A 134,520-nucleotide genomic window follows, 5' to 3' on the forward strand; every position below is an offset into this window, starting at 1 on the left:
ACCGCGCCCGGCCGCAAATTCTTCTTCATGGCTCTCAGAAGGAACCAGCCCTGCCTACACCCTGATTTCAGATTTCCGGCCTCCAGAAGCATGAGGCAATAAATGTCTGCTGCTGCAGCCACAGGTGGGGGTGCTTTGCTACAGTAGCCTTAGCACCTGACAGATGGTGTCTTTACATGCCAAGCACATTGCAGCACACATTTGACTCACAGGGAGATGGAAGCTCCTGGAGGATAAGTAATTAATCTGTGATTTTGACGGTTGCAAGTGGAGGAACTGGGATTCGAAACCCTGTCTGTGTCATGCCTGTGCCTCCTCTGGATTAACATTTATTTTTACTTATTTTTATTTTTAGTTTTTGTAGAGATGGGGGTCTCGCCAAATTGCCCAGGCTGATCTTGAACTCCTGGGCCCAAACGATCCTCCTGCCTTGGTCTCCTGGTGTTGGGGTTACAAGCATGAGCCACTGCACCAGGCCTGCACGTCCTCTTTACAGCACTTTGCCTCTTTCATTTCCTAGCCTGGAGAAGATGTACTTCTGTGGTCACTAAGAAAACACCTTCACAATCAGGCAAAAATGTCCCTAGAAAATGCTGGTGCGGACTGCTGAGGAAGTGCACCGTCAAATCGGGCCATGCACTGTCATTTCAGAGACCCTGAGGCAAGGACTCCATGTCCCAGTCATTTTTGTCACACACCAGTAGGCAGCCCCTGCCCAGGCTGGAAGATTCTAGACCCAGCTATAGGCTCTGGCAACCAGGGCAGACAGCTCCTTCCAGGAACCCCAGGTTTCTGTGGTTTTCTTGGGTCACTTCCATTAAGCCTTAAACACCTCCTGGAAGAAAGTGAAGATGTGACGTTGAGGAACGTGAGGTGAGATGGCGGGTGAGTAATTTTCTAGAACCACCATAACAAAGCACCACACACCAGGGTCTTAAACGACGGACACTTATTTCTTCACCGTTCTCAAGGATGGACGTTCACGGTCAAGGTATGGCCAAGGTTGGTTTCCCCTGAGGCCTCTCTCCTTGGCTCGCAGATGACCATCTTCCCCCTGTCTTCGTATGGTCTTCCCTCTCGGTGTCTGTGTCATAATCTCTCTCACACTCTTTTTTTCTTTTTTGAAAGAATGTCAGCCATGGGCCCAGCGTGGTGGCCCACACCTGTAATCCCAGTACCTTGGGAGGCCGAGGCGGGTGGATCACCTGAGGTCAGGAGTTCCAGACCAGCCTGGCCACCATGGCGAAACACCATCTCTACTAAACAAATATAAAAATTAGCCAGGCAAGGTGGCAAACACCTGTAGTCCCAGCTACTCAGGAGGCTGAGGCGGCTGAATAGCTTGAACCCGGGAGGTGGAGGTTGCAGTGAGTCAAGATCGTGCCACTGCACTCCAGCCTGGGCAACAGAGTGAGACTCCATCTCAAAACAAACAAACAAACAACAACAAAAAGAATGTCAGTCGTATTGGACTTGGGACCCACCCTAATGACCTCATTTTATCTTAATTCCCTTTCTCCATCTCCAAGTACAGTCGCATTCCAAGGGATGGGGGTTTAAGATGTCAACACACAAATTTGGTGTTTGGTAACGTATACATTTGGTGGGGGCACGATTTGGGTCATCACAACAGGTAAATTGCATTTATGAGGCATTAAGCTCACATCCTGTGGGTTGAAATACTCTGAATTTTATGCTGCGTTATCATTATAACTGGCTTATCTCCGGCTTAGCATCACAATCGTGATCTTGCTTCTGAATGTTTGGTGTCCACCTGGCCTCCACTGAAAGATCCTGTTATTTCCACCAAGCTCATGGAATCCAATTTCCTCGTGGCGTTTTCTCCGTCCTACAATGGACAGCAGCCTCAGGGCTCTTCGCCGATCCAGGAGCCTCTTCACCTTACAGTGTTGGTGACGCAAGTCTCCCACGGGCCCTCCAGGGGTGTGTTTAAGGGTAGCTGGGCAGTTTGCCTGCATAGACCAGTGTCTACATTCACATTGCCTTAAGCTTCCAGACTCCCCCCTCTACGGTGTGCTAGGTAATGGCTGGGATTTTGACCTCAAGGGGGTTGCCAGTCCATTCCGGCTGCTATTACAAAACAGCATAAATGGAGCAGCTTATAACAAGCAGAACAGGTGCTTTATTTATTTATTTAAACAGAGATGAGGTCTCCCTATGTTACCCATTCCTGTCGCAAACTCCTCGGCTCAAGCAGTCCTCCTTTCTTGGCATCCCAAAGCGCTGGGATTACAGGCATGAGCCACTGTAAAAGAATCATTCTGGCCTTGAAAAGAATCATTCTGAAGGCTAGAAAGCCTAAGATGAAAGTGCCAGGAGATTCGGTGTCTGATGAGAGCCTGATTCCTTGTTCATAGATGGCACCTTCTTGCTGGCTGTGTCCTCACAGGGTGGAAGGGAGAAAAGAGCTTTCTTGGGCCTCTTAGAATGACGCTAATCCCATTCGTGAGGGCTCCGCCGAATCACCTCCTCAAAATCTCACCTCCCAACACCGTCACCTTGGTGATTAAGTTTCTACATAAAAGTTTTTTGGGGGGTGACACAAATATTCAGACCTGGCAGAGGTGGAGTGGCCTGCAGACCACTGTTGATTCAGACTTCACAGTGCCAACATTGGAGATTCTTTTTTTTTTTTTTTTTTTTTTTTGAGACAGAGTCTCGCTGTGTCTGCCAGTCTGGAGTGCAATGGCACAATCTCAGCTCACTGCAACCTCCACCTCCTGGGCTCAAGCAATTCTTCTGCCTCAGCCTCCCGAGTAGCTGGGGTTACAGGCACCCGCCACCAACTCCGGCTAATTTTTGCATTTTTAGTAGAGACGGGGTTTCACCATGATGGCCAGGTTGCTCTCGAACTCCTGACCTCAGGGGATCCACCCTGCTCAGCCTCCCAAAGTACTGGGAGGACAGGCCTGAACCACCGCGCCCAGTCCTGGCCCCTTGATCTAGGATTTCAGCCTCCAGAACTGGGAGAGAATAAGTTTCTGTTGTTTGAGTGACACAGTCTGTGGTACTTTGTTATGGCAGCCAAGCTCACTGATAAAGAGGCTAAACAACCGCCATGCTTCATTTACTTAATCAGCTGTGGGTCGGCACTGTGGGTTGGGTTTAGCCAAGTAGTTCTTCTGTCTTGGCTGGACCCACTCATGCATCTGTGCCGAGCTGGGTTGAGTGGCGGCTGGCCCATCTGTAGCCTCTCATCCTCCATCAGGACAGCCTAGGGTCATCTCCATGGCAGCCGGGCAGGGTTCCAAGAGAGTTAGTAGGAACCGTCAAACCCCTTGAGCACAAGGCTTTGTACTGACAGCTTTGCACTTCCACTGCAAGCTATTGGCCAAAGCAAACCACAAGTGCAGCTTCCACTACAAGCTATTGGCCAAAGCAAACCACAAGTGCAGCTTCCACTGCAAGCTATTGGCCAAAGCAAACCACAAGTGCAGCCCAGATTTGAGGGGTGGGAAAATGGCCACAGGGCAAAGGGCATAGGTTCAAGGAGGGGTGGAATACTGCAATCTGTTTTGCAGTCTGTCACGTGCACATACACACATGTGGTGAATTGGATACAACCTGGTGTGTGTAATTACAAACACCCTCTAATAAAAATGTGCAAAGATCTTTCAATTACTCAAATGATGTTATTTCCAAACCTTTCCTATCAGAGTCAACCCCCTTTAGACAGAATTATTCTCATGCGGTCGGGCACTGTGGCTCACGCCTGTAATCCCAGCACTTTGGGAGGCTGAGGTGGGCGGATCACCTGAAGTTGGGAGTCTGAGACCAGCCTGACCAACATGGAGAAACCCCGTCTGTACTAAAAATACAAAATTAACCGGGTGTGGTGGCGCATGCCTGTAACCCCAGCTACTCAGGAGGCTGAGGCAGGAGAATTGCTTGAACCGGGGAGGTGGAGGTTGCAGTGAGCCTAGATGGTGCCACTGCACTCCAGCCTGGGCAACAAGAGCAAAACTCCGTCTCAAAAAAAAAAAAAAAAAAAAAAAAAAAAAATTATTCTCATGCTAAAATGTATTCTCAACTATGACTTGAATTTCTCTATTCTTTATTGGTAAAATAAAAATTTGGCCAGGAGTGGTGTCTCAACGCCTGTAATCCCAGCATTTTGGGAGGCCAAGGCGGGCGGATCACGAGGTCAGGAGATCAAGACCATCCTGGCTAACACGGTGAACCCCGTCTCTACTAAAAATACAAAAAAATTAGCCGGGCGTGGTGGCGGGTGCCTGTAGTCTCAGCGATTTGGGAGGCTGAGGCAGAAGAATGGCGTGAACCTGGGAGGCGGAGCTTGCAGTGAGCAGAGATTGCGCCACTGCACTCCAGCCTGGGCGACAGAGTGAGACTCTGTCTCAAAAAAAAAAAAAAGAAAAGAAAAGAAAAGGAAAAAAGAAAAAATCAGAGTTGGCATTTGCAAAACTTGCTCTGTGCATTTATATAACTGACCTACAATTGAAGAACATGTTATGTGATTTTCAGATTCCTACTGTGATAAATGATGTTTCCGTGAACACGGTTTTTACCAGTTTTTAAAAATGGGTGATAAAATAAATAGAATGTGAAGCTGTATCAGTCAGGGTTCAGAAACAGAATCAATAGGAGATAGCTATGTACCTATCTACCTATATATTAGAAATGTACATGTAAATAGATATAAATAGATCATGTGAGCCAATTCCTTAAAATCTTTCTCTTCTCTCCCTCTGTGTTGTCTATGTGTATACATACATAATACAGATTCTGGTGGAAGGCTCTGGGATCAAGGGGGAAGAAAGGGGGACCATGAAAAGGTCACTCTAAGCCAGGTTGGGGTCCTCAGCTCTGCAGACCCAGGAAATTCAGATATATATGTGTGTGTATATATCTCTATCTCTCTATCTATCTATCTATCATCTAATGTATGCAGAGATGGAGATTTATTTTAAGGATTGTCTCACACAGTTGTGTGAGTTGGTGTGTAGGGCCAGCCAGCAGGTGGGAAACTCAGGCATTGATGCTGAAATCTTGAGGCAGGATTTCCTCTTCTCTGGGAAACCCTGAGTTTTACTCTGAAGGCCTTCAACTGATTGGATGACGCCCACCCACATCACCGAGGGCAACCTTTTCTTAAAAAAAAAAAAAAACTGGTTGTAGATGATAACCACATCTGCAAAATACCTTCACAGCGACACCTGGATTCGCATGTGATTGGATTACCAGGCTCTGGACCCCAACCAGGTTGGCCGACAGAAGTCACCATAGCAGGGCTGGGCACGGTGGCCTACACCTGTAATCCCAGCACTTTGGGAGGCCAAGGCAGGTGGATCACCTGAGGTCAGACCAGCCTGGCCAACATGGTGAAACCCCATCTCTCCTAAAAATACAAAAATTAGCTGGGCATGGTGGCACGTGCCTGTAATTCCAGCTACTTCGGAGGTTGAAGCAGGGGAATCACTTGAACCAGGAGGCGGAGGTTGCAGTGAGCTGAGATCGCACCACTGCACTCCAGCCTGGGTGACAGAGAGAGACTCTGTCTCAACAACAACAACAACAACGACAACACCAACAACACCAACAACACTTTTCCGTAGCAGGAGTCTTATGGGAAGTGGGCAGGAAGGGGTGTGGAGAGAGAACTGACTGAGGAAGACTGTTGAGATAAATGTTGGTTCTAAGTACAATTAGAACAAATTGCCAAGTCCTACTTTACCCAAAAAATCAAAAGAAAAAAGGAAGCAGGCAAAATGTAAACCGTGTTACTTTGTCCTTCAGTCACTTGCAAAGATACATTTCAAGCTTCACTGAATCACTTGAGGGCACTATTGCATCACAGAAGGAAGGACCAATCCTGCTCAAAAGTAACCTATCCCTTTAAAAATAGGAGGAAAAAAGACAAGATTCCAGTGGAAGGCTCTGGGATCAAGGGGGAAGGGAGAGGGGCCACGAAGAAGTCACTCTAAGCCAGGCTGGGGTCCTCAGCTCTGCAGACCCAGGAAATCCAGTTTTACTCCCACCCTCCCCGCAGGAATAGTCCTTGCCAAATGGGCTCCTTGAAGTACCAGGAACACACACTTGAAGTGCAAGCTTCTTGGTGTCCCCTGAAAACTCCTTCAAGTGCTTTAACCTCCCTGTGCGTTGTCTGTGAAATGGTTTTTTTGTTATTTATTTATTTATTTATTTTTGAGACAGTCTTGCTCTTTTCACCCAGGCTGGAGTGCAATGGCAGGATCTCAGCTCACTGCAAACTCCGCCTCATGGGTTCAAGCGATTCTCCTGCCTCAGGCTCCAAAGTAGCTGGGACTACAGGCACCCACCACCATACCCGGTTAATTTTTGCATTTTTAGTAGAAACGGGTTTTCACCGTGTTGGTCAGGCTGGTCTCGAACTCCTGACCTCAGGTGATCCTCCCGCCTCGGCCTCCCAAAGTGCTGGGATTACAGGCGTGAGCCACGGCGCCCGGCCCATCATCACCATTTATTTTTATTTTATTTCATTAAGATATGCAGTGAGCTGAGATTGCACCGTTGCACTCCCACCTGGGCTACAGGATAAGACTCCGTCTCAAAAAACAAACAAACCGTATATAAACATACCCATTGTAAGATATCTTTTGTCTTCTCTTTTTATTCTAATTTGAGGCAATGTGTATGATATCAGTGCCTTTGCCATCAATAGGTGGCATTCTAGCATGATGCAAAAGTAAGTAGACATTTCTTTAAACTTTTCTTTTCCTTTTTCTTTTTTTTCAGACAGAGTTTCACTATTGTTGCCCAGGCTGGAGTGCAGTGGTGCCATCTCGAGTCACTGAAACCTCCACCTCCCGGGTTCAAGCGATTCTCTTGCCTCAACCTCCCCAGTAGCTGGGATTACAGGCGTGCACCACCATTCCTGGCTGAGTTTTGTATTTTTAGTAGAGACAGGGTTTCACCATGTTGACCAGGCTGGTCTTGAACTCCTGACCTCAGGCAATCCACCCGCCTTGGCCTCCCAAAATGCTGGGATTATAGGCGTGAGCCCCCATGACCAGCAATTTTTAAGTGTGGCGAAATACACATACCATAAAATTTACCATTTTGAGCAATTGTCTTACTAACATTAACCTTGAACATAAAAACATGGCAAAATATAAGATTACCATTCGAACTGTTTTTACAGTGCCCAGTTCAGCGGTATTTAGCCCATTCTCACTGTTTGCATGGTTTCCACCATCACGGTCCAGGATTCTTTCAGTCCTGCAACACTGAAATGGGACCTGCTATGGTTTGAATGTCCTCCCAGATTCATGAGTTGAAACCTAATTCCCGTTGTGGTGTTGCCTTTTGGGAAGTGATTACATTAAGAGGGTCCTGCTCTCATGTATGGATTAGCACCTTCAAACTCTCACTCTGTCACCCAGGCTGGAGTGCAGTGGCATGATCTTAGCTCCCTGCAACCTCCCCCTCCCGGATCCAAGGGATTCTCCTGCCTCAGCCTCCCTAGTAGGTGGGACTACAGGCGTGTGCCACCACGCCCAGCTAATTTTTGTATTTTCACTAGAGACGGGGTTTCACCATGTTGGTCAGGCTGGTCTTGAACTCCTGACCTCAGGTGATCCACCCACTTCAGCCTCCCAAAGTGCTGGGATGACAGGCATGAGCCGCTGCACCCAGGCTTGGTTTAACACCTGCTAAGAGGGCATTAATTGCCTTGCTGTCCCTTCTACCATTTGAGGAGCCCTAGATGAAGCAATCTATTTGAAATGGGACTGCCGCAGACACCAAATCTGCTGCCACCATAATCCTGGATTTCCCAGTCTCTACAATTGGGAGAAATAAATATTTATTGTTTACAAATCACCCAGACCACAGAATTCTGAGCTATCAACACAAAGGGATTGAAATGGTACCCATTAAACAGCACTCCCTATGTCCACCTTCCCAGGCCCTTGAAACCATCATTCTGCTTTCTGTTTGTATTAATGTGGGCACTCTATGTGTATTAGAGAAGTTGGATTACATGATATTTGTCATTTTCTGACTGATTGTTTCACTTGGTATAGTGTTTCTTTAGTCCATACTGTAGCATGAGTCAGAATTCTCTTGAGTAGGCTGAGTAGGCTGGGCGCGGTGGCTCATGCCTGTAATCCCAGCACTTTGGGAGGCTGAGGCGGGTGATCACCTGAGGTCAGGAGTCCGAAACCAGCCTGGACAACATGGTGAAACCCTGTCTCTACTAAAAAGACAAAAATTAGCTGGGCATGGTGATGGGAGTCTGTAATTCCAGCTACTTGGGAGGCTGAGGCAGGAGAATCACTTGAATCCGGGAGGCGGAGGTTGCAGCGAGCTGAGATTGAGCCATTGCGGTCCAGCCTGGGTGACAGAGTGAGACTCAAAAAAAAAAAAAAAAAAAAAAAAAGCTGAGTAAAATTCCATTGTATATAAACACGATATTTTGTTTACCCATTTAGTTTTAACGGCGACTTGGGCTGCTTCCACCTTTGACTGTTATGAATAATGCTGCCATGAACATGTTTGTGCAAATATCTCTTCATTCTCACTTTCAAATCTTTCCGGTATATACCCAGAAGTGGCATTGCTGGGTCCAATGGTTATTTTATTATTAATTTATCGGGAACCATCTTCCTGTTTTCCACAGCCCCTGCATCATGTCGTATTTCCAACACCAGTGCAGAAAGGCTCCAATTTCTCCAAACCCTGCCAACACCTTGCTACATTCTGCTTAATGGATAGTAGCCATGTTAATGGGTGTTGGTGGTTCCTTTTTTATTTTTGAAAGGAAAAATACAATTCCTTTCCTTCTGCCATGATGACAGTTACTTAATAATAGGATGTGTGTGTCTTTTGGGCACTCCATGATTTCTAAAACTTTGGACTCGGACTAGGCCATGTCGCCCCCATTTCCTCATCCTTGCTAGTTTTCATGTGACAATTGCTTTTCTTCACAGCAAGCACTGACGCCCCAGCATCACCCACATGCGATGTCAGCAAAGGAAAGGTGGACACAGCGAATGTTCACACTGTGAACACCTGTAGCTTGGAGAATTTCATGTGGTGTCAGATGTCAACGATGCTGTGTTTCCCGCAAATTTAACATTACCTGAGTGCAGAGTTGCAGCTGCGAGGATAGAACAGCAGAAACAAAGTAGGAATTAGTGGGGGTAGGGGAGAGAATGGAGGAGCTGGTCTGGTTGCCTAGCAACATGCAGTGTCCTTGGAGATGAGTCACCATGGAAACAGAATGGGAACAGGTAGCGGGGGAAAGGCTATTCTGCCCCAACCAAATGCAGCTGCAGAGAACAGGAAAGTGATGCGAATGTCCCACAGTTCATTTGTTTTTCTTTTGAATAACCTCCTGATTTTATATTCAGATGGCTTCTGTTTATACTTTCACGTATTATTTGTATATCTCTCAGGTTAGCTCTTTCTAAAATGTAGTTCAAGGGTTCCTGGGGGCATCAAGATTCTTTAAGGTGGTTCACAATTCCAAAGTATTTTCCTAACATTAGCACTCTGGCCGGGCATGGTGGCTCACGCCTGTAATCCCACCACTTTGGGAGGCCGAGGCAGGCAGATCACTTGAGGCCAGCCTGGCCAACACGGAGAAAACCCATCCCTACTAAAAATACAAAAATTAGCCGAGTGTGGTGGTGGGCGCCTGTAATCCCAGCTACTCAGGAGGCTGAGGCAGGAGAATCCCTTGAACCCAGGAGGTGGAGGTGAGCTGAGATCACACCACTGCGCTCCAGCCTGAGCAACAGAACAGGACTGCATCTAAAAAAAAAAAAAAAAAAATTTGCCTTTTCTTTCTCTTTGTCTCTGGATGATGTAATGTTGTAAGTGTTTGAATTAAGTAGTCAATTAGAGAATCTAGCCATCTTGTAGTAACGGGGACATGAACAACATACGCAAAAATGTAAGCCGATGCCACGTCGATTGGAGGGAGAAAGAATGGAGGAGCTGGCCTTGTTTCCAGGCTGTGCTCAGCATCCCTGGAGAGGATCCACCGCGAAGTTGGAGTGGAAACAGGCTGTGGAGGAGGGGCTGTTCCTCCCCAGCCCCCTGCAGCTGCAGGAGTGAGGGATGGAGCAGGCAGAGTCAGGCCCAGCAGGGACGAGGCTTTCCAAGAGAATCGCATAAAAGAGAACATGAAACAGAGATTTGAGTTTGTGTAGAAGGAATTAATTGGAATGATTGACCACAGAAGGTGACCTGGGAGTGGGAGTGAAGGTCAGTGGAAAATAGTTTAATCAATGGAGTGCTGATCTTCAAGGGCCGAATGGATGGTAGCATCAAATAGTTTTTTGTTTTGTTTTGTTTTTGTTTTTGAGACAGAGTCTCGCTCTGTCGCCCAGGCTGGAGTGCTGTGGTGCAATCTCCACTCACTGCAACCTCCACCTCCCGGGTTCAAGTGGTTCTCCTGCCTCAGCCTCCCGAGTAGCTGGAACTACAGCATAACTATATTTTTAAGTGTAAAGTTCAGCAAGTGTAAAGTACATTTACTTGTTGTATCCTAATCTGTCCCATACGTCTTCAGAACTCCTTTAGTCTGGGAAAACCATGACTCTGTACCCATTAAGGAATAACTCTCCACTTCCCTTTTCCAGCCCCTGGCAGCTACCATTTTATTTTCTATTTCTATGAATTGGACTCTTCTACGTACCTCATATACCTAGAATCATATATTATCTGTCCTTTTGGTATGGATTTATTTCAATTGACATCATTCTTCAGGGTTCATCCAAGTTATAGCACCTGTCAGGATGTCCTTTACTTTTTATCAATTTTTCTTTTGGAATCATGGGATACATGTGCAGGTTTGTTGCAAAGGCCTATTGCCTGATGCTGAGGTTTAGGATATGACTGAAGCCATCACGCAGGTAGTGGGCATGGTACCTGATAGGTAGTTTTTCAACCCGTGTCTTTCTTCCTCTCTCCCTTCTTTGGTTGCCCACAGTGCCTGTCGTTTTCATCTTTATGTCTGTGTACACTCAATGTTTAGCTCCTGCTTATAAGTGAGAACACGTGGTATTTGGCTTTCTGTTACTGAGGTAATTTGCTTAAGGAAATGGCCTCCAGCTGCATCCATGTCACTGCAAAGGACATGGTTTCATTCCTTTTTTTTTTTTTTGAGATGGACTTTCACTCTTTGTTGCCCAGGCTGGAGTACAATGGCATGATCTCGGCTCACTGCAACCTGCACCTCCCGGGTTCAAACGATTCTCCTGCCTCAGCCTCCCAAGTAGCTGGGATTACAGGCATGTGCCACCCACGCCTGGCTAATTTTGTATTTTTAGTAGAGACGGGGCTTCTCCATGTTGGTCAGGCTGGTCTCGAACTCCTGACCCCCCATGTGATCTGCCCGCCTTGGCCTCCCAAAGTGCTGGAATTACAGGCATGAGCCAACGTGCCTGGCCGGTTTTATTTCTTTTTATGGCTGCATAGTATTCCATAGTGTAGGTGTGCAACACTTTCTTTATCCAATCCACTGTTGATGGGTACCTAGGTTGATTCCAAGTCTTTGCTGTTGTGAATAGAATGGTAACGAGCATACAGGTGCATGTGTCTGTTTAGCAGAATGATTCATTTTCCTCTGGGCATAAACTCGGTAATGGGATTTCTGGGGTGAATGGCAGTTCAACTCTTAGTTCTTTGAGAAATCTCTAAACTGCTTTCCACAGTGGCTGCACTAATTTTCATTTCCACCAAGAGTATGTAAGCGTCCCCCTTTCTCTACAGCCTTGCTGATATGTTATTTTTTTGACTTTTTAACCAAAACTTGGTTAACGAGCAACTTGGTTTGCTTCTACCTTTTTTTTTTTTTTTTGAGACGGAGTCTTGCTCTGTCGCCCAGGCTAGAGTGCAGTGCTGCGATCTCGGCTCACTGCAAGCTCCGCCTCTTGGGTTCAAGCGATTCTCCTGCCTCAGCCTCCCGAGCAACTGGGACCGCAGGCGCCCGCCACCTCGCCCGGCTAGTTTTTTGTATTTTTGGTAGAGATGGGGTTTCACCGTGTTAGCCAGGCTGGTCTCGATCTCCTGACCTCGTGATCTGCCCTCCTCGGCCTCCCAAAGTGCTGGGATGCTTCCACTTTTGACTCTCATGAATAATGCTGCTATGCCCATGGGTGTACATATATCTTTTTAATTTTCCGCTTCCAATACTTCTGGGTAATATCCAGAGATAGAAAGAGAATTTTATTTTTATTCTTTTTTTTTTTTTTTTTTTTTTTTTGTGACGGAGTCTCGCTCTGTCACCCAGGCTGGAGTGCAGTGGCCGGATCTCAGCTCACTGCAAGCTCCGCCTCCCGGGTTTACGCCATTCTCCTGCCTCAGCCTCCCGCGTGGCTGGGACTACAGGTGCCGGCCACCTCGCCCGGCTAGTTTTTTGTATTTTTTAGTAGAGACGGGGTTTCACCGTATTAGCCAGGATGGTCTCGATCTCCTGACCTCGTGATCCGCCCGTCTCGGCCTCCCAAAGTGCTGGGATTACAGGCTTGAGCCACCGCGCCCGGCCTATTTTTATTCTTTTCAGAACTATTGTCATTTTTTTTTTTCACAGAATCTGCATCACATCACAATTGCACCAGGAGTGCAGATGTGCCAACTTCTCCAAGCCCTGTGGGTGGTTGTTATCTTCTGTTTTGTGGATAGTGTCCATGGAAATGGGAATGAAGTGGTTCATTATCTCTTTGCCAAAGAAAAAAATATTTCTTTCACTTTTCAATAATAATTACTTAATAATGGGATGTGTTTGTCTGTTGGTTCCTGCACAACTTCTCAAATGTAGGAATCAGACTAGACCGTGTCACCCTGATGTCCTCATCCTCATTGATTTTCTTGGAGTTATTGTTTTTATCACAGATACCACCGATAACCCAGCATCACAAAGATATGATGACTGCAAAAAAGATAAAGAAAATGAGAGAACCAATGTAGAAACTGTGAATCCCTGTAGCTTCTACTTAATGTGGTGTCAGAAGATAGGAAATACTGCCATACTTCCTTTAAAACTAAACTGTAGGGTTACCTCTTCAGACAGATGTGGCTAAAAGGATATAATAGCAGGAATACATACGTGTTTGTCAGATCAGGGAGAGAATGGAGAAGGTGACCTGGTTGCCGAGCAACCTTCAGTATCCTTGGAGATGAGTCACCATGGAAACAGCAATAACTCTTCATTTCCCTTTTTCCAGCCCCTGAAAACCAACGTTTTATTTTCCATTTCTATGAATTTGACTCTTCTAAGTACCTCATATACGTAGAGTCGGGTACCTAAGTACCTCATATACCTGGACAGTGGTGGGGGATGTCGGGGAAGAAGTTCCTCCTCAGCCAGGGGAGTTCTGGAGACTAAGGAAAGTGATTGGATGTTCCACAGTTTCCTTCATGGACAACCTCTTGTTTATTCAAATGACCTCCATTTATAATCTCCTGTATATCATTTGTGTATCTGTTAGACCACTTTTTCCCAAAAGTGGAGTTCCAGGACTCCAGGGATGTGGGGGAATCAAGATTTGGAATCCACAATTCCAAGTAATTGTCCTAAACACACGAAGACTTTATTTGCATTTTCCCTCATTTTCTCTGGATGGCATAATATTGCACGTGTCTGATTTAAGCAGACAGTTTGATCATAGCCATCTAGTGGTAAGGAAAACGTTAACGATATTTGCAGAAATGAAAAGCCACACCATCTTTATTGCAAATTTTGTTTGGAAAAATGCAAGCGTCCATTTTTCTGTTGTGCTTCGTTTCCCTGCGCTTCACAGATATGGAAGTTTTTCGAAGGGAAGGTTTGTGCACGTCCGCATTGGCAAGTCTGAGAGTGCCGTTTTCCCAAAGTACCTGCTCACCTCACACCTCGGTATCACGTTTCAGTAACTCTCATAACAGTTCAAGCATTTTTATTATTATCATGGATGTGATGGTAATCTGTGGTCAGTAGTCTTTCATGTTACTGCTGTAATTATTTTGGGACATCACAATCCACATGCATATGAGACGGGGAATCTAAATAATACATGTGGCCGGGCGCAGTGGCTCACGCTTGTCATCCCAGCACTTTGGGAGGCCGAGGCAGACGGATCACCTGATGTCAGGAGTTCCAGACCAACCTGGTCAACATGGTGAAACCCTGTCTCTAATAAAAAAGCAAGAATTATCCAGGTGTGGTGGTGCGGGCCTGTAATCCCAGCTACTCAAGAGGCTGAGGCATGAGAATCGCTTGAACCCAGGAGGCGGAGGCTGCAGTGAGCCAAGATGGCACCACTGCATGACAGCCTGGGCAACAGAGTGAGATTCCTTCTAAAACAACAACGACAACAACAACAACAAAAACCATGTGTTTGTTCTGAGTGCCCCATTAATTGCACTAATTGTTCATTCCCCTATTTCCCCATGTCCAAGCTTCCCTATTCTGTGAGACACAACTGTATTTGAATTCTTCCGAAACATAACCCTACAATGATGCTAAAGTGTTCAAGCGAAAGGAAGAGTTGCTGGTCTCTCACTTTAAATCACAAGCTAGAAATAAGTACGCTTAGTAAGGAAGGCAGGTAGGAAGCCGAGACGGGGTGAAAGCTAGTTTTCTTGCACCAGTGAGACAACTTGTGAGTGCAAAGGAAGAGTTCTGGACTGAAAATAAAGACTACTCCAGGGAACACGCAAACGATAAGAAAGGGAAATACCCTTATCGCCGAGTCAGGAAAGTTGGAGCCATCTGTGAGGACAGAAAATCAAACCAGCCAGAAAATTGCCCTAAGCCATAGCCTAATACACAGTGAGGCCCTAACTCTCCTTAATTCTATGAAGGCTGAGAGAGGTGAGGAAGCTGCAGAAGAAATGCTGGAAGCTAGCAGAGGTTGGTTCATGAGCTTTAGGGAAAGAAACCGCCTTCATAACATGGAAATGAAAGGTGGACCAGGCGCAGTGGCTCATGCCTATAACCCCAGCACTTTGGGAGGCCAGGGTGGGCAGATTGCCTGAGCCCAGGAATTTGAGACCAGCCTGGGCAACATAGTGAAACCCTGTCTCTACTAAAAATACAAAAAAAATTAGTTGGGCGTGGTGGCACATGCCTGTAATCCCAGCTACGCGGGAGGCCGAGGGGGGAGAATTGCTTGAACCCAGGAAGCAGAGGTTGCAGTGGGTCAAGACCACACCATTGCACTTCAGCCTGGGCAAAAGAGCAAGACTCTTGTCTTAAAAAAAAAAAAAAGAAAAAAAAAAAAGTGAAAGGTGAAGTTGCAAGTGCTGGTGTGGAAGCTGAAGCAAGTCATCCAGCAGATCTAGTGAAGGTCCTTAGTGAGTACATCAAACAACAGATTTTCAGTGTAGACAACGCAGCCTTTTATTGGAAAAATATGTCATCTAGGACTTTTATAGCTAGAGAGAAGTCAGTGCCTGGCTTCAAAGCTTCAAAGCACAGGCTGACTCTCTTCTTAGGAACTAATGCAGCTGGTGATGGTCAGTGGAATCCAATGCTTTTTTTACTATTCCAAAAGTCCTAGGACTATTTATTAGTCCTAAAAATTTATTATTATTATTATTATTATTTTGTGAGGCAGAGTCTCGCTCTGTTGCCCAGGCTGGAGCTTAGTGGCACAATCTTGCCTCACTGCAACCTCCACCTCCTGAGTTCAAGTGATTCTCCTGCCTCAGCCTCCCGAGTAGCTGGGATTACAGGTTGCACCACCATGCCCGGATAAGTTTTGTATTTTTAGTAGAGACAGGGTTTTGCCACGTTGGCCAGACTGGTCTCGAACTCCTGACCGCAAGTGATCTGCTGGTCTTGGCCTCCCAAAGTGCCGGGATTATAGGCTTGAGCCACCATGCATGGCCTAAAAATTCTAGGACTCTTCAGCACTGCAAAACCTACTCTACCTGTGCTCTATAAATGGAACAAGGAGGTCAAAATGTCAACATCAATAGGAGTTTGAAAGAAGTTGATTTCAACTCCTATTGATGACTTTGTGGGGTTCAAGAGTTCAATGGAGGAAGTCACTGCAGATGTGGTAGAAAGAGCAAGAAAACTAGAATTAGAAGTAGAGCCTAAAGATATGACTGAATTCTGTAATCTCATAAGAAAGTTTTAGCAGGTGAGGAGTTCTTTCTTCCTTCCTTTTCCTTCCTTCCTTCCTTCCTTCTTTCCTTCTTTCCTTCTTTCCTTCTTTCCTTCTTCCTTCTTTCTCTCTCTCTCTTTCTTTCTTTCTTTCTTTCTTTCTTTCTTTCTTTCTTTCTTTCTTTCTTTCTTTCTTTCTTTCTTTCTTTCTTTCTTTCTTTCTTCTTTCTTTCTTTCTTTCGACAGGGTCTCACTCTGTCACCCAGGCTGGAGTGCAATGGCACTATTTTGGCTCACTGCAACCTCCACCTCCTGGGTTCAAGCGATTCTCCTGCCTCAGCCTCCCAAGTAGCTGGGACTACAGGCATGTGCCACCACGCCTGGCTAATTTTTTTCTGCACTTTTAGTAGAGATGGGGTTTCACCATATTGCCAGGATGGTCTCAATCTCTTGACCTCGTGATCTGCCCACCTCGGCCTCCCAAAGTGCTGGGATTACAGGAGTTGCTTCTTTTGAACAAGCAAAGTAAGTGGTTTCTTGACATGGAATCTACTCCTCGTGAAGATGTTGTGAACATTGTAAAATGACCACAAAGAATTTAGAATTTAGAATATATCCTCCAGTTCACAATATCCCCATCTTAATGTAAAATATGTTATTGCTAAAAAATTATAAGAATCACCTGACCTTTCAATGAGTCATAACCATTTTGCTGGTGGAGGGTCTTGCCTCAGTGTTGATGGCTGCAGACTGATCACGGTGGTGGTTGTTCAGGGTTGAGGTGTCCATGGCAATTTCTTAAAATAAGATAACGATAAAGACCGTCACATCAGCTGAGTCACAAAATATTTCTCTGTAGCATGTGATGCTGTTTGATAGCACTTTAGCCACAGAACTTCTTTTAAAATTGAAATCCATCCTGTCAAAGCCTGCTGATGCTTTATCAATTAATTTTATATTTTATATTTTCATCCTTCAGTTTACAAATCTCAGCCCCAGCTGATTTTTTCTATTTTTAGAGATGGGGTTTTGCTATGTTGCCCAGGCTGGTCTCAAACTCCTGACCTCAAGCAATCCTCCTGTCTCAGCCTCTCAAAGCATGGGGATTACAGGCATGAGCCACTGCACGTAAATTAATGCTTCTTTTCCTTGCTTACTGTTTGTTCTCTTCCTCTCCTGGAATGTAAGCTTGGAGTGTGGTAGAAAAATATACCTAAAGTTGCGAGTATCTCAGGTTTTAGGTTTGTTGCTGGAGATAGAAGAGGTTCAAAGGGCAAAAGTAAGAATTGTATCTCACTTCCTTTTGGACATGATTAAAAATATTATTTTAATCTTGTTACTTTTGTTTGGGAAATAGGAATAAGGTGACAATGTGAATGAAAGAGTTGAAGTCTTAAGATCAGAAAAGCCTGCCGGGGCAGTGGCTCACGCCTGCAATCCCAGCACTCTGGGAGGCTGAGGCAGGCAGATTGCTTGAGGTCAGAAGCTCGAGAATAGCCTGGCCAACACGGTGAAACCCCAGCTCTACTAAAAATACAAAACAAAAAAATTAGCCAGGTGTGGTGGTGGGCACCTGTAATCCCAGCTACTCTGGAGGCTGAGGCAGGAGAATCCCTTGAACCTGGAAGGTGGAGGTTGCAGTGAGCCGAGATGGTGCCATTGTTCTCCAGCCTGGGTGACAAGAGTGAAAAACTCTGTAAAAAAAGAGCCATTATGCAGTGGTCATGCACTGAAGTAGTAGTGTGTATAGAGAAGCTGGTCCTGCTTCCAGGCTGTGCTCAGAATCCTTGGAGGTGAGTCACCATGAAGGGAGGGTGAGAACAGCAATGGGGTAGGGGCTGTTTCTTTCCAGCCACCAGGAGTGAGGAGTAAGGGGGAGGGCAAGGGGAGTCAGAGCCAAACACGGATGGGGTTTTCCAAGAGAATCACACGAAACTGTGAGAGTGGAGTGTGTGCAGGAAGAATCCATTTCACAGATTGACCCTAGAAGGTGACCTGGGTGTGGCAGTGAAGGTTTGATAAAAATGGTGGAGTGTTGGTCCTTAAAGGATAAAAGAATGTTGGTATCAGGTGAGGAGGATAAGTTATCTGTTTGGTAGGATGTGATGTTGGAGATGGGAATGGGATGCTCGAAATGAGGGGACTGAGTGGTCTTGGTTATTGGTAAGTCATCTGTTACATAGGATGTGATGTTGGAGATGGGAATGGGATGCTCGAAATGAGGGGATTGAGTGGTCTTGGTTATTGGTAATGACAAGGCAGGTAGGAGTGGATGGCTTAGGGAGATTGAACGAAAGCCTTGGAGGGGAGGCGGTCAATACGGCGATGGTCAAACATGTTGGGAGAGTCATCTGTATCATGTATTCTCTTCCAGGGTAACACTGAAAATTTGGTAGAATATTCTTCATTGTGGCAGGGAGGGTTGTGCTAGGCCATGTGGGTTGTTGAGGGGCATTCCTGGATTCTCAGCAGCTCTCCACTCCTGTGACGACTAAAAACCCCTTCAGACACTGGCGCTATCCCAAGCCTGACGGTGGAACAAGACCGCAGCCCTGGAAACTCTTTTCTAGGAGGTGCCAGACCCCTCTCCTTGGATGTCCAGAGACAGGCTGGGGGAGCAGGTGATGGGGGTGTGGACTCAGGGACAGGCAGCCTGGAGACCTCCCATCTCTGGGCCCAGTGCTTTCTGTAAAATGTGGACGCTCCTAGGACCTTGCTCACGGCCAAGGCTGCTGGGGATGGTTGTGTGTGTTTTCCTCTGCATTTAGATTCATGTCCGTAGAGCTGAGCAGAATTTGAAATCCAGCCTGCACTCTCTCTACAGTTATGCCTGTACCGGAACTGGAGAATCTCTCCAGAGCCATGCCACCGAAACCGTCTTTGCAAAAATTACGACGACAGTGAAAGACGTCTGATCTAACCGGCCCCCATCTTGCCTTTAACTTCCAAAGTGTCTAGATCATTGCTGAGTATCGGCCAGGTTAATTGGGGGAGATGTTTTAATTCATAATTTAAATGATAATGGCCCTTACCCCCCCAAAAAAAACCCCGAAATTTTGTAAAGCTAATGAAAAGTCACCAGGTTAGGAGGATGAGGAGCCTGAATTCTGCTAAGGTATAGACTTAAATGATAACCAGGAGTCTAGAGGTCACAAGATTTGCCACTTCCACAATTGCCTCTGCAGATAACATCGCTCTTGTAGAACCTAAGACTGGCCCTTTGAAATATCTTTTTAGGTTTTTGCATTTCTGATGGCCAATGGCTCCACTCGAATCTCTCAACCCACCAACTGGTCCTTTAGCCCCACCTAGAAGTGGACCCCCTGGGCCACCAAACTAGCCTGGAAAAACCCTAACCTCTGAATTTTCAAGAAGATTGATTTGAGTAATAACTCTGTCTCCAATGCTGCGTGGCCAGCCTTATATCAATAAACTCTTTGTGGCAGTGTCATGGCCTCAGTGAATTGTTTTTTGTTTGTTTTGTTGTTTTTGTTTTTGTTTTTGAGATGGAGTCTCGCTCTGTCGCCAGGCTAGAGTGCAATGGTGGGATTTCGGCTCACTGCAACCTCCGCCTCCTGGATTCAAGTGACTCTCCTGCCTCAGCCTCTTGAGTAGATGGGATTACAGGCGCCCATCACCATGCCCGGCTGAGTTTGTTTTTTAGTAGAGATGGGGTTTCACCACATTGGTCACCTGCTCTCGAACTCCTGACCTCAGGTGATCCGCCTGCCTCAGCCTCCCAAAGTGCTGGGATTATAGGCATGAGCCACCGTGGCTGGTGTCTCGGTGAATGTTTTTTTTCTGTGCAGGAAGAACCAGCCCATCAGGAGGTTACACCATTGCAGATCAACCCAAGGTCCTACAGCCTTCCGTGGCCATGTGCTCATTAATAAAACTTGCGGCACAAATTCTTTTCAAAGAACAAGAAACTAAAGTGACACAGCAATTTTCAGGGTCTTATTTTTTTCTCTTTCTTCTCATTTGAGGCAATGCGTATGATTTTATCAAATACTGTCAAGCGCCTTTGCCACAGCTAGATGGCACTGTTGAAGCACTGGAAAGGAAACAGGCATTCCTTGTTAAAAATCTGGCAGGCTGCACAGGATATAAAATTTACCATATAGTCCATATTTTGCTAATATTAATTCGTAAGCAAAGACTTTCAAGTTTGTTTTAAATTTTTAAATAAACATGGGGTAAATTATTACAGGAGTCAATATTTATATTTTAATCATTTAAGTGTGCAATTCAGTGTCATTAATTGCATTCACATTATTTGCAAACATCACCACCTTCCAAACCCAGAGTAGTTTTCATATTGCCAAACTGGAATTCTGTACTCATGAAACACTAACTCTCCGTTCCTTCTCTCTTCGCCCCTGGCAACCACCATTGTACTTTCTGTCTTTATGAATTAGGTTAGTTTGGGACCTTATGGAAGTGGAATCAGAGAGAGTTGTCACTTTGGCACTGGCTTATTCCCCTTGGCATTGTGTCCTAAAGTTGATCTGTGTTGTAGCATGTGTCAGGGTTTTATTTCTTTGTAAGGCTCAGTAATATTCCATCACATGCAAAATCCACAGGTGTTTTTTGTTTGTTTGTTTGTTTTACAGAGTCTTGCTTTTGTCGCCCAGGCACAATCTCGGCATGGCATGATCATTCGGTGGCACATTCTCAGCTCACTGCAACCTCGAGATCGCTCAGTGGCATGAACTCGGCTCACTGCAACCTCCGCCTCCTGGGTTCAAACGATTCTCCTGCCTCAGCCTCCGGAGTAGCTGGGATGACAGGCGCCCGCCACCATGCCTGGCTAATTTTTGTGTTTTTAGTAGAGACGGGGTTTCACCATGTTGGTCAGGCTGGTCTGGAACTCCCGACCTCAGGTGATCCACCTGCCTCGGCCTCCCAAAGTGAAAAACCACAGTTTGTTAACCCATTATCCACTCATCCCTTGATGCACACTTCAGTTTCTCTACGTTTGACTATTATGAATAAAGCTGCCATAAACATGAGAGTACAAATACCTCTTTTTTATTTTTTGAGACGGAGTCTCGCTCTATCTCCCATGCTGGAGTGCAGTGGTGCGATCTCAGCTCAATGCAAGCTCCGCCGCCTGGGTTTACACCATTCTCCTGCCTCAGCCTCCCGAGTAGCTGGGACTACAGGCGCCACCACCACGCCCGGCTAATTTTTTGTACTTTTAGTAGAGATGGGGTTTCACCGTGTTAGCCAGGATGGTCTCGATCTCCTGACCTCGTGATCCGCCCGCCTCGGCCTCCCAAAGTGCTGGGATTACAGGCGTGAGCCACCGCGCCCGGCCCAAATATCTCTTTAAAATATCGTTTTCAATTCTTGGGGTATATACCCAGATGAGGACACAGCTGGATCATCTGGTAACTTTATTATGACTTTATTATGAATTTCACAGGAACCATCTCGCTTCCAAAGCCCCTGCACCACATCACATTCCCAACAAGAGGGCGGAAGCTTTCTTATTTTTCCACAGCCTGCCGACCCTTGTTATATTCTGTTTTATGGATAATAGCCATGTTAATAATGTGTGGTGGTTCCTTCTTTCTCTCAAAATCTATTTTTTTCCATTTTTCAATAATGACAGTTATTGAAGAATGGGGTATGTGTGTCTGCTGGGCACCGTGCAACTTCTCGAACTTTCGAATCAGACGGGGCCATGCCACCCTCACTCCTCATTCTCGCTGATTGATTGCTTTTCTTCCCAGCAAGCACTGACACCTCAGCTTCACACAGACATCGTGTCAGCCCGGGAAATGTAGAGAGATCAAACGCAGGATCTGTGCACCGTTGGAGCTGGTAGTTTCCGTGGAGTCAGATGTGGAATGATGCTGTTCTTCCCTCAGTTTTAATGTAACCGGGGTTCCTCTGCAGAAAATTGCAGGTATGAAGATAGAACAGCAAGAATGCAGTGGGTCTTCATTGCAGGTGGAGAGAATGGAGGAGCTGGTCTGGTTGCCAAGCAACGCTCAGTGTCTTTGGAGATGAGTCACCATGGAAACAGAGTGAGAACTGGCCTTGGGGGAGGGGCTGTTCTGCCCCAGCCAAATGCAGCTGCACAGAATTGCAAAGGTGATGTGGATGTTTCACAGTTTCTTGAATTAATAACTTCTCATTTGTACACTCTGATGGTCTCCGCTTGTAATTTCTTGTTCATTATTTGTGTATCTCTTAGACCAGTAATTTCCAAATGTAGTAAATCAAGACCTTTGTAAGGGGTCCACCACTTCAAACTGTTTTTCTAAGAACATTAATCTTTATTTTGTTTTATTTTATTTTATTTTTTGAGACAGGGTCTTGCTCTGTTGCCCAGGCAAGAATGCAATGGTGCCATCACAGCTTACTGCAACCTCGATCTCCTAGGCTCAGGTGATCCTCCCACCTCAGCTTCCTGAGTAGCTGGGACTGTAGGCACACACCACCATGCCCACCTAGTTTTTAATTTTTTTATTTTTAGTAGAGATGAGATCTTGCTACATTACTCAGGCTGGTCTCGAACTCCTGAGCTCAAGTGATCTGCCCTCCTTGGCCTTCCAGTGTGCTGGGATTGCAGGTGTGAGCCACTATGCCCAACCAGAACATTAATATTTTATTTGGATTTTTTCCTTCTCATTTTCTCTGCATGATATAATATTGTGAGTAGATGGGGGAAATCTATCTCTCTTCTCTTTAGGAGGAAATTAAAGAGATTTACAAAAATGTAAAACAATACCACCTTTACCTTTACGAAGATTTTGTTTGGAAAATATTAACATTGTTCATAAAATGTGGGTTCTTTTAACATATAATAGATTTGTTGCTGTTTTTAAGTTTAAAATTTAACAATTTCTCTGCTTTTATTTATAACATGACTAACATAGGAGATATAAACTGTAGAAAGAAACATTCTTCGGGGATTTCTCAATAATTTTTAAGTGGGTTGTATGCAAAGCATTTAGATCAGGGTCCAGCTCACAGGAAGAGGTTTTTAAAAGCTAGTTGTCATTCTGCTCAGGTCGCACAAAGGACTTAAAACTGAAGTCAGGGAGGCCTGGGTTCAGTCAGATGCTCCCACTTCCTCTCTAAATCTCAGCTTCCTCGTCTGTGACATGGGAACCCTAAAAATGCCTGCCTTCCCAGTTTGAGAATCCATTGAAGTCACATCTGGAAAATGCCCTTCCAGAAACAGAATGTTATCATTAGTTTTTGTGAACAGAGAGTATAAGCACTTGGCACACAGTAAAAACTCAAACGCACTCCTCCATCCCCCAGGTTCTCCCCTGGGGTGAATATACTTAAGCATTTTCTGGGCGCGTGTCGGCACCTCCCCCAGCCCATTGGAGCATCACAGGCACCACATTGGGCATGCTTTGCTTCTTTTTTTTTTTTTTGAGACGGAGTCTCGCTCTGTCTCCCAGGCTGGGATGCAATGGTGCAATCTCTGCTCACTGCAACCTCTGTCTCCCAAGTTCAAGTGATTCTCCTGCCTCAGCCTCCAGAGTTGCTGCAATTACAGGCATGCACCACCACTCCCGGCTTCTCATCTGATGGTCTTTGCTTAAAGGCCATCTCCTCAGAGAGCCTTTTTTGGACTAACCTGTCTTAAATGAGCCCTCTTGCATGGTAACTCCCTACCCTTTTTCCTGGTTTTATTTTTCTTCATAGCATTTACCACCTTATTTTGCTTATTGCCTGTCTCCCCCATATTACACATTAAAGTTTGAGAAATGCTGGTTTCAAGAAAGGGTTGAAAACTCAGGATCCTACAGGGGCCAGCAGAGATGATCTTGGGAGACTAATAAAGCAGCCAAATGTAGTTAGTCTGGTTCTAAAATTTCAGAATTCCTTGGCAATGCTGAAGTGACCCTATTCTTGAGATGCTGGCTTTTTACGAGAAATATAAGGAAAACTCTATAGAAGAAAACTCACAACTGCAAGAACAGGCAGAAATAACTAAGGAAAACTTGTGACATTCTGATAAGAAAACTATATATAAAGCTTTACTGATTGATACAAAAGCCTGAATGAATGAAAAGACAGTATCATATTCCTGGATGTTAAGATTAAATGCAACAATGTTAATTCTCCCTAATTTATAAGTTCATTGCAATAATAATCAAAAGGTTGGTTTTTTATTACTAAAGATAAATTTTAATCTGGAATAACAGAAATGTACATATATAACTTCACATAAGTTTATGCATACATACACATATACTTTTTAAAGGAACAATGATGGAAAACATTAAATATAGCTACAAAAATTACAAAGAATATAGATCTAGGATAAAACAGGGCAATAAGCCAATAAAAGCAAATAGATGGTCCAAATATAGATCCTACATTATAAAATATAACTATTTATAATTTACTAATAATGTTGGGGCAATTAACAATGAGAAATAGTATTAATTATCTTTTCATACCATATGCCCAAGTAAATTCAAGAATGACTAAAGTATATTTTTAAAACTCCAGAATACAACACTAATGTTTACAGAGGGTTAGATTTTGTAGGGTTGGAAGAAAAGAGAAGGATTGAAATATATAAAAATTGAAACATTTTCAAAAAATAAAGAAAATGCCCAACAGGGAAAATCATTTGCAGCCAAGATGACAACAAAGAATTAAATCTTTATTACACAAAGAGATGGATCAAATTGATAGGAAGCTATTAAAGACACATAGACAAATGCAAAGAGAGGAAACACGATGGCTTAAGAAGCTTACAGGAAAAAGTTCAACATCCTTAAAAACCAAATAAGGACAATTAAAATGAGATATCCTTTCCCCTATTAGCAAAGTTGCTACTAAACACCCTACAATGAAAAGTGCTCTTAATACATAATGCCAGCTGGGGGGAAGGTGTGGAGGGTAGTGGGTGTGTGTGAGGAACACATATCCCTAAGCGTTACTAGCAGTAGCAGCAGTGCAAACTGATGTAATGTTCCCAAAAGGAACTTGGATATATCAAAAATCTTAAAAGCAATTATATACCTTCTGACCCAGCAATTCCTCTTTGGCAAATACATATCTTAAAGAAATTTTACATTTGGAAAAATGTTTAAGCACCGAAATGTTCACTATAGTATATTTATAACTATGAAAAATTGAAGCTAAATTTTACCTCCCAAAAACAGAGGAGGAGCCATACATAGAAAGCACTGGGTATGCTGTGCAACTGCTAAGGAGGTGATAACCATAGATGAGTGATGAAAGCAGTTTTTTAGGTATAAGATTGGGTAGAAAAACAAGGTGTACTATTGCACACATGGAATGGTCACAGCTATATGACAACTATCTATGAATACCTTAAAAATAGGTTAATACAGGGCTGGGTGCAGTGGCTCACGCCTGTAATCATAGCACTTTGGGAGGCCAAAAGGCAGGCAGCTCACCTGAAGTTAGGAGTTCCAGACCAGCCTTGCCAACATGGCAAAACTCCATCTCTACCAAAAATAGAAAAAAAAAAAAAAGGCCGGGCAGGGTGGTGCACGCCTGCAGTCCCAGCTACTTGGGAGGCTGAGGCAGAAGTGCTTGAACCTGGAAGATGGAGGCTGCAGTGAGCTGAGATCGTGCCACTGCACTCCAGCCTGGGCAACAGAGGGTAATACAGTCACAAGGGTAACAAAGTGGACAGGTATAGGCCGGGCGCGGTGGCTCAAGCCTGTAATCCCAGCACTTTGGGAGGCCGAGACGGGCGGATCACGAGGTCAGGAGATCGAGACCATCCTGGCGAACACGGTGAAACCCCGTCTCTACTAAAAATTACAAAAAAAAAAACTAGCCGGGCGAGGTGGCGGGCGCCTGTGGTCCCAGCTACTTGGGAGGCTGAGGCAGGAGAATGGCGTAAGCCCGGGAGGCGGAGCTTGCAGTGAGCCGAGATCGCGCCACTGCACTCCAGCCTGGGCGGCAGAGCGAGACTCCGTCTCAAAAAAAAAAAAAAAAAAAAAACAAACAAAAAAAAAACACAAAGTGGACAGGTATAGACCATGAAAATGAGATCTTTTCTTCAGCCACTCCCCAGAGGCAGCTACCTTCATAAATCTGGTCATTAATTTTAAGTTACAAGAAAACAGACTAAAATGTTAATGGTGTTTATAGTGTATTTTTCTGTTTCAGGGGCAGAGGGAGGGAGGGAGATCTACGTTTCTGTAAAGTAGTTGCCTTTGATGAGTCAAATATTACTTTAAAAAGAAAAAAACATTAGTCCATCAGAAATGTGTACTTTAGAAAAAGGAAAGTGAGTTCACACAAATTAGTAAGAAAAAGCATGAAGACAAAAAAGCTAAAGGGCCTAGGTTATACATAAAGAAGTTTTTAAAACTTATTTGGAGAAAAATGCATAATAATGCAAACATAGATTAATTATTGTTAATAATAATCACTTTTTGGGTTTATCAAATAGGTAAAGATTTTTTGGTGGTTGTTTAAGTGAATACATACCCAGTGCTGGCAAAGTTATTTAAAGGAGTATTTACTTGGCTCCAGGGCAACAAAGGCAGTTCTTTACACATACAAAAACTGCTTAGTGTGTCTTGTTTGCCTTGGGTGCTGTGCTGAGCAAGATCCCAACCCTGTCCTCAGGTTCACTGGAACCAGAGAGTGGATAACTGGTTAACGACGCCTGCCAGGGACTCGAGAGGGAGGATGGTTTACCACCTATTTCATACCTCTGGCCTTCCCTATGCTGAGGGCTACAAATGGCAGAGCCCCTCCAGAAACAAATCCAGCAGGATCTTTCAAGGGCCTTAGAAATGTTCATCACATGCCATCTAGTAAAACAACTTTTTGGAAATAGATTCTAAAAAAAACTGTAAATACAGTACTTTATGCTTTGTTAATCAGAGTTTTATACAAAGTTATTAAAAACTGTCACAAAATCAGAAAAGAACTTTAAACTTGTAATGTTATTTTTAAAAACCTACACATAGAAAAAATTATTTGTAGAAAAAATACTAAAATATGATTAAAATGTCGTTGCATTTTGATGTGTTAACTGTGGTTTACAACTCTAGTTTATCGCTGCTATTAAAACGTTTTTAAAAATAAATTTTAGGCCAGGTGCAGTGGCTCACGCCTATAATCCCAGCACTTTGGGAGGCTGAGGCAGGCACATCATGAGGTCAGGAGTTTGAGACCAGCCTCACCAACATGGTGAAACCCCGTCTCTACTGCAAATACAAAAATTAGCTGGGCGTGCTGGCACACACCTATAATCCCAGCTACTCAGGAGGCTGAGGCAGGAGAATCACTTGAACCCAGGAGGTGGAGGCTGCAGTGAGCTGAGATCATACCACTGCACTCCAGCCTGGATAACAGAGCAAGACTCCATCTCAAAAATAAAATAAATTAAAATTAAAATTACATTACATTTAATTTAATTTAAAATATTCCCTAATTGCAGCTACTCGTTACTGAGTGCCTTCTAAATACCAGGCACTATTAGGCTCTTTTCTATAGATGAACTCTAGGCCTTTCAATGGTTCTCCCAGGGGAGGATCCCCATTTCCTAAGAAAACGAGATATAATCAGCCTCTAAGAAGGACCCTGAGGTTTGACCTCAGCTCTCCCTGGCTCCAAAACCCACCCTCTCTCTTCTCTGCCAAGGGTCTCTTCTACCTGTGAATATAACTACCTCCCTGGACTTGTACTAGTTGCGTACCCAGAACGACTAGGAAGTTTATTAGCCTTCTCTGTTTTGCAAAATTTTCTTTAATATGCTTAATATTATTTGTATAGTGAGGAAACAATACCTAATAAAACTATGTTAAAAATCAGAGTTCAAACAAAAGACTTCAATTAATCTGTGGCTCTTTCCAGACCTGACTTAAATCCTGTTATATCCTAATATGGGATCATCATGCAAATTCTTCAAGGAGAAGAGGGTTGTGGAGGAGAGGTAAGTGGTTTACAGTCCTTCCCTAGAGAAAAAAATCAATACAACTTTTAAACCCTGCTAGGATGAGGCTAGGAGTGTTTCTAAAACCTTCAAGATACACACATTTTGGCTCAGAAATTCCACTGCTGAGAATTTCCTCTTAGGAAACAAGACCAGATGCAAAGACATTAGAGCAAATCAATAAGGAAAAATGCCAAAACCCCAAAACTCAAGGGCTACAGGGGTGGAGGCATAACTATAGCAGCAACGTGTATATAAGATAAACTGACCAGGCACAGTGGCTCACGTCGGTAATTCCAGCACTTTGGGAGGCCGAGGCGGACGGATCATGAAGTCAGGAGATCGAGACCATCCTGGCTAACACGGTGAAACCCCATCTCTACTAAAAAATACATAAAAATTAGCCGGGCGTGGTGGCGGGCGCCTGTAGTCCCAGCTACTCGGGAGGCTGAGGCAGGAGAATAGTGTGAACCCAGGAGGTGGAGCTTGCAGTGAGCCAAGATTGCACCATTGCACTCCAGCCTGGGCGACAGAGCGAGACTCCATCTCAAAAAGAAAAAAAAAGAGAGAAATTATAAGCAACCCTGGTTTCCAACCCTGAGAGGCCAGATGAAATAAATGAGGACACATCCATGCAACCAAGTACTGAAAGGAAACTTAGGAATGTATATCTGCATATGGACAGATGTTCACAATATATGAGAATGAAAATGATAGCCCTCAAAACAGTGTTTATGGTAGTGTATTTCATTTCATAAAAATAAAACTTTTTTTGTTTTGAGACAGAGTCTCGCTCTGTTGTCCAGGCTGGAGTGTAATGGTGCGATCTCAGCTCAATGTAACCTCTGCCTCTCAGGTTCAAGCAATTCTCGTGGTTCAGCCTCCCAAGTAGCTGGGACTATAGGCGAGTGCCACCACGCCCCACTATTTTTTCGTATTTTTAGTAGAGATGGGGTTTCATCATTTTGGCCAGGCTGGTCTCAAACTCCTGACCTCAGGTGATCTGCCCGCCTTGGGCTCCCAAAGTTCCAGGATTACAGCCATCAGCCACCATGCCCAGCCTAAAAATATAACTTTTAAAAGCTATACAGAGATGTATGTGTAAGAAAAAATGGGCACAAACTTTTAGCAGCAAGTATATCTGGGAGGGGGAAATAGAAATACTCAAAGAGGCCGGGCGCGGTGGCTCAAGCCTGTAATCCCAGCACTTTGGGAGGCCGAGACGGGCGGATCACGAGGTCAGAAGATCGAGACCATCCTGGCGAATACGGTGAAACCCTGTCTCTACTAAAAAATACAAAAAACTAGCCGGGCGCGGTGGCGGGCGCCTGTAGTCCCAACTACTCGGGAGGCTGAGGCAGGAGAATGGCGTGAACCCGGGAGTCGGAGCTTGTAGTGAGCTGAGATCCGGCCACTGCACTCCAGCCTGGGCGGCAGAGCGAGACTCCGTCTCAAAAAAAAAAAAAAAAAAGAAATACTCAAAGAAAAAACAAACATAATTTCTAGTGTTCTTCTGGGAATGTATATTACTTGCATCACCACTAAAAACCTTAAAACGTGAGGGCTTCTAAATTTATAGGCGTGAGCCACCATGCCCGGCCTACAGTATGAATATACTGAACATTACTGAACTGTATGCTTAAAAACGGTTAAGACACTAAGCTTTGTGTGGTTTTTACCACAATGAAATATAAGAATTTTTAAATGAGTTCTTCTAAATTTAAAAATGTAAACATGAAGAGGAGTGTCTAAACTGTTTGACGTATCAGGAACTGGGTAGGAACAGGAGGGAAATTCTGTATTAACCTCAGGGTCACACAGGCCTTAACAACGTGAGAGGGGATTGCTTTAGATTAACAGACTTAAGAGCTCAGACGACCAAATGCGATCTGGGGGGCACGTTTAGATCCAGATTGAAACAAGCTGACTGTCCAAGGACATCTTGGGAGATAATCAGGGAAGTCTGGTTATGGTGTGAGTAAAACCCTTTGTCTGAGGTGATTTAAAAATTTCCTTTTTAAGTAGAGGTACTGAAGTTTAAAAAACATAAATGAGTCCATTAAAAATATGTTAAGTAAGTAACAGTTCAAGCAGAATGTAGATTTAGCAAAAACGGCAACAGGAGAAGTGAAATAAAAGACCGATCAGGCTATGAGCCTTCTGACCGTGGGGAGAGAAGTGGATTTCATGAGAGAGTGAATGAGGTAGAAACTACCTTAAAGACATGACAGGGTTTTCCTGGAGGTGAAGGGAGAAAAATTATGGAAGATGTAGAAAGAAAGTGGTTCCTGAAAAGGGTGGGAGCTAATTGAAAAGGCACAGGAGCCAACTTGAAAGAGCTCCCAATGGCCAAAGCTACAGCCGTTTGAACAACAAAATAAATGACAGTACTGAATTACAGCCCATAGAATACATATCCATGAATCCATTCTGATATAAAGAAACGAGGGCGGCCAGGTGCGGGGGCTCACGCCTGTAATCCCAGCACTTTGGGAGGCCGAGGTGGGCAGATCACGAGGTCAGGAGATCGAGACCATCCTGGCTAACACAGTGAAACTCCGTCTCTACTAAAAACACAAAAAATTAGCTGGGCGTGGTGGTGGGCGCCTGTAGTCCCAGCTACTCGGGAGGCTGAGGCAGGAGAATGGTGTGAACCCGGGAGGCGGAGCTTGCAGTGAGCTGAGATCGCGCCACTGCACTCCAGCCTGGGTGACAGAGCGAGACTCAGTCTCAAAAAAAAAAAAAAAAAAAAAAAAGGAAATGAGGGCAATCCTCCCTCACGATGAATAACACTGAAAAAGGTAAAATCTATTAGCTATTTTCCTATGCAACAAAAATATTCTTTGTAAGCTTTTCACCTGTATGACATCTGAGGAATCCCCTCTTGGAAAAAGGTTTTCCTACATCCTTGCAATATTTTTTTTTAACCACACTTTGATGAATTTTCAAGTTGTTAAAAAGGTGTGGGGGCTAGTGAAAGGCCTTCTCACATTCAGAACACTCTTTCTAGGATGAAGCCAAAAATGTTGAGAAACGTGTGTGCTGTGACTGAAGGTTTCTCAACAGTGATTGGATGCAACAGTTTTCTCTTGAGAATGGAACTGATAATGTTGAGTGAGGTATGAAGGTCGGCCGAAACACTTCCCACACAGCCGACACTGGTAAGGCCTCTCTTGAGTGTGAGTCCTATAATGCTGAATGAGATGTGAATTCCGACTGAAGACTTTGCCACAGTCACAACACTGGCAGGCTCTCTCTCCAACGTAGTCATGTTTCCGCTGATAACGAATTAAGTATGTCTTGCTGGGGGACAGCGCAGGAGAAAGGACTCTTGCTGCCTCATGGGCTTTGAGATGTTGAAGAAGATGCACATTCTGGAGAAAAGCTTTGCCGCACTGAAAACATTCATAGTAGTCCTCCTGACTATGAATTCTTACACGTTCACAGAGATTCGCACACTGGATGGAAGGCTTTCTACCTTCATTGCAGCCAGAAGGCTTCCTACCAGAATGGGTCTTCTGATGTCTGTTGAGGTGTGGCATGAGATAGAAGGCTTTACCACACTGTTTACATTCATAGGGTTTCTTCCCAGTATGGATCTGTTTGTGTCTCCCAAGGGCTACTTGAGTACTAAAGGTTCGTTTGCAAAATTCACATCTGTTGTGTCTGTTATCTTGGGAAGCTGACTGGGGACTTGTACATATGCCAGGAGCAGTGTCCTCCTGGGGATCCTTTCCTAGAGGATCCTCGGATTGTTCACTAAGAGTAGAGCTTCTCTCAAATTCATCACTGCCACAGCTTCTTTCCTGAGTGAGGGTCTTGGGGTCATTCATTTTTATAGGACTCAAAAGTTTCTCTTGGTTGCCCTGGTGTGGTTCCAGTGGATTGTCATGAGCCTCTCCTGCAGAGACATGCCAGAAGTTACCTACTGCTAAATTATCCTTTCCTGCCCCCCAGTAATGACATTTCTATAGGCAGGCTTTGCCCTGGAGTTAGTGCTTTGGTTTCAGGTCTCTTTTCCTAATCTAAAAAAAAAAAAAGTAAAAATTCCTCTATTCTTTTTACTCAGAGAGACATACGAATATAATAGAAATAAAGAGACCAAGGGTAACAAACAGATCTCATGGAGGTTGAGAGAGTTTTCTGAAAACCTAAAGAGAAAATGGGAAAAGGACAGAAAGGACAGTAAGTGGCCAGGCACAGTGGCTGACACCTGTAATCCCAGCACCGTGGGAGGCCGAGGCGGGCGGATCACAAGGTCAAGAGGTTGAGATCATCCTGGCCAACGTGGTGAAACCCCGTCTCTACTAAAAATGCAAAAAATTAGCTGGGCGTGGTGGCGCGCGCCTGTAGTCCCAGCTGCTCAGGAGGCTGAGGCAGGAGAATCGCTTGAACCCGGGATTCACCCGGGTTCACCCGAGATCGTACCACAGCACTGCAGCCTGGACGACAGAGTGAGACTCTGTCTCAAAAAAGAAAAAAAGAAAGAAAGAAAAAGAAAAGACAGTAAGCAAGGAAGAGTGAGAGTGGGGAAGAAGCAGAAAAAATATCATCCAGGAGGATAGCGTGTCAAAAAGATGCCACAAATGTACAGAGTTAGAATGAGCAGAAGTCAGAGAAAGAGCTGGGGTTGGGGCTCGCCAGCATTTTCCAAACCATGTTTGGCAGATCGCTAATATTCTGAAAAACAAATAGCTGTTACCATGAAGGGGGTTCCATTGTCAAGTTAATTTGGGAAATGCTGTATGACACAAATCAAGAAATCAAGCAGATTTCATTCCTGTAGGATTCAGAACTTTTAATATGCACCTCGAACCCCAAAAAGGGAAGGTACAGAATGTGGCGTTCCTTAAACTGATCTTGCCATGAAACATTTTTTTTTTTAGAATATCTATTACCGTGGTTCTTCAGGACTACTGAGGAGACACTGGAGTAAACAGGTCAACAACCTCTTGTTCAGAATTGAATAAAGATTCTCCTTTCTTAGCTCCAAATCTCTTGTTTTACCCCAATCTACACTGCCAACCAATTCCCTTTAATTCAATATTTATTAAATGCCTGTTTGGTGCAAGGCATTATCTAACCAGATGGGTCAGAGGTCTGTAAAAGGACTCTAATCGGACTATAAATGACGACAGGAGCAGAGATGGGGGAACTGACTCCACTTAGGAACAGGACATGATTAGTGGAGGGGACAGCATTTGGCCTCAGCAAATGGGGAAGGGGGGCGAGTTTACATAAAACAGCCTGAGCTAAGCTATAGAACTGTGAAAGTATACAGTCCTGGGGAGCTAGAAACAGGATTTTAGTTGCAAGATCTGTAGGAGATGAGGCTGGGATGCAAATTTCAGGCCAGACTGGGAGGAACTTCAGTGTTTTGCTGAAAGTTTGAATTTTATCTTGACGGAGGTTAAGAAGCTGATAAAAAAGTCCATGCTTTATAAAGGCAACTCTCTGGTAGGAAAAATACTGAAGCCAAGGAAGTCAAGTATAAGACTGTGGTTTGGAAAAGAGGTGATGAACACAGTGGTTGCATCCTGGCAGACACTCAAAGTATGTGAACAGAGTACAGGTAAAACAGCAGAGCCAGAACACGGCTTAGGAAGTCATCAGGAAAAGAGGGATAGCTGGGCCCATCACAATGGATCGACTCTTTTAGGAAGTGGTCTTTGAAGAGAACACTCAAGAACGGAAGAGTAAGAGAACACCTAGTCCTTGCTGGCTCTTCTGTTTTCCTTACCCTGCTGTACATCCAATATTTCAGTATGTTCTGCCACTTCTCCTTTCAGGGAATACCTCAAACCTGACCACTCTACAACCATAGCCTCAGCCTCCATCATCTTTAGCCTGGTGGACTTCAATGGCCTCTTGAATTGGTTTCTCTGGCTTTTCCTCTTAAAGCCCGTTCTCCGTAGGACAACCAGATGGATCTTTCTAGAATAGCACTACCCAGTAGAACTCCCAGTGCTGATGGAAATGGTCTACACTTTTGCTGTCCAGCACAATAGCCGTTAGTCACATGTGGCTATCAAATGTTTGCCATGTGGCTTGTGTGACTGAGGAACTAAATTTTAAATTTTATGTAATTCTTACTAGTGTAAATGTAAGCAGCCACATGTGCCTATTGTCTACCACACTGGACAGCAAAGTTCTAAAATGTCAATAAGACTACCTCATTTCCCTGCTCAAAACTTCCCACCATCTTTGCATCTCACTTATAACAAAATTCTTTAACATATTCCTAAGTGGGCTGGCCCCTGACTATCTCTGTGATCTCATCTTCTATCTTCCACTTAACTCAGACCATATTGCCCTTCTTCCTGTTTTTGGAACACCCACGCTCATTCCAATCTCAGGGTCCTTGCATTTGCTGTTCACTCTGCCTGTAACAGTCTTCCTCAAGATTTCTACATGGTTCAGCTCCTCATCTCATTCAAGTCTTCCACACTGAGGTCTTCTCTGACTATTCCATCTTAAGCAACCTCCCATATCTCATTCTCTATCTGCTTGACATTCAGTTATTATTTGTCTATTTTTTAAAAACTACTGCCTCCGTTAGAATGCAAGCTCTATGAAGGAAAAGATTTGCCTGTCTTGTTCATTATTGTATCCACAGATGCTAGGACAGTACCTGGTCCACCACAGAAGCCTGATAAATATCTATGGGATGACTGAATGAATGAAGAAACCAGAGTAGGGAAAGAAGAGAAGACAATGAAAGAAACAGAGAGGAGTCTTCCTGGTAACTTCTTGCATTTTGTTTGGACATCCCTTTTCCACTCACACAGAAAAAGGTGGAGGAGGGCTGTGTCAATCAGCACTGTACTGGACACAGCTACTAGTTCAGGAAAGGGATACAACCCGATATGGAACAATGAAAAATCAGGAGAGCTGGAAAAGATGTTTCCTCTCTCTTGAGAATGCGTCTTGGACACACCAGCTCTTTCTTGCTCCTTCTTTGCACATGAACAACAACAACAACAACAAAAATGCATCTAGGATTTATTGTCAGAGTTGAAGGCAGAGTAGAAGGAGAAAATGAAACTAGGTCTTCGATGACTTCACTGGGTCCCTGAATACAGGTCAGCTGATCAGCAGTATAGGCTAATAATCCCTCTATGACTTTAGCCAGTTTGGGTGTGGGTTTTCTGTTAACTGCAACTGAAGGACAACAGTGATCCCAGCTGATGCACATAGTGACCCAATTCAAAGAAGGGGATTTCATGAAGATGGTAAGTGTTATTAGACTGTAGCCATAGAGTTTGGAGGACGTGAAGTCTATGGTTCCAGAACCATAAGGATGCTAGTGGGAACCTTTTGTGGAATTTTCAGAGAAGAGCGTATCCGTGTGTCTATGTTGGCAGAAGTAGGGGGATGGAAACCAGAGGGCCAGGGTTAAGAAGAAAAGGGAAGGGAGCCTCTGGGTGTCAACAAGTCTGAGGAGCTGATGTGAGGGAAAGTGGAGGGCAGTGAGAAAGACAAGTGGTATCAGGCCAGGGTTTTTTGTTTGTCTCAGTTAAAGAGGAAAGATCTATGATTTCTAGCTGCAAGGAGAAAGGCATGAGTGAATGGAAGGGCTGGAACACAAGAGTAAAAGGACACTGGCCACCCTGGAACTGAGCAGGACAGGAACTGACGTTGCAGGAAGAGATGAGCTCCAGAAAGGAGATGAAGGGGAGTAGTGAGGAGAAAGAGGCCCTGAGGTGAGAGCACCTACCAGCCTTCTCCCTGGCCCAGGGGGCTTTGAGGAAAGCTCCCTGACTAGCATTTCCTGGTCCCTCCTCCTACAGCCCGGGCTTCCCCCTCACTACTCACCTTGACAAATCACTGTATGTCTGCTGTCTGTCTCCATTGCACGTGATTCCTCCGCTTCCAGGCGTGAGATAATGTCAGGTTTAGAGAACTGGTACCCTGTTGGAGAGGAAGATTCAGAACTCAGGGTTTCAGTAACTCCCAACCCAGGGTCCCAAAGACTCTGGGGTAATAAGGAAGGAATAAACTCTCGCAGGAGTGAAATGTAGCCTGTTTCCAGCCTATAGAGATTTTACCCCCAAGGGACATCTAGAATGTATGGAGATATCTTTGGTTGTCACAACTGTGGGAGCAGCGGGAGGGGTTCCTGGTGTCTAGTACGGCTGGAGGCAGGGACACGGCTCAACATTCTGCAAGACAGCTCCACAACCCAGAACGATCTGGCCCCACGTCCAGAGCGCCGAGGTTGAACAACTCTGCTATGAAGACTAAAAAGGGGGCATGAGGGCAGCGTGCTGAGCTCTACACCTCAGCACCAAGAATCTGACGTAGCGGCTCAAAAAGTCAACAGTTTGGTTCTTTTCCTTCCTGGGATAACGTCCACTGCCTCTTTGTCTTGAAGTGCTGCTCCTCCCCCTCCCTTAAGTTCCTTGTTTCCCAAACTTCTATCATTTGCACACCAAATTATTATCTATTTGTCTACTGTCTGACTCTCTCTACTCAAACATAACATCCATGAGAATGGGAAATGTCATCTATTTGGTAACCCCAATGCCTATACTAGGCCTTGTACATCTGAATTCACTGGCAAGTTAATGAATGACCCTTGCATTTTGGCATTTCTATGTGCCATTTATAGTCATATTCAGTATTTATTTAATGTTTTTCTTTAGATCACCTTTCTTGTTAACTTAAATACACTTATTTTTTATTTTTTATTTTTTTTGAGACAGTCTCGTTCTGTTACCCAGGCTAGAGTGCAGTGGCGCAATCTCGGCTCACTGCAGCTTCTGCCTCCCAGGTTCAAGTGATTCTTCTGCCTCAGCCTCTCCAGTAGCTGGGACTACCCAGCTAATTTTTCATATTTTTAGTAGAGATGAGGTTTCACCATGTTGGCCAGGCTGGTCTTGAACTCCTGACCTCAAATGAACTGCCCGCCTCTGCCTCCCAAAGTGCTGGGATTACAGGCATGAGCCACTGCACCTGGCCAATATGCTTATTTTCAATGGAAGCTTTATATCAACCCTATAAATGGAAACCAATGTCACTCACCCACACGCACAAAAAATGGAAGGTAACATCATGGTAAATATAACAGAAACTAAGGTTATTGAGTGCTAGCTAGCTTCTGTTGCCTATCTGACACTCAGGGTTTGATGTCTGCTCTCTCTTTGCTAAAATGGAAGAATAATAAGATAGAGAGACATGCTAACAAACTGATATTCTCTACTTGATAGAGTCAGAAGGCTTAAAAGAAAATTAGAAGAACTTTTTTCTCACCAACAGATTGAAGGATTATGTCATGCTGTCCATGTACTGCCTAAAATAATCTTCTATTTAGCTCACTGTACTCATTCCATACTTAGGAAGACAATGTCCCAGGTGACATATAAGATTGCTATTAACACGAAACCTTTAGTGTTAAAGAAGCCAAGGGCTCATAAGATAGAAATGCCTCCAGGTCACTGCATAAGAGCTGGAAAGATAAAATTAATTTATTTCTTCTATTTTGATACTATTCCCTCTATTTTAAGTCATAAAATGTGGTAAGCTAGAGAAGAGTATAAAATATGCTGGAAAATGTACTTCCTGGTAACCGATAAGAACCAGAGTTAAACGTATGCATCCCTGTGCTGGGTTTGAGGTAGGATGTGTGTGTTTTCCCACTAGGTCTCTGACTTCACCAGGTTACTGCCAGTGGAACAGCATTTGTTTCGGATTCTGTTTTTCAGGAGACCTCAAGCCCCCAAAAAAGCCACTGAAAAAGGATCTTGGCACCGGCAACATAAACTTTTCACGTTTCACTTTCAACTTTACCTGTGAGAACAGGTAAGACAATTTTGCCTCTGCATGTAAAGAGAGATTGGCAACCTCTGATTGTTAAAACTCAAGCCAGTAGAAGTCTTTGGAGCTCCTGGAAGTTTTAGCAATTCCTTCGCTCATTCAATAAACATCATTTCGAGCCTTCCATTGTGCTGAGAACTGGTGGAGCAAACCCCTGTCAGGTAGCACATCAGAGTTTAAGAGAGCAGATTCTGGAGTCTGCTTGGAGTTAAATCCCAGCTTTCGACAAGTAATTTAACCTTCCAATGACTCAGTTTCCTCAACGTTAAAAATGTCGATAATAACAACAACGATAGGCATACCTCCCCCTCATAGGACTAGTGTGGGGATTCAAGGAGTCGGAATATGTAAAACACTTATACAAGTGCCTGACACATATGTAGTGCTCAAGAAATGTTAGCTATTTTATAATTAACAGTGAATTTGATATTCAAATATTAAAATATTGCCTCTGACCTGGGTTGAGACTCACTGACATACTGAACCGCAATTACTGATGAGAGGACACAAAGGAGTTGAGAGCCACTGCCCTAGTGGGAAGAAACCAAGTCCTGTGGAGAAGGCATACTTACCCAAGGAGACCAGGTTCCGGTAATTCTCCAGCATCACCTCCCTGTACAGGTTTCTCTGAGCGGCACTAAGGGAGCTTAATTCCTCCGGGCTGAAGTCCACAAACACATCCTCAAAGGTCACCAACTCCTCAAACACCAGAAATGCTCCTAAGTGTTTGAAGTCCAGGAACTATCCCAGAGAGAGGAGAAGGAATGTGATGAGAGGACTGAACATGAGGCAGGCATTCAGACCAGCAGAGAGCTTCCGCGTGCTCTAATGCAGAGCCACAGGCACCTGGCATTGCATCTTGCTTTGTCTTAGAGTCTGAGAGAAGTGGGAACATTACTAAAACAGTTCCTGTTGCTAATTACTACAGATTTGGGTTGAGGGGGAAATAGCCTTTTAAGCCACTTTATAAAGATAGAATGCAAGCATGCAAATACTTAAAAGCTCAGCAGTATACCTCAGCCTCAGGAATCAGAGTCCTGGCTCTGGTTCTTTGTGAGTTTGGGTAGGTTAAGCCTCAGGGTACCACCTGTAAAACAAAGTGCTCATAACATGAAGAAATATTCAATCTTGTTAATAAACAAGGAGATGAAAATCAAAATGACAAAATACCATTTTGTACCCATTCGATTAAGTATTGGGTAAAAATTAAGTAACTGAGTAAAAATTAAGAAGTGGGACAATACCAAGTATTACATAAAACATGGATCCACTGGAGATGCTAAGAGAAATGTAAATTGGAAAACCATTTTTGATCCAGAAATGCTTTTTTAAATTTTTTAAAATTTTTGTGGGTACATAGTACTTGTATATACTTCTAGGGTGCATGAGGTGCTTTGATACAGGCAGGCAATGTGGAATAAGCACATCCTGGGGAATGGGGTATCCATCCCCTTAGGCATTTGTCCTTTGAGTTACAAACAATCCAATTACACTCTTTAAGTTATTTTACAGTAACTTTATTGTAATAATAAAGTTATTATTGACTATAGACTCCCTACTGTGTTATCAATAGTAGGTCTTATTCATTCTTTCTACTTTTTTTTTGTACTCGTTAGCCATCTCCACCTCCCTCCAGCCCCCCAACGACCCTTCCCAGCCTCTGATAACCACCCTTCTCATCTCTATTTGACCCCAAAATTCTATTCCTAGGTATATTTGCTCATGTGTACTTAAAGACATGGATGGGTAGGTATGTTTATAATAGCATGTTTGGAACATCCAAAATCTGGAAATGACCCAAACATTCATTAACAGTAGACGAGACAAATATGGTATAGCCATACAATGAAATAGTATTCTAGCAATAGAAATCAATTAACTGGCCGGGTGCGGTGGCTCACACCTGTAATCCCAGCACTTTGGGAGGCCGAGGTGGGCGGATCACAAGGTCAGGAGATTGAGACCCTCCTGGCCAACATGGTGATACCCCGTCTCTACTAAAAATACAAAAAATTAGCTGGGCGTGGTGCCTGTAGTCCCAGCTACTCGGGAGGCTGAGGCAGGAGAATGGCGTGAACCCGGGAGGCGGAGCTTGCAGTGAGCCGAGATCATGCCACTGCACTCCAGCCTGGGTGGCAGAGCGAGACTCCGTCTCAAAAAAAAAAAAAAAAAAAAAAAAGAAATCAATTAACTACAGTTATATATAAGAATCTTGGTAGCCTAAGGTTGAATTTAAAAGGCAGATACCATATATCCAAAGGAAAATAAGCCATCCTACCAAAAAGACACATGCACTCATATGTTCATCACAGCACTGTTCACAGAAGCAAAGACATGGAATCAACCCAAGTGCCCATCTACAGTGGACTGGATAAAGAAAATGAGGTGTGTACACACCATTGAATGCTATGCAGCCAAAAAAAGAACAAAATCATGTCATCTGCAGCAACACAGACGAAACTGGAAACCATTATCCTAAGCGAACTATTGCAGAAACAGAAAACCAAATACCACGTGTTCTCATTTATTAGTGGGAGCTAAACACTGGGTTCGCATGGTCATTAAAATGGGACAACAGGCAGAAGACAGGTGATTTCTGCATTTCCAACTGAGGTACCGGGTTCATCTCACTGGGGCTTGTCGGACAGTGGGTGCAGGACAGTGGGTGCAGCCCACCGAGCGTGAGCCGAAGCAGGGCGAGGCATTGCCTCACCCAGGAAGTGCAAGGGGTCAGGGAATTCCCTTTCCTAGACAAGCAAAGCTGTGACAGATGGCACCTGGAAAATTGGGTCACTCCCACCCTAATACTGCGCTTTTCCAATTGTCTTAGCAAATGGCACACCGGGAGATTATATCCTGCGCCTGGCTCGGAGGGTCCCATGCCCATGGAGCCTCGCTCATTCCTAGCACAGCAGTCTGAGATCAAACTGCAAGGCGGCAGCGAGGCTGGGGTAGGGGCGCCTGCCATTGCTGAGGCTTGAGTAGGTAAACAAAGCGGCCAGGAAGCTCAAACTGGGTGGAGCCCACCACAGTTCAAGGAGACCTGCCTGCCTCTGTAGACTCCACCTATGGGGGCAGGGCATAGTTGAACAAAACGCAGCAGAAACCTCTGCAGACTTAAATGTCCCTGTCTGACAGGTTTGAAGAGAGTAGTGGTTCTCCCAGCATGGACCTTGAAATCTGAGAATGGACAGACTGCCTCCTCAAGTGGGTCCCAGACCCCCAAGTAGCCTAACTGGGAGACACCCCCCAGCAGGGGCCAACTGATACCTCATACAGCTGGGTGCCCCTCTGAGCCAAAGCTTCCAGAGGAAGGATCAGGCAGCAACATTTGCTGTTCAGCAATGTTTGCTGTTCTGCAGCCTCCGCTGGTGATACCCAGGCAAACAGGGTCTGGAGTGGACCTCCAGCAAACTCCAACAGACCTGCAGCTGAGGGTCCTCACTGTTAGAAGGAATACTAACAAACAGAAAGGACATCCACACCAAAACCCCATCCGTATGTCACCATCATCAAAGACCAAAGGTAGATAAAACCACAAAGATGGGGGAAAAACAGAGCAGAAAAGCTGAAAATTCTAAAAATCAGAGCACCTCTTCCCCTGCAAAGGAATGCAGCTCCTTGCCAGCAATGGGACAAAGCTGGACAGAGAATGACTTTGACGAGTTGAGAGAAGAAGGCTTCAGACGATCAAACTTCTCCGAGCTAAAGGAGGAAGTTCAAACCCATCGCAAAGAAGCTAAAAATCTTGAAAAAAGATTAGACGAATGGCTAACTAGAATAACCAGTGTAGAGAAGTCCTTAAATGGCCTGATGGAGTTGAAAACCATGGCATGAGAACTATGTGACGAATGCACAAGCTTCAGTAGCCGATTCAATCAACTGGAAGAAAGGGTATCAGTGATTGAAGATTAAATGAATGAAATGAAGTGAGAAGAGAAGTTTAGAGAAAAAAGAGTAAAAAGAAATGAACAAAGCCTCCAAGAAATATGGGACTACATGAAAAGACCAAATCTACATCTGATTGGTGTACCTGAAAGTGATGGGGAGAATGGAACCAAGTTGGAAAACACTCTGTAGGATATTATCCAGGAGAACCTCCCCAACCTAGCAAGACAGGCCAACATTCAAATTCAGGAAATACAGAGAACGCCACAAAGATACTCCTCGAGAAGAGCAACTCCAAGACACAAAATTGTCAGATTCACCAAAGTTGAAATGAAGGAAAAAATGTTAAGGGCAGCCAGAGAGAAAGGTCAGGTTACCCACAAATGAAGCCCATCAGACTAACAGCGGACCTCTCAGCAGAAACTCTACAAGCCAGAAGAAAGTGGGGACCAACATTCAACATTCTTAAAGAAAAGAATTTTCAACTCAGAATTTCATATCCAGCCAAACTAAGTTTCATAAGGGAAGGAGAAATAAAATCCTTTACAGACAAGCAAAAGCTGAGAGATTTTGTCACCACCAGGCCTGCCCTACAAGAGCTCCCAAAGGAAGCACTAAACATGGAAAGGAACAACCGGTACCAGCCACTGCAAAAACATGCCAAATTGTAAAGACCATCAATGCTAGGAAGAAACTGCATCAACTAACGAGCAAAAAACCAGCTAACATCATAATGACAGGATCATAAATTCACACATAATGACATTAACCTTAAGTGTAAATGGGCTAAATGCTCCAATTAAAAGACACAGACTGGCAAATTGGATAAAGAGTCAAGACCCATCAGTGTGCTGTATTCAGGAGACCCAACTCACATGCAGAGACACACACAGGCTCAAAATAAAGGGATGGAGGAAGATCGACCATGCAAATGGAAAAAAAAAAAAAAAAAAAAGGCAGGGGTTACAATCCTAGTCTCTGATAAAACAGACTTTAAACCAACAAAGATCAAAAGAGACAAAGAAGGCCATTACATAATGGTAAAGGGATCAATTCAACAAGAGGAGTTCACTGTCCTAAATATATATGCACCCAATACAGGAGCACCCAGATTCATAAAGCAAGTCCTTAGAGACATACAAAGAGACTTAGACTCCCACACAATAATAATGGAGACTTTAACACCCCACTGTCAACGTTAGACAGATCAATGAGACAGAATTTTAATAAGGATATCCAGGAATTGAACTCATCTCTGCACCAAGCAGACCTAATAGACATCTACAGAACTCTCCACCCCAAATCAACAGAATACACATTCTTCTCAGCACCACATTGCACTTATTCCAAAATGGACCACATAGTTGGAAGTAAAGCACTCCTCAGCAAATGTAAAATATCAGAAATTATAACAAACTGTCTCTCAGACCACAGTGCAATCAAACTAGAACTCAGGATTAAGAAACTCACTCAAAACCACTCAACTACATGGAAACTGAACAACCTGCTCCTAAATAACTACTGGGTACATAACGAAATGACAGCAGAAATAAAGATGTTCTTTGAAACCAATGAGAACAAAGATACAACATACTAGAAGCTCTGGGAAACATTTAAAGCAGTGTGTAGAGGGAAATTTATAGCACTAAATGCCCATAAGAGAAAGCAGGAAAGATCTAAAATTGACACACTAACATCACAATTAAAAGAAACAGAGAAGCAAGAGCAAACAAATTCAAAAGCTAATAGAAGACAAGAAATAACTAAGATCAGAGCAGAACTGAAGGAGATAGAGACACCAAAAACCCTTCAAAAAATCAATGAATCCAGGAGCTCGTTTTTTGAAAAGATCAACAAAATGGATAGACCGCTAGCAAGACTAACAAAGAAGAAAAGAGAGAAGAATCAAACAGACACAATAAAAAATGATAACGGGATATCACCACTGATCCCACAGAAATACAAACTACCATCAGAGAATACTATAAACACCTCTATGGAAATAAACTAGAAAATCTAGAAGAAATGGATAAATTCCTGGACACGTACACCCTCCCAAGACTAAACCAGGAAGAAGTTGAATCTCTGAATAGACCAATAACAGGCTCTGAAATTGAGGCAATAATTAATAGCTTATCAACCAAAAGAAGTCTGGGACCAGATGGATTCACAGCCGAATTCTACCAGAGGTACAAAGAGGAGCTGGTACCATTCCTTCTGAAACTATTCCAAACAATAGAAAAAGAGGGAATCCTCCCTAACTCATTTTATGAGGCCAGCATCACCCTGATACCAAAGCCTGGCAGAGATACAACAAAAAAAGAGAATTTTAGACCAATATCCCTGATGAACATCGATGCAAAAACCCTTAATAAAATACTGGCAAACCGAATCCAGCAGCACATCAAAAAGCTTATCCACCATGATCAAGTGGGCTTCATCCCTGGGATGCAAGGCTGCTTCAGCATATGCAAATCAATAAACATAATCCAGCATATAAACAGAACCAAAGACAAAAACCACATGATTATCTCAACAGATGGAGAAAAGGCCTTTGACAAAATTCAACAGCCCTTCATACTAAAAACTCTCAATAAATTAGTATTGATGGGATGTATCTCAAAATAATAAGAGCTATTTATGACAAACCCACAGTCAATATAATACTGAATGGGAAAAAACTGGAAGCATTCCCTTTGAAAACTGGCATAAGACAGGGATGCCCTCTCTCACCACTCCTATTCAACATAGTGTTGGAAGTTCTGGCCAGGGCAATCAGGCAGGAGAAAGAAATAAAGGGTATTCAAGTAGGAAAAGAGGAAGTCAAATTGTCCCTGTTTGCAGATGACATGATTGTATATCTAGAAAACCCCATCGTCTCAGCCCAAAATCTCCTTAAGCTGATAAGCAACTTCAGCAAAGTCTCAGGATACAAAATCAATATGCAAAAATCACAAGCATTCTTATACACCAATAACAGACAGAGAGCCAAATCATGAGTGAACTCCCATTCACAACTGCTTCAAAGAGAATCAAATACCTAGGAATCCAACTTACAAGGGATGTGAAGGACCTCTTCAAGGAGAACTACAAACCACTGCTCAACGAAATAAAAGAGGACACAAACAAATAGAAGAACATTCCATGCTCATGGATAGGAAGAATCAATATCGTGAAAATGGCCATACTGCCCAAGGTAATTTACAGATTCAATGCCATCCCCATCAAGCTACCAATGACTTTCTTCACAGAATTGGAAAAAACTACTTTAAAGTTCATATGGAACCAAAAAAGAGCCCGCATTGCCAAGTCAATCCTAAGCCAAAAGAACAAAGGTGAAGGCATCATGCTACCTGACTTCAAACTATACTACAAGGCTATAGTAATCAAAACAGCATGGTACTGGTACCAAAACAGACATATAGACCAATGGAACAGAACAGAGCCCTCAGAAATAAGACCACACATCTACAACCATCTGATCTTTGACAGACCTCACAAAAACAAGAAATGGGGAAAGGATTCTCTCCTTAATAAATGGTGCTGGGAAAACTGGCTAGCCATATGTAGAAAGCTGAAACTGGATCCCTTCCTTACACCTTATACAAAAATTAATTCAAGATGGATTAAAGACTTAAATGTTAGATCTAAAACCATAAAAACCCTAGAGGAAAACCTAGGCAATACCATTCAGGACATAGGCATGGGCAAGGACTTCATGTCTAAAACACCAAAAGCAATGGCAACAAAAGCCAAAACTGACAAATGGGATCTAATTAAACTAAAGAGCTTCTGCACAGCAAAAGAAGCTACCATCAGAGTGAACAGGTAACCTACAGAATGGGAAAAAATTTTGGCAATCTACTCATCTGACAAAGGGCTAATACCCAGAATCTACAAAGAACATAAACAAATTTACAAGAAAAAAACAAACAACTCCATCAAAAAGTGGGCAAAGGATATGAACAGACACCTCTCAAAAGAAGACATTTATGCAGCCAACAGACACATGAAAAAATGCTCACCATCACTGCCATCACAGAAATGCCAATCAAAACCACAATGAGATACCATCTCACACCAGTTAGAATGGCAATCATTAAAAAGTCAGGAAACAACAGGTGCTGGAGAGGATGTGGAGAAACAGGAACACTTTTACACTGTTGGTGAGACTGTAAACTAGTTCAACCATTGTGGAAGACAGTGTGGTGAATCCTCAAGGATCTAAAACTAGAAATACCATTTGACCCAGCCATCCCATTACTGGGTATATACCCAAAGGATTATAAATCACGCTGCTATAAAGACACATGCACACGTATGTTTATTGTGGCACTATTCACAATAGCAAAGACTTGGAACCAACTCAAATGTCCATCAATGATAGACTGGATTAAGAAAGTGTGGCACATATACACCATGGAATACTATGCAGCCATAAGAAAGGATGAGTTCATGTCCTTTGTAGGGACATGGATGAAGCTGGAAACCATCATTCTCAGCAAACTATCGCAGGGACAAAAAACAAACACTGCATGTTCTCACTCATAGGTGGGAACTGAACAATGAGAACACTTGGACACAGAAAGGGGAACATGACACACTGGGGCCTGTTGTGGGGTAGGGGTAGAGGGGAGGGATAGCATTAGGAGATATACCTAATGTAAATGATGAGTTAATGGGTGCAGCACACCAACATGGCACATGTATACATATGGAACAAATCTGCACGTTGTGCACATGTACCCTAGAACTTAAAGTATAGTAAAAAAAAAAAAAAAAAAGAAAGAATTGCCAACAAATTTGAATGTGAAATATTTGAAAGGTCAAAGCTGTAAAAAACTCTACTTAATTTTTAAGAATATTTTAGGTAATATTAAAATACTAAAAATAATAAAAGTAGTTAATTGTCCTAAAAAAAATGGGACAACAGACACTAGGGAATACAAGAGGAGGCAGGGAGGGAGGGGAGTAAGGGTTGGAAAAAGCTATTTATTGGGTACCATGCTTAGTACCTGAGTGACATATTCATTCATGCTCCAAATCTTAGCATTGTTACACCTTTGTAACAAACCTGCACATGTGTGCCCTAATTCTAAAATAAAAGTGAAAAAAAAAGATAGACTGACCTCTTCAAATCTAACATTATCCTGAGGCAATAGGATACTTACCTTCCTTCGCAAATCTGAATATCTACTAACTAGAAAATTGTAACACGTATGAGAAAATGCATAGGATCTCCCCACTCAAATATGCTAATCCAATAACAGTCTTCATAAACAGTTAACGACAAAAATTGAAAATTAAAACTTACTAGCCATTTTGCTCAAAATGTTATAGCAGTTAATGAGTTTTCTGTTTGTTTCCAGTTATACTTTGGCAATGAAAAAAATGATTCAAAACCAAAGGTACAATGTTAGGCTGAGGTCTTAACCTGGCAATCAAGGATTCTTAAGGTTGAGCTTTGCAGTACATGTGCACCTTTCTGGAAGATAAAAATTCCAAGTTTCTCAAAGGAGTCTGTGACTCAAAATATTTAGAATAGACAGCAGTCTCAGTTTTTCATAATCATTTTTCTTGTGCTTTATTTTAGTTAACTAATACAGTTAATATGCTATAATACCTTGAATATAACGGATAATCGATATTATTATAAAAATTGTTAAAAGAGAAATGTTACCTGATTAACTGTAAGACAACGGAATTTAGTTGTAGAAAAGGTATCTATTTCAAGTAAGAATCACTGTATGGTAGGCCATGAGTTCTCAGTCACAGCGTCCTTTTTAAACGATGGTGGTCATGTGGTAGTCAGAGCATTTTTAAGACTGCTCTCTTACTGTTCCCAACTGTTTTCCTACTATAAACTGTCAATCGACCCTCCTTTCTTTTTTCCATCTCATTCTCTGTAACTATTAGAGAAAATCATGGGAACAAACCTATACTGGAATAAGGAGTTTTCAGTTCTGCTATTAGCTGGTTGTGAGGTATGGGTTAATTAATCTTTGATTCTCATTGTCTCATCTTTAAAATAAAAAGACCCATTACATTATCTCTAAAGTCACTTACACTCTAAAATTTTACAATAAAACACCTAAAATTGCTTGATACTATAAAAATAAAAAGTCAGATATCATAAAATTACATAAGACTATGATAGCCATTTTATTAATATACATCTTTTGTGTTTTAATTGAAACTTTTTAAAACTTTATGCAAATCAACAAACATTGGATTAAATTAGGGATCACATACTGACTGCTCAGCTCCTTCAGATGGGTTTATTTGGCTTGCGTGGTCCTTCTACTCTTTTTAAAAAATTTGTATTAGCTGCCAACACCAAAAAATTAGGAAATGTCATTATTAACTGGTTTTGTGACTTCTGATTAAAAACATTAGAAAATCTGGGGACCTGGGTACACATTCTCACATGGCACCATCAGCAAAAGCTGAGTCACAGCTGCCCTTATATATGGGACAGGCACTCCCCTGTTTGTCATAATCCACCCAGCCCAGTTCCTTATTTATATTCCCTTGGTAGTCCCTCAGGGGCATCTTTGCTTGGAATCCCTGGCACAGAAGGTAGGGACAGAGGGCTACTCTCAGGAGCAGACATTCTAGAACATTGTTTCTCAACCTTTTTTCCTTATCTCGCTCCTTCCACCCCAGTAATCTTTATAGACCATTTTTTCTAATCACAACCCCCATGAATTTTTTCTGGTTCTAAAGAAAGCAGAGTATATTAATTTCATTATTGTCTTTTAGGTTTCTAAAACATGACTTAACAAGAACACTGGAGAACATTTTTGAAACAAAAAATCAGAAAACCTCATAACAGTATCATGTCTCTATAAGAGCTGCCATTTGTTAAAGGCCTACAGTAAGCCACACCCTTTGTGTGGGTAGAAGGGGTTGTCTTCATTTACACTATTTTCATTTTTGCAAAGTACATTCCAGTCCTTGATATGGATATACTTTTTCAAACAATTATAAATTAGCATTGATTCACATACACAGTTATTGGATGCTTCCAATTTTAATGTGCACACAAATCGCCTGGGGATCTTGTTAAACACAGATTCTAATTCAATTGGTGGAACTGGGGCCACAGGTGCCGTATGTCTATTTTTTTAATAACAGCTTTATTGAGATTTAATTTATGTATTATAAAAGTCACCTATTTGACGTAAGCATATTCACAGCGTTGTGCAACCATCACCCCAATAAGTTTCAGAACATTTCATCACCCCAAAAGAAACCCTACACCTTCTAGCAGTCACTCTCCATTTCCCTCCAACATCTTCCCACTCCCTACCCCAAGCCCTAGGCAACCACTAACATACCTTATGTCTCCATAGATTTGCTGGTTCTGGATATTTCATAAAAATGGAATCGCACGGTACCCTATACATTTTAATATTGCAAATATACTGTGTATCTGTGTATGTACTGTATGTATGCCTGTGCTGTATGCATAAGAAGAATAGTATGTGTTCATCTCCAAGAACCAATTTTCTTCCCCTTGAAGGCAATATCATCCTCCTTAAGAATGCATGTTCTATGACATGACTTTCAAGGAAAAGGCCCTTTTCAATTGCTCTGTGACTTTCTGGCACCTCCTATATGGTTCTAAGAACATTCTTTTTTCCCTCAAATGGAGCCTGACACCGGTAGACATTGGTGAATAAACAAACAGATAATGACACTACCAGAATCATTTCTATAATCTTGTACAACGAGAAAACAGTTTTATGTTTGACGATTTCATTAAAATACTATTCATTATTTTGGAGGAAATATATGGTAGGACATAATTATCTTTCCTTTTCTTTAAATTCTGGGGTATTCTAGCCTATCCATGCTTCCCAGTGGACTCCATTGTCTCAAATCTCCAAATCCAAAAATTTAGTTGAAATAGGATGGCCAGATAAAATTCAGCATGCCCAGTTAAATTTGAATTTCAGTAAGTTTTAAGGGGCTCAGTTTTTTGAAATCTTTGACAATTTCATGGATAGTGTGTTGGGTGGGAAGAGCACTGGGCTGGCAGTTCAGAGACCTGGGTTCAAGTACTGTACTGTTTTTTTCTTTTTTTCTTGTTTGTTTTCTGAGATAGAGTCTCCCTCTGTCGCCCAGGCTGGAGTGAAGTGGTGCAATCTCAGCTCCCTGCAACCTCCACCTCCTGGGTTCAAGCAATTCTCATGCTACTCCCAAGTAGCTGGGATTACAGGTGCGTGTCACCACGCCCAGCTAATATTTGTATTTTTAGTAGAGACGGGGTTTCACCATGTTGGCCAGGCTGGTCTTGAACTCCTGACCTAAGGTGGTCTGCCTGCCTTGGCCTCCCAAAGTGCTGGGGTTACAGGTATGAGCCACTGCACCCAGTCTGTACTGTTATTTAGTTGCATTGGACAAGACAGGTAACATCTCTGATCTGGACCTTGACCTATAAATGGGTCATCATACTTTTTGTATCATAGGGTTTTACGAAGATCAGATTTTATTAAGTGCCTATTAAAAATCTTTTTTTTCTTTTTTTCTTTTTTTTTTTTTTTTGACATGAAGTCTCACTCTCCTCCAGGCTGGAGTGCAGCAATGTGATCTTGGCTCACTGCAACCTCCGCCTCCCCAGTTCAAGTGATCCTGCTGCCTCAGCCTCCCGAGTAGCTGGGATTACAGGCACGTGCCACCACACCCAGCTAATTTTTGTATTTTTAGTAGAGATGGGGTTTCACCATGTTGGCCAGGCTGGTCTTGAACTCCTGACCTCAGGTGATCCTCCCACCTCAGGAAGGCTATTGGCCTGAAATTTTCTTTTTTTGTTGTATCTGCCAGGTTTTGCTATCGGATGATGCTGGCCTCATAAAATGAACCTCTTTTTCTATTGTTTGGAATAGTTTCAGAAGGAATGGTACAAGCTCCTCTTTGTACCTCTGGTAGAATTTGGCTGTGAATCTGCCTGGTCCTGGGCTTTTTTTGGTTGGTAGGCTATTAATTACTGCCTCAATTTCAGAACTTGTTATTGGTCTATTCAGGGATTCAACTTCTTCCTGGTTTAGTCTTGGGAGGGTGTACATGTCCAGGAATTTATCCATTTCTTCTAGATTTTCTAATTTATTTGTGTAGAGATGTTTAAAGTATTCTCTGATGGTAGTTTGTATTTCTGTGGGATCACTGGTGATATCCCTTTATCGTTTTTTATTGTGTCTATTTGATTCTTCTCTCTTTTCTTCTTTATTAGTCTGGCGAGCAGTCTATCTATTTTGTCGATCTTTTCAAAAAACCAGCTCCTGGATTCATTGATTTTTTGAAGGGTTTTTGGTGTCTCTATCTCCTTCAGTTCTGCTCCAATCTTAGTTGTTTCTCGTCTTCTGTTAGTTCTTGAATTTGTTTGCTCTTGCTTCTCTAGTTCTTTTAATTGTGATGTTAGGGTGTCAATTTTAGATCTTTCCTGCTTTCTCCTGTAGGCATTTAGTGCTATAAATTTCCCTCTAAACACTGCTTTAGCTGTGTCCCAGAGATTCTGGTACGTTGTGTCTTTGTTCTCATCGGTTTCAAAGAACTTATTTATTTCTGCCTTAATTTCAAAGAACTTATTTATTTCTGCCTTAATTTTGTTATTTACTGAGTCATTCGGGAGCAGGTTATTCAGTTTCCATATCGTGCGGTTTTGAGTGAGTTTCTCAGTCCTGAGTTCTAAATTATTTTCCTTAAGAATGTTGAATATTGACCCCCCACTCTCTTCTGGCTTGTAGGGTTTCTGCAGAGACATCTGCTGTTAGTCTGATGGGTTTCCCTTTGTGGGTTACCCGACCTTTCTCTCTGGCTGCCCTTAACATTTTTTCCTTCATTTCAACTTCGGTGAATCTGACAATTATGCGTCTTGGAGTTGCTCTTCTCAAGGAGTATCTTTGTGCTGTTCTCTGTATTTCCTGAATTTGAATGTTGATCTGTCTTGCTAGGTTGGGGAAGTTCTCCTGGATAATATTCTGAAGAGTGTTTTCCAACTTGGTTTATTCTCCCCGTCACTTTCAGGTACACCAATCAAATGTAGGTTTGGTCTTTTCACATAGTCCCATATTTCTTGGAGGCTTTGTTCATTTCTTTTCATTCTTTTTTCTCTAATCTTGTGTTCATGCTTTATTTCATTAAGTTGATCTTCAGTCTCTGATATCCTTTCTTCTGCTTGATCGATTTGCTACTGATACTTATGTATGTTTCATGAAGTTCTCATGCTGTGTTTTTCAGCTCTATCAGGTAATTTATGTTTGTCTCTAAACTGGTTATTATAGTTAGCAATTCCTCTAACCTTTTTTCAAGGTTCCTAGCTTCGTTGCACTGGGTTACAACATGCTCCTTTAGCTTGGAAGAGTTTGGATAATAAACAACAGTTTTTTACATAAGTATGTCTTAAACATTGCATACTTACGCAAAAAATTGTTTATCTGAAATTCAAACTTCATACTTATGCTAAAAATTTATTTATACTTATGCTAAAAATTTATTCATAGTTTATCTAAAACTCAAATTTAATTTGGGCATTGTGTATATTTACTTGCTAATCTGGCCAGCCTAAGTTGGAGTAACAGCACTACATTAGGCAGCAATAACTAAGGGGTTATGAATGTGGACTGTAAAGCCAGACTGCCTGGGTTCATGTCTCAATTGTATTATTTAACAGCTGTGTGACCTTTAGCATATTACCTAGCCTTTCTGCTTCCACTCCCTCATATATAAAAAGGGGTACAACAATAATGCAAACCACATAAGGGTTTTTTTTAAATAAAATAGAATACTAAAAAAAGTAAACAATTCAAAAGACAGGGAAAGAGGAAAAATATTAAATAAATAGTATGTGGGCTGGTGATAAGTACAACAGAGAAAAGTAAAGCAAGGAAGGAGGATAAAAGAGTCAGAAGGATTTTTCTTGGAGAAATAAGAAAAAAAAGAATCATAAGCAAATGTTAGATTAGTCAGAAAAAAGGCTCAGTAAAGTGGTATTTAAATAAAAACTGAATGGAAATGAGGATGTGGTTCAATTAAATAAGGAAGTCCACAAATTAGGAAGATAAGATCCCCATATTTGATAACCATGTCAGAGGAAAGCCTGACTCACCTGGGACCCAGCAGATGGCAGATTGTCTAACATCTCTGTGTTCCTCTTTTCTGCAGGGACAGAGTCCTGAGCAAGGAAACCTAGAAGGGAGAGAGGAATAACCATGGAATTGAGTCCTGTCTGGCAGCACTGACAGACACAGTGGCCAGCCACCCTCATGCCACCCTGTCCTGCCATGGGAAGGAACAGTAGCTCTAGAGTTCCTACGGTGAGAAAGACAGAAATCATTTCTCAATTCAATATAACAAGTTCCAAAAGAGAGCTCTGGTTATTTCCAAGCTCTAAATACTTCAATGGCTCCCATGCCTTCCAAATAAAGTGAAAGTTCCCTCCATATCAGTCATTTCGGGCCTCACTGTCCAATCAAGATCACCACAGAACCTCTGTTTCTCAACTGTAAAGCAGAAATAATGACAATACCTATACGGTAGTCCCCACTTATCTGAGGTTTTGCTTTCTGCAGTTTCAGTTACCCATGGTCAATTGGGGGTCAAAAATATTGAATGGAAAATTCCAGAAATAAATAATTCATATGTTATAAATTGTGTGCCATTCTGGTGATGCAATCTCACACTTTCCTGCTCTGTTCCACTTGGGACATGAATCCTCAGTATGTCCACTCTGTATACACTACCTACCTGTTAGTCACTTATTAGCTGTCTTGGTTATCAGATCAACTGTCATGGTATCGCAGTGCTTGTGTTCATGTAGCCCTTATTTTACTTAATAATGCCCCCAACGCACATGAGTAGTGATGCTAACCTACTGTTATAATTGTTCCATTTTATAACTAGTTGTTGTTAATATCTTACTGTGCCTAATTAGTAAACTTCATCATAAGTATGTATGCAGAGGAAAAGACATAGTATGTATAGGGTTTGATACTATCCATACTTTCAAGTGTGTTAGAATGTATGCCCCTCAGATAAGGGGAGTATACTATACCTCTAAGGGCTCTTGTGAGAATTAAACATTATATATGTAAGGCACACAGCAGGTATTTTGTTTGGTAAATGGCAGCTCTTATGATTAAGCCTTTCCTACATATTTTTCACTCATTGATCTAAAAGACAACCACCACGTTCCCTCAGGAGCCTTAACCTTGATGGCCTTCCTTGCCTATATATTCTCTTTTCTGGGTAAATCCTTCATTAATCTGTTGTTTATTTCTGGTACCCTAGGGAACTCTCTTTCCTTCTCACTGAACTCTAGCTTCATCAATAACTCAGTGCCTCTGGCCAAGTTTTTAGCCTCTGGGACAACATCCACTATATCTATATGAGGCACTCACTGTAACACCGTGATTAAGAGTACAGATGCTGGAGCCAGCAGCCTAAGTCTGAATCCTGACTGCCAATTATTATTATAAGTTGTGGAACCACGGTCAAATTACTCAACCTCTTTATGCTTCTGGCTCCTGGTCTATGAAACGAAGGTAATACCTATTTCACAGAACTATTAATAGAAGAAAATGAATTAACATGAAAGAACACCTGTGATAATACATTAAAACATTCTAAGTGCTCAAGTGTTCACCATCAGCATTTTAAAAATTCTTTTAAGTAATGTGGGAACACAGAATGAGATTAATCATAATCCTTAGTTCATGATATGCTATCTTTATTGAGCCATGCATGGCCCTCGTGATTATTTTAAATCCATTTGTTTTTAAGTATAATTAAGGCCTGTGAATTTACTATCCAACCCAAAACTAGAACATTCCCAATAACTTACATCTGCCTGTGTGCTTCTTTCATGTCCATTCTCCAGCCTTCCCGCTAGAGATAACTATGCTCTGAGGTCTGGTGTTTGTATTCATTTTTCCCTTGCTATATATATGCCTCAAACAATATTTTGCTTTTAGTTAGTATTACTTTTTTCAAAGGACTATAAGGACCCAGTGACTTTCTTCTCTCATTCTAGAAATACCTCCTTAGCTCTAATCTAATAACTTGAGTTTCTAAGATACCAGTCAAATTTTGGCAGAAGTTGAACTTCCAGTCTTTGTATCTCCCACATTTTATGCCCCCTTGCATCTAAAATTTAGCTAATCATTCTTGTTCTTGAATAGAAAGACTAAATAATGTAAAGACCAATTTTCCCAAATTTATACTTACTATATTAACGCCACAAGCAATCCCAGGAGATTTTTTTTTGTAGTGTGTGTGTGTTGTTTTGTGTTGAAACTAAGGTTTACACTGGATAAGAAATGTGAGGCAAGGTGAACAAAGCTGGTACACTCAGAGAAATAGTAAATGTTAAAAGCAAAAACCAAACCCACACAGGCATAAAAAGGGATGAAATCATGTCCTCTGCAGCAACATGGTTGCAGCCGAAGCCATTATCCTAAGCAAATTAATACAGAATCTGCGGTGGTTCATGCCTATAATTCCAGCATTTTGGGAGGCCGAGGTGGGTGGATCACAAGGTCAGGAGTTCAAGACCAGCCTGGCCAACATGGTGAAACTCCGTCTGTACTAAAAATACAAAAATTAGCCAGGTGTGGTGGCGGGCGCCTGTAATTCCAGCTACTCAGGAGGCTTAGGCAGGAGAATTGCTTGAACCCGGGAGGTGGAGGTTGCAGTGAGCTCAGATCGTGCCACTGCACTCTACCCTGGGTGACAGAGCAAGACTCCATCTCAAAAAAAAAAAAAAAAAAAAAAAAAAAAAAAGAGAAAACCAAACACTACATGTTTCCGCTTTTAAGTGGGAGCTAAACATTGGGTATACATGGACACTAAGATGGGAACAATAAACATGGAGAATTCCAAAAGGGGGTAAGGAGGAAGGAGGGCAAAGGTTGAAAAACTGCCTATCCAGTACCATGTTCACTACTTGGGTGATAGAATCATTAGAAGCCCAAATTTCAGCATCATCCAATATACCCATGTAATAGACCTGCAAATGCATCCCTGAACTTAAAATAAAAATTTAAAAATTACCCAAACCCCAAATTTCTTTCATCTCACATGAGATTAGGCAGATCAGACTGAATGTATAAAATGCATTATTTCATTCATTCACTCAACAAATTTCTATTCAGCTCCCGTTATGTGCCAGGCATACAGCAGATATTCAATAAATAGAAGCAGCCAGTTGCTTCCTCCTTCTCACCTTCCTTCTGACATGCCTGAATAAAGTTTGCCACCATGGTTCCTGCCTCTTTGCTGTTCTTGGGCTGTTTTGACCTAACCCATGTCTGAATCTCCTCTGGCAGGATGCTCAGAAACTGTGCCAGCACTAGTTGCTCTATCATCTGCTCCTTAGTGAGGAGCTCCAGCTGCAGCCATTGCAAGCAGAACTCCTGGATTTGGCTCACAGCTTGATAAGGCCTATTCACTAACAGGTACTGAAAATCCCCAAACTTTTGAGGAGAAACTTTCAGTGTCTCTGTTTCTAGTTTCTTCTCTTGACCACGCATACAAAAGATTTAGGGATTCCTCAAGATATCCAAAACTCCTGTCACATCCGGCATCTCTACACCTTGGCCCTTTACAAGACAGAGCTACTCTTAAAGGCAGGTTGCTCCGGTACACAATGCTGTGGAAGATGGTGGGCAGAGTTGTATCAGCTGAAAGGATACAGAAACCTCAGGAACTGCAGAAATTATGTAGAGACTTACAACTAGCCTGCAGAGTTATGATTAGACAGTGGAGTGGAGGTGATCTGAGCAAGTATTACACAAAAGATGACAGCTATAAATAGCCAATCAACATAAAACAAGGCTAAACTTCATTAGTTATCAGAGATATAGGAATTAAAACCCCAATAGGGTAACACTACACACCCTCCAAAACGTCCAAAATGAAAAAGTCAGACAATACCAAGTGTTGGCAAGGAGACAGAGCCACAGTAGGCTGATATATTTGTATACTGGAATACTAAACAAAAAATATGAATGTAAGTTGCTGTTGAATGACAGAAACCAGACTCAAAAAAAAGGTCCATATTATATGATTCCATTTATATAAAGGTCAAAAACAGGCAAAATAAACCTAAAGTGTTAGAATTCAGAATAGTGGCTGCTGTTAGGGGGAAGAGTGGTAATGACTGGAACCAGGCATGAGGGCTTCTGGAAAGCTAGGAATGATCTGGACACAGTGTATTCACTTTCTGAAAACTGAGCTACATATTTTTGGTTTGTGCCCTTTTCCGTATGTGTATGTCGCTAAACATTTTTTAGCTGTATTACAGTTGTAGGAAAACGTCTAGGTCATAGTATCAGTGGAAAAAGGAAACCTGTACATAACATTATACGCTTAACCATATAAAGCACAGAAAAGGCGGTAAACCAAAATACTGCGCCAGTGGGTTAAGGAAGAACAGTAATATTATAAGTAATTTTTACAGGTGATTTTGTACTTTCTCTGTCAAAACTATTTTCTGGCTTCAAGATGTTCTACAACAAACCTTCATTTCTTCTGTAATCAGATAAATAAAACATACCTTCCATAAAGGCTACACTCACTCTAAGAAACCATGAACAAAGATGCCACTTGGGGGAAACATTTTTTTTCTTTTCTTCTCCCCACTAAAACTTACACCTTTTATTTCTATAATTTAACAGTTTTTCCATTTGAAAGCATTTATTTTTGTTTTCCATTATTATAAATCATAATATAATGAACATCACTGAAGCTAAGTATTTGTTCTCAAATTACACAGACAAAAGCGATAAACTGTTTTTAAAAGTTCTTGACACAATCTGCCAAATTTTCCTTTCAATGGCTTCTACCAACTTCTTCCAGACTCAATGTGTAAGATTACGTCTCAGTCCACCTTACAAGCCAATAGTGCCATCTTCATGGGCCTGTAATTAGGTCAGTCACAAGGGCCCCATTCTCATAAAGCCCACAGGCCTAGTTTAAGGCTTTACTGTCACTCTCTTGAAATTTTTCACAATTTTTTGGACAAGGAGCTCCACATTTTCATTTTGCACTAGGCCCTGCAAATTATGTAACTGGTTCTTCCAATCAAGAATATTATCATCCCTCAAAATCTGTTGTCAATTAGCCAGATTTAAAAATATATCATTTTATTCCTTAATTTCACATTTCTTTTGATTAATAATACGGCTTTCTCTTTGTTTCGGATTTACTAGCCAATTATAACTTGTTCATGTCCTTTGTGCTTCTTTCCATTGGGGTGTTTCTTTTCTTTCTTTTTTTTTTTTGGAGGCAGAATCTCGTTCAGTCGCCCAGGCTGGAGTGCAGTGGCGCAATCTTGGCTTACTGCAATCCCTGCCTCCTGGGCTCAAGTGATTGTCAGGCCTCAGCCTCCAGCCTTGGGGTGAGTTCCGGGCCCACCAGCGCAGGGCCGTCCTGGGTCCCTCCCTGCAAGGGCAGTGATTTTAGGGCAGTCAGACGCAGCCCTCGCCTCTGGAGTGGCTTTTCCACAAGGCCCCAGTAGGACCCGCCGCGGAGTCTCCCTCACGAAGCCGCGCGTTGCCCTGCACTGGATGCCTCTCGCGCCCTCACGTCCACTGGGGCTCCAGCCCCGCCCAGGCCGCTGGCTGGGCTGCCCGCGCGCCGGCCGCTCTCCTGCCCCGGGGCCCAGTGAACTCACCTCGCATGCCTCACGCCCTGGCCTGACTGAACGTCTCCACGCCCTGACCAAAACCAGCAGCGCATGCGCCGTGGCCGGCTTGCGCGTGCGCTCTGCGGTGCAGGGGGCTGAGGAACCGCAGCCGCTCGCAGCCAAGTGCCCTGTGAGACACGAGGATAGGGTTGGGACTGAGAGGAGAAGGGCGGCGACGAAGGAGGGCGCTCCTGTGACCTTCCTCCTTAAAACTAACGCCTTCTGTTGGTGGTGGGCGCCTGTAATCCCAGCTACTCGAGAGGCTGAGGCAGGAGAATTGCTTGAACCTGGGAGGCGGAGGTTGCAGTGAGCCGAGATGGCGCCACTGCACTCCAGCCAGAGCGACAGAGCAAGACTCCGTCTCAAAAAAACAAAAACAAAAACAAACAAAACAACAAAAAAACTAACACCTTATGTAAGTTTTGGAGAGTTAATATGTTACTTAGAACTTGAGGATAAGTGTGTTTACTAAATAAAAAATAAAAAATAATAAACTAGATAATTTCAAAAATTTGAAAATATGTGGTAGTCAGTGAAAACCGTTCCTCACACCACATGTGCACCATTCACCAAAATTTTACCCCAAAAACATAGGTAACCACTGTAACTGATCTGAAGTGTCACACCAATGTTTCTTTATACCTGAAGAAGGAATGTATATGTGTATGTGTGTAAGGCTTCCCTCAGTATTCCTGGGGGATTTGTTTTAGGACCTCCAGGATATCAAATTTTGTGGACACTGAAGGCTCATGTAAAATGGCATAGTATTTGCATATAATCTATGCACATGCTAAGGCATACTTTAATTCATCTCTAGATTACTTACATTACCTAGTACAGTACCTACACATCATTCTTGTGGATTTGACAGTACGCAGCACACACGGCAAATTTAAATTGTGGTTTTTGGAAGTTGGTGGAATTTTCTTCCAAATTTTTCTTTTTCTTTTTTTTTTTTTTTAAAAAACTTTGTTAGAGATGATGTCTCGCTCTGTCACCCAGGCTGGAGTGACAGAACAGTGGAGCCCCCGAAGCTGGATGCCACTGGTGCAGGATGGCCCCACTCATGCCCAAACCTCAAAGCTGGAGGCTGATCCCCACTGAACAGCGGGTCGGTCCTCTAGGCCCAGGAATGACCAAGCAAAGCTTCCCATCTGGCTGCTCACCCATGGGCAAGTGAGGCGAGCTTGCTCAGTGAGTCCACTAAAGGTTCCCCCAGGCAGTGAGGGGCAGGGAGGCTGACCATATGCCCAGGATGAGTGGGACAAAGAGCAGGCAAATGAAAGCATTGCCAGAAAAGGGTCTTGATCCAAATCCCAAAAGAGGGTTCTTGGATCTCGCACAGGAAGGAATTCAAGGCAAGTCACAGAGCACAGTGAAAAAGGCAAGTTTATTAGAAGCTATTCCATTACAGAGTAGGGCATCATCAGAAAGCAAGCAGACAAACACACCATCTTTGTTTTAAGATTTTAGGAGTCTTGTCTACATAAAGATTAAACTAAGCTGTGACTATGTGAGGGTGAGCTGAAAGCATGACAAAATTTATTACTCTTTTGATTTAAAGAGGCCGGGAACAGTGGCTCGGCCAGGCATGGTGGCTCACACCTGTAATCCCAGCACTATGGGAGGCCAAGGCAGGCAGATGACCTGAGGTCAAGAGTTTGAGACCAGCCTAATCAACATGGTGAAACTCCCTCTCTACTAAAAATATTTTTTTAAAAAAATAGCTGGGTGTGGTGGCGCACGCCTGTAGACCTAGCTACTCAGGAGGCTGAGGCATGAGAACAGCTTGAACCCAGGAGGTGGAAGTTGCAGTGAGCTGAGATCGTGCCACTGCGCTCCAGCCTGGGCAACAGAGTGAGACTATGTCTCAAATAATAAATAAATAAATAAGTTGTGACTATGTGAGGGTGAGCTGAAAGCATGACAACATTTATTATTACATTGATTTAAAGAAAACTGTCCTTAGAAAGGTGAGAGAGGAACTGAAAGGTTAACAGTGTAGACTACAGAACCAGGAAATGACCTGCCAGCAAGTCTTTTATGTGTGTGTGTTCTTTTCTATTTCTTTCTGTTTATTCCTCTTAGAGTTTGTTCTCTTATGCCTGTGGAAACCTCCTACATGCCAGTTTCCATGCACTGGAGGAACCTGGATTCTCCCCTTCTTAAAAGTACCTCTTTCTCCTCCTCCTCCTCCTCCTCCTCCTCCTCCTCCTCCTCCTCCTCCTCCCTGAGGCCCTAAAGACAAGGTGGCCTTGGCTGCTGTACCAAAAGGAGGACGATTCAGAGGCTGTGAGGTTAAGGGATCACTTTTGGGGGATTGGAAGAAATCTCCATTGTGAGGTTAAGGTACCTATGGGAGACTACCTAAGACAGGGTGCCAGTGATGCCCACTGGCCTCAATAAGACACCAGGGATGCCTGAGTGCAATGGTCAATATTGGTTTTGTGCACAGTAAGGAAAATTTAGAGCGTAAATGGTTAATCTGCTACTACAGAGTTAAGTAGAGTCTTCTAAAGCTCTGTATCTTCCTTATTTTCTTCTCTGCCAGCTTTGAATCTGCTGTTATTAAGTTGCTGGTGCTGAAATAACACTTATTATTTATGGTCTAACTGAAATGGCAATACTGGAAACTTGTCTGAAACTGAAGAAAAAAATGAAAAAGAAGTTTTTACAATCAAAACTAACATGAAAACTGCTTTGCCCAAAATTTTGGTCCACAGCTTTCACTGAATTACTTATCAGGGCAAACAAAGTTCAGCCATGTGAACAGGTTCCAATTTTGTTAGAAATAATTTGGATGCAGCTATCTTTATACAATGGTGAGTTTGTATTGCTATCTCATGGCTAAAATTCTGAGGTAAAAGCTTTTGGATGTTTGTGTGTTGTGTGCGCATGTGACAAAAAACAAGCAATGGGGAAAGGAGTCCCTATATAATAAATGGTGTTGGGAGAACTGGCCAGCCATATGAAGAAAGTTGAAACTAGAGCCCCTCCTTATACTATATACAAAAATCAACTCAAGATGGATTAAAGACTTAAATGTAAAAACCCAAACTATAAAACCCCTAGAAGAAAATCTAGGCAATACCATTCAGGACATGGGTACAAGCAAAGATTTCATGACAAAGATGCCAAAAGCAGTAGCAACAAAAGCAAAAATTGACAAATGGAATCTAATTAAACTAAAGAGCTTCTGTACAGCAAAAGAAACTATCATTAGAGTGAACAGACAACCTACAGCATGGGAGAAAAATTTTTGCAATATATCCATCTGCCAAAGGTCTAATATCCAGTGTCTACAAGGAACTTAAACAAATTTACAGGAAAAAAAACAAACAACGCCATTAAAAAGTGGGTAAAGGACATGGACAGACACTTGTCAAAAGAAGACATTTATGTAGGCAACGACCATTTTTTAAAACAAAAGCTCAACACCACTGATCATTAGAGAAATGCACATGAAAACCACAATGAGACAGCATCTCACACCACTCAGAATAGCTATTACTTAAGGGTCATAAAACAACAGATGATAGCAAGGTTGTGAAGAAAAATGAACACTTTTATACTGTTGGTTGGAGTGTAAATTAGTTCTACCATTTTGGAAGACAGTGTGGTGATTCCTCAAAGACCTAGGGGAAGAAATACCATCTGACCCAGCACTCTCATTACTGGGTATATACCCAGAGGAATATAAATCATTCTATTATAAAGATACATGTGCATGTTCATTGCAAAATAGCAAAACCATGGAATCAACCTAAACGCCCATCAATGACAGACTTGATAAAGCAAATGTGGTACGTATACACCAAGGAATAACATGCAGCCATAAAAAGGATCAAGATCATGTCTTTTGCAGGGACCTGGATGGAACCAGAAGCCATTATCCTCAGCAAATTAATGCAGGAACAGAAAAGCAAATACCACATGTTCTCACTTATAAGTGGGAGCTGAATGATGAGAACACACGGACACATGGTGGGGAACAATACACACTGGGGCCTGTTGCAGGGTGTGGAGTGAGAGGGAGAGCATTGGGAAGAATAGCTAATGCCTGCTGGGCTTAATACCTACGGGATGGAATGATCTGTGCAGCAAACCACTATGGCACACATCTATGTAACAAAACTACACATCCTGACATGTAACCCTGACTTTAAAATAAAAGTTGGAAATAAAAAAAAAACCCTAAACATATACCTACTACATGATCCAGTGATTTCATTTTTAAGTATTTACCCAAGAGAAATAAAAACATACGGCCACATATAAAAAAAAAAAAAAACCAACAAAAAACTTGTACATGAATGTTCTTAGCAGCTATGGTCATAATAGCCAAAAATCTGGAAACAGCCCAGGTGTCAATCAATAAGAGAAAAAATAACCAAAGTATGGTAGGTTCATGCGATGGAACACTACTCAGCAAAAAAGGAACAAACTGCCTATACATGCAATAAAATGGATGAATATAGAAAAACATGCTGAGTGAAAGAAGAGTTACACAAAGAATGCATGCTGTGTTATTCTAAATTCATGCTAATTCTACAACAAGCAAAATTAATGTGTGGTGAAAATAAATTGGTGGTTGCCTCTAATGAGACAGAGTTGGAGACTGATTGATGAGCAGCATGAGGGAATTTTGGGATTGACAATATGGTTTTGTATATTAATAGAGATTTGAGTTACACAGGTGTACATATTTTCCAAAACTCATTGAATAATATCCTTAAGACTTGTATGTTTTGATGTATGTAAATTTGACCTCACAATAGAAAAGAAAGAATCCTTAAAAAAAATGAAAGAACTAAGTACATATAAATGGGAAAAGTGCTTGTAGACAAACTTTTCATATCATTTAAAATCTTATAATTATTTTGAATTGAATAATGAATACTCATTAGATGTTGGGGTGTTTTCCAATTAAAAATGGGTTATAATATGAAAAAAACATGTTTCTAAAAATTATAGAATGGTTTCAGCTATCAAATGCTAACATCTGATAAACAGTTCAAGATTTATTGCTTCCTGAGTTTTCACTAAAATTTAAGTTTACTAAAAGTAAGAATTGCAATAATATATAACTCTGTAACTTGTATTTTTATTGAGAAAACAGTAATTTTATGTAGTTTAGAGGTTATTTAAAAGTTATTTATTTTAAAAGGTAGAAAGGAACGAGTAAGAGAAAGAGAGAGAGATAAAAGATTTGTAGACATAAAGATATATTTTTGGTAAGAAAAGAAAATAATTTTATATAAGAAAAGGATTTCACGTGGTAAAGTTTTGTCCTAAAATAAAATGACCAATTTTTTTTTTTTTTTTTTGAGACGGAGTCTCGCTCCGTCGCCCAGGCTGGAGTGCAGTGGCCGGATCTCAGCTCACTGCAAGCTCCGCCTCCCAGGTCTATGCCATTCTCCTGCCTCAGCCTCCCGAGTAGCTGGGACTACAGGCGCCCGCCACCTCGCCCGGCTAGTTTTTTGTATTTTTTTAGTAGAGACGGGGTTTCACCGTGTTAGCCAGGCTAGTCTCGATCTCCTGACCTCGTGATCCACCCATCTCGGCCTCCCAAAGTGCTGGGATTACAGGCTTGAGCCACCGCGCCCGGCCATGACCAATTATTTTAAAAGAGGTATTATAGAACAAATCAAAAGGTCCAAGCATGTCATAGATGGTCTGTAAAAGTCATGATCAAGTCTGTGGAAGAAAATTTATAAAAGGAATTTTGTATATGATTAAGTTGGCTATAATTAATAAGAAATTATTTGTAAGTATTTCTGAGATCAGTGCCCTATGTTAAAACAAGGTTTCTTGATGGTATTACTTTTTTTTTTTTTTTAAGACAGAGTCTCGCTCTGTCACCCAGGCTGGAGTGCAGTGGTGTGATCTCGGCTCACTGCAACCTCCACCTCCTGGGTTCAAGAAATTCTCTGCCTCAGCCTCCCGAGTAGCTGGGATTACAGGTGCCCACCACCAGGCCAGCTAATTTTTTGTGTGTTTTTAGTAGAGACAGGGCTTTCACCACGTTGGCTAGGCTGGTCTTGAACTCCTGACCTCGTGATCTACCTGCCTCAGCCTCCCAAAGTGCTGGGATTACAGGTGTGAGCCACCTCTCTTGGCCTCTTTATGGTGTTAATTTACTATTAATGAAATTGTAAGAGTTTTTTATTTTTAATTCTATAATCTTTGACCTATAGCTCCCTTATTCTCAGTGGCCTCTGCAGGCAACACACTCCCTCCTTACCAATCACCTTCAGACTCCTCTCAGGGACCTAGCCCAACCACTACCTGGAGCAGGACATTTACCAGTCTTACTCTATGATGCCCCTTCCAGCAGGTCCCCAGTGGGGAAAGAGAGATGTTTGCTGTACATTTTCCCTTCACAACTTCAGAGCTTTATAACTGAAAGTCTCATTCTAAAGGACTAAGGGAAGATCTGAGGGGCTTCAAAACCTCATTCAGAATAGTTTTGGACCCATGACCTCAACTGGGCAGATGTTCAATCCCTTTTGATATTCTCCTCAGTGAAATAGAAAAATACCTCTGCTCTCAAAAGGGTAAGGGAGGACGTGGACCAATCCCATAGAGAAGAGACAAACAATCCTATTTTAGCTCTCAGAGCACAGCGGACATTAGACATACACTCCAAAAAGTAAAATTAGGGCTCGATGCTCTCATCTCAAGACTAGTAGACCTGGCCAGTAAGGTGTCCAACAACTGGGATAGGGAGAAAGAACATAAAGAAGACAGAGAGGACAAATGGCAAGCCCACTACTGGCTGTTGCTCTCGAGTGCCAGCCAGAAAACTCACAGGATACCTATCCATAAAGTACCACAACTGAAGTGAGTGATCCCTGGTCCCCTAACTAACAGAAAGGATCCTAAAGACCTAAGGGACTAGGACAAAACCAACGTGCCCTCTATAAGGGGGAGGATCACTGGAAAAGGTACTGTCTCCTTCATGTCTGAAGGGAGGGGGAAGAGGGTAGGTCCTACCAGGTGCCTCACAGAGGCAGATGGTCCAAGTAGAAAAAAAAGATTGACAGGTCCTGGGTACTCCTCAATTAGCCCTCCAGGTGTCCGTCCTGCTAGGAGCCCAGGCTGACATTGGGCATGGGGAACAAGCCTGTCGACTTCTTGGTCAACACAGGGGGCCACCTACTTGGTTTTGAACACCCCCAAGGATAAGGTTACCCACTAAAATTGCCTATGGAAATGTGAGGGAAGGCAAAAGATAGCCCCTTTATTAAGATCCTAAAATATAAACTAGATCAAATGAGATGCACTAAAAGGGATGGCCCCAATGATTAAAGAGCTTAGAAAACAGGGACTTCTGAGGGCCTGTCAATCCCCTTGCAATACTCCTATCCTACCTGTTAAGAAATCAAATAGAAAATACCAATTAGTGTAAGACTTAAGGACAATTAGTGAGGTCACAGAAAACATAAACCCAGTGTACCTAACCCTTATACTGTATGGTCCACTCTGCCTCCAAGTTGGACATGGTACTCAGACCTGGATCTAAAAGATGACTTTTTCTGCATCCCGCTGGCCACAGACTCCCAGCCCCTCTTCACTTTCAAATGGCAGGATCCTCAGACAGGCAGGGAACAGCAACTAACATTGACTGTGTTGACCCAGGTGTTCAAAAACTCCCCCAAAATATCTGGAGAGTCCCTAGCCATGAAGCTGGAGGATCTGATGGCAGAATGTGATCAAGCATTCAAAAAGCTGAAAACTCAGCTCACGAGGGACCCAGAATTAGCCCTACCTGACTTAAGTAAACCTTTCCACGTTTACATTCATGAGAGGGGAAGAATTGCCCTAGGAATACATATTTAAAGATTGGACCCACTGACCTGGGTGATGATCTACTTTTCCAAGCAGCTGGACTCAGTTGCTAAAGGATGGCCACCTTGCCTTTGGTTGGGGATGGTCATGGCCATCCTTCCAAAAGAGACCAAAAAGTTAACTGTCTGGACTCCCCACCATACCCAGACCCTCCTAAAAGAAAGGGGGCAGAAGGACTGTCCCAAGGCAGGGCTCTCCAGTTACAGGTAATGCTTATTGATGACCCCCACATAACTTTGAAGGTGTGTAACAGCTTGAACCCTGCCACCCTCCTTCCATCTGAAGATGGCTGCCTATCTCATAACTGCTTAGGGGTGACGGTGACATGTACTCCAGTAGCCCAGACCTTAAAAGTGAGCCTACTGAAAATGTGGAAGTCAAATGGTTCACCGGTAGGAGCAGCAATCTGCAAGAGGTACAGAGAAGGGCAGGATGTGCTATGTTCTCTCCCACTGAAGTTATACAAGCCAGTGCTTTCTCGCCAGGATGCTCTTCACAGAAAGCAGAGCTTGTTGCTCTAACCCAGGCATTAGAGTTGGGTGAAGGGAAGGTCCTCACCATATACATCGATTCCAGGCACGTGTATTTCATTTTACACCCACGTGGGGTTATTTGGAAGGAAAGGGACAGGTTAAACTCATAATAAACAGGTAGTGCCATCATTTTAAGATTATTGGAAGCTGGAAGAAAACCAGCCTACATGGCAATAGTCCATTGCTGCAGTCTCCAGAAATGGGACGTTGAGGTAATTAAATAATAAATCCAACCTAGCGTCAAAGCAGGCAGCTTTAGGGAAGGTCACATTTCAAATGCCACTTTTGCCTTTCTTCTTGGGTCCTGCTCTTTTAACCCCCGTTTCCTCTCAAAAGGAATAGAAAAAGGCTACCAAATGGGCTTATACCAAGAATCCTGATCATCCAGGATGGCTAATAAACTGTCGTGGACAATTTCTTTTCCTAAAAACAGTTGCACTGCAGGCCATTAAAAAAGTTCACTCTAACACCCACTTTGGTGAGAAAATCCTTTATAACCGGTTTTGTGAAAGCATGACTGTCCCAAACTTCAGGGAGTCAATCAAAAAGGTGGTTGGGACTCATCCCACCTGCTATGTTAATAACCCCTGATACCCACCCCATGGGGGGATAGCAGGGGTGAGAGGAACTCAGAAGGCTCCTCAGCTGGTTCAGTTCCAAGGTAGATGTCCAGGGGAAGATGAGAAAGTTGATTTCATAGTTATGCCCAGAGCCTTGGGAAACTTTAAATACCTCCTGATCTTCACTGACACCTTTTCAGGGTGGGTAGAACCCTTTGCCACCTGCAGTGACCCTGCACATCAGGTGGCAAAGGTGCTATTAAAGAAAGTTGTTCCAAGATTTGGGCTGCCTCAGTCAATCCAACTGAGGGACCAGCATTCATATCTTCCATTACTGAAGCTACTTCTCAAAGCCTAGAAACAAGATGGCACCCACATGCTACCTGGAGACCACAGTCTTCAGGTAAGCAATGAGTAGGTGTAGCAATTTCTGTCAAGACTATTATTCCTATCTAATGGTTGAGTATTTCCTTTTCTACATGGTTGATGTGCTATGATCTCATGTAAACCTCACAAGGTAGCCTCTGTTGTTATTTCTCCATTTTACAGAAGAGGAAACTGAGACTACAAAGCTTCAGTAACTTGTCCCACTCAATATGATTAGAATGGGGCAGGCAGAGGGTTAGGATTAGAAGTGTGCATCTAACCTCCGAGGGTGGAAATTTCCAATCAGTTATGTCACAAACATTTATAAAATAGGCATGTCCCAAGAATGGTACAAGTAATGCACTCAAACCTTACAGTAACCCCGTAACGGGGGTACTAACATCAGTCCCATTTTACAGATGAGGAAACTGAGGCACAGAATAGTTAAGGAAATAACCCAAGATTCACAGCTTTTAGTGGCAGAGGCAGTATTTGTGACCAGGCAGTTAAACCCCAGAGTCTGGGCTTTCAGCTTCACCAGGCTGGCATTTTCAGCTGGGAGGCATCAGAGTGGACAGGAGGGTTGGGTCTCTGCTCTGTGCCCCTTCCTTTGCAGAACCATCCTTCCTCTGCTCCAGGGGTTTTCAGCCTTGGCTCTACTGACATTTAGGGTCGGTTCATTCTGTGTCCTGGGGGTGGGGGCACTGTCGTGTGCATTATAGGGTATTGCGCAGCTTCCACCCATGAGATGCTGGTAGCATCACCCCTTCAGTTATGACAACCAGAAATGTTTCCAGACATTGCCACATGTCCCCTGGAGGGCAAATCGTTCAATCCCACTTGAGAACCACAGACTTACTCCACAATTTGTTTCGTTTTAGGGAGAGTCTGGGACCTTCCACTGGGAAGGGCTAGGCATGCAACTCAGGCTGGGCCAATAAGAGTCCTACATCCCCCAGCTGTGGATTGGTTCAGCAGTAGACATGTGACCCATCATGGACCAATCGAAATATTCCCCAATCCTTCCTTATTTGCTTTATCTAAGTGTGTCCCACTGATGGTTTATTAGTTGCAAGGAGAGAAACCAGAAAGTAATCAGTGGGTAAATCAGGCAACCACCTTGACTAGGTGGATCGAAACTAGCATCACCAGTGATGGCACATGGATCTCTTGTAGGTCAAAATGTGAGGTCCTGAGAGGACGCAGAATCACTTATGTGGTATTCCAGGAACGACTGCATAAACTGAACCTAATTCATAGGAAAATGGTCCCCCAAACCCCAAAGGGTGTCAGAGTGTGACCTAGAAGCCAAAGAAAGGCTGAGGAGGTTTTCCAGATTAAAGGAGGCTACTTTACAACTGCTAAACACAGGCCTGGTCCTAGCCCTAGAAAGGATCCTGTACTGGAGAAAAAAAGAATGTTTAAATGGAAGGTATTCAGCAAGTTGATAAAATTAGAATATTGACAGATTTGATAAAAGCATTGTGTCAGTGTTAAACGTGCAAAGGTTATAATAGCACCTCAGTTATGTAAGAGAAAATAATTATTCTTAGGTGACACAGACTGAAGTATTTAGAGGTGAGCTTTGTGATGTGTGAAATCTATGCTCAGTGGTTATAGAAATAATGTATTAGGTTTATATAGAATAGTATGCAAATGACAAAACAAATAGGAGAAATGTTACCAAATCAGTGAAGATGGGTGATCTCTGTACTATTCTTGCAACGTTCCCATGAGCTTTAAATTATTTCCCAATATTTGTTTTATTGTTTCATTCCTGTAATGAAGAGTCCCCAATTAACAGATGCTTAAATATGACAGATATTTCTCATGTAAAAGCCTGGATAAGTAGTCAAGAATCATCAGACACAAGCTCTTATCTCATTACTCTGACATCTTCAATATATGGTTTCCATCTTTTGATCCAAGATGGCTACTCCAGTTCCTACCATTGTATCTACATTCCAGCCTGTGGGGAAGGAGGAGGAGAGAGTAGAAGGCTGGTTGTGACCTGGAAATGACACACACCTTTACTGTGCTCATCTCATGGACCAGACATTACTCACACGCCTACATCTAGCTGCAAGGGAAGCTGAGAAAATATTTACTTCTTCTAAATAGCCACATAACCAGTCAACATTTAGTAAGAGCAGGAGAATGTATATTAGGAGATATATTGCTACTGCCTTCCTCCCCATACATACTTCTGTGGTCGGAATGTTTGTGTCTTCACAAAACTCATATGTTGATGTTCAAACCCCAATCCAATAGTATTAAGATGTGGGCCCTTTAGGGGGAGATTAGGTCATGAGGACTAAGCCCTCATGAATGAGATTAGTGCCCTTATAAAAGATGTGCAAGGGAGCTACCTAGCCTCTTTTGCCATGTGAGGATGCAGCAAGAAGTCATCATCTTTGAAGCAGAAAGCAAGCCCTCATCAGACTCCGTATTTGCTGGCACCTTGATCTTGGACTTCCCAGCCTCCAGAACTGTAAGCAATAAATTTCTGTTGTTTATAAATTCCCCAGTCTAAGAAATTTTGTTATGGCAGCCCAAATATACACATATTCTTGGTTCCATGAGGGCAGGGGCCATGTCTGATTTGCCCCCCACAGAATCCCAAATGCCCCAAACAGTACCTGACACTTACAAATGGCCCATCAATTATTGAGTGAATGAAGGTGGCTTGAGAGTTCAGAGTCAGAGAAATTTTAAGAAGCCCTTGCATGGAGATGAGACCTCATGGTTCTTGAATAAAGGCAAAATATGGTTATAAACCAAAATGAAAGTTGACCTCTCTCACAGTGATCCCTGAAGACTAATTCAGGATGACAGGCAAATGACCAACGTATTTCTTTATGTGCTTCCTCATGATGGGATGGGGGAAAAAAGAGAATAAAGAACTTAAATCAGAATTTTTTGAGAAAGTGAGTTCCCATTTGTATCATGTTATGATTATACAGATAGAAACTTTCCATCTGTTCAGCTGTGATAGGACAGATTCCCTTGAAAAGAAGTATTCTTGAGTATGGAATCATCATCAATATCTCTGACAGGGCAACAGCAACAAAAAACATCTAGGCCGGGTACGGTGGCCCATGCCTGTAATCCCAGGATTTTGGGAGACCAGGGCAAGAGGGTCACTTGAGCCCTGGGAACCATATTGAGCTCCTGTCTCTACAAAAAATTAAAAAATCGGCTGGGTGTGGTGGCACCTGCCTGTGGATCCCAGCTGCATAGGAAGGTGAGGCCAGAGGATCACTCAAGCCCAGGAGGTCGAGGCTGCAGTGAGCTGTGTTTGTGCCACTGCACTTCAGGCTGGGCAACAGAGTGAGACCCGGTCTCAAGAAATAAATAAGAAAGAATGAAAATTAAAAAGAAACCACATCTGTGCTAGGATTCTCTGCTTGCAAGCAACATAAATTCATTCAAGTTAATTTAAGGGGGAAACTGAATCTTACTGGAATAATATTGTGTGGCTTAAAATAGTGAGTAAAGAGTTAATAATCAGTCCTTCTAGTAGGACAGCAATCAGAGAAGACTCGTTAATCTCATTAGGGGGAAATAATAGACTCTCTTCTCAGTGTGGCCATAAGAATGACTGGGCTTTGAACACCTTCAATTCATGTATTGCTCTGCTGAAGATTCAAATTCTTGGGTAAGGAAGTCTGATTGGTCTACCCCAAACCACATAATTATCCCTTTGCTGGCATGAGGGAGGGGCAGAGATGGTGATCAGAAGGAATGGGGTCAGGATAGTTCACCAAAACCATGCAGTGTGCTGTTATTTAGTGGGTGCTGGGCATACAGAAGAGCTATCCTGGACAATTCACCCTTTGGCTTTGTGGAAGAAACAATGCAATTATCCTGGGGAACCTTCTTGAACTACTTTGGTTCGAGAGTAGTCTCCCCAGACTTTTTCTGTACTCCTTGCTGCTGTATATGGTATGTAAGTGGTACGAGGCATGCAGTAAGTTAGCAGACATTCGTGAGAGGCTGGCGGGCAGGAAAAGAAAAATCTAAGCCCAGGATGAATCTCTATTCCATAAGGCTAGAAAACTGCCCTCTCTGTGGTTAAAAGGGACTGGTATGATCAATCTGCTGTCTGGCTGGTGGGGAGATATGGTACCAGTCCTGGCTTCTTTCTCACTCCTGCCTTTCTAGGGGAGGAGTGACTTAAACTCGAGAGCTGGCTAGCCTGCAGACAGCATATATTCATTGCTCTTCACCCTGCAATGTTCTGATCCCCAACAATTAGTGTTTAGATTCAACATCCATTAATCCTTGAGAGGTTTGTCAAAAAGTGGATTAACCATGTAAAAGAAACCCAAGGGCAGGCAGTTCAGCCAGACTCCATAAGGCACTGGGGTGGGTGAGGCACCAGGAACCAGGATTCCCTTTGGCTTTATGGCCTATTTCCTTCTAGGTCTGTTTGTTCATGAGTATACCCAGCCCCAACCCGTATGACCACCTAGGTAGCCCTCACTCTCTTTTGAGTCTCACTGAACACCAGGAACCTATGGGCACCAATCAACTGACACGAGGGAGAGGTCAAGTCTAACAGAATAAGCGTAGCAGTAGGGAAGTTAGTTACCCCTTCAACTGGGTGTGGGGTGGAGGAAGGAATTGCCCCAGAGTATAAGGACTGGTCCAACAACCCCTAACGACACCTACTTCATTCCCTTCCTTTACAGCCTTTTGTAACGCATTATTTAGGGAATCCATCCTTAAAAAGTCCCGACCCTCCCACCCTGACCTATGCTGATGCCCCTTGTCACAGAATGACCATGGAAGCTGTGACCAAAATAGTCAGATGCCACAAGAGATAAAGTTCTAAGAACATGAAAGAATGCAGGACTCTGTCAAACCCTAGTCAGAATTAGTGGCAAGTACATTGTTATATCTTAAGAGCATAATCCACTCATGTGACATGAAGGACATGAATACACAATCATCTCCTCTGACTTAATGGAATCGGGGACACAGCAGTCGCAAATTGGGTGGGTATGGCGCCGCCCACTGTGGTCGCCAACAGCGTTCCGGTTAGCAAGTTGGTTGAAAAGCTCTGATCACTATGGAATCACAGCCATGTTTAAAAATTACTATCAGGGATGACAACCTGCTGAATTGCATGGGATGTTTCTGGTGGGGAGGTCAGGTTAAAGTATGGTTAATGAACTTGGGGGAAAACCGGTACCGAGATGACCCACTCAGGATAATTACCTTTTAACCTCAGGCAAGGGTCAGGAATAAACACCTGAGATTATATAATATAGTATTAACACTTTTATGTTAAGGGTTTATTATTTTCTGTGATTTTTTTTTATGTTTGAGACAATCTCACATTTCCAATTAAAAATGCCCACTCAAGTAACTAAGATGTACTTGTGCTCATTATCAAGTTTAAAAACATTGTTGGAACGTATGTTTTAGTTTCATAAGGGCAGTTACAAATGTGACATCAGACAGTATTTTAAAATCCCTTAGAAGTAATCATTGAAATAGATAATACTTAAAAATAGAATAAGATTTGTAAACCAAAACTTTTAGGCTTAAGGAGGGACTAAGTTTTTGGATTTATAACTCTAACAAAAGAACATATTTAACAACCCCAAACACAAAACAGACAAAAGAGACTGGCACATATTTATTTTTAACTTTATTTTTATTGTTGACACTATTACAGATAGATAGAACGACCACAACCATATTAACAAACCAAAAACCTGTGCACAGAAACAAGATGAAGAAAATATATCAAGATGTTAACCACAGTCTTTGGATGGTGAAATCATGGGTGAGGTTCTCTTCTACATTTCTGTAACTTCGAAGTTTCTATAATGAACACATATTTCATATATAATGGAAATATATGTAATAAAGGCAGACTACCAAAACACTAGAATGATGAAGACCTTTCAAGAAAACCGAGACAAAATAACCATAATCCCACAACAACTACACAACTATTTCTTGTTTTCCATCTTTCTTCCCATCTTTGACACTTATGCATACTTATCATTAACACCCTAATAATCACAGACTAGTGCACAGATCAAGATGTTAACAGTAATTGTTGTTGGGTGTTGGGAATATGAGTGAATTTTCTTTACTGAATTTTCAAACTTTTCTATGAGTATGTATTATATTTGTAATGAAAAAATACATACATAAAATTTATTACCAAGACACCAAAGATTATTTAAGGAATTTGAGACAAAATATTTAACCAAGTTCCCACAACGACAACACTATTTTAGCTATTTTCCACATCTTTTCATTTTAGACTTTATGCACACATATTTAACAGTGTTATAATCACAGACTTGTGCACTGAAACAAGACGGAGGAAATAGATCAAGATGTTAGCAGTAGTTGTTGGGTGTTGGGAATATAGGTAATTTTTAAAAATAATTTACTGTATTTTCTAATTTTTCCTCTGGGTACGTATTATGCACACAATGGAGACATACATAATACACTGTTATCAGGACATTATTATAGGGAACACTTGAAAAAATTAAGGTGAAAGTATTTAACCATAATTCCACAAAGGTAACGTAACAAGCTATTTTGAATATACATTTTGACACAGTTATAATCATAAACCTGTGCACAGAAACAAGCATAAACAAGATAGAGGAGACTATATCTGTCTTTGGATGGTGGGAATATGATTTTTTTCCTCCACTTTTCTGTAATTTCCAAGTGTGTGATAATGAGTTCAAATTATGTTCACAATGGAAATGTGATCATAAACTTTTTAGTAACACTACCATAAAGAACATTCAAGAAATTTAAGAAAATAATGCTCAACTATAAGCCTACAACACCACCACAACAGCTTTTGACTATAAGCATATATTTTTAAACAGTTATAACTGTAGTATAAATATACTTTCATGTCCTGCTCTCTCCACTTAATATTCTGCAAATATATTTCCACGTTGCTACATAACTCGTGATTATCATTTTTAAACAGCTGCATTAAGTGTCCGCAGATAGGCTGAAGCAATCATTCTCTTGTTTACCATTTGTTACTACCTTTTCACTAACTTAAGGTTGGAACGGACACCCTTACTTATGGCAAGGTGAAAAGGGTCTACCACTGCCAACAATGTTAACACCAAGTAACGAACCCACAAAGTTCACCCCGACATCAACGTTGATTCTCGTTTCAAGAGTCCTCTTCCCATGTAGTACACCTCACTGCCCCTCAGCTTTCCCGATGTCCGTTCCAACCTCAGGTCTTCCTATGCAGCTAGCTCTCACCTACACCATACCATCAAAGGCTCCTTTTCCAAACTGCTCAGGACACCCCACTCAATTCCTTCTCAGCAACCTGGCCTTCCACAGTTCTTGCCTCTGGTGTTTTCTTCTGTCTGTCTCCTCTCCCCTCCTAGATCTGGTGATATATTAGGACTTCCTTCTTTGGCTTACTCATTTCTGCTTCTAGCTCTCAGCTCAACAATCTTCCTAAATGTTGACACTCCCTGCATCTTTGACATACTTCCAAGCCCTAATCCTGCAGATCCAGAAGAGTAAGATTCAGACACATTTCCCCCAGTGGGTATTTTAATTTTGCTTGTTCAAATGATCTACACTTACATTTTGCAAATCTTTTTTTTTTTAATTTTTTAAATTTTAAATTTTTTTTTCCAGCCAACTCAAGGCCAAAAAAAAAAAAAAAAAAAAAAATCTCTTAATATAGTTATTATGCAAGGGTAGGGGAAGCAAAGGAGCACAGGTAGTCCACAGAATAGGACACAGGAAACCTCAAGCTGTGAGGTCAATTTGTGATTAAAAGGAATACTAAGATTAGATGAACGCGACACTCAGAAATACTCTAGGAGAGCTGAAAAAGAAGGAACAGATGTTAACAAAACAAATTAAGGCTGCTGGGGAACCTGAGTCCATGTTAAGCTTGGGTTGACTGTAAAGAAAGCAATTTTTTTTTTTTAATGCAAGTTAGACATAGAGTTAGAGGGTCAGATAAATAACGAAGAGAATTAAGTTAGCGATAGAAAGATCTAAGGATACTAGCTCCTGGGCACCTAGGGTGCAAACTGACTTGTGGCAGCATAGGCTGGTGCTGCACAGGGGACCCAAGCCATGTTGCTACTTGTCACTTAAGGCAGGAAGCGCACAAAGGAAGTGATGAAAGGTCATTAGCCTGCATCATTATTTACAGCATGAGAGCCTCTCCTACGGTTCTCAACCTTCATTAGGCACTACTGTGATCTAGTGATGGTTGTAACCCATTCTTTAAAGGCAAAGATGTAAGATTTACAGGGAAAAGCTTCGGGTTTTATCAATTCACTATCATCAAACACATACTGAGTTGGTTTAAAAAAAAAAAAAATCCAGAAAACAAACTTGTAATATTTTTGCATGACAACCACTTCAACAAACATAACGATGTGGGAACCAATCAATTTGGGTCACAAAAAGTCAATCCGTATATTGTAAAGCCTTACACAGTATTAGGTTCCAAAGTGTTGGTACAGATGAAATGGCTGCAGAAAGAAGCTAAAGTACTTCTCTTTTCAAACAGCAAAGAGTAAAAGACATGTTATCTATCATGCCCACACCTTCACAAGACTGTTCAAGGGTAAGAAACAAAACAATTACTCGAAAAAGATACTGACAGGGTTCAAATAATGCACAATAAATCTTTCTTGGGATCTAAGACACTTACAAATATATTCAAATTTGTTGCTCTCTTCCTCCTCCAAAAAAAAAAAAAAAAATTCAGAGTACCAGGTAAGGTACCTCTGTAAACTGTAACTGTATATCATATTAAATCCAAATCTATGTGATCACTGTTCTGCCATAATTTGCTATTTTATATACACCTCAGGAAACACTATATATACATTACACAAGTGTCATTTACAGTTGGTTTGGGCAACCTTTGTAGTATGGAATACTCATAGGGTTTTCTCAATCTGGTTACTCGGAAAGGTAAGATGTGTGCTGTGGCTTTCCCACATGCAGACACTGACATCTGAAGGGGAAAGCTTAAGACTGGAATCTCCACATTCATTCTCTTTTCAATATGAGTTTGGAGATGTTAAGTCAGGTGTGTAACACACTAAGGTTAAGTCTCCTACTGACATTATCATGGATTGGTTTGAATTCTCTGTGGTTTGGTAAGGGTCAAGTCCTAGGTGAAGGTTTTCTAACCTTTACCCCATGCCCTCAGCCAGTGTGGGTATTCTGGTGTCTGGCAAGGGACAGGCGGTCACTAAAGAGCTGCCCACAGACGTCACATTTGAAGTACTTCTCATCAGCTTGATTGGCACCACCTGTGCTGGTGCTGGCATGTTCAATGTAGCCTGAGCACTCCCCAAAGGCATTTGCAGGCTCAAATATGATCATGCTGGCATGAGTTTTCAGGTGCTCACCGAATGCTGTGCTGGAAGTGAAGGTTTCTGTGCATTCATGGCAATCATAGTATGGTTCTTCTACCTGAATCTCTTCATCTTCAGCTTCTTCTGGGTCTTCAATTCCCACACCGTCAGGCTCGTCGGCATCTCCCTCTGGCTCTTCAGCTCGCTCTTCTGGGTCTTCAATCCCTGCACCATCTGGTTCATCGGCATCCCCATTTGGCTGCTCTGCCTCTCCATTCGGCTGTTCAGCCTCTCCATTGGGCTCTGCAGCCTCTCCATCTGGCCCTTCAGCCTCTCCGTTTGGCTCAGCCGCCTCCACCTCTGGCTCAGCAGCTTCCACTTCCGGCTCGGCAGCCTCCACTTCTGGCTCGGCAGCCTCTACATTTGACCCCTGAATCCTCAGAACTACTTGTGGAACATGGACATTGGCTTCAACTTCCTGGGCTGCTGCTGCTGCAGCTGCTGCTTCATCATCATCATCATCATCTTCTTCCAGATGAAGCTCCTTATGTTTAGTGAGGACTGTGCTATGAATAAAGGACTTTCCACAATCCTTGCATTCATAGAATGGTATAGCTCCTTTGAGGGGCTCAGTAAGAAATGAGGTGTGAGTATAGGAGGACCCATACTCATAAGGCTCATTCTTATGAACAGTTACATGATCTGCAAGTTCTGCTGGGTTGATGAAAGCCTCTCCACAGATTGCACATTCAAAGAGTCTCTCTTCGGTCTGACTTCTCTGAAACTCAGTGAGGGCTAAGCCTGGAATGATAGCTTCCTCAGCCATCTGGCTCTGCTCCAGTAAATCATCTTCCCTGTGAAGTCTCATATGCTCATTAAGGGCAGAGCTATGAATGAAGCCTTGTCCACACAAAAGGCATCGAATGGCCGACCCAGCAAGAGCAGGATTCCTCTCTGCGGCACGATTCCTCCGTGGCTTCATGGGCAAGAGGGCGATAAAACCATCATCACACCCCTTCATGGAATACAACTGGTCTTGTTCATGGATTCTCTGATGCTCGAAAAGGAATGAGCTATGAATAAAAGATTCCCCACACTTTGGACATTCATACAGCTGCTCTCCAGTGTAATCTCTCTGATACTCGCTGACGGAATGGGTGTGAATTACAGAATGTGTGTACTCCCGACTGTCAACCAGGCACTTCCTGCTGTGGACTTTCTGATGGTCTGTGAGGTCTGTGAGATCCACAAAGCCCAGGCCACAGTCCTCACATTCATAGATTGCATTATCAGGGTCATCGTTCTGCAGGTCTTCCATGTCTGAGCCTTGAATGACAGGGTCTTCAATTGTCTCCTGACCATGGGTCTCCTCGCCGTACATCTCCTCGCCGTGGGTCTCCTCGCTATAGGTCTCCTCCCCACGGATCTTCTCACCTTGAGACTCCTTACCATGAGACTTCTCTTGGTCATAGATTTTCTGGTATGTGTTCAGGTCTTTGCTGGTAGCAAAAAATTGTCTGAATTCCTTAAATTTGTTCCACGCTTGCTCTTTAGCATACTGCTCTTGGGCATAGCTTGTTTGAGGGTCAGTAGGGGCCAGGCTGCGAATGACAGACCATTCGTAGTTTCTGCTTCCAGAGGGCTTCTCTCTATCATGAATCTTCTGGTGCTCAGTGAGGTCAGAGATACGCGCAAAGCACTCCCCACACTCCTGACATTCATAGAGCATCCCTCGAGGGCGAAATGTTTGTTCACCGAAAGGTGGAGAGTGAATTACAGAGGTCTCATTGCTCCTATGCTCAATGTATTTCTTTTTAGCACGAGCCTTCTGGTATTCACGGACATTTGAGCTGGGAACAGAGAATTCACCATCCTTCTTAAATTCACCAGATCCCTCTCCAGGAACACTTTTCTGAGGTCTGGCATGGGATACACTCTGTATGACAGAGTCTCCATAGTTGTGATCCTTACTGCCCCCTTCACAAGGGTTCTCTCTGGCAGGAATCTTCTGTCGCTTATCATTAAGGTCTAAGATATAAATGGAGCATTCTCCCTTCTCATTAGATTCCACCAATTCATTTCCACTGTGACTTCTTGGAGGTTTGGAAGTCACTAAGCTATGGATAACAGACCTACTGTATTCCCTTCCTTCAGACGTGTTCCCTCCAGCACGAACTCTCTGATAGTTGATAGCATCGAAGCTCTGAATGGTAGACTCTGCCGTTACTTTTGGTTTACTGGGCCCCGCTACACTGTGACTTTTCTGAGCTTCCACAGAGGCTAAGCTATGAATAACAGACCTCTCATATGATTTCCTTTCATAGACATTTTCCTTAGTGGGAATCTTCTGGTTTTCATAGGGGTTAGAGCTAATGGTGAATGCCTTCTCGTCCTCATCACTTTCAGGAGGTCGTGTTATAGTATGACTCTTCTGAGATTCAGTGAAGGGTCCACTAAGAATGACAGATTTCTCGTACCCTCTGCCTTCAAAGAGGTTCTTTCGAGAATGAATTTTCTGATGCTCACTGAGCTCTGAGCTTTGCATGAAGGCATCCCGGCCATCTGTAAAGTCATAGAGCTTCTCCTTATTGTAAGTCTTCTGACGCCTTTTAAGGGACTGACCAGGAATAAAGGTTTCCTCACATACTTTACCCTTATTTTCAAATGGGTTCCCTCTAGTATGGATTTTCTGATGTTCTTTCAGGGATGAGCTATGAAGGAAAGTCTCCCCACACACCTTACATTCGTACATTTTCTCTTTACCATACATTTTCTGAAACTCATTAAGGGTTGGGCTGGGCCTAAAGGTTTCCCCGCGCTCACGATCACGTTCACGCTCATTATCTTTGTCATCCCCAAAGTGGATTTTCTGGTGCTCAATCAGGGCAGAACTATGAAGGAAGGTTTCCTTACACACCCTGCACTCATAGAATTTGTCTTTGCCATATATTTTCTGAAGCTCACTAAAGGTTGGGCTAGGCATGAAGGCCTCCTCACATTCCTGATTCTTACATTCCACAGGATATTCTCTAGCATGAATTTTCCGATGTTCAGCCAAGGCGGCACTCTTATTGAAGGTCTCTCCACAGTCCTTACATTCAAAACGTTTCCCTCCAACCTGACTTTTCTGAACTTCACTGACAGCCACACTGTGAATAAAGGACTCACCATACTCATAGAGGTTCTCTCTAGTATGCATGATCTGGTGCTCAACAAATTCTGAGATGACACTGAACGACCTCCCACACTCATCACATACATATGGCATTGCCCCAAAATCAATTGGCTGCGACTCAGTAAACGACGGGGAGCTGAGGCTGCTCAGGTTGCTCATGCTCACGGCTTTTCTCATCTCACTACCACATTCAAAGGGCTTCTTCCTGGGACAGCCTTTTTGATCATGAATCGAGCCCTTCCCATCCGTGTCAAAATGATAGCGCCTCTTTCTTTCCAGAACTCTCTTTCTGGAAACAAGGGTTGAATTAAACCTAAAGCCTCCCCTAAATGCATTCCCTTCATAAACCCTCTGCTGGATCACTGACTCCCTCTTGTGCAATGAAACGTCCTTCCAGTTAGCATCTGACATTCTGGGGAATCTCTGTGACTGGTCGCTTGACTCCCTTGCTCTTCCCGATTTGGAACTGCGCGACACATCCTTGATGAATTTTTCCATTATCACTCCGTGGGAAGACTCATCTTCACAAATCCCCCGCCGGTGGGTTGATTTTTTGGCTTCAGGCATAGTTTTTAGACCTGGAAAGAAACCCTAAATGTAAATACTCCCTAGTCCCCACAGGAAGGACAGTGGGACTTGGAGGGGTGCACCCTTCTGTGATGTTTAGGAATGCAAAGTGTAGAAGGTTCCTTGATAGCATCTTACTGGCTGTGTGGCTCCTCTGTGGGATGTGCCTCCTGCTTACCTCGACTGGTGCTTGGGTAGGCACTTCTCTTGGATCTTGATGAGTGGCCCTGCGTCATGTGGGAGTGGCCATCGTCTTCAGCAAGCTGCACTCCTGGTCACAAGGACAATATGGTGCCTCAAATTCAAGTTGAGGACCAAGACTCATCCCCATAAATTGATCTTCATCTTTCACTGAGCCTCTAAATATGAGGTGGCCCACATCTGATTCCTTGGATGTCAGAAGACATTTGCTGTCTCATTTCCCTACTATCTATTCCCTAATCCATTGTAATCTGCAATTAATTCTTCTGACTCCACTCAGAAATGTGCACAAAGACCTCACACGTCCCTGAAATCAGTGGATTGTCTTTTAGTCTTCACCTTCTTGTAACCACTTTTTTTTTTTTTTTTTTTGAGACGGAGTCTCGCTCTGTCACCCAGGCTAGGGTGCAGTGGCCAGATCTCAGCTCACTGCAAGCTCCACCTCCCAGGTTTACGCCATTCTCCTGCCTCAGCCTCCCAAGTAGCTGGGACCACAGGCGCCCGCCACCTCGCCCGGCTAGTTTTTTGTATTTTTTAGTAGAGACGGGGTTTCACCATGTTAGCCAGGATGATCTCAATCTCCTGACCTCGTGATCCGCCCATCTCAGCCTCCCAAAGTGCTGGGATTACAGGCTTGAGCCACCGTGCCCGGCCCTTGTAACCACTTTTTAAGTCCTCTTTTTCACTGGCCTTCTTCCTCTTACCTCACGACTGCTCTTCCTCCACCCGCTCCCTCGAGGCCCCATGGCCTTGTAGACCTGCAGGACAGCCAACTGCCCACTACCAACTTAGGCTAGATGTCTTCCAGGAAAGTCCACATGGGAACTCGGATTCCATCCTGAATGTCTACTTAAAAACCTCCAGTGCTACCGCTCTGGAAAAAGGTATCAACTCTTGTGGCAAGAAGCATCTCCCTGCTTGTCCCCACCCTGTACAATATATCTTTACCCAAAGCCAGAGGCATTTCTTAAAAACACACATTTCATCATTTACTCCCTCATTTGAAATCTTTCATAGATTTCTTACTACCCTTGAAGTCCAAATATATTAATGTGTCGGACTCTAACATCCAGCTTAAAAAGGAGCAAGATGACAAAATGCTCCAATGACTGGACTGGGAGTGACTGAGAAGCAGCTGCTTACCCAGGGAGAGCAGCTTCCTGTAGTTTTCCATGTTGTCCTGGATTGTGTTGTGAGGTTTCCTGTCCTCAGTGAGGTCTACCACATTTTGGTATGATTCAGCATCCTAAAACAGCAAACACAGACCTCTCAATGGAGTCTGTCCCCACCGATATCCAAAGACAGAATAATGTTGGCGACATGGGAGCTACATATATGAAGTTATATAGTAAGTGCTCACGGTATTGGGGTTCTGAGTGATCCAAGTCAAGTGTTACTAGGGGCCTACGTCGTACCTACCTTGGTGCTACACTCTGAGGCAGATCCCAAAGACGCATGACACATATTCCTTGCCCTCATGCAGCTTATAATTTGGTTGGAGAGAAAAGACTCATGAAACAATTAGAGAACAATAAACAATAAATTGGGGTACAGATAATAAGTGCTAAACGGGTTTTGTAGAGGGGACAGTTCAGGGTGGGCCTGAACAGTGTGCAAAGGTTTGTGGAGGGCAGGTGGGGCCTTCAGTAGCGGGTAAGGTTATGATACATAGAGAAAGGGATTGGTGGGAAAACTTAAACAGACTAAATATCAAACAGGCATGGAGTACTCAGGGAACAGAAAGAAGACACACACATTCAGGCAGACGTCTGGTCAGGATGTGACTTAAACCTCCCTCCTGGTTTCTCCGTGGCATAGCACGGCTATACTGAGGGGGTTTCCAGTTTGCAGAATTTCCAAATAACCCAGGAATAACTGTAAGCCCTGAGGGCATTTTTATAATTGCCTTTTCTGTTTTAATGGACATTTACCTAAAAAGGAATTTAAAAATTCCTCGAATTACTCAGGAGAACCTTCTACCAGGATCCTAAAGGACCTTTGCTTATTGCCAGAGGGCCGACTAGAACACTACTGGTTTCAGGGAGTCATGGTTCCAGGAAGAATGGCACTGAGGCTGGAGAGAGACTTGAGGAGGGAGACGGTGCTATGGGAAGCCCACAGGCTTTGGAGCTGGACAGAGATCTGGGTCAAAGGAGGATCGCACCGATTATGAGCTGTGCAACCTTGGGAACAGAAACCTTTTTGAACCTTTCTTTCAGGTTCTTCACCTGTAAAATGGGGAGAAGTGCATTTATCTGCTTTGCAATACTGTGGGTGAGGATTTTCGGCAATGTGATGTGTTGCTTAAATATTAAGAAAAATTATGTAAAGGAAATACATATGTTTTGATATTAAATCCACCATAGTTCTATTGCTGGGAAAAGGCATGGAGCAACATGAAGAATGTAGCAAAAAAGAGGGTTTGCTGAATAAGGTATATATCAAGAAAACAGAGAGGTACGGGCATCTGGGTTTAAGAGGGAAGCCTTATTTATGCACTGCCTGTGTCCTGCCACAAAAAAGCAAAAACAACGACAAAAACTAAGTAGGGCAAGGAAACAAAGCAGAGCTTCACAGATAAAATTCCTTTCTCACATGAAAGAAAAAGCACACTTTGATTTGAAATTAAAATCTAGGCAAGTGGGCAGCCCTACATTGGTTGTTCACTTTGTGTTTGTAATCAACAATGACATCTTAATGTATACAAACTGCAATCAAGTTCAACGGAAGAGACGCTGTTCTGAAAACAATGCTAGTATGGCACAATGTAATTTTCACAACATGATCCATACATGTGAACAATTAGGAGATTTACACATGATGCTAAAAGATGAGAGAATTTTCTGTTTTGTACACCTCCAAAACGTAATTTGTCATTTGCTGCTGGGGTTACTACTATACTGCATCAGTAGGAATCAGTAGCTTCCAGACTTCTGATTATGCAGACATGGGGCTTGGATGCCAGTTCTTCACAGATTGTCAAGGAAGGGCATTTAAAAAGCAAAACAAGACAAAGCCCAACTACCAGGATACCAATGGCCAGGCCCACACATGCCTGCAGCCTTCTTCCTGTATCCCAGTCACTTGGCCCTTTGTTTAGTTCCTATCCCACAACTTTAGCTGAGCTCTCCCTAATGCCTGGGGTCCCCTCCCACAACACCTGACCCAGTCTGCTCCTTGCTCTAAACGGCAACTGTTAATGCCTCCAAGACATTTCCCTTCAATCCAAATCAAGGCCCTTGTTACAATTTCTTGTTAACTCTCTATTTTTCCTTGAGGGCACTGAGAACGATTAGCAGTTATATACAACATTTATGTCAATATTTATTTGTGCAACTGTCAAAAGCTTCTCAGGGCAGGGCCCCTCTCTGTGTTGCTCACTGCTGTGCCCCCCAGGGCCTAGGCCTGCTATCTGACATGGGGTGGGCACTGATACATGAAGGAAAGCAAGGTTCAGCCCAATGGCTCCTCCCTTCTTTGAGTCCAGTCAGTGCTGGGGTCTTCCTCCACACTCCACCATGTCTAAGTGACCCCTTTCCTCCTTCCTAAAAAACAAGCTCAAGTCCCACCTTTTTTTTCCCTTCATGAATCTCCCTGGCACATGCTGCCTCTTAAACCACAACTGCCATAACATTTAATGGTATGCCTACCATGTGCCAGGTACTTTATGTATGTGTATGAGTGACTTTTCACAGCAGCTCTGGGAGCAATCACCATACTCATTTTACAGATGAGGAAACTGAAATTCAGCTTAGTTGAGTAAATGGCCCAAGGCCAGCTAGCAAGTGGCAGAGCCAGGCTTTGAACCCAGCTCTTGTCAGCTCCAGAGCCTTTGTTCTCCCTGGCCAGTCTACTCTGCAGACCCACAGCTTTCCTGGCTCCCTCTTGAGGACCAGAAACATCTCCAGAGTCGCTCTGCTTCCCCGGCCCTGTAGGGAACGGCAATGTGACCAACCTACCAAGTGACACACATGCTGAGGGGCAGTAGCTCCTCTGACCACATGAACGACACAGCCAGCCAGCAGCAGCCTGGGCTACTTGTCACCTATGGGATGGGCCTGGGCTCTTCCTGGAGGGCTGGGGCTCTCACCCCAGGTGGGACTCTAGGGGCAGATAAATAAACACACCATCCGAGGAAAGAAAGGCATCTCTGCCACGAAATGAAGATGGCCTTTCTAGAAAGAGAGGAAACCTGAGCATACCTGAGATCGGGACTTGTAAGCCCTGGAGTCCCTGTCATCATCTCTTTCCATTTCAAAGCTTGTTTTCGCCATCACAGGAAGGGAAAGATCCCGCTGAGGCATCCCTGGGAAGAGAAAAGGCATCAACAAGAAGCAGGGCCCAGTCCATCCTGCAGGTCCCAGGTTTGTCCTACTCAACTGTGAAGCCGGCTGGGGTGTGAGTGTACAACAGCAAGTGCCTTTCTCTTCTCTGCACTCTGTGGCAGCCTCTGAGGAGTCCCATAAAACCAGTCCCACAAAAACCCAGACCCAGAGCAGGGCCAGGGGCCCTGCCTCATCCTTCTGCTCCCAGTCTCGCAGGTGGTTCAGATTGTGCCCAAGCTGTGTGGGTCCAGTGCAGTGCCCACTAGCCTCATCCTTCGGGCACAACCTCTGGGTCTCCCCAGCTGCAATGTGTGACAGGGAGATGGCATCAAGAGACCGTCCCACAGGGTCATGTCTCTGAACAATGCCTAATGTGTTGTGAACCATCACTAAACGTCACTCACTCCTGATATCCTTCTCCTGATCAATTTTAGGGGTGCCCTGCTGCCCAGAGCAGTGCTCTCCAAGTCCAGGAAGAAGAGGAAATGATTTCCAGCAGTATGGACACCAACACCACATTGGTGTGATGATTGATTTCCTTTCATATCTCAGGCCTGGTGCTCAGATGTGGCACTTTCCTAACACTGCAAGAAGTCACTGCAGACATTCCTAGCTAACAACATTGTTATAATGTGTTTTTCATTCTGCTTTCTGCCTATGGCACTTTATACTAGTTTTCAATTTTTTTTTTTTTTTGGAGACGGAGTCTTGCTCTATTGCTCATGTTGGAGTGCAGTGGTGTGATCTCGGCTCACTGCAAACTCCACCTCCTGGGTTCACGCCATTCTCCTGCCTCAGCCTCCTGGGTAGCTGGGACTACAGGGGCCCGCCACTGCGCCCAGCTAATTTTTTTGTATTTTTTGTAGAGACGGCGTTTCACCGTGTTAGCCAGGATGGTCTCGATCTCCTGACCTCATGATCTGCCTGCCTCAGCCTCCCAAAGTGCTGGGATTACAGGCGTGAGCCACTGCGCCCGGCCTAGTTTTCAATTTTTAGAGTAGCATAATCTTTCATACAGAAACTTCTAGCTTTTTTAAAAAAATGCACCAGCTTAAGAACACTGAGCAAATAGTTCAGATGGCAACAGGTCTATGTGGTGAAACCTGTGCTGGTGGCACTGAGTGGAACTTCACAAATAGGAGGCTCAGACTAAACTTTTGGGGAAGCAGAATATAGTCCAAATGGAGCAGCAGAAACTTTTGAGGCCCTGGCACTTTCCCCTTCAACCTATGCACAGCACATGCTCTATATCTCCTACTGAGAAAGAAAGTGGTTAAGACTCACTGCTTCTTGGGTTCCTGGTGTAGGACCAGCGGTCTCGTGGCTCCATGTCTCTGCTTCTGCCCCTCCGGTCCCAGTCCCGGTCACCTGAGCGGGTGAGACATTCCAGTGGTTAACAAAGCACTTCGACACACCTGTTTTCCCTGCATGTGCACGAACACCCCTCTGGAAAGAGATGCTACCCTCTTCCCACAAGGAATGTATCCAAAACAGAGAGCTCCAGATTCCCAGGCTCATCTGGCCCCTTCTTTATCCTATACCCGCAACATGGTTTCTGCAGGCTTTGCGCAAGTGGGGCTTGCTTCCAAGCAAGTTCTAAAGCTCAGTCCAGTAGCTAACCCCCACTTCAGACTCTTTGCTGGCTTCCCAGTTCCTAAGGGGCTGAGTCCACATTCAGGAGAATGGATTGCAGACCGTCTACTGTCTGGCAGCCAATCTTAAAGTGCATGTCATTCTACCACAAAAAAACACAAAACCCAAGAAAACAACACACACACCCTCCCTGAAAGCAGTGCTCCCTATAAAAGTTCACTGAAGCATCTTTAATGAACCTTCCTGGGGAGGCTGGGGTACAGCTGGAAGCAGCCTGTTGCAAATTCCAAATAGCTTTAAATATTTTATCGTTGAATAAAATGAAACTAAGTATTTAAGGTGTCTGTTTAGATATAAAAATATCTCATTATGCCATCAATTACTTTACCCTCTCCTCAGATCTCTGAGTGAAGCTGACCACCTGGGGATGGCGGGGCATCTTCATGGAGGCCCCAACCCACCGTGTCTCCACCTGGAAGCATCTGGCAGCGCCTGCCCATGGTTGACCCAGGGGATGAGTACTCACCACTGAAAGAATGGACTGAGTGAGGTGGTGAGGACTCTCCTCTGTCCCGGGCCATGTCGTCGTCACTGGCCATGTCACTGCTGTTGTCGTCTGAGAGGACACCCATCACCTGGTTACTATCGACCTGGTTACTATCTCTGGCCCATATTCTCACAATAGTTCCCCCCAATCCCTGAGTTGGCATCTCCCTGTCACACACACACATGGTTGGAGTGACCTGATCCTGACATTGCTGAGCTCAAAACCCTTTAGTGGCTTCCAACCACTCCTGACATACTAAAAACTGTGGGGGGAGCATGGTGGCTGTGAGCACCCCGACCTCACCCCCAGACACAACAAGCCAGAAGGCAATGTCCTAGCACGCCACAGCAAAACGGCAGGAGCCGTAAGACGTTTTCTCCCTTCCACAGAGGTGTCTCCTTTCCCTCTCCTGACTCAGGATGGTGGTTCTGCGCCAGGGCAGTTTTGGCTGCCAGGGGATACCTGGGCATGTGCGGGGACAATTGTGGTGGTCACACCCAGAAAATCATGATGCGGCTCAATTCCACAGTACACGGGACACCCCCACCGCTGCCCAGGACAGAGAATAATCCAGCCCAGACCATGTTGGAAGTGTGGAGGCTGAGAGCCGCAGGGCACGCCTGAGGCCTGCACCATCACCCCATGGAGACTCTTACCTTCCGGTTGGTACATCTCCTTGTAATTCTCCAGCGGAGTGATGAGTTTCTCACAGTTCTCTGGCTTTTTTGCTCGCACCCAAGGCTTGAGCTTTTCAGGGATGATGGTCAGGTACTGCTCAAGGACCAAGAGCTCGATGATCTCCTTAGTGCGAGTCTCCAGCTGCAACCAATCAAGGCAGAGGTTTCGGAGTTTGACCAGGGTCTTCCGAGGCCCAACAAATTCCACGTAGATTAGGTTCCGAAACCTCTGATGAAAAAACTAAGAGTCAGTTGGACCTTCTCCTATGACGACATCCGGCTCCTTAGTCAAGTCACTGTCTAGCTCATACAGATTTGGGGCTCAGGACTTCTTAGGTGTGGTGGCAGACAAGTGCTTTGGAGGCAGCATTTCTCTAAGTAAAATTTTCACTGGAGGAACCAAACATGAGTCAACGGGAAAGACGCGGCAGCCCCTGACCGTCAGTACTCAGGGACCTGTAGATCGTAAGGAGATATACACATGTCCCAGAAGTTCAGGACCAGGCAGCAGCGAAGGCCACCCTACCAGGGGCATCAACAATGCTTTGGGATATGGAAGTCGCCAGGAAATAGACAAACAACTGCACAAAGTTGGCCTCAGCACAGCAGTTACAAGCACGACCCCTGGGCTTCACATAGACCTACTCTTGAGGAGTTAGGTCTGCTACTAACTTGTTAGGTGACTGTGGGCAATTTGTCTAATGCCCTAGAGTCTGTCTCTGTAATCTGAGAAATGAGAATAACAGCACCTCCATCCCTTTCAGAATTGTGAAGCTGAAATAAACTAAGATACCTAAAAAGACTTAACTGCCCAATGCAAGGCACAAGAGAAATGTTCAAGGCCCTAGCCAGTACTACAATCAGATGTCAGCACATTTATTAGCAAAAATGAAAAGGGAAGTAGGAGCTGGGGCAAATCCTCCCCTAACATTTCTTCCCTTAACACAATCATTAAAACACAGTATACAACATGTAAAAAATGGAAGACCACTCAAAAATATTAAAAGTACTCAACTCTAGGTAACATGACATTATTCCCTCAGACAGTGACAAGTGACCACTGAGCCTCTTGATGCTACTGCATGTTCTTTTGCCCTTCATCAATCTCATCAAAGATCTCATCTGTCTAAAAGAATTGGCTTTCTGTTTTGACATTCCTTTCTTACTGTTTCTTTACCTAGTTCATTTATTTCCTTGTCTTTATTTTATTATCTGCCCCCTTCCATTTTTTAAACTTTTGAGATTGGATATAAACGTAAAGATTTTCAATCTCTCCTCTTTTTTACGTAACCAAGTAAAGCTATACGTTTCCTTTAAAGCATTTTTGCTATCATTTACGTTTTATTACGTATTTTTATGACTTGTCAGCACAACTCGTGCAACTAAGTAGGGCAATATGGGAAAGAAATCGAGATCTGGGAGCATAAACTACCTACTGGCTTTACTTCCAGAGAAGAAAAAAAAACCATATGCAACAAAAATTTTCTCCCTTTGTTTTAAAAGGAAAGCAAGTTTAAATTTTTTAATTTAAAAAAGTCTAAAGGAAAACTGAAGGTGTTTCCATTATTCAGAGTCTCAATTAGACATTATAACTTGGAAATTAATGTGGTAACTGCGGTAAACTCATGTTTACTCGTCTCAGTGATGGGCTCCCACTTCCCTCACTATGCAAACTGCCTTCCCGCGCTCTCTCTTGTAAGTTATCCCATGGAGCTTGGGCACCATCCAGTGCAAATGCCTCGATCCTGAAGACCTTAGCGACTAGACTATTCCCTTGCTGCCCTTCTCCATAGGACTGAGACACCACAGACAGCACAACATAGATAATGCTCTGCTGGGCAGAAGAATCCCAAAGCAAGGGAAGGCAGCAGGCCAGAGAGTCCAGGCTCCAGATGATTGGTGTGACATTTCAGACATGGTCACTCTAACCCAGGAAAGGCCAAGAGCAGAGGTCTGTGCCTGTGAGGGAGACAGCCAAGGACACACGGCCCAACTCTGCTACATGGCAGACAGGCTCAGGAGAACACTCTGGTACCTGAGATGATACTAGCCCTCATCCTCAGGCAACAAAACAGCCTCAGATATGTAATCACCTGTCTGGGAACAGGATCCTTTCTGGAACTTCAGACCAAGCAGTTATCCACAGGAAGAGAGTCAAAACACAGGTACCTGCAGACGTTTTAAAGGAAGAAATACATAGACTAAGAATATGAAAGACATATAGAAGGAGTGTCAGAGAATTAACTCCCCAAATGACTGGGGACTCAAATAGCACTGGGGTGATGCCTTCTATACCTTCAGGGAAAGGTCATTCCCATGCTATACAAACCATGCCAGACAGGAGAAATAAAAAGCTTTCAAACTGTCTTTATGAAACCAGAACAAGTCAAAAACGCAAGACAAAGATATCACTAAGAAACCACGAACCAAACTCATGAAAGCAGAAATAAAAGTCTTAATGCTGCTATTTTTGAACATTATTCTATGGAGTTCTACCCAATTACAATAAGACAAGAAAAACACATCTGAGGCACAAAGAGATAAAACTAACATTCCCTTACGTAAGATCTAGATACGTATATATGCTTCTATATTATGTGAATTTCTCTCCCCAAAAGACATGAATTGAAGCATAAAGTATCCTAGGTAAAAGCTATATATCAGAATCGTAGACTTATAGAGTTCAACAGGAAATCAACATTTTTTTTTTTGGAGAAAATACAAATAGCCAAATCTGACTCAAGAAGCAGAGAAAAATATGACCACTAGAGAAGAAATCTAAAAAGCTGAAATAATGTAAAGAGCAACTTCCCAAATAAACTTTCTGTGAATAAAATATTTACCATGCTATAAAAACCATTCCAGAGCACAGAAAAGAGATGGAGGACTTCCTACAATTAATTATGTGACCACTTGAATGCCCACATGTATCTTGTCACAAGGTGGATGCCAACTTCTGTGCCAAAAAAAAACCAAAAAAACAAAAAAACACATTGCTTTTCCTCAAGAAATTCAGGATTAGAGTAAACATACACAATCTTCATTTAACATGCTCAAGATTTTCAGACCAGGCCAATAGAACTTGGCCCTCGGTTAACAGAAGCCATTGAAAAATTGAAGTTATTTTTTTAACAGAAAAACTTAAAAAAAAAAAAAAAATCAGACCTGAGCAACTTCCCACCATGGCAGCAGAAATTCATTTGGGAGTAAAGAAAGGGCTTTGGAAACAAAACAATCAATCATAAAGCTGGGCAACATATGTTTGTATGCGCGGGAAGACATAGGCACTCTCATACTGCTTGTGGCAATGCAGATTTTAACAAAATTACAAGTGCACATATCCTCCCTCTCCTATAAATTCTACTTCTATGAATTTACCTCAGAGATATGTAATGGCCTATGTGCAAGAATATATTCACTGAAGTGTTGTTAATAGACAAGATACGTTATGTTCATACAATGAATTACTGTAAAACCCTTTAAAACAAGGCAACCTTAAATAAATGAATATGAGATGATCTCTAACATAGTTAAGTGCAAAACTGAACACAGCGCTGTATATAGCATTCCAGGAAACTAAAAACAGATGTGCTTACACAGACGGTTTCTAGAAGGATATATAAGATGTATATAGCATTCTAAGAAACTAAAAACAGATGTGCTTACACAGATGGTTTCTAGAAGGATATATAAGATGTATATAGCATTCCAAGAAACTAAAAACAGATGTGCTTACACAGACGGTTTCTAGAAGGATATATAAGAGACTATTAATGATGACTAATAGCAGTTGCCTCTGGGTAAGGGAACTAGGGGCCAGGAAAGGGAGGGCAACTTACTTTTTCACTGTATATTCTCCCTTTGTTTTTTGTTTTTATTTTTATTTTACCATGAGCATGTATTACCTAGTCAAAAAAACAAATTCAAAGTTAAAACAATAAACAAAACTATTAGTAGAGGCCTTTAGAGGTTGTGCTACCCACGGAGTGGGTGCAGGCAGCTGTAACATCTTTACACTGGTGCCGAGCCCAGGCTCTCCTCCCCTCCCCTCCACCATCTGCAGCTTGAATCCATGGTCATACCCTAACCTGGCCATTTGCAGGGGACATGAGAAAGTCAATTTAGAAAACCCCAAAGAATCAACTTTGAAACCTCTTAGATCCAATAAATACTTATGATATTGCAGTTGCAATCTGAATATACCCCTCAATTATACCCATCAACTGTCAGTACATAAATACAATGCCATCCCCTATCTTGGCAATTCCACTTCTGAAATCTAACTCACAGACCCATCTGCCCATGTGCACAAAGACATACGGTTCAAAAATGTGTTCACAGAAGCACTGTTTACAACAGCAGAGAACAGGAACAGTCAGGCAAATGCTCAAGCATAATTCCCGTGGCAGAGCCACTGAAAGGCCACCACGTGGGACACAGGAAAATAAAGATGGGCCCAACTTTTCTGCACTATAAAAACCAACCAAAGTAAAAACAAAGCAAAAAGTGAGGGGGAAAGTATTTTATAACATAGATGACAGTTAATATTTGAAATGTAAAAGGTTTTTGGCATTAGGAAAAATAGCCCAATATGAAAATAAACACCACCAATACACAGAGTTCATAAAATTAGTGATAATAAAGGCCGCTTACTTAACATCAGACATCAAAGAAATGTAAAATATTACAATAAACGTTTTTTTGACCTGTCGAATGGGCACATGTTTAAAAGATGAAAATTTTTGCTAGTGAGGGTGTAGAGAAGCTGGCTGGAGCAGGCATGAACCACATTTCTGGACCCCATTTTGGCCACTGTTTAAAGCTACTAAAAAAACCACCTACTTCTTTTGAACCAGCAATTCTCCATTTAAGAACAAATATAGCCAAGTAGATAAAATGCTAATAAGAAAAAAAAAAGCTAAAAAGTCAGCTGCAGCTGGGTGCGGTGGCTCACGCCTGTAATCCCAGCACTTTGGGAGGCTGAGGCGGGTGGATCACCTGAGGTCAGGAGTTGGAGACCAGCCTGGCCAACATGGTGAAACCCTGTCTCTACTAAAAATACAAAAATTAGCTGGGCGTGGTGGCAGTAATCCCAGCTACTCGGGAGGCTGAGGCAGGAGAATCACTTGGACCCAGGAGGTGGAGGTTGCAGTGAGCCAAAATTGCACCATTGCGCTCCAGCCTGGACAACAGAGCTAGACTCCATCTCAAAAAAACAACAACAACAACAAAAAACAAAGTCAGCTGCACACTATGTTTTAACCTTTGTATGTACAGCTAATTTCTGGTTTGTAAAAGGTAAAACCTCGAGCACAAAATAATGGCAGGTAACACATTTTATACATGGAATGGTGGGAAGGGACGAGCACGACTGACAGGGAAACGTGTTCTGTTGTGTTACTGCTTTGTAACCACAGTCCTAACACAAGTCACATTAGAGCAACCCAGAGCCAAAGGCAGGAAGAGGAAGTGCTGGTCAGCCTTCTCCTGCAGGGCCACCTGACACAAGGTGGGCCATATGCAATTAGGTTAGCTGCCTTCCTGGCCGCGTGACCCAACCCTTAGCTTTGGATTCACCCCATCCTCTACTTGCCGCCCAAAGGGCAACTAGCAATGGGGCCAGATGCTGAATTTGCACCTGCCAGGGCCACATACTTACCTTACCCTGCCTGGGGAAGATCAGATCCCAGGTGACCTTCTGTGACAGCGAGTCTGGCCAATCAAAAGCATAACTGCTCTACCCACTCGGCCCCCACTTCCCCAGGCCAGCTTCTCCATGGCAACAGCCACGCCTACCACTGAAGAAAACAGAAGATATGTGTTTGCAGGTGCTGAGAGGAAGAAAGGTCTAAAGGCTTGTCTGATGCTATCAAATGAAACATTTAAGGCTCAGGAGTTAGTCTGCCCGAGGATGACCTAAACGGGCCATCAGTAAAAATGTAGCCTATTAATCAGAGCTGTGCTTGAAGATGTATGAATCCAACAGAACAACAGAGCACCTGTGCTTGAAGATGTATGAATCCAACAGAACTACAGAGCACCTGTATTTATACCCCACTGCAAGGCCCCATGGGCAAGGACTCTGCTACCTTTTTCATCTCTGTATTTTTATAGGTGTTCAATAAGCATTTGCACATAGATGCAAAAACATTTGATAAACCCAATCTAACAAAGTCCAAATAATAGCCCATGATCTTGAAAGGCTATTCCAGGAATACAAGGAGGATGTCCCATAAGGGTAAACTGTTATACAAAGGATGAAAGGGGAAGGGGAGCCCATGAGCAGTATTTCAAGTTAAAAAAATTTGCAAACTTCAACAGCCTTTCCTCATAAGTTCTTAGCAGAGTAAACGCATCTAAGCATAATACTTATCTCAAAGAAATGCAAACGAGCATGTTATTAAACCCTAAAGGTGTTCCTCTGGAAGTGGGGACAAGGAAGGGACAGCTACATCACAACTACAATTTAACATGACTCTGGAAGTCCTAGCTAGTGCAACTGAAGAAAAAAGTATAAATATGGGGACAGCATTATTTTGAACTACAAAACCTTATGAGTAAATACAGCAAGAGAAATAATTCCCATTAATAGCAAAACAAATAAATAAATCTCCATAAATCAGTTTAACAAAGTTATCTGCAACTTCAAACAAAATTTCAAAAGTTTACAGAGGAACACAAAAATTAGCCAGGGGTGGTGGCATGCGCCTGTAATCCAAACTACTCGAGAGGCTGATGCAGGGGGAGCCCTGGGAGCGGGAGGGTGCAGTGGGCTAAGATCATGCCCCTGCATTCCAGCCTGGGTGACAGAACTAGACCACATCACCAAAAAAAAAAAAAAAAAAAATTACAGAAGGGCAGTAAGTCTGAAATAAATACATGAAGACATGTGTATCACATTTTAAAAGTGCCTTTTTATTTTGAGGTGGGGAGTTTTGACAAACCGATAATCCAGTTCTTCTGGAAGAATAAATGTACAAGAATATCAAGACAACCGTGCACAAGGCCTGTGTGGAGTGGGGGGTGGCTTGTCTGTCAAATGACTCCAACACATGACAATAAAGTGTTTTTTCCAATATAAGGATATAAGCACAGGGACAAATATACCACTGGGACATCACAGAGTCCGGAATTCAACTGTGTGAAAGTCTACAGACACATGGGGACTTAACGTATAATAAAGGACTGGAAAATGACTCCTTATTTAAATACAAACTAGGAACTTTCTTACAACTACGTGGCAAAGGGTAACTTTAACAAAAAGGCCATGACAGGACCGCTGACACTTCAGTGTTTGGTTACTCAAGCATGCATTTCTAGAATTAGAGTTGGCCTTTGACGTTAGGAAAGGCCAATATAACCACTGCTGGCATGGAGCATCCCCTAAGAAATCAGGTATTTCAACCACACATTTCTGGAAAGCTAAGGCCACTAGGGCCAATGACAAACATACTTTGTTCTAAGTAATTTACTGCACCCAAAAAATCAGCATCCCTCCTGAGTTTTCACTAAACAAGGAATGAAAACAAAGTATTTAGCAAAATGTTACATAACCATTAAGTCGTGTTGTCAAGAAATGTTACAGCTTTATTTTCTGATTATAAAAATAAAACACAGCACTACATTCAGGTATTGCAAAACATTCACCATAGAAACTGCAAGCCACACCTACTGATTAAGTTTGTTGCTATTAATAAATCTTAAAATCTACACATATGTTGTTCTTACTGCAAATATTCCCATTTATGTGTACACAGAGAATGATAGTGTCCACACAATGGAATATAATGCATTTTCAGAAAGCAAAGCTATAGATGGAGACCTTGAGTGTGAAATGTTTGATAAATGGCATGATCTCATGTATGTAAAAAATAGTTAAACATATGGTAGTACATACAAACTAAACTACATACAAACTAAACTGGAAGAAAACTCACATACACTTGTACTAAGACTATTTATGAAATAGGGGAAGTCTATCAGAATAAATGATTAATAATAACAAGTCTCTGTTTCTTTTTCCATCTCTATTTAAAATGTTATTTTAACTTCCCAATCAGGAAAAAAACTAAATATAAAAATGAAGTAAATTCAATGACTGTTTCCTAGGGGGTTTGTTTTCCTTCCTGCCCAGCTTGTTGCAGCACATCAGGCCCTCCCTTTTCCCTGCTGGGGTCCCCATAATACAATCTCCCTCTGACCCTTAAAGCACTCCCACCGAGGGTACCCTGTGGTCACCATCTGTATCTCCCCTCTCCAGTGACTGTACCATGGAGGGGCTAGTAGGCATTAGGCTCCACACCCAAATCCTCACTTCACTGACAGCTGTCTAGCCATCATATGGCTCAAGACTGAACTCTGGCCACAGGGCAAATCCATCTCCTTCCTGACTTGAAGGGGGGCTCCCACACACCCCTCATTACTAAAGCTTCCACATCTCCCTCTGCTCTCTCTTCAGAGCAGGACTCAGTGTTAAGTAGTAGCCAACAGCAGTTAGCAGCACACAAGGGCTAGCTGACTCTGGGCCAGGGGACAAAGAAAGGTCACCAACTTCAAGGGGAGGGAGGAGAGGCGCCAAGTGATGGGGCCACTGATAAAGGATCCCTCTACACAGCCAGGCAGAAAGAGTGCTTCTGGGAATCTGGCATTCTTTGATCTCCAAAGGATTTGTTCTTTAGATATCTAAACACGAAACCTCTCTGTATACAGAATAAGCTTGGCGCAGCCTGCTGTAAGACAGCACTGCCATTGAAGTCTGGATGGTGGTACTGATGCCATTCTTTGGATATTTTATGACACTTTACTTCTATTCCATTAAAATGAGTAGAAATTAAAAGCATGGATCTCACAAGTAATATAATACATAACAAAGATGAAACTCATCAGGCATCCTTGCCATCAAGTCGGGGAAGATCTGTGGCTTTAATCAGAGAAATGATGGGTCAGTGTTCAACTGAGCAGGGAAGAACTTAATTAAAGAACACATCATGCACTAGAAAGCGTCTGGGACCATGTGTGAGAAGAAATCCTGTGACTCCAGTTTGGCCTCAGGCTCCCACATCCCATCTGACGCAGGAGAAAATCCACCAAGTCTCCTTCAGTCTCATTTCCATTTACTTACTTTGGTCCCTCACCATGGTGCACCTAGATTCAGCCCCCTAACTCGTTCTACCTACCTCATTAAAAGGGGGCTGGAATTGAGAACTTTAAAGTCAGGAACCGAGGAGGTTATTCTCTTCGTCTCTCAGGGACAGCGTGGTGTGTGGTCTCCTCTCTCTTCTTGTTTGCTCCATTCTCCTGCCTCTCTCTGCAGACCGACATTCTCTACTTCAGCATGCACATGGAGTAAGATGCTGTCCCAGCCCAGCCCTACCTTACCTCCCAGTTTAAATGCCTGACACGCAAGTGTCCTTTCATCGAAATTCTCAGTATGAAAGTGCATGCTACAGCCTGATTCCTTCTAGGGCAGTGGTTCTCCAACTCAGACGTGCAGAAGAGTTGCCTAGGGTGCTTATGAAACACGAAGCTACTTTTCCAGGTGGGATGACTCAGGAGGTCTGTGGTTCCCCAGGAAAGAAGCATTCCTACCACCACTCCAGGAGCTGTTCTTTGAGAACCACTGCTCTAAGGTATCCAGTCTGGTCCAATCACCTATGAATAAGGTACATGTGGGACACAGGGGCTTTAGAGGGAACAACTTTATATGGGAGCAAGGAGTAAATGACCACCAACTCCATCTCAAAGGCCACAACCTCCACCCTCTGGTCTGTTGGCTGGCTTCTCTCAGATAATCTCAACATCCTGGGCTTACTTCTACCACATTAAGCTTAGCACTTACCACACTGCAGCAAAATCTCCTTGTCGTTGTCCATCCTTGAGAGATTTCCCCAAAAGTTTAGAAAGAGAGGAAATAATATCTAAGAGTTCAGTCTTACGACCAGCACAAAATGGTTCGAGACAAATAAAGCTACTTTAAAAGAGACAAAATGTCTTCCACAACAGTATGAAATGATTTGACTATATTCTAATAACAATAATTGGCTGATCTTATTTTTTTTAACGGGAGTACTAAAAAGTAGGCCACAAAGCATGGTCCATCCAATCATCTACAGGATAGTAAACAACTCTCATCAGACCTAACTCGAATGGAGTTTGGGGAGGGCAAGGATGTTAGATAAGGGGCTTGTGGTGTCTTGGCAACCCTAAGCAAGGGTTTCACTGTGACTACATGGCTGCACCAGGCTGTGTTACAAACCAGTGCTATGAAAGCTCACCCACATCCTCTTGGTTCTGATTCCACACTCATCAAGCAACATTCTCACTATGGCTGTGTTTCCCATGTAGGTCTGCCCACAGGGAGAGAATCTGCTGATCATACACACTGCTGAGTACCTGGGTCCCTGCTACTGTTGATCGCCTACCATGAATTAATAAACCAGAATTGTGGGAAAAAGAACATCCCGTTACAAGTCATGTTAGTACGGGTTTAAGTCTCTCGAGCTTAGTTAAATGTGGATCTACCAACACGAGCTCTCAGGCAAAGGAGGTTTCCAAGTCTCCACAGGGTTAAGCACCATAATGGATATCTTGAGCATTCACTGAGGCCAGGAATACACCAACCCATCCCAAGGGCCCACCTGGTCATGTTAGTTTCTCCCCAAGCAGTATTCCACCACCACCTTAGCCACCTATTTTGGTAAACACATCCTTACTCTTCTTGTGATGGGAGTAGTTTCCACTCAGTAGACACTGAGGCCAGGGATTATGCCACTCACTTCTAGAGACTCCAAGCCTGGCATGATCCTGTCCTGGATCAGGCCCAGCATAATGCTTGCTAATAAACAGACAACCCCTGGCTATGTGCTTGCTTCCCTGTATCATGTGACTCACTGTGTCTGCTCTGAATCAGTCAGCAGGCCATGAACAGAGAAAGTGAGTCTTGTGGAGTCTCCCTCCTAGTACCTCTCAAATAATCTACCCACTTCGCTCCTCCCTGTGATATGACCACAAGCCAAGCCACCATCTCTCACCCAGGCCCAAGGTGGCCTCCTCACACCCACTGCGTCCACCCTCCCCTTCTGCACCCTGTAACCAGATGATCTTTTTAAAACCACAAATCTGATTATGATACTCCCATGGTTAAAAGGGCTTCCTGATGCACTTTAGGTCAAGCCCAGTTACTTACCACGATTACAAGTCTCTTCACAATGAAGCCGCAACTTACCTTCTTCCTACCTCAGTCAGATGCCACTTAATGATTCCCTTGCTCTAGGAATCCTGGATTTTCAGTTCCTCTCTCTCTGCATCTCTCAAGAACATCCCTGTCCCCTCTGCTGAGACTACTCTCCCCATGACACACACCATTCACACTCCTTCAGGGCTCAGCTTTAATGTTCTTGACCATCTCAGGGAGGCCCCTATGTGGCCTCTCCAAGATTAAGTCGGCTGTTGCTAGCAAATGTTCTCTTGCAAAAGTATAAATCAAACAATTATGTTTTCCACAGCTTTAATTCCCAAATAGACTAAAAACTCTGTGAAAACACTTCCTTTCCCCCATGGGGGCTATGTCCCAGTACCTGGCACAAAGTACACACTTGGTCAATATTCACAGATGAGTGGATGAATCTCTCATGCTTCTTTAATCACCAGGTAAGAGGAAAAGAGTAGGCCTGAAGCAGTAGCTGAGTATGAGAAAAAGAGGGAGGATACTGAAATGGATGGTGTGAGGCCAAGGAGAATTTCTAGGGAATACAAAATCCACCAGAAGAGTCTGGGTATTCTCAGAGGGCACAAATGGTGCTGGGGTGGCTATGTGGAACACGTGTGCAGTAGGAAAGTGTCAGAGTAAGGAAGTGCAGTGGTCACTTCAAAGATGGATGTGGCACTGTGAGGAGGAAATTCAACTCACCTGGACCCAGCCACCTAGCGTTTGGACCTAGTCCCTCTTCCTCTCGCCAGTCGTCTCCAAGAAGGATGGAAGATCAAGAAGGCAAAGCTGTAGAGGAAAAGAAAATGTGATTCACCATGTTTATTTTGCAGTTGCTGGGTTCCTCAGGGGGGAACAATAGCACAACAGTTCCACATTTATCTTCTATGATGGCACAGGTCAAACGAGACCATAAATAGCATCCCATCCAGGATAAATGGCCATAGGTATAGCCCCCTTAGGCCATGTCACACCCTGGGATGTACTCATAGACTTTCTCCAACAAGGTTACATCAAAAGCATTCAAGTCAGTTTCTGGGGTGTCTTACAACCTTCCCTGTGGCTCTAGATTAAGGAATCAATTCAAGAACCCCATTTATGGCGCTGGCCATCCCTATGTTAGGACTGCTATTCTATCATTATTATTAGGTAATGATACTCTTAATCATGTGAAATATTTTAAGGTTTATCAACATGCTCTCAGTGGACTAGTAGGACATAGTTCAAGTCCCACTGCACCTCAGAGTATGTGTTCAATCAATTAGAGGTCACTGGGGGAAGGACCTTCATGATTACGGGGCTGGTTTATATTCCAAGAGTCAGGTGAGCGTATTTTGGTGAGGTTAAAGAGCTTATTAAAAATTATTCAAAGGATGGGTGCAGCGACTCACGCCTGTAATCAGCACTTTGGGAGGCCAAGGCGGGCAGATCACCTGAGGTCAGGAGTTCGAGACCATCCTGGCCAACATGGTGAAACCCCTGCTCTACTAAAAATTTAAAATTAGCTGGGCAGGGTGGTGCGCGTCTGTATTCCCAGCTACTCAAGAGAGGTTGAGGTGGGAGAATCACTTGAACCTGGGAGGCAGAGGCTGCAGCAAGCCGAGATCACGCTACCGCACTACTTGCCTGGGTGACAGGGCGAGACTTTGTCTGAAAAAAAAAAAAAAAAGAAATGATGACAGGCTAGGAAGGAAGCGTCATATGTGTCACTTTCCCTACCTCAAATAAAACAAAAGGGCTGACTTAAGATCTCCTTGGGTGGAGCCAGGGCTAGGTAAGTGAGCTCTAGGACTCTAGGAGAGCTAGGGCTGGGAGGTCCCCATCCAAACTAAGCTTTGGAAGCTGTGCAGCCCTCTAGCGGCTCTGCTCATGAACAGTTTCTCCCAAGGACCCACCCTACCTTTGGGGCAGCCCCTTCAAACACACCCCCACCTGCCCAGGGCAGCCTCCTAGTTCCAAGGCACTGCCCCTCCCTTCAGGACCACCTGCAGCCCTGAATTTTTCCAGCTCCACTTGTAGGATTTTGAGAGAAAATCCTTCACCACCAGAGTCTCCAAATCACCTAGACCCCAAATCTTACACCCACAGTGCACCTCCTCCATTTTCTCACTTAAAATCCCACCCTTCCCCAAATCTTTTAAAACTTCTGAGTTTGGCCTTGGACCTCACTGTCCCAAGGCTGCGCAGCTGAACTCGCCGGCTTCCCGAGGCCTGGCTTTGGCGCCCCCTGGAGGAACTACGGCGCCACCAGCCATGAAGGCGCGCTGCCCAAGATGGTAGGGGCAGGGCTCAGCTGGCACGCCAGTGCAGCCCGCGGTCACTCAGGAAGGCTCCCGCGCAGGCCCTACCCCTGAGCCGGCAAAGATGGCACAGAATGAATGAACTAGGCTGTACGGCCCCGCCTACCTTGAAATCCCCTCAGCCCCCTCCAACAGCCCTGCTGTCACTCAAGATGGCGCCTGCGCAGTACGCTTCTGCTGCCCCCGCCAACGTCCCACACACACGGTACTAGGGTGGGCGGGGCTCACGCCCACTCCTACAGCCAACACAGTTGTCATTCAAAAACGGCGCCTCTGCAGTGCACCCGTCACATTGAATGCAGGCTGCTCCATCAGACAAGACACACATGCTATGGCCCCCCTCAATCACTCAAGACAAAGCAGCTCCTCCCTCAGGCCCGCACCTGCAGCCAGCCTGTCATTCAGGATGGTACCTGCACAGTACACCTTGGCTGCCACCTAATGACCAGCCACGATGATGCCACAGGGTGGGCGGGGCCATGCAGCCCCCGGGTCACTCCTCTGCACCGGGCCCTACAGCCAACCCAGCAGTCATTCAAACCAGTGCCTGTGTAACTGCCCTCACGTGCCCCACTGTACCCAAACACTGCGCCAGAGTGGACCAGGCGCGGCAGCTCCCAGTCACTGAGACAGCCCTCCCTCATGCCCGTCCTCGGGCCGACCCAGGTGTCACTCAAGATGGCGCCTGCGCAATCAACCTCGGGCGCCCCCCTAAGGCTAGCACAGACAGTACCGTGGAAGCGGCGGGGGACAGTGGAGGTAGGGGTGCTCTCAGCCCTATCAGTCCCGAAGAACGGTCCTGGGCCCCCGCCCCTAGCCCTGCCAGCGGGGCGCCTGCGCAACCCGCCACACAGCTCCCCCGCCAAGCCGCCCCCAGACACAAAATGGAGCCACACACATCCTGAGGTGAACAAAGTCTTGGTCAGGCAACAAGAGGGGAAGGGGTGAGCCTCTGCCACCGTTAGCCAAAAACACAGCGAGCACGCTGACAACCGTCGCCGTGTCCTTGAGGACAAATGGCTCCGCGGCCGCTACGGCAAACTCTCTAGGCAGGTCTCCTGGCTCCCCCAGATGCGGGGACCGAGCCAGTCCCACTGGCAAAACAGCTCGGCGACCAGCACACACACCCAACGGGCGTGGCACTCCACAGCTTTCCGCCACCGCAGAGAAGGCAGCACAGCAGCCGCGGCCCCGCCCCTCCCTGTGGACAACCCCACACCTAGGCGGCAAACCGCAGCCACCCCCATCAACGATGGCGCCCGGGTGGGCGGGGCTTGAGGAGACCATCACGCCCATGCCACCCGCAGCCACTTCAGCCTTGCCCGGCCACATCTGCCGCCAACCAATCTGGGCAACACCTGCACAGCAAACCTCAGCTGCCCCCATCAAAGATGGTGCCCAGGCGGGCGGGCCTTGCCTCGCCCAACCAACCAGGACAGCGCCCGTGCAACAAATCTCAGGCGCTTCCATTAAAGATGGCGCCCAGGTGGGTGGGGCTTGAACAAACCACTAGGTCCAATGCCACCCTGTCACTTCAGCCTTGCTCCGCCCCATCTGCCACCAACCAATCAGAGCACCTGCGCAGTAAACCCCAGCAGCCCCCATCAAACATGGCACCTAGGTGGGCGGGGCCTGAGCATATCTTCACATCCAATGCTACCCAGTCACTTCAGCCTTGCCCCGCCCCATGTGTCACTAACCAACCAGGGCGGCACCTGCGCAATAAACCTCAGCAGCCCCCATCAAATATGGCATCTAGGTGGGAGGGGCCTGAGATCATCACATCCAATGCTACCCAGTCACTTCAGCCTTGCCCCGCCCCATCTGCTACCAACCAACCAGGGCGGCGCCTGCACAACAAACCTCATCAGCCCCCATCAAACATGGCATCTAGGTGGGCGGGGCCTGAGATCTTCACATCCAATGCTACCCAGTCACTTCAGCCTTGCCCCGCCCCATGTGCCACCAACCAACCAGGGCGGCGCCTGCGCGGCAAACCTCAACAGCCCCCATCAAACATGGCACCTAGGTGGGCGGGGCCTGAGATCGTCACATCCAATGTTATCCAGTCACTTCAGCCTTGCCCCACCCCATCTCCTACCAACCAACCAGCGCAGCGCCTGCGCAGCAAACCTCAACAGCCCCCATCAAACATGGCGTCCGAGAGAGTGGGGCCCGCAGCCCCCATCAAACATGGCGTCCAAGCGGGTGGGGCGTGAACAGATCGTCACATCCAGTGCTACCCAGTCACTTCAACCTTGCCCCGCCCCATGTGCCACCAACCAACCAGGGCATCGCCTGCGCAGCAAACCTCAGCAGCCCTCATCAAACATGGCGTCCAACTGGGCGGGGCCTGAGCGGATCATTACATCTAACGCTACCCAGTCACTTCAGCCTTGCCCCGCCCCATTTGCTGCCAATCAACAGGAACAGCGCCTGCTCGGCAAACCTCAACCACCCTTATAAAAGATGGCACCCAGTGGGTGGGGCTGGAACAGACCATTACAGCCAATGCAACCCAGTCATTTCAGCTTTGCCTCGCCCCATCTGCCGCCAATCAACCAGAACAGCGCCTGCGCGGCAAATCTCAGCCACCCTCAGAAAAGATGTCACCCAGTGGGTGGGGCTTGAGCAGCCGATTACATCCAACGCCACCCACAGTCACTTTAGCCTTGCCCCGCCCCACCTGCCGCCAACCAACCAGGGCAGTGCTTGCGCCGCAAGCTTCAGCCGCCCTCCTTTAAGATAGCGCCCGAGAGGGCGGGGAAAGAAAACCCCTTACAGGCAGGACAGCCCTCAGCCCCGCCACCTTGGCGGCCTTCGCCCCTCCCACCACCACTGCGGCAAACAGGCCCCGCCCCCAGAGGGTAGCCGGGCACGCCAGCGCCGTGAGGCCGATGGCAGCCCGCAGGAAGGGGCATTCTTGCAGCCCCCCAGACCCAGTCCAGGCAGCCCAGGGCTCCCGAGAGCCGCACTCCACCGCGGCAACAGGGATGGCACTGGTGTCCACCTTGCTGGACTCGCCGTGACAGAGCCCCTGGCTGTCTGCCCTAATGCCCCCGGGTTGCTGCGGTGGACCCCGGCCAGTCAGGAAGGCGCGGAGGACCCGCAGCAGCCCCTTAGACCCCGGCCCGCAAGATGGCGGCACCAACGCAGCAGCCCAGGCTGCGCCCACCCCTGCCCCAAAAACGCACCAACCATCCACAGCCCGGCCGCCACTGTGCCCACTCCCGGACTGGGCAGTGGGCGGCCATGTACCAGGTCCGCCGGACCGCCCTGCCACAAGGGTCGCTGGCTTGCCGCGGGGGTCTTGGGCTTGCGGCAAGACGGCCACTCCGGCACAGCACCGTCGTTACACCAAGGTCCGGCGGACAGGAGGTGCACCGGGCGGCCGAGGGCGCACTCACCTCACCTCAGTGCAGCGCAGCCTCGGGCGCGAACAGCCGCCTAGCGCACCCACATGGCGCCTGGCGCCCGGCGGCGCCACCAGCCCAGGGTGGACATCTCTCGCGCCTCCCAAACCTCTCCACCCGCAGCTCCCAGGCTTCTGCACCAAGGTGCCGCTCGACGCCTCCTTGTCAGGGCTTCTCTGCAGAGGCGGGGCTTCTGTGCTAGCCAATCAGCAGCCTCGCCGCCCTCTCCGGGCCCCCTCATCACGGCCCTGTGATGTGCCAATCAGGCTGCGGTTGCCACAGCAACGGCTTGGCGCGAAGGCTGGGGGCTGACGTCAGGGAGTGGCCGTGAGGGACCCCAAAGCCGGGTCTGGAAAAGGGGGGTGGGTTGGGTGGTGGGGGTGCAGCCCCCAAACAAAGAAATGGGGGTCGAAATGGAGGAAACCCCACTGAGATGCTCAAATGTAAAACCGCCGGAGAATAAAGGGACAAATGTACACAACTGTCTAAATGAAAAAAATGAAAATCCTGGCCGCAAAAACATATACATTAACGTCTAAAGACCAACAGGGAAGACAAGACTTCTCCGCCTGGGACACATGAAAGACACCGAGCTAATTTCCTTAATAAATGAAGAGCTCTTGGAAACCAACGAGATAAAGACTAAACCAAGCCAGAAAAATGGGCAAAGGGGACAAAACTGGCAATTCGCAAGAAAATCCAAACGGCTGGCCGACCTGCGAAGGAAACAGCACGACCTATTTGCATAAAGAAATGCAAACCTGAAACACCGGGCATGTGCGGTTTATGGGAGCGGGCAGTCTCACACACTACTGACTTGTTTCCCACCAGCCGTCAATACAGACCTTCCACTGCGTGAGCCCACTACATTGCCATTTAGTAAAACAGCGAGAAAATGAGAGATAAAAATAATGAGGTAGAGTTGGATGGGATTATTAAGGACCGAATTCTCAATAGATTTAGTGAAATATACAAGTTACTGAAGTTTGTAGAAACGAACTGGTAAGTAAGTGTTTTCTCATATATTTGTTTTTTAAGGATAAACCCAACTACAGGTAAAACTGCTGGAAGGGTAGGCAAGAAATTGTTAATGGGTTACTTCTAGGGACAAGGAATGTGGGGTGGAAGAGGGATTCTTCCCTTCTGCCATCCATACTGTGAATTTCCTTGGCAGAAATACTTATCTCTTCTCTGGCAGTAAAATCAATGAATTACTAAAAGTTCACTAATATACTCTTTGGTCCAACTATTCCACTTTCAAGGAACTAAAAAAGCAAAGGAAATACAGAGATATACAGAAGATTCTATACAGAGATATTCACGGAGCATCATTTTTATCACCAAAACTATGCTCCATAGAAAAGAATTAAACTGTATTCTGGTAAATTTACACACAGCGATTTTAAGTGGCTAATAAAAATGCTGTATGATTTTAACTTTAAAGGAAAAAATCTGCAAGATGTGGTTAATTACCAAAAGGTGTTTACCTAAGGAGCACACAGACTTTAATACCCCAAATTAAACTTTGATTATACTCAAGGAGTTATCAGTGATTGCTTGCTACACTGAGAAGCTGCTTTACGTGTTTTAGATTCCCTAGACCATCAACAGTCTCTTTTCGCCCGGCAGTGCAACATAAACATAATATACGAATGAAAACACTGTGCTTATGAAAATACACATTCAAAACAAGTTCCCAGCAGGAAGACTGAAGGTGACTGTGGCAGTACCCTGACTTAGGTTAGAGATTTTCAAATCTGGCTCACTTGGAGAGCCGTTAAACAATGCGGATTCCCAGTGTCCCACAGAGATCTTTGTTTTTCAGGTTCCCAAGGGATCCTAATGTCTGGTTTAGGTTTTGTAGGTATTTTAAGATATTTTAAGGATTCCGTCAGTCATCCCCCTCTCTCCTCAAAGGCCTCTATCTGCAATACCAGTTTCTCTCTGGATCCTGAATCGTTAATTTCCACCAGACACCACATGCTCTCCGAGCTCCTGCAGTTACCACTCCTTTGCTCAGCACCTCTTGGCCCTGAAAATGCCTCCTGATACAGCAGTCTACTGTCGCTGACTCAATGGTCTTACCATACATTCTCTCCTGCTAACATATATGCCCCAAAGTCTTCCATCCCTTCCAAACCCACTGAAATTGCTTGACAAATTTCAGCAATTCCTTATGTCACCAAGAAACTTGCTCTTAATCTCACTTTATCTTTCAGTAATACTCAACATTCTCATTAAAACAAGCAAACAAAAACAAAATCGCATGCTATCTTCTCTTATTTTTGGTGACAATTACATGGTCCTGGTTTCCGCCCCCCTATCAGTGGTCTCTTCTCAGTCATAAATGGCTTTTGCTCTGCTCACCATCTATACACTGGAGGGTCTTGCCTCAGAACTTAGTCACTAGTCTTCTCCATCAATGTCCACTCCCTAGGTAACAACCCTTCCCTCCTCACCTAGTCACATAATTTAAATGCCACCTGCATACCAATGGTTCCCAAATTCCAATCCTCTGTCAGAGGACGGTCCACAAAAGTGCAGTCTTTTGCTTGGAAACTGACTGATCCCCTTGGATGTCTATCAGGTAACTCAAAGCATTTCAAACAAATATTAATTTCCCCTTTCCCCATTTCTATAAACAGTACCAGTTGCTGAAGCCAAAAACAAAAACCAACAAAAATAAAAACAAACAAACAAAAAAGCCTCACGATTGTTCTCGTTCCTTTTTTCCTTACCACCAGCATCCAATTTATCAGCAAGTCTTGCTGACCCTATCTAAGGCAAATCCCAAATTTGTCCCATGATTTCCCTTTCCATGGTAGTCCTAAGGAACATTATCTTCCTACAAAAACCCTTCTTCCATTCCAAACCCTTCCTCCAGTATTAAGGGTGATCTTGCAAAGCAAAAAAGATGTCATGTTTCAGCTTGAATGACCTCCTGCCCCCCATCCCAACTGCATTTAAAGTCCAAAAGCCCAAAATTAGAAGAGCCAACATTATCTTTTGTCTTAGAGGACAATTAAATAGGTGCTGTAAAATTTCACAATCTTTTCCTTCAATGCCTAATTTAAGAAATTCTTCCCCACAGTGATGTCATAAAGATACTCAAATAGCTGTGCATTTTAGTTTTCTTTATGGTTATTTTTGCCTATGTTCTGTGTTAGGGATCTAATTTTCCCCTGACTTTGTATCATATTCCTGTATATGAGCAGGTCTGTGCTTGAACTCTCTATCTCTGTGCATTAAGGCACCATATTATTACAGCTTTACAGTATCTCGGTATCTGAAAGGGTGACTGCCCTGCCTTGTTTTTCAAAGTGTCTGGCCCTACCTTGTCTTTCAAAATTATCTGACTCTTAGCCCACCATCTTTCAAATGATTTTTAGAAGCAGCTTTTAAAGTCTGATGAACTATCCTATTGAGATTCTGACATTTTATTAAATCCACACAGCAATTTAGAGAAACTGAAAACATTATATCAAGATCTCTCATCTTTGACCATCCTCTATATCAGTATTTACTCCTATCTCTTATGGCCATCAATGATACACTGTAATTTTTTTTCCTATAAAGGCCTTATTTGACTTTAGGAGGTCCTTTTTTCCCCCCATTAATTGTATAATTGGTTATTTAATAGTTTCAGAATTACAAAAAAGTTGCAAAGATAGTACAAAACTTCCCCACCCCATTTTCCCTGATGTTAATACCTTCCGTAACCTTGCTACTTTGTCAAAAAGAAGAGATAATTAGCAGAAAACAAACTACAGACTTTATTTTGATTTCACCCATTTTTCCATTACTATCTTCCTTCTGTTCCAGGATCTCAGTCTGGACACAGCATTACACTTAATGATTAAATCTCCTTAGGCTCCCCAAGGCTGTGACAGCTTCTCAGTATTTTGTAGAATACTCAGTTTGTTTGATATTTTCTCACAACTTGATTTGGGTTATGAATTTTTGAGAAGAGTATCTGCTATTGCCTTTTTTTTTTTTTTTTTGAGACATAGTCCGGCTCTGTCACCCAAGCTAGCAATGCAATGGCTCAATCTCAGCTCACTGCAACTTCCACCCCCCGGGTTCAAACAATTCTCCTGCCTCAGCCTCCTGAGTAACTGAGATTACAGGCATGTGCCATCATGCTCGGCTAATTTTTGTATTTTTAGTAGAGACAGAGTTTCACCATGTTGGCCAGGCTGGTCTTGAACTCCTGACCTTGTGATCAGCCTACCCTGCCCTCCCAAAGTGCTGGGCTTACATGCATAAGCCACTGCACCTGGCCTGCTATTGCTTTTTATATGCTGACTTTGGATCCAGTGAACTTGTTGACTTTTTTTTTTCTACAGAAAAAAATGTTCCTATATCTTTAAAATATTAACATGCTAATTAATGACTTCATTTTTACTTTCATTGACAATCGTATCTCACTTCATTAACATAATGCATTGGCTAGGACTTCTGGGGTGATATTGAACAAGTCTTGTCCTATATTTGAAAGGGGATACTCATCTTTACTAAGAAGTAAAAACGTTCATTGCAAACTTGTTTTGTACAGTCTCTTTATTGGGGGTTAAGGAAATTCCCTTAAGTTCTAGGTTTTAAAATTTTTATCATAAGTTTAATTTTATATAATGACTTCTCTGCATCCACTGGGAAGATTATATTATTTAACATCATCTGATGATATGGTGAATAAAGCAGGTTTTATGTTGAAAACTGTATTCCTAAACCCTGCTTGATCTTGATTATGAGGATCTGATTAATATACACATGCAGCTGGGTACTACTGAGTTATACTTTTCCATTACACTATCCTTGTCTGGTTTTGCTACCAAGGTTATAACAGCCTTATAGAATGATTTGGATTGTTATCCTACTTCTTATATTCTCTACCATAGTTTATAATCTCCTCTCCATTGAGAATTATGCCCCTTTTTCTATTACTAATATTATTAATCTATCCATGGTTTCTCCATCAGTTTTGCTAAAGATTTGCCAGTTCTGTCTTTTGAAAATGACTTGATTTTGTTGACTATATTCTTCCTTCTTTTCCATGTAATTAATTTCTGTTCTTTTTCTAGTTCTTTCTTGTTCAGTTCTGTATTTCACTGTTTCCGTTTCCATTAGATTTCCTCTTTGCGACATGAAGAAACGTGTTTAGGGGTCAAAGATCTTGGGGGAAAAAAAACTATCTTTTGAATACAGATTTCCAAATTAACTGCATTATACTCATATAGTATGGCCCATATGCTACTATTTCACATTTGTCAAAGCATCCTTGGTGACCTTAAGATATGGTAAATTTTAATTGTTCAATATATTAGAAAAGAATGAGTATTCTCTAATTGTTAGGTATCAATTTCTATTTATGTTCATAGGATCAACTTGTTAACTGTGTTCAGATTTTTAGTATTCTTGGTAATTTTTTGTCTGCCTGATCTATCTGTTCTAGATATAATAAAATCTCCCAATATTCCTATGGTTTTTATCCACCACTCGTTATAATTAATAGTTTTTGCTTTATATATATTTCAAGGCTATGTTTTTAGGTGCAAACAAGGCCATGACTCTGTTGAGAAACACAGGAAAGTTAATCTGTTTACATTTTTAATTATTGATGTATTTGTTTAATATGCTTTTTGTCATTTATTTTCTCCTTTCCTGCATTCTACGGAATTGATCAAGTTTTGTTTTCCTTCTGCTTATTTGGGAGGTTTCAATTATATTTATTACTTCACTGTCTATCTTTAAGTTCCTAATTTCTACACAAGCATATATATTTTAACAGACTATAAAGTACTAAAGCAAACATGCTGGCACACGTCAGCAATTCACTGGATTTCCCATTCCCACCTTCATTAATATTGTCTAGAATTTTAATTATACCTTTTTTATAAACAAAGGAAAACCATTTTTACAGTTAATGATTAATTATATTTACTGGCTTAGTTCAAGAATTGATTCACTCATTCTTGTTTCTTGAATCTCAGTTCTCGTTCCTCTAGGTTTACTTTTTCTCATTGCAATAAATCCTTAAATGTATCTTTCAGGAAGTGTATAAGGTAGTCTATTTGTATTTCTAAAAATGTCTTTATAAGACATTTTTGAATGACATTTTAGCCAGGTATGGAATTCTTAGGTAACCTTTATCTTCTCTCCTAAGATATTATTCCATTCTCTTCTAACAAACCTGATGAGGAGGTCTGCATCAACATAACGTTCCTTTATAATAACACCTAGTTTTCGCCCCGGTAGCTTTCAGAATAGATGTTATGTATAGATTTTTGTTTATCCTGCTCAGGATTTATGTGAAAACGAAGGTCTTTCTTCCACTCTGGAGAATTCTTGGGCTAGTGTGTCTTTAAATATAACTTTTCTGCCATTCCATTTCTACTCTTTTCAACCTATAAAGTATAATGACCCATCTTAATCCATCCTCCATTTGTCTCAATCTTTCTATTTTTCACATTGTTTTCTGTGCTGAGTAACTCCTCTTTTTAACGGCATCTGGTAATAGCATTTCCCTAGATGTTTTAAATACAATAACTACATTTTCTGTTCTATAATTTCTAATTGGTACCTTTTTTTAATATCTACCTTTCTCAAATGGATGAACATTTCATGGACACTATTCTTTATTGCTTCAAAAATCGTAAAGTCACACTAACACTATTTTGAATTGCATTTTGAAAGGACTGAATTCATGTCTCGATTGCTGGTTTTGCTGTCTTGTTCATTTTAAGATTTCCTAACTTTAACCCAGTGCTTTGCAAGTTTAGTTTCTAAGTGTTTTTCCTATGGGTTATCGTTTCCCCTCCTCTCTGAACTTTTCTTCCCTCCACGTCTTTTTGACTGTCTCTCCCTCACCCATGAGAAGCATAGTCCAGAGACAATCATGTATTGTCAACTGGGGATTTTGTGCCATGTGAAAAAAGGGGCGTATTAGTCACTGAGCAAGATTAAAGCTTAGGCTGGATCCTCTCTGCATGGCTCTGTTTTTTCACGCCCCTGCCACCACTCGTAAGTAAAAAACCTGGGTAACCATCACTGTTTGTTGTTGTTGTTGTTTTTCCAGGTTCCTTTTATGTCAGGAGAGTCCCAATCTGGTGCCTGTTTGCCACAATGAGCCTGGGACCTCAATATGCATGGGGTACTTCTGGACCTCATTACCCAAGAGCAGTCAGATTCCTAATTTCCTCTGCCTTTTTCAAGATCATTAGTTCAGAAGGTTTATGTTTTCAATTCCACATATCCTTGCATTTAGCTGTTCAAGTTTTGACCCATATGGATATCTTAAATATTCCTATTATTGCAAGTTTATATTAAAAGGAGGGTAAATTGTGAACTCACAAACTCATAGCATCATAGTACCATCTCAATCAAAAGTATTATCTTCTATGAACTACAACAGTTTTCACTTGTTTCCCAAGTGTGGAGTGAAGTTTGCCTGAGGCTGTATGACCTGTGATATCACGACAAATTGAAGGCCGAAGCAGATGAGAATCCAGCTGTTTTGTATTAAGTCAGATGCTAAGGAGATTTACAAAGATGTGAAACAATGCCCTTCTTCTCAGTAACCTTTGGTTTTGAAAATTGCTATTTTTCATTAAAAATGTTGCTTCCATTAACCTATAAGTTTACTACTGTTATTTTAAATAAAATACACATTTTAAATATTTAATTTTTTCTTAAGATATAATTGATAAAAATTGTATATATTTATAGTGTACAACATGGTGTTTCAATATACATATACATTGAAAAAGGATATCAAGCTAATTAACATATCACCTCACATATTACTTTTGTGTGTGAAGAACACTTAAGATCTACCCTGTTAGCAATTTTCAAGTATATATTAACTAGAGTCACTATACTGTACAACAGATCACCAGGACTTTTTAATCCCATCTAACCGAAACTTTGCATCCTTTGGCCAACATCAGCTCATCTTCTCTGGCCCCTGACAACCACCATTCTACTCTCTACTTGTATGAGTTCAACTTTTTTAGATTCCACATATAAATGAGATCATGCAGTGTTTGTCTTACCATTATGTCCTCCAGGTTTACCCATGTTGTCATAAGTGACAGCATTTCCTTCTTTTTAAAGGCTGAAAAAGTATGCCATTATACATATATACATTTTATTTATCCATTCATCAATCCATGGACAGTTAGGTTGATTCCACATCTTGGCTAATGTGAATAATGCTGCAATGAACATGGAAGTATATACTGATTTTCTTTAGATATATAAACAGAAGTGAGATTGCTGGGTCATACAGTAGTTTTAATTTTTTAAATGAATTTCCATACTGTTTTCCATAATGGAAATATTAATTTATGTTTCCACCAACAATGTACACAGGTTCCTTTTCTCCATATCTTTGCCAACACTTGAAGCTTTTGTTTGATTCAATCCCTTCTATTTTTTGCTTTTTCTGCCTGTGCTTTTAAAGTCTTATCCAAAAATCATTGGTCAGACCAATGACAAGAAGTTTCTTCCGTTATGCTTTCTCCCAGTAGTTTTACAGTTTCAGGTCTTGTTTAAGTCTTTAATCCATTTTTAGTTGATTTTGTAATATGGGGTGTCTAATTTCATTCCTTTATATATGGATATCTAGTTTTCCCCACTCACTTATTTAAAAAAAAAAAAAAAAAGTCCTTTTCCTGTTGTGTGTTCTTGACACTTTTGTCAAAGATTGACTGACTATAAATTACGGATATATTTCTGGCTATTTTGTTCTACTGGTCTCTATGTCTGGTTTTATGCCAGTATCATGCTGTTTTTATTACTGTAGCTTTATACTCAATTTTGAAATCAGGTAGTGTGATGCCTCTCCAGTTTTGTTCTTTTTGTTGAAAGTTTCCTTGGTTATTTGGGGTATTCTGTGGTTTCATATGAGTTTTAGGAGTATTTTTCTATTTCTGTGAAAAATCACATTGGAATTTTTAAAGGAAATTGCACTGAATCTACACATCACTTTTGGTAGTATGGAGATTTTAACAATATTTTCCAATCCATGAACACCAGATATTTTCCTTTTTGTGTCTTCAGCTTCTTTCATCGAAGTCTTATAGTTTTCAGTGAACAGGTCCTTCATCTTTCTGGTTAAATTTATTCCTAAATAATTTGATGGTATTGTGAATGGAATTGTTTCCTTGATTACTTTTTCGGATAGTTTATTGGTAGTAGTACCTGGAAACAATATTGGTTTTTACTGCAACTTTACTGAATTTGTTTATTAGTTTAACAAGTTTTTGGCGGCATCTTTAGGGTCTTTTATATATAAGACCACATCATCAGCAAAGACAATTTCACTTCTTCTGTTCGAATTTGTATGCCTTCTGTTTTTCCTTATCTTGCTCCTGATCTTAAAGGAAAACGTCTCTGTCTTCTACCACTGATAATGATGTTAGCTGTGGGCCTGTCATATATGACCTTTAATATTTTGAGGTACGTTCCTTCTATACATAATTTGTTGAGTTTTTATCATGAAAGGAAGTTGAATTTTGTCAGATGCTTTTCTGCATCAGTTGAAATTATCACGATTTCTATGCTTCATTTTGTTAATGTGGTGTATCACATTTACTTATTTGTGTACGTTGAACCATCCTTATATCCCAGTGATTAATCTCACTTAACCATAGTGTATGATCCTTTCAATGAGCTGTTAAATTTAGTTTGCTAGTTATTTTGTTAAGGATTTTTGCATGTATGTTCATCAGAGACATTGGCCTGTAATTTTCTATTTTTGTAGTGTCTCTGCCTGGCTGTGGTATCAGGGTAATGCTGACCTCATAAAATGAGTTTAAAAGTTTTCCCTCCTCTTTAATTTTTGGAAGAGCTTGAGATGGCTGTGTGTTAATTCTTCCTTAAATATTTGGTAGAATTCACCAGTGAAGCAATCACGTATCAGGCTTTTCTTTGTTGGGAGGTTTTTGATTATAGATTCAATCTCCTTACTCTTTATTGATCTGCTCAGAACTTCTATTTCTTCATGATTCAGTCTTGGTAGGTTGCATGTTTCTAATAATTTTTTCACTTCTAGGTTATCCAATTTGTCGGTGCATACTTGTTCATAGTAGTATCTTATGATCCTTTGTATTTCTGTGGTATCAGTTGTAATGTCTCCTCTTCCATTTATAATTTTGAGTCTTCCTTTTTTCTTAGCCTAGCTAAAGGTTTGTCAATTTTATTTTTTCAAAAAAACAGATTTCACTATTACGATCATAGTTTTGTTGATCTTTTCTATTGTTTTTCTATTCTCTATTTTGTTTATTTCTGCTCTGATCTTTATCTTTCCTTCTTTCTCTAGATTTTGGTCTTAATTTGTTCATCTTTTTCTAGTTTCTTGAGGTGCAAAGTTAGGTTCTTTGAGATCTTTGTTTTTCTTAATATAGTATTTAACACTATAAACTTCCCTTTTAGAATTGCTTTCTCTGCATCCCAAGTTCTGGCATGTTGTGTTTCCATTTTCATTTGTCTCAAAATATTTTTTATTTCCCTTATGATTTTTTCTTTGACCTACTGGTTGTTCAGGAGTGAGTGTGTTAATTTCCACATATGTGTTGTTTTCCAATATTCTTCATTATTGATTTCTAGTTTCATACTGTTATAGTCAGAAAAGATACTTCATATAGATATCAATCTTCTTAAATTTGTTAAGGCTTGTTTTGTGGCCTAATATATGATTTGTCCTGGAGAATGTTCCTTGTGTGCTTGAAAAGAATGTATATTCTTCTGCAGTTAGATGGAATGTTCTGTATATGTGTCAGGTCCATTTGGCCTACAGTATTGTTCAAATCTACTCTATCCTTATTGTTTTCTGTTTGGATAATTTACACATTACTAAAAATGAGGTACTGATGTGGTTTCGCTCTGTGTCCCCAACCAAATTTCATCTTGTGGCTCCTACAATTTCCATGTGTTGTGGGAGGGAGATAGTTGAATCATGGGAGCAGGTCTTTTCTGTGCTGTTTTCATGATGGTAAATAAGTCTCACAAGATTTGATGGTTTTGAAAATGGTAGTTTCCCTGCACAAGTTCTCTTTGCCTGCCGCCATCCACATAAGACTTGACTTGTTCCTCCTTGCCTTCTGCCATGATTGTGAGGCCTCCCCAGCCACGTGGAACTGTGAGTCCATTAAACCTCTTTTTCTTCCCAGTCTTGGGTATGTCTTTATCAGCAGCTTGAATACAGACTAATACAATAAATTGGTACCAGTAGAGTGGGGCATTGCTGAAGAGATACCCAAAGATGTGAAAGCAACTTTGGAACTGGGTTAACAGGCAGAGGTTGGAATTGTTTGGAGGGATCAGAAGAAGACAGGAAAATGTGGGCAAGTTTGGAACTTCCTAGAGACTTGTTGAATGGCTTTGACAGAAATGCTGGTAAGTGATATGAACAATAAGGTCCAGGCTAAGGTGGTCTCAGATGGAGATGAGGAACATGTTGGGAACTGGAGCAAAGGTGACTCTTCTTACATTTTAGCAAAGAGACTGGCAGAATTTTTCCCCTGCCCCAGAGATCTGTAGAACTTTGAACTTGAAAGAGATGACTTAGAGTATCTGGTGGAAGAAATTTCTAAGCAGCAAAGCATTCAAGAGGTGACTTGGGTGCTGTTAAAGGCATTCAATTTTATAAGGGAAGCAGAGCATAAAAGTTCAAAAAATTTGCAGCCTGACAATACAATAGAAAATAAAATCCCATTTTCTGAGAAGAAATTCAAGCCTGCTGCAGAAATGTGCATAAGTAAGGAGGAGCCGAATTTTAATCCCCAAGACAAGGGGGAAAATGTCTCCAGGGCGTATCAGAGGTCATCACAGCAGCTCCTCCCATCACAGGCCTGGAAGCGTAGGAAGAAAAAATGGTTTTGTGGGCTAGGCCCAGGGTCCCTGTGCTATGTGCAGCCTAGGGACTTGGTGTCCTGCATCCCAGCTGCTCCAGCCATGACTAAAAGGGGCCAAGGTACAGCTTGGCCCATGGCTTCAGAGGGTGCAAGTCCCAAGCCTTGGCAGCTTCCACGTAGTGTTGAGCCTGTGGGTGCACAGAAGTCAAGAACTGAGGTTTGGGAACCTCCACCTAGATTTCAAAGGATGTATGGAAACACCTGAATGTCCAGGCAGAAGTTTGCTGCAGGGTTGGGGCTCTCATGAAGAACCTCTGCTAGGGCAGTGCAGATGGGAAATGTGGGGTCGGAGCCCCCATACAGAGTCCCTACTGGGGCACTGCCTAGTGGAGCTGTGAGAAGAGGGCCACCATCCTGCAGACCCTGGTATGGTAGATCCACCTACAGCTTGCACTGTGCACCTGGAAAAGCTGCAGACACTCAATGCCAGCCCATGAAAGCAGCCAGGAGGGAGGCTATACCCTGGCAAAGCCACAGGGGCAGAGCTGCCCAAGACCATGGGAACCCACCTCTTACACCAGCATGACCTGAATGTGAGACATGGAGTCAAAGAAGACCATTTTGGAGATTTAAGATTTGATTGCCCAGCTGGATTTTGGACTTGCATGGGTCCTGCAGCCCCTTTGTTTTAGCCAATTTCTCCCATTTGGAACAGCTCTATTTACCCAATACCTGTACCCCCATTGTATCTAGGAAGTAACTTATTTTTGATTTTACAGGCTCATAGGCAGAAGTGACTTGCCTTGTCTCAGATGAGACTTTGGACTGTGGACTTCTGAGTTAATCCTGATATGAGTTAAGACTTTGGGGGACTGTTGGGATGGCATGATTGGTTTTGAAATGTGAAAACATGAGATTTGGGAGGGGCCATGGGAGGAATGATGTGGTTTGGCTCTGTGTCCCCATCCAAATCTCATCTTGTGGCTCCCATAATTCCCACGTGTTGTGGGAGGGACTCAGTGGGAGATAGCTGAATCATGGGGGCGGGTCTTTCCCATGCTGTTCTCATAATGGTGCACAAGTCTTATGAGATCTGATGGTTTTGAAAATGGTAGTTTCCCTGTACAAGCTCTCTCTTTGCTTGGCGCCATCCATGTAAGACTTAACTTGCTCCTCCTTGCCTTCTGCCATGACTGTGAGGCCCCCCAGCCATGTGGAACAGTAAGTCCATTAAACCTCTTTTTCTTCCCAGTCTTGGGTATGTCTTTATCAGCAGTATGAAATCAGACTAATGCAAGTACTGAAGTCCTCTGACTTTACTTCTAGCTTTGTTTTATTTTTTGTTTTCTTTTGTTTTTTGAGATAGAGTCTCGCTCTGTAGCATAGGCTGGAGTGCAGTGGTGTGATCTCAGCTCACTGCAACCTCTGCCTCCCAGGTCCCGTTTAAGCAATTCTCTTGCCTCAGCCTCCCAAGTAGCTGGAATTACAGGCACGTGCCACCATGCCCAGGTAATTTTTGTATTTTTAGTAGGGATGGTGTTCTACCATGTTGGCCAGACTGGTCTTGAACTCCTGACCTCATGATCTGCCACCTCGGCCTCCCAAAGTGCTGGGATTACAGGTGTGAGCCACCATGCCTGGCCATATTTCTAGTTTTTAAAATATCTAAAACTATACATATCAATAGGTGTAAGCTACGTAAGCAAAAGTTCTTTAGGGTCCTCATTTTCATGAGTGTAAGAAGGTTTTGAGACCAAAAAGCTTGAGAATCTCTGGTCTACAATAAATCTGTAATAGTCTGGGTTATTTGAGCAGATTGGATGGAAATCTGTCTTTTTCACTACTATGATCTCAAGGCCTAGCACAAAGCTTAGTACACAGAAGTCTCTCGATAAGTGCTTATTCAGCTATTGTTTCAGCAAATATTTGAGTGCCTACTATCTTATTAGCTTGGTGCAAAAGTAATAGTGGTTTTTGCAATTACTTTTAATATAAGACCCAATGCTAAGTCAAGTTCATGGTTCATTGTAAATCAAACTGAAATGGCCCCTGCCATAACTTATTTATTTAATATGTCTTTGGAGTTTCAGTCCAGCTGGGAGGAGACATTCAACAAACCTTTAAAGATTATGGTAAATGATTTAAACAAACAAACAAACAAAAACCAGGATGCCGAGATGAGGATGGTTGTGTTTGTATGGTAGATACAGAATGGTCAGGGATCTCTGAGGAAGAGAAACTAAGACTAAATTTTGAAAAAGCCAGCCTGGGGAAGAGGAAGGGAAGAACATTTCAAAAAGACAAAACAGGCAGGGCGTGGTGACTCACACCTGTAATCCCAGCACTTTGGGAGGCTGAGGTGGAAGATCATCCGAGGTCAGGAGCTTGAGACCAGCCTGGCCAACATGGTGAAACCCCATCTCTACCAAAAACACATAAATTAGCCAGGCATGGTAGTGCATACCTGTAATCCCAGCTACTACTCAGGAGGCTGAGGTGGGAGAATTGCTTGAACCCAGGAGGTGGAAGTTGCAGTGAGCCAAGATCGTGCCACTGAACTCCAGCCTGGGCAACAGAGCGAGACTCCATCTCAAAAAAAAAAAAAGAACAAAACAGCAATATACAAAGACAATAAAGGAAAAAAACAGAAAAGACATCAGAGTGGCTAGAGGATAATGAGGGGTATAAAATGAGGTTGTACAGGTATTCAAAAGCCAGCTCTTTAGGAACTGTAGATTAAGAGGAAGAGCTTGAACTTAATCCTAAATGTAATGGCGGCCATTAAAGATTTTTAAATAAGACCTGACACCGTGCATTTTAAGATGATTCATGTTGCTCTGTGGAAAACTAGGGAACTGGAGATACTTAACAGAGGAGGCAAGAAGACCAGTTAAGGGATAGCAAAGGATGGCAGGGCTCTGAACTAGTATGGTGGCAGTAGAGACAGGGAGAAGTGAACAAATACAAGATATACTTTGGAAACAATAGAGATAGATCTTGCTGATGATCTGTGTATGTGTGGCAAAGAAAAAAGAATCAGGAATGAGTTCCACATTTCTGGTTTGGACAACTGGGTGCACAGAAGTGTTATTTGGTGAGTATCTGAGACACAGGTTTCAGGGGAAGAGCACAACATCAAGAGCTATGTGGGACATGTAATATTTAAAATGCTTACACTAAAGCAAGTGGAGACACTGAGCAGGGATTCTGGAGAGGTCTCTGCTAGAGCTCTGAAGTCCTCCACACATAGCTGATTTGTTACATGAATAGTCAGATTAAAATAAACACTACTTTACAAGATAAAGAAACCAGTTCTTCAGTATTTAGAACTCGTGTGTATATATTCAGTGCTGCTGGATAAATATCTTCATATACAAATTTGTACACCGTTCCTCAGTAATGCAAATCTAACAAATTTTCCTTAAGGAAAACTTTTATTTTTTTTAACTCTCTCAAGTAGGAGTTTCAGGACAATATAAAGCCAAACATTCATATTAAAGTAACCAACCCTTTCACAGAAAGTACTAGTAAGTTCAAATATTAAAAGAACAGCTCCTAAAAGCAATGAATTACATACAGGATTTGAGACAGGCAAAAGCCCACTCCCATCATGAATCAGATATGATAAAAGGAAAATATGTCAAGTCTGGCAGACAGCATTAAGGTTCAGAACTAAAGTTCAGCTTATATGTCCCTGTCCAAAAGGGCACTGGGCACCATTTCTCATAAGAAGCTAAAACATTCAGAAATCAAGCTATAACATGGTAACCAAAGTAGTACACGTAGAAAACACAGGGTTACTCATCCGCTTTTTGCTCAAGTTGGTTTACCAGCCAGAAAGCTCTAACCCTGAACTGGCAAAATGGTAGACGTTCATTTATCCGACCACCTAATAAACAGGTAATGAGTATCAACTACATTCAGACACTAGAGACGCAGTGATAAACAATGGAGACATAGTCTTCTGCCGTCATGGGGCTTATAGCTCACTGATGAAGCCAAACAATCAAATAAGCATATAAATAACATAAGTAACAAGCAATAAATGTGATGAAACAAACATTGTACTATAACACATATATCAGAGAGCCTGACCCAGTCTAGGTAGTAAGGAAAGACATTCTATGCCTAATTAACAGTGTGCACAAGGGTTATGAGGCTGCAGGAATACAGAAACCTGTGTAGCTAGAATACAGAATGGCATAAGATAAAGGCTACAGAAGCAGAGAAGAGTCAGATCTTGTAAGACCCTGTAGGCCATTTAATGACTGGAGATCCCAGACAACCCACAACTGTAGCACACTACAAGAATTTCTCCCAGGTGAGATCGGCACTCACATCTCAACCACGTCCCCTGAAAAACAGCATGATTTCCACACATACTCACATGTCAATGCCTGAGAACATGACCAGAATGATAAGGAGAGCTACTCTGGCTTCCACAATGCAGATCATCGTGCAGATAGAGAAAATGCATTTTTATCTGGTTGGTTTTTAAGGCCCATCATGAGATAAACCTAAGAAGAATGGAGAAAAAGGCAATAATTGATATAAACGTAAAACATGAATCAGAAAGCAGAAAAACAGCTGGAGATAAGAGATACAGATTTAACAAAGTCTAACAATAAGTAAAATGTTCACAAAGAGGAGACTGGATGAATAAATTATGGCACATACATTTAACAGAAAAATCTACAATGATAAAAAAGCATGCAAAAAATCTTATGGAACAACCGCCAAGATACACTGTTAAATGAAAAGCCAAGGTGTTAAACAGTAAACACAGTATACTTCATTTATTAAATAAAAAGAGAAACACACTGTATACATATTTGCTTCTATATGCATGGAATAACACTGGAAAGATATTCACAAAACTATTGACATTGGTTATCTTTTTTTTTTTTCTTTTTCTGACTCAAACACATCTGAGACACTGGTTATGTATAGAGAAGGAAACTGATGGCTAGAAGATGGGATGTGGGGAGCACAAATTTTCTCCTTTTTGAATTTCAAACCACACAAATATATTACCTATTAAAAGTTTTAAAAAGTTAATATTCAGTATGATTTTAGATGAGTACTTATGAAAATTTTAATGAAAAGGAACATTTTCAAGGAAAATAAAAATTAGCAAACTGACTGCCAAAGGAATGGGGGGGAAAAAAGGTAAGAAAAGCCTTCTTACAAAGAATCCTGTATGTTAAAACTTTCTAGTACATTTTAATAATCTAGCCCCTACAGGCTCCATGAGATAAAACTAATATTTATTGAATATTTCCTGTGTGCTATATACTGCATCAAGCATTACATGTATTTGCAGCTCATCCTCACAATTCCTGAGATAGGTGACCTCATCACCTCTATTTTACATATAAGGAAACTGAAGCATACCCAGTAAGTAACTCCAGAAGTCAGACTCTGCAACCACTATCCTACATTAATTCTGTATTAATAAGCTGGAAAACTTTAAAGAAATGCATCATTTTCTAGGGAAACAGAAATTACTTGAAATCTATTTGACCGGCAGTGTTCTTCCAATGCCTAAGGAACAAATTATTCTTAGTCTGCACAGATAGTTCCCAGGACATTAAGAAGAAAAAGACAAGTGCTTGCCAATTCATTGAACTAAATTAGAAGAGTGGCTTTCAAGAACATATTTCTTACAATGAAAATGTGTTACAAGAATAGCTATCTTGTATGGGACACTCACCCTGTGCCAGGCACTGGAGTAAGTGCTTTATAAAAGATCTGGGTGCCACTTAGAAAACAATCTGGCAGTTCTTCAAAACGTTAGAGTTACCACATGACCCAGTAATTCTACTAGTAGGTAGAAAACTTGCACATGTTCACACAAAACCTTGCACATCAATGTTCTTAACACCATTATTCATAATACAGTCAAAAAGGGGAAAAAACCCAAACGGTCATTAGCTGAATGGATAAATTATGTATATCCAAACAACAGAATATTATTTGGCAATAGAAAAGAACAACGTTCTAATACATGCTACAGCATAGATGAACTTTGAAAACAGTATGCTAAGTAAAAAAAGTCAGTCACAAAAGCTCACATCTTGTATGATTCCATTTATATGAAATGTCCAGAACAGGCAAATCTATAGACAGAAAATAGGTGAATGGTTCCCTACGGTTGGAGGAAGAGGGGAATGAGGAGTGAAGGTTTTTTTTTAGGGTAATGAAAATGTTCTCAGATTGATGGCAGTCATGGCCATACAACTCTGAATACACTAAATACCACTGAACTGTATACACTGTAAACAGGTGAATTGTAAGGCAGATGAATTATATCTTGATAAGGCTGTTATTAAAAATATGTATCTAGGTGTATTGTCCCAACAACCTTAATGAAACTGAAACTAATATACTTATTTTGTAGATGAGAAATCTGCAGCTCAGAGAGGACACTATCTACTCACGGTCATAATCTAAGTAGTTGAGAAAGCCAGAATTCAAATATGAGTTTTTCTGTCTATATTGCTTACTATCTCCCAACACAATCCTATGCAAATACACTGAAAATCTTCAATAAATGGCCCCCTTTTTTCTTAGAAAACAAACTTATGACTAACAGGTTCATGAAGGCAGCCTCCTAAGAACAAATAATTCATATATAGTTGAAAATCCTAAATCCAAAAAAATCAGAAATCCCAAACATTTCTGGTGTCAAGCATTTCAGATAAGGAATACTCAACCTATAATGCTATTAAGCATTTCAAACCTAAAGAGGGAAGCTGTCCATTTAAGAAGCTAGCAGATGGCTTCCAAGTGCATCTGAATTCAAGAGTGCCCCGGAGAATAATAAAAATAATAGCTATAATTTATTAAACTTTTACAGTGGATAAGGCCTGGCACCAAGTACTTTATGTGAATTATTATGTTTAATTATCATAACAACTTAATAAAGTAGATGCTATTATCATCCAGGTTTTACAGATGAGAGGCAAGCCTTAAGAGGTATCTTTTCCCAGGTTACAAGCTAAAGGGTGGGAGAGCTAGAAATCAAGCCCAAATCTGTTAGATTCCTGAGCCTCAGCCCTCAACCACCACTAGGTACATTTCTAGGCTATTACATTTGAAAGCCATAATGAAATGGATCATTCTTGAAAGGAAGGGAGATAATAAAAACTTGGCAAATGTCAGGGGAGTACTTTCCTCAAAAAGTTCTCCAAGCCTTTGCCATTTATAGGCAACTTTCTTCACATTTCCAAAGAACAAATAATTCTTATGCTTTATAAATTGTGTAATTTCCGCAAAAAGAGACAAAAGTGTTTCATTTGAAGAAAGCACATGGATTTTCAACCCCAAATGTACTTTATTTTGACATAAGAATGTGTATGTACCAGGAATGTGTCTGAGCACTTTGTAATTGTTAGCTTCTTAAATCTTCATGACAACTATCTAAGGTAGGTACTATTAATAATCCCTATTTTACAGATGAGGAAGGGGAGGCACAGAGAGGGTAGATGACTGGCACAAAGTCACATGGCTAGAAAGTGGCCAGGATTAAAAACCAAGTCATCTAGCTCTACTCTCCAGCACTTAAATCTACACAACCAACTCTCAAAAAAGAATATGCTATAGCTAATATATGATTCACTGGACTCCTAGCACTGTGGATTATCACACTGACTCCCTTCATATGTATTATTCCAACTGACAACCAAAAAGGTAGGTAAGTTTACTGCCTATTGTAAGATGAAGACCATGAGGCTGAGTGATGTGCTAATTTGCCCAAATACACCCAATTAACACATATCAGAGCCAAAATTGTATTAAACCCATGTCTTTCTGACTCTACATCACACCACTAGTCACTATGTCATGAAATACTATGGTAGGGGTCAGCAAACTACAGCTAGCAGGCCAAGTCCAGTCTGCTGTATTTTTATACAGTTCACACAGCCTACATACAAAAATTCGGTTGAATCAAAAATAGATGGGCCGGGCGCAGTGGCTCACGCCTGTAATCCCAGCATTTTGGGAGGCCGAGGTGGGTGGATCACGAGGTCAGGAGATCGAGACCATCCTGGCTAAGATGGTGAAACACTGTCTCTACTAAAAATACAAAAAATTAGCCAGGCGTGGTGGCTCACACCTATAGTCCCAGGTACTCATGAGGCTGAGGCAGGAGAATCACATGAGCCTGGGAGGCGGAGGTTGCAGTGAGCTGACATGGCGCCACTGCACTCCAGCCTGGGCGACAGAGCGAGACTCCGTCTCAAAAAAAAAAAAAAAAAAAAAAAATTGATGGTTGAAAAAAATATTTCATGAGAAAATTAAATGAAACCTAAATTTCAAAGTTCATAAATAACACTGGCTGTATTTTATTAGACCCAGACACACCCATTTATTTACAGCCGCTTTCACACTACAAGGACAGAGCTGAGTAATTTTGACAGGACATCAGTATATCGCACAAAGCCTGAAATATTTGCTGTTTGGCTCTTTACAGAAAAGATTTGCTGACCCTCTTTGTTATATTTAAAACTCTTATTAAAATGGAGGAGTAGTACACAGAAAGTACCATCCCCCCTCCACCCCCTCCCCGGGAAAAAGCAAGAGAAAGCATGGCCTCAAAAGGTGACTGGAGTAGGAATGGAAACTAACCTCCAACTTTCAAGGAACAAATAATGTCTCCGTTCCATAAAGTGTTCCAAGGCCTAGAAAACAGTGGAGGGCTTCCCAGTTCATTTTAATTAACTGGTTCACAGAGGTTTACAATCCCTAAGCTGTTTTAATTGGAAAGAACTCTGCAGAATGGAAATAACAACAGCTGGCAGTTATGGAACTTTCCCTATGCTGCCAGGTGCTGTGGTTAAGTAGAAGATTTCTATTTAATCTTCCTGACAACCAGGAAGGTAGGGTGCCATTGTTTTCCAATTCCACGGATGAAAGTGGGTCCTCGGGATGTTAAACAAATTGCCCAATGCTCCACATAGAGCTCAGCATTCTAACCCTCATTTCTGCCCTCCAGAGATTAGTCTTAACACCACACTACTTACTTTTATCTAATAAATCTGCAAATTTAAGGAAATACATAATTTACTGAAAATATATAAAGTACCAAAAGTAACTATCAAAATAATCTTGGTGAGCTGTATAAATTTCCTACCAACTCCCAGGAAGCAAATAAATATGTGCCACAAATTGATCTGGGTCATAAGAAAACAGACTTAGCAAGTTTTAATACCCTAGCCCACTGGGTTGCAATAGCACTCATCTCTAACTCATCACCATTAAAAAAAACAAAAAACACACCACTAAAAATAAAAAAACCATGCAAGATAATGATAGCTAACATTTTTAGCTGAACTATGTGCCAGACACTAAACATTTCCCATGCAATAACTCATTTAAACTAGGAATAAGTATCCCCTGTAGACTAAGACCATAAGGAGGTTGAACGGTTGTCCAAAATCACACAAGCAAGAGGGCCTGGATCCAAATCCAAGCTAGCAAGGGAACAAACCCGGCATCCGTAACAGACTTTCAGCTAATAAGTCTGAAAATCCTAATTATACATGCTCAATCCAGGGAAAAAAGAAATTGACAAAACTCAAATTTAAGGGGATAAAGGGGTGCGTGGTATACCTACAGCTTTCAAACAATGTCAACAGTGTCCACGATTCACTCAGCAAAGCAGTTCTGAACCAAAACTATCTTTCTCTAAAAGAGGCAAGACCAAACTCCACATAAACGTTACAATATGGATGAACTTCAGAAGTGTTATGTTAAAGGTAAGAAGCCAGCCGCAAAAGATCATAAATTGTACAATTCCGTTTTCATAGAACGTCCAGAAAAGGGAAATCTCAAGAGGCATCAAGTGGATTAGTGCTTGCCTGGGGCCGATCCTCAAATGGGATCGAGGGAACTGGGGATGGTGGGATTGGTTGAGGTAAACATTCTAAAAGTGGACTGCGGTGATGGCTGTACAACTCACAAATTTACTAAAAAACACTCAGTTGTATACTGGGTACATTTTGACGTACACTGCATCTCCACAAAACTGTCTAAAAGAGGCTGGGTACCCCAGCTACCGCTTCTTGTCGAAAGCCATTTCCTATACTCCGTGCTAGGCGTCTCAAAGGTTTTTTCCCAGTCAAATCAATGCTAATAATCGGACATAGCAAGTTCTGAGAAACGCTAGCGTAGAATGGGCGCACTGGGGGTCAGGGAACGGGCCCCAGACTTCAGCAGCCGTTCCGGGAAGTTGCTCGCCTTTCTCGAAGCCTCTAGCGGCGAAGCTGGAAGCCGTTGGTGGGGACCGGCAGAGAAGAGACCACGTCTGGCGAATGAGGCCTGTGGTGGTCAGGTCACCTGGGTAACGCCTCATCACGACGGGCTGGGTCTCAGCGCGAGGCCTGCAGCCTGGCGCGGACTGGAACCCCCAGCACTTCCGTCTGGAGGACATCGGAGGTATCTCTCCAAGAGAGGGGAAGTCTGTGTGTCGAAGAGGCGCGGGGCGCGAGCCCACGAACCTGGCTGTCCTCAGGGAGACGCCGAGCCTCCAGCCCGCAGCGGCCCAGTTGCGCCAGAGTCCCAGGCCCTCTGCGCATGCACCCCGCCGGCCTTCGAATCTCGCCCGTTCACCGTCGTGGTTTGTTCTCCCGGTTGCTCTGAAGGAGTTGGTCAGTAGAACCATGACCTCCATTGACTATGTCCTCAGAGTCGCAGCTCTCTTCAGTCGAGCTCCGGTCACAGAGGACTGTTGTGGTGAGACCCAGGCGGAAGCATTTCCGGTCAACGAGGCCGCGGGTAGTGCGCATGCGCGCCGTGCAGGGCCCTCAGCAAGGACGCCTGGGGAAGCAGTGTGTGAGGTGACACACGCCCTGCCCTCAGGGAGCTCACGGCCGACTGGGAAACAGGAGAACGGGTCAAACGGGTCAAACGTGGGACGTCTGTCAGCTATACCCAAAGGTCTGTGATAGAGCTTGGAGAAATCTGCATTTGGACACATTATTTTTACATTGTGATCTAGACAGTGAGGTAATCTTTTAAAAAACAAGTTTTAGAATTCTATTAAATTTCAATTTTAGAATTATATTTCATTATATTTGTAATATTTTGAAATATTTTGAAATTTCATAATATTTTTGTTTTTTCGGTTTTTTTGAGACAGGGAGGTCTCGCTCTATCACCCAGGCTGGAGTGGAGTAGTGTGATCACGGCTCACTTAGCCTCAACTTCCCAGGCTCAAGTGATCCTCCCTCCTCAGTCTCCTGAGTAGCTGGGACTACAGGCAAGCGCTATTGCGCGCAGCTAATGTTTTATTTTATTTTATTTTTTGTATTTGTGTAGAAATGGAGTTTCACCATGTTGCCCAGCCTGATCTCAAACTCCTGGGCTCCAGTGATCCGCCTGCCTCGGCCTCCAAGATTTCGTTATGTTGTGGGGAAAAGATGTATGATTCTATGACCAGAATGAAAGCTCTGAGAGAGCAGCCACTGATGAGTGTAGGTGCCGTATCCTCTGCGCCTTGCATGGTAATTGGCATGGAACGGATGCTCCTCGAGTATTTCTCAAATGACTGACTGGAGTCTTTGAAAAAGGCACCCTGAGTTACTGTTAACGGATAGATTCGCTAATAATTAGCTACTGTTAGTCGAATAGATTAGCTAATAACAAGCAGCTTTTGATTTGTCTCAGAGTGACCTAGTGTGAAAAGTAGGGTTGCCAGATTTAGTAAATAAAAAATACAGGATAACCCTGTCAAATGTGATTTTCAGATAAACTAAACAAATAATTTGTTAGCATAAGTTATGTCCCGTTTGGATACGCTGGGTGTCCTATATTTTATTTAGCAACTTAGAAGACATGTTAAGGTGGGGAGGAAAAATGATTGTGTGCCTCTTAGAAAAAGAACTGGAGGAGAAAAGAAAACGGTACCCAGAATTTGTAGATAAGTACTTCCAAACAATTCTAAAGCAGGTCAGAAAACTACACTTGAGAAACTGTGTTTTATAAAGTGTGTGGTAAGTGTTATATTTACATCATCTTAACTGAAACCTCCTACACGGTAGGGTGATTATTTTTATTTTATAAGTGCAGAAAGAAGCTCAGAGATAGGAGTTTACTTGTCCAAGTTCTAATATTTTCACTGTCACCCCAAAAAATATGTATTATGGCCTCTTGGTGGCTCACGCCTGTAATCCTAGCACTTTGGGAGGCTGAGACAGGCAGATTGCCTGAGCTCAGGAGTTTGAGACCAGCCTGGCCAACATGGTGAAACCCTGCCACTACTAAAAGTACAAACCATTAGCCAGGTGTGGTGACACTACCCTGTAGTCCCAGCTACTTGGGAGGCTGAGGCAGGATGATCACTTGAACCCGGGAGGGGGTGGTTGCAGGGAGCAGAGATCACACCACTTCACTCCAGCCTGGGTAACAGAGTGAGACTCTGTGCCAAAAAAATAAATACATAAATAAAATAATTATTATTTATTGAGAACTGACTGTGTGCTGCTGGTCTCGGATTTCTATTCCATATAATCTGCTTCCAGAGCTGGAAAATTCCAGTGTCTGACCATTCCTCAGCCTCCCTCCCCTTCCCCACTCCAGCTGCAGTTTCTATGGTAACAAACTGAACCTGCCTCTGTAGCTAACAAGAGCTAAGGGTTTTTGAAAGGGAATAAGCCAGAACAATTGACGTCAGCCTACCCTGGCTGGGGGATGGGAAGGACTGCTTGAAGCCCTAAAGCCTTCTATTCCTTCATCAATGGTTTATGCAAGAATTTTGTCTGTGTCAACATCTGTCCTTGGATGGAGTCCCTGCAAAAGAACAAAAGCTGTCTACGTAAACCTCTGCAGACCCCATGAATTCATAAGTTTTCACTTCAGAAACTGCTTCAAACACTGGTGACATAAACTTTATGCATACCATTTATTAAAATGTATTTAGTCATTATTCAACTAATAATGATTGGGGGCACTTCTGCATCTCAAACAGTGCTAGATCCCAAAGATGTAATTATTATCAAAACAGACACAGTTGGCCGGGCACAGTGGCTCACAGCTGTAATCCCAGTAATTTGGGAGGCCGAGGTGGGCGGGTCACAAGGTCAGGAGATCAAGACCATCCTGGCTAACATGGTGAAACCCTGTCTCTACTAAAAATACAAAAAATTAGCCAGGCGTAGTGGTGGGTGCCTGTAGTCCCAGCTAGTCGGGAGGCTGAGGCAGGAGAATGGCGTGAACCCGGGAGGTGGAGCTTGCAGTGAGCCGAGATCGCGCCACTGCACTCCAGCCTGGGGGACAGAGTGAGACTCCGTCTCAAAAAAAAAAAAAACACCAGAGTCTCTATTTTCCTGTTTCTTAGAATTCAGTGGAAGAGACATTTGTTTATTCTTCAATATACTCTGAGGTCCCATATGTGTGAGACATGTATTAGGGACTCACAGATGAGTTCAAAACAAATCGTTGAGCTGCATGGAAATGATCCTGGTGGGATTGAGGTCGGACATTAAATAGATAATCACAAAACAGCAAATATTTACTGAGCAGCTACTGTGGTGCCAGGCACTATTTTAGGCAAGGGGATGACAGCAGGGAACAAAATAGACTTGGTATCTGTTCTCATGGAACTTACATTCTGATGGAAAGAGAGGGAAAATATATAAATGAATTCATTTGCTTTTAGTTAGAAGAAAAAGGATATTAAACTTAAATTGACTTAAATAAAAAGAAGAATTTATTGGCCTAAGTAACTGAAAATGCCAGAGATATAATTGATCTCATCAGATATAATTGATCTCATCAACAATTTATGTTGTTGCAGATCTCTGTAATTTTTCTGCCCAACACGCCTTCCACAGGCTTCCTGCCACAGAAGCCTTCTTTCCTACGGAGAACTGGTTAGCGTCTGACCTAGGCCTGGTCACTTCGTGCTGTTGCTATGCCCACAGTGATTGGTTCAGGAATGGGTACATGACTCCAATGGGCTAGTCAGAGACTTACTTACCTGGGACTTTTCCTTGGGAATTACGAGAAATCACATTCCCTTTGCTGGGATGCTAAACTGGTCTGAAGTGTGTCTGGCCTATAGCCATCTTTTTTGCCTATCTGAATAAATCAAGAAAGAGCATCCCACTGTGTGTTTTTAAGCTTCTACTAGATAATGCATGTAATGTGCTCAGCACATAGTAAATTCTCAATAAATGTTAGCCAGCGTTGTTAGTGATTTACAAAGGAATGAGTGAGAAGAAATTATTTGCAGGAACTGAAAGATTGTGGATTTGTTAACTGCTTCAAAATGAAGGTAAATCAGGAGAGTTTTTGGAGAGCATGGAATGAAAACATGGAGGTCCACAGTATAGAGGAATGTTTCCTCTGAGCCACAGCGAGGTTTTATGAGCTCTCCAGGGTTCACTGAAGAATATACTTGCCTGGATTCAAAATGCTTGGACCAACCCATTCAGACATTCACTGACCCCTTCCCTGGGTAAGATTCTGTAGAAGAGAAGGTGCACAAGGCATGATCATAGCCATTAAGGACCTTGTACTCAACTAGGGTAGCAGAGAAGTGAAGAACCAGTAACAGTAAGGCCAGAGGAGTATGGGGCAAGCTTCAGATCCACATTCATTTACATAAGAAATACACAGGAACGTATATAACATGTCAGGCATGGTGCGAGGTATAAGAGATATTGTATTTAACTAAATTGATGCCTTTTGTATTGGAACTCAAGTGCAGTGGTTAGCAAAACTTCAGGAATACACCAGACAATGACTATTTTAGGCTTGTGGGCTGTACAGTCTCTGTCGTAACTCTGCAGCTCTACCATTTTGTGTAAAACCTGCCATAGACAATATGTACATGAATGAACATGGCTATGTTCCACATTATTTTGGGACGCTGAAATTTGAATTTCAGATGATTTTGTCACATCAACAATATTCTTCTTTGGATTTGTTTTCAACCATTTAAAAATACTAAAACCATTCTTAGCTCTTGAGCCATACAAAAACAGGCCATGAGGCCAGATGTAGTTGCTCATGCCTATAACCCCAGCACTTTAGGAGGCCAAGGCAGCAGGATCGCTTGAGCCCAGGAGTTCCAGACCAGCCTGTGCAACATAGGGAGACCCTGTCTCTACTAAAAATGGAAAAATTAGCTAGGCATGGTGGCACATGTCTATAATCCTAGCACTTTGGGAGGCCAAGGCGATAGGATCACTTTAGCCCAGGAGTTCAAGATCAGCTTGTGCAACATATCAAAACTTCATCTCTACATAAATATTTTTAAAAGTTAACCAGGTATGGTGGCATAAGCCTGTAAGCAACTAGCAAGGCTAAAGCAACAGGATCCTTTGAGCACAGGAAGTCAAGGCTACAGTGAACTATGATTGTATCACTGCTCTTCAGCCTTGGCAACAGAGCAAGACTCTGTCTCTTAAAAAAAAAAAAAAGAAAAAAAAAACAGGCAGTGGGCAGAGCGTGGTAGTTCATGTCTGTAATCCCAGCATTTTGGGAGGCCCAGGCGGGCTGATCATTTGAAGTCAGGACTTTGAGACCAGTCTGACCAACATGGTGAAACCCTGTCTCTACTAAATACAAAAAATTAGCTGGGCATGGTGGCTCTTGCCTGTAATCCCAGCTACTTGGGAGGCTGAGGCAGGAGAATCGCTTGAACTTGGGAGGCAGAGGTTGCAGTGAGTCGAGATTGCACCACTGTACTCCAGCCTGGACGACAGAGCAAGACTCCGTCTCAAAAAAACAAACAAACAAACAAAAAAACACACACACACACAAGAAAACAAAAAACAAACAAAAACTACATCAGACTCTTTCTAGGGATTAGGAATGTATTGGTTAAAAACCAGGTGAGGCAATTGTCTCTGGAGATGATGTCTTGAAATTAAAACATGAATGGAAACCCAGTGTGGTCTACCCATGCAATGGAATATTGTCCAGCCTTAAAAAGGAAGGAAACTCGGACACTTGTTACAACATCGATGAGCATTATGACGTTATGTGAGGTGAAAGAAGCCAGTCACAAAAGGACAAGTACTGTATGATTCCACATGAGGTATTTAGAGTAGTCAAATTAATAGAGATAGAAAGTAGAATGGTAAGTGCCAGGGACTGAGCTGCAGGAAATGGGGAGCTGTTGTTTAATGGGTTCAAAGTTTCAGTTTTTCAAGTTGAAAGAGTTCTGGGGCTGGATGGTGGTGATGGTTGCACAAAGATGTGAGTGTATTTAATGTCACTGAACTTGAGGATTAAGCTCTGATTTTTTTTATCTTGCCCAAATTCCTATCTAAGGGGTCTGGGAAGTCATGCCCTACAAACTATAAATTCTCATCAGATAGGTTTTGTTTAACCCTATATATTGTAACTTACTTTCTCATCTGACTCTGGCATAACATTACGTGACGAAGAAGAAAGTCAAAATATTTTACCCCAAACATGTTTCTTTGCCATATTTTGAAATGGCCATTGAAAGCTGCTCTTTGTGGGAGAAAATTCGCATCTGTAAAGAATCTCTAAAAACATAGCTAGATGTTTTGCTTCTAGGCCCTCCCAATCCTGAGGAGATTAACTAAGACTCTAGCACCTTTTAAAGGTCTGAATATGAAACATTTGTCATCTATTGTCTCTAAGGGCAGCCACTATAAGGCTTCAGAAGAACCTTGGGGCTGGGCGTAGTGGCTCACGCCTGTAATTCCAGCACTTTGGGAGGCCGAGGCAGGCGGATCACCTGAGGTCGGGAGTTCGAGACCAGCCTGACCAACATGGAGAAAACCCCGTCTCTACTAAAAACACAAAAATTAGCTGAGTGTAGTAGCGCATGCCTGTAATCCCAGCTACTTGAGGGGCTGAGGCAGGAGAATCGCTTGAACTTGGGAGGCAGAGGTTGCGATGAGCCAAGGTCACATCATTGCACTCCAGCCTGGGCAACAAGAGCCAAACTCCATAAAAAAAATAAAAAAAAAAAACTTGCCCACAATCTTGTATCTTAACCTGAACATTTTATTTCTGTAGATTCCAGGTATTTAGACAAAGTCAACCAGAAAATATTTAAATTTACCTGTAGCCTGGAAGCCACCCCCCCATCTCATGCCTCCCTAAAATGCGTAAAACCAAGCCGCACCCCGACCACCTTGAGCACATGTTCTCAGGACCTCCTGGGGGCTGTGTCACGGGTCATGGTCACTCAGATTTGGCTCAGAATAAATCTCTTCAACTATTTCATAGTGTTTGACTCTTTGTGTAGACAAACCGTACACTTAAAAATGGTTAAGACAGGGCCAGGCACGGTGGCTCATGCCTGGAATCCCAGCACTTTGAGAGACTGAGGCAGGAGGATCACTTGAGCCCAGGAGTTCAAGACCAGCCTGGGCAACATAGTGAGGCCCCAACTCTACAGAAAATTGAAACCAGAGCCAATTATGATGGTGTGTGCCTCTGTAGTCCCAGCTACAGTCAGAGGCCACGAGAAGATGGCTTGAGCACAGGAGTTTGAGGCTACGGTGAGCTATGAGCACACCACGGAACTCCAGCCTGAGTAACAGAGGGAGATCCTGTCTCCAACACTTTTTAAAAGCAAGGGTTAAGATGGTAAATTTTATGTTACATATATATATATATATATATATATATATATATATATATAT

The 134,520-nt window shown here is 43.0% G+C and overlaps 1 protein-coding gene and 2 long non-coding RNA genes across 9 annotated transcripts; 2 read left to right on the plus strand and 1 right to left on the minus strand.

Annotated features, from left to right (window-relative positions):
• Nucleotides 1-30,897: 30,897 nt before the first annotated feature.
• Nucleotides 30,898-105,229, minus strand: LOC112613217 (paternally-expressed gene 3 protein). 7 transcript variants are annotated; one of them, XM_025368540.1, is made up of 12 exons: nucleotides 105,029-105,170; nucleotides 100,019-100,105; nucleotides 90,204-90,279; nucleotides 88,090-88,252; nucleotides 87,413-87,502; nucleotides 86,578-86,661; nucleotides 85,171-85,274; nucleotides 82,112-82,214; nucleotides 52,786-52,865; nucleotides 38,360-38,528; nucleotides 35,787-35,882; nucleotides 30,898-31,872 (listed from the first exon to the last, which is right to left on the minus strand). In XM_025368540.1, exons 4-12 carry the CDS (start codon nucleotides 88,103-88,105, stop codon nucleotides 31,031-31,033), a joined length of 1,584 nt encoding a protein of 527 aa, XP_025224325.1. In that variant the 5' UTR covers nucleotides 88,106-88,252; nucleotides 90,204-90,279; nucleotides 100,019-100,105; nucleotides 105,029-105,170; the 3' UTR covers nucleotides 30,898-31,030. The 7 variants fall into 7 exon arrangements, with proteins under 7 accessions (XP_025224325.1, XP_025224324.1, XP_025224323.1 ...); XM_025368539.1 differs by having other exon boundaries at nucleotides 88,090-88,339; XM_025368538.1 differs by lacking the exon at nucleotides 90,204-90,279 and having other exon boundaries at nucleotides 105,029-105,229.
• Nucleotides 52,661-62,572, plus strand: LOC112613218. The gene is made up of 3 exons (XR_003116930.1): nucleotides 52,661-52,993; nucleotides 53,967-54,220; nucleotides 60,914-62,572. It is a non-coding gene; the product is annotated as an uncharacterized LOC112613218 (long non-coding RNA).
• A 10-nt stretch (nucleotides 105,230-105,239) lies between the features above and the next one.
• LOC112613220 lies at nucleotides 105,240-112,704 on the plus strand. The gene is made up of 2 exons (XR_003116931.1): nucleotides 105,240-106,031; nucleotides 112,105-112,704. It is a non-coding gene; the product is annotated as an uncharacterized LOC112613220 (long non-coding RNA).
• The last annotated feature ends 21,816 nt before the right edge of the window (nucleotides 112,705-134,520 follow it).

Source organism: Theropithecus gelada, chromosome 19 (assembly GCF_003255815.1).
Source record: "Theropithecus gelada isolate Dixy chromosome 19, Tgel_1.0, whole genome shotgun sequence".
Lineage (NCBI taxonomy): Eukaryota > Metazoa > Chordata > Mammalia > Primates > Cercopithecidae > Theropithecus > Theropithecus gelada.

Coding starts and splice junctions, on each gene's coding strand:
- LOC112613217 (XM_025368535.1), bottom strand. Junction 85,275..86,577: donor CACCAGGAACCCAAGAAGCA/GTGAGTCTTAAC, acceptor TTCTCTTCCCAG/GGATGCCTCAGCGGGATCTT. Junction 81,039..82,111: donor CAGGAAGCTGCTCTCCCTGG/GTAAGCAGCTGC, acceptor CCTTGTGACCAG/GAGTGCAGCTTGCTGAAGAC.